Raw genomic sequence first — 139,528 nt, 5'->3', positions numbered from 1 at the left:
GGCTGGAGTGCAATGGTATGATCTTGGCTCATTGCAACCTCCACCTCCCAGGTTCGAGTGATTCTCCTACCTCAGCCTCCCGAGTAGCTGGGATTATGGGCACCCACTACCATGCCTGGCTAATTTTTGTATTTTTAGTAGAGATGGGGTTTTGCCATGGTGGCCAAGCTGGTCTCAAACTCCTGACCTCAAGTGACCCACCCACCTTGGCCTCCCAGAGTGCTGGGACTGTTGAGTGCTCTTGTACGCTCTAGACCACCTCTTGCTCTACCTTCTATGAATGCTTTTAATCTGTACTTTTTATTTGCAGGACTCTTGTAAAGTGTACCTAGGGGTACTGTGTTCCATATCCCGTTCTTCCTTTTTCACTCAGGGGTGTGGTTTCCAGACACATCTGTGTTGCTAGCTGTGTACCTTTCATCTTTGCTTTTAATTGTCACCTTTGCTCTGGGAAGAGATATAACACTTCTACTCATCCATCCGTCTGGGGACAGACACTCACATTACCCCCAACCAACACACGTGTGAATGGTGACATCCAAACATGTCCCCTCATTGGTATGCATGAAGGTTTCTTTAGGGTATACGTCGAGAATCGGCCTTGATGGTTCTGGTTCTGTGACCCTGACTGGCAGTACCCGGCCATCTTCCACTACCTGGACAGGAGGCTCCCCTATCCTTACCACACTGGGACCACTGGCAGTCTCATGTATGTAAGGTGACATCTTGTTTTCATTTGCTTTTATCTGATTGTGAGATTTGAGTGACTGTTCCTATGATGACTTCGTATCTTTGGCCCATTTTTCTTGCTTTGCTGTCCATTTCTTGTTGATTTGCAAGATTTCCCTGTTACTAATCTCCTGTGTTGACAAAGCTAATATAATCCACTGTGTGTCACTTGTTTCTTAACTGTTTTCACAGAATTTTTTTATTGAATAGAAATCTTGATCTAATCAAATTCATCAATCTTTTGTCTTATGTTTTGTGCTTCTAAAATGTTGAGCAGTTATTCTATGCCTCAGGTCACCAAAGCATTTTCTCACATTTCCTTCTATTTAAGTCTGTAGTTTTAAGTTTAACATATAAGCCTTTAATCCAGCTAGAGTCCTCCTCTGTATGAGGAGTTAGGTAGGGGTCTAGTTTTACCATCTTCCCTACTACCAGCTGATTGCCCGACACCATCTGCTAACATCTGTCTTTGTCCTGGTCTCTCGACATAAGACTGACTCTAGGCACAGAAAGGAGGAGGCAGAGGGTGGAGTACAAAGGTCCATGTCAGACGGTCCTCTCACACAACACTCAGGACCAAGCTACTCAGCAAAGAGAAAGTCAGTGGCTTCAGCACTAACAGGCTAAGTGACCATCCCCCAAGTCACTGGCAAGGTCAGAATCCAGATGCTCCTTCTTTTTCTTTTCTTTCTTTTTTTTAAACAGTCTCAGGCTGGGCACTGTGGCCCACACCTGTAATCAACACTTTGGGAGGCCACGGTGGGTGGATCACAAGGTCAAGAGATTGAGACCATCCTGGCCAACATGGTGAAACCCCATCACTACTAAAAATACAAAAATTAGGCCAGGTGCAGTAGCTCACACCTGTAATCCCAGCACTTTGGGAGGTTGAGGCGGGCAGATTGCCTGTGCTCAGGAGTTCAAGACCAGTCTGGGCAACACAGTGAAACCCCGTCTCTACTAAAATACAAAAAATTAACCAGGCATGGAGGTGTACACCTGTAGTCCCAGCTACTCAGGAGGCTGAGGCAGCAGAATTGCAAGAACCCGGGTGGCGGAGGTTGCAGTGAGCTGAGATCGTACCACTACATTCCAGCCTGGCGACAGAGCAAGACCCCATCTCAAAAAAAAAAAAAAAACAGAGTCTCACTCTGTCACCCAGGCTGGAATGCAATGGTGTAGTTTCAGCCCACTGCAACCTCTGCCTCCTGGGTTCAAGCAATTCTCACACCTCGGCCTCCCGAGTAGCTGGGACTACAAGCATGTGCCACCGCACCTGGCTAATTTTTGTATTTATAGTGGAGACGGGGTTTCACTATGTTGGTCAGGCTGGTCTCGAACTCCAGACCTTGTGATCCGCCCACCTCGGCCTCCCAAAGTGCTGGGATTACTGGCATGAGCCACGGTGCCTGCCCTTTTCCTTTTCATAGCAAAGAGATCCTCAGCAAGAATCCAGATCCTTGATTTTAAACTCTGGCTTCATTAACTTCAGTCAAACTTCACCTGTTTACCTGAAGGCTCAGGGGCACAGCTACACACTCTAATCATGGGAGAGGCCGCCTAAGAACTCACCTGTGTACGTATCCCATGTGGTGGATGTAGTCAAGGGCCTTCAGCACCCCCTGCAGGATATAAGCGATTGCCAACTCATTCATGCCATCCATGAAGTGTGTACAGATGAGATCCTTTGCAGAACCTGGAGGAAAGGACTGCATGAAGGCAGCAAAAGGTAATGGAGAAGGAAAACACAGGCAATCTGACAACAGAGTCCCAAGAACCCCTTTCTACCAGGAACCCTTTCCACTCACCATATGCCATGAATGATGTCACAACCCACAGCTCATTGTCTGCAATAAAGGTGGCTTGATATGGCACGATATTGGGATGGTTGAAGAGTTTAGAGACATGCAGCTCGCCCTGGAAGGAATGGTGAAGCTGAAGTCAGAACCAAACGGCACCTAAAGATGTCGCTCAGCACGAAGGTGGCAGCATGGACAATGCGGGGGACCTAGCACTTTTTGGGTGTTCCCAGAGCAGCCTCAGCAGGTACCTGTCAACATAGGGAAGAAAAACAAGGCCCTGCTGCCTCTGCAGGGACCCAGCACTGCTTTGCCTCTGCCAAACAGGGAAACCACCAACAATAGAGGGTGTCAGGGCACCAACTCAGAGATGATGATGGCAAACTGTTGACCGAAGACTTATGAAGTTAAAAGCTTATCTCAATTTCAAGGGCCAAGGTACAGAACTCCTCTTTAAGATAAGAAAACAAAAAATATTTTGTTGTTGTTGTTGTTGTTGTTATTGCTGGTAGAGACAAGGTCTCACTGTGTTGCCCAGGCTGGTCTCAAACTCCTGAGCTCAAGCGATCCTTCTGCCTCCACCTCCCAAAGTACTAGGATTACAGGCATGAGCCACTGAGTCACTGTACCTGGCCAAAAATGTTTTTCTTTATTTTTTTGAGACAGGGTCTTGCTCTGTCACCCAGGCTGGAGTGCAGTGGTGTGAACTTGTCTCACTGCAGCCTCAACTTCCCAGGTTCGAGTCATCCTCCCACCTCAGCCTTGCTGATATCTGTGACCACGGCTGGATGCCACAATACCTAACTAGTTTTTTGTAATTTTTGTAGAGACAGGGTTTCGCCATGTTGCCTAGGCCTGCTTTGGCCTCCCAAAGTGCTGCGATTACAGGCATGAGCCACTGTGCCCAGGCCAAAACGTTATTTCTATTATAAAAGAAAACATGGCCGGGCACAGTGGCTCATGCCTGTAATCCCAGCACTTTGGGAGGTGAGGTGGGCGGAACATTTGAGCCCAGGAGTTGGATAGCCTGGACAACGTGGCGAAACCCCATCTATACTAAACATACAAAAAATTAGTTGAGTGTGGTGGTGCATGCCTTTAGTCCCAGCTACTCAGGAAGCTTAAGTGGTAGAATCACCTGTGCCTGAGAAGTAGAGGATGTGGTGAGCTGTGATTTCACTGACGCACTTTAGACTGGGTGATAGAGCCAGACCTTGTCTCAAATTAAAAAAAAAAGAAAGAAAGAAAAAAACCATAGTTGATGGAACAGCAGGCCAGCTGAGACTGGCTTCTGCTGACACTGACCTCGGACCCACCAACTACTATGAACAGGTCCTAGAGCACCATCAGGTAACACCAATTCAGAAAAAGTTGTAAATGAGGAAGGGGAGGGGCTACAACTAACTAACCTGAAGGAAAACTGACCCAGGCCCTGAATCTAAGCAGGCATCAGGAAAGGGGTCTAATTCCCAGACAGTTACTAGACTCACAGTCTCTCTCAGTTTTGTTTTTGTTTTGTTTTTTGAGACAGGGACTCAGTCTGTCACCCAGGCTGGAGTTCGGTGGTGCAATCGTGAACTCCTGGGCTCAAGCAATCTGCCTGCCTTGCCCTTCCAAAGTGTTGGGATTACAGGCATGAGCCACCATGCCCCAGCCCCTCTCTCAGTTTAACAAGAGAGTGGCTACTTGCTTCTCGAATAGAAAGGAATGTCAGGGCCTGTATAGTGGCTCACATCTGTAATCCCACCATTTTGGGGGGCTGAGGTGAGCTGATTGCTTGATCTCAGGAGTTCAAGACCAGCCTGGGCAGGATGGTGAAACCCCATCTCTACAAAAAAATACAAAAATTAGCCAGGTGTGGTGTGCCTATATTCCCAGCTAAATGGGGGGCTGAGGCAGGAGATCCACCTGAGTCCAGGAGATTAAGGCTGCAGTGAGCTGGGTTCATGCCACTGTACTCCAGCTGGGTCAATAAAATAAGATTCTCAAAACAAAAAAAAAGAGGCCAGGTGTGGTGGCTCACGTTTATAATCTCAGCACTTTGGGAGGCCAAGGCAGGCTGATCACCTGAAATCAGGAGTTTGAGACCAGCCCAGCCGACATGGTGAAACTCTGTTTCTACTAAAAATACAGACTTTAGCCGGGCGTGGTGGTGGGCACCTATAGTCCCAGCTACTCAGGAAGCTGAGGCAGGAGAATCGCTTGAACCCAGGAGGCAGCGGTTGCACTGAGCTAAGATCTCGCCATTGGGCTGAGCCGCATTTCAGCTCAATCCTTAGTGCCAAATGGCCAGGATTTTCTCCTGAAAATTTCCATAACTTCTGAACGTTTACTCTCCCTTCATTTCTTTGTAATTCCTTATAACTACTATCAGAGCCAAGAGCCCACCCTCCCTCCACGTGACACACTCATGGTTTATTACCTGCAAGAATGTTACCATCTCATTGGAACAAGCTTCTAGGTTAATCCTCCGTACAGTCACATACTCTCCCGTGGGTTTGTACCTTGCTAGATTCACAGTCATCAGGTCCTCAAATCCTTTGCCTTAAAGAAAAGAAGAATGCCATACACAAGGACAAGAGCAACAAGGGGTTTAAAAAATTTCCTTTAAAAAAGGGAGTTGATTTCAGAAGAAACTTACTGTTAAAATTCCCACTACTGTTACTTTTTCTGTTTCTTTTCCCCCCTTTTTCCCAGCAGAATTTTACTGTTCTGTTCATGGCTCACATTTCTTGATTTTACTCCCATCAGTTCCTTCTCAGCCAATCATTCTGACTCACTACGGCCAGGACACCAGAAACATGCAGCCACAAAGAAAAAATGGCAAAAGGGCTACTCTCCTGGAAGCTTGATCTCTTCCCATACTTGGCAGAGGAAAAAAAAAAAAAAGATCCACAGAAGTAGCTCTGTCCCCATGAAGCCCCCTAACTAGTAGATGGCCTCTGCTGTACACACATATGGGGCTACTGAGAAAGCCAGGTGCAGCAGCCCTGGAGCAGGAGAGGAGAGTAAGGACAGCTCTGCACATACCTATCACAGTGAGCAGCTCATAGCACCCTCCCTCTGGCAGAAAGCTACTCATGATCTCCTGTTTAGAGAAGGATGCTATCGACTCTGAGCTCGCCTCATTGGTCTATAAAAGAAAAAGAAAAATAGGTTAATAGAGAAAACTGGGGGTGGGATGGAAGTGGGGTGAAGGTGGTAATTCAGACCCACGAGGAGACTGGCATCCAAACACACCCACAAATCCAGACTTGGTGCCAGCACTATTTGAAAAGAAACAAAACATCACATTCAATATAGTAATCAGCACTAATATCAGAGCAAGTGTGAGGGTTGTCTACAAATGAGGAGACATGGACCTGTTCCTGTCAACCGTTAATCTGCTTGTCCTTTTGAACCATCAATGCATTTGCTAAAGGCTATGAAATTCTCACTTGGAGAAGGGATGTCTGGAGAATTAAAGCATGTTTAGAAAAGAGAAGCAGGTGGAAAGGTAGGAGTTCTCTTGAATTTCCTGATGCATTAGGGTCCTATTTTTACGGTCCTGACCACAAGATCCCAAAAGGTCAAACACTGAATCTTGCTCTAGGGAAAATGTGGCCAGATTAGCCTCCTCTTTAGCAAACCAAGAGCCCAGGTCAGTTACTGCCTAACATTTCCAAGTGAAGTGAGAACAACTGATGCCCTGAGTTGAGGCAAGGGACAGAGCTGTCAGGTCTCGGGCATCATCTAGGCAGCCGACGTAGCCTGCTCCCTCGTTCCTGCCCATGTGTACTGTGAGTGAAGATGTAGTCCAATGCTTTAGGATGTGGGTGTCACAACCCTGGCCTCTGAGGTTCTAAAGGAAGGTATCCAGAAATGCCTGAGTTTGTGCAAAACACATGGCAGACCAGACCAACGGCTCTTCTTTCAGCTTAATGAACTGTTTCCTTCTTCCATACCTAAATTTATATGTATGATTTGGAGATTGTGACTGCTTTTCTTTAGATTCTCTTTCTTCAGATGCGCATCTAACTGAAATGGAGAAACCTAGGCCAGCTCATGTTTCATGTGCTGCACTCCTAAGCCTGACCTCCAGGCAGAAAAAGTCCTTTGTGAAAGTAGGAGAGGCCCCTGGTCCAGCACTACCCAGAAGAGCATGAGCTGAGAGTGTTCTGACAAGGCGGTGCCTGAACAACTCTTTGGGAAGCGGCTCTGCGGAGGAAACCGTCAAGATGGCAGTGCTCTATACCTGTTAGCTGACCACAGTGTACTTTCCAGAGCACTTCCACATTGCATGTGATCTCCTCCATGGCTCAGTGAAGTAGCTGGGACAGATCTTATCTCCACTTTTCACTAACAAAAATGAGGGTGAAGGAGATTAAGTGACTTTCCACAAATCAAAACGTGGGTACATGGCACAGGACCCAGGCCCAGGCCAATGAAATTAATATACCATCCTGCTGGCTGACATTCCACATGGTTTGTTTGTTGTTTTGTTGCTATTGTTTTTAAGAGATGGAGTCTCTCTCTGTCGCTGAGGCTAAAGTGCAATGGCAAGATCCTAGCTCACTGCGGCCTTGAACTCTTGGGCTCAAGTGATCCTCCTGCCTCAGCCTTCCAAGTAGCTGAGATAATTGGCAGGAGCCACTGCACTTGGCTGTGTCTGGTTTCAAAACAGTTGATGCTGCTGATGGGGAAAGAAATCCCAAAGTGGGCTCTGTCTCCCTCATCACTTATCCTGAAAATAAGAGGAACCTAATTAAGCAAAATTAAGCCCTTCACCAAATTCCATTTCTAATTCAATCAATTTTTATATTTCTAAGATTTGGCCATATTGTTATATTTCACTGTATTTCACCCATTTCCACTGCTGTACAATATTTATCTCATGAATATATCTCAGTTTACCCATTCCAACATTGATGGGTCATTTGGGTTGCTTTTCTGTTCTGCTGTTATGGACTGTGCTACTATAAACATGTTTGACTATGTCTCCCGAATGAAGCTTGTACTTAGGAGTGAATGGAATTGCTAGGTGACAGAGCACATGAACAATCAACTTTATGGGACAACACCAAATTATTTTCCAAAATACCAATTTACACTACTACCAGCAATGTAGGTGTTTTTTATTTTTGAGACAGGGTCTCATTCCGTCTCCCAGGCTAGAGTGCAGTGGCATGATCTTGGCTCACTGCAACTTCCGCCTCCTGGGTCCAGGTGACCTTCCTGCCTCAGTGCTCCCAAGCAGCTGGGACTATAGGCGTAAGCCACCACACCTGGCTAATTTTTGTAGAAATAGGGTTTCGCCATGTTGCCCAGCTGGTCTTGAATGCCTGACCTCAAGTGATCCACCCAGCTTGGCCTCCCAAAGTGCTAGGATTACAGGTGTGAGCCACCACGCCCGGCCATGTGTGTTCTCATTGATCTAACTTTTCCCCAACACTTGGTATTTTCAGATTTCTTAATTTTTGCCAATCTCATGGATTTGATTTACATTTCCCTGATTATTAATGAAGATGAGGATCTTTTCATGTATTTTTCAGCCACGTGAGTTTTCTCCAAGGTGAAAATATCTCTTCCTGTCTCGTGCCCATTTTCCTAGTAAGTTGTTTCAGTGCAGGATTTCCCCAAAGCAAGTCCCTTGGAACACTGATTCTGCCAGTTGATGGGTGGAAAATGTTTCCATGTCCAATGAAGTTAGGAAATGTAGAATACTCTCTCATGGAGAATTACAAGGTGTAAGCCCATATTAAAGGCACTGAGAAATTCTGTAGTAAGAAAACTTACTAACTTTGATTAACCTAGGATTTCCCAAAGAGATCTGTCTAGGGAGCCTTCTGTGCCTAACATCTGTTAAATTTTGGGAAAGATAATTGGGAAAGGCTATTTTAAATAAGACATTTGCTATAATGCAAACAGCATAGGTTTATGGGCCACATAGAGGCAGAATTTGAACTCAGGTCTATTACCGGTTCTGTGACCCTGGGCAAGTCACTCTGATCTCTCGGGATCTCCATTATCTCAGCAGCTGAGTAATTTCCATCTCATAGTGTTGTATCTATTAGACGAGATAAAATATGTTAAGAGCTTAGTGCTACCTGGTGTACAAAAGACATTCAATACATGTGAATCCTACTTTCTTCCTCCTCCTATTGCTGTCTACTTTTTAGTGACTTTTCTGTTCAACAAATAAAATGGAACAGAGAAAATGGAGGAAACAGAATCTTAAGTGGAGCTTGATCAGTAAAGTTGATTTGATACTGGTTTTTATACTTATCTGTGTTTTCTAATGGTCTCAAAATAAATTCTAGGATCATTAAATTTTATTTTATTCATTCATTTATTTATTTATATTTTCGGAGACAGAGTCTTGCCCTGCCACCCAGGCTGGAGTGCAATGGCGTGATCTCAGCTCACTGTAACCTCTGCCTTCTGAGTTCAAGTGATTCTCCCGCCTCAGCCTCCCGAGTAGCTGTGATTACAGATGCATGCCATCATACCTGGCTAACTTTTTGTATCTTTAATAGAGATGGGGTTTCGGTTTCACCATGTTGGCCAGGCTGGTTTTGAACTCCTGACCTCGTGATCCACCCATCTTGCCCTCTCAAAGTGCTAGGATTACAGGCGTGAGCCACCACGCCCAGTCTATCTATCTATCTATCTATCTAATCTATCTAATCTATCTTATCTATCTATCTATCTATCTATCTATCTATTTATTTATTGAGACGGAGTTTCGCTCTTGTTACCCAGGCTGGAGTGCAATGGCGCGATCTCGGCTCACCGCAACCTCCGCCTCCTGGGTTCAGGCAATTCTCCTGCCTCAGCCTCCTGAGTAGCTGGGATTACAGGCACGCGCCACCATGCCCAGCTAATTTTTGGTACTTTTAGTAGACACGGGGTTTCACCTTGTTGACCAGGATGGTCTTGATCTCTTGACCTCGTGATCCACCCGCCTCGGCCTCCCAAAGTGCTGGGATTACAGGCTTGAGCCACCGCGCCCGGCCACCTATTTATTTATTTTTGAGACGGAGTCTCACTCTGTCACCCAGGCTGGAGTGCAATGGTGTGATCTCAGCTCACTACAGACTCTGCCTCCTGGGTTCAAGCAATTCTCCTCCCTCAGCCTCCTGAATAGCTGGGATTACAGGTGCCTGCCACCACCCTTGACTAATTTCTACATTTTTAGTAGAGACAGCATTTTACCATGTTGGCCAGGCTGGTCTCAAACTCCTGACCTTAAGTGATCTGCCTGCCTCGGTCTCCCAAACTGTTGGGATTATAGGTGTGAGCCACCACGCCCGGCCTAGGATCACTGAATTTAAAAAAAATTATTATTATTATTTGAGATAGGGTCTTGCTATGTCACCCAGGCTGGGGTACAGTGGCAAGATCATGGCTTACTGTAACCTCGATCTCCCAGGCTCAAGCAATCCTCCCAAGTAGCTAAGACTACAGGCATGTGCCACCACGCCCAGCTAATTTTTGTATTTTTTGTAGAGATGGGGTCTCCCTGTGTTGCCCAGGCTGGTCTCAAACTCCTGGGCTGAAGCGATCCTCCTGCCTTAGCCTCCGAAAGTGCTGGGATACAGGCATGAGCCATTGCACCCTGCTGACTGTAGCTTCTTGAAACCATTTCATCTTCAGAATCATCTTAAGATACTGGTTACTCCATATCAGGTACCTCACACAAAGGTGAAAGAGATACACAACCAGGAGACAAAAATGGAGCAGCAATTTGAGCAAAAAGCCTCAACCAAGAGTTCTGAAATGACAACTCTCCACTGGGTTAGAATTCACAATGCTCATTTGGTCTCGAAGTGTCTCATTTTCTCAACCTTATATACCTCTAACTCCTATACATATTCTTGCTCTGCAGATTCTGTTTTCTGAACATCAATAAAACCAATGTTACTGGTTAAGAGAAAGCTCAGTGGGTTGCTTTCAGACCCAAACTCCCCGCCCCAGCCTATGAGTATCCAAATGATTTGGCCTTTGTCTACCTCTATGATCTCATCCCACACCACCCTTGCCCGAGTCAAACACTATCCTCACACAAACAAGCAAGCTTCAGTCTCAGGCAACCTGCACTAACTGTCCCTTTGAAACCCTCCTAACCCCCTGCTATTTTTCTCATGGCTAGCTCCTCAATATCACTGAGGTCTCAACTTAAATGTCCTTTTTCCAGAGAGACTGCCCAGCCAAAGTAAAGTAGTCTCCTAGTCACGTTATCATACAGCCTTGCTTTCCTTTCTTCATAGAAGTTATCATTACAGCTTATTTCTCTAAAATCTTCCACTAAAGTCTCTTCCATTAAAATGCCAGCGCTATAAGGGCAGGGACATTTTCTGTCATGTTCACTGATGTATTCTCCCAATGCCTGGAACACTGCTGGCAAATACTTAAAAAATGAAAATAACTAAAGTTTAAACTGAGGTTTTCTGCCCATGATCTCTTCATTCCCATGGGCTAGAGAAAAGAGTAGGGTCACTGCACCAGCTAGTTCCTTTGGAGACAGGTTCAGTATGATGACCTATGCTGGAAATGTCAGCCTCATATGACACAGTCATTAGATCCCTCTATTACTCAGGGCACTCTAGAGATCAGAATCTGATTCCTGCATGTGAGAAAGTACTGCATTTTTCAGTAGGTAAAAATATGGCCTCAATGAGAAGCAACTACTTGGTATCTGAAGGTCCTCTCACCTCTGCTCTCCAAGCAAACTCCTTAAAATTTCTCTCACTTGAAAAAGAGGCTGTGAAAGACAGCGGAGTCCTGAGATTCAAATATTCATTTTATGTACTTTAAATAATTCCCTTTGGAAAAACCACGGATAGATACTTCTTTATTACCTATGTCCCTCTTCCTTGCCAGGAGTGGATATAAGCTTATAAGACATATTGTCTACTAGGCTATACACTCAGACACATTCTTGCTGAGCCTAGGTAGGGAATGATTCATTAAACTATTGATGTGCTTAGTAACTTGACAAATATTTATTTCTATTATCCAGTAGTACAGAAAAGTGCTAAAACTAACCCAAAAGTATTAGATTTAGAAAATAAAATTCTCTTTTTTTTTTGAAACAGGGTCTCACTCTGTCACCCAGGCTGGAGTACAGTGGTGTGATCATAGTTCACTACAGCCTCAAACTCCTGGGCTCAAGTGAACCCTCCTACCTTAGCCTCCCAGGTATATACCACCATGCCAGGCTAATTTTTTTTTTTTTTTTAAATTAGGGATAGAGTCTTACTCTGCCTCCCAGGCTAGAGTGCAATGGTGCTATCCTATCTCACTGCAGCCTTGAACTCATGGGCTTAAGGGATTTTCCTGCCTCATTCTCCTGGGTAGCTAGGACTACAAGCGTGCACCACCATGCCTGACTAGTGGTTTTTTTTGTTTTTAGAGACGGGGTCCCACTATGTTGCCCAGGCTGGCCTCAAATTCCTGGCCTGAAGTCATCCTCCTGCCTTGGCTTCCCAAAGTGCTGGGTTTACAGGTGTGAGCCACCACACCTGGTCTTTAGAAAATAATTTTTTTGGTCAGGCATGGTGGCTCATGCCTGTAATCCCAGCACTTTGGGAAGCAAAGGCCAGCAGATCACCTGAGGTCAGGAGTTCAGGATCAGCCTGACCAACACGGTGAAACCCCATATCTACTAAACACAAAAAATTAGCCGGGTGTGGTGGCACATCCCTGTAATCCCAGCTACTCAGGAGGCTGAGGGAGGAGAATCGCTTGAACCCAGGAGGCAGAGGTTACAGTGAGCCAAAATCACACACACCACTGTACTACAGCTTGGGCAACAGAGCAAGACCTGGTCTCCAAAAAAGAAAAGAAAAGAAAGTTCTTTATGTAACTGGCAATATGAGCTCATAGGTAATCTGGAATTGCATAAAATCAACTAGTCCAGTGATAGCAACTGCTCTGTCCCCAGCTCACTAGGAACGATTCTAAAATGGAGGCCTTCTACTTCATGGATATTGTATAGGTCTGAACTCAGAAACCAAACTTCATTTAGGAAAACAAACAAACAAACTAGGAAACAGGGAATATTTTGAAAGGAAGTGGTCTCATCTGACATTGCCAGAGGAAAGGCAGGTTAGTTCATCTCACTGTTTCAGATTTAGAACAGGTCTAAACGCAGATAAAAAGAACGAAATATTTAGCACATTCTCTTTAAACACAGCATGGCATAGTTTAATTAGTGCAATGTAATAATCTCAAATTGCTCAGAGAAAGAAACTGATTCTATCAGAGTATTTTCTTAGTTTCCCCCCCACCCTGAAATGCATTTTATTCATTTTGAAGCATTTGAAAAATATGTAAGCAAAGCAGCTGATATCCAGAAATGACCATAAAATAATTTTGTTTAAAGAGTTTAAAACAAAATAAGTAAAGCATACAAAGAAAATATTCACAAAATGCTACCAAATAAACACATTCAACTTCCCGCAGGTTTCACACAGGATAACTTTTGATTTAACATCAACAGCTGTAAAAATATAAAAATTGTATGTAATTGGCATTGTATTCTAGAAGAATACCCAACTGATCCTATAGGGAAAATTTTTGGTTTCCAGATTGGAAAGCCATTTGGATCTGATAGAGAGGCGCTCCTGATTAGCAGATGACATAAGAACAGGCAACGCTTCACTCAGAAATTCCCAGTCAACATCACTGTCCTTCACTCAACCTTGGGGCTGCTGCAGAAGCTGCAAATGTCTGCAATCTGAACAGAGGCAGAAGTCTCTGTAGAAAAGGTTCTTATCCTCTCCTTTATAAGACACTGATTCATATATTCCAAAATAGCTTGGTACACTCTGCACATCTGGTGCTAATTAAGAAGAATAAACTAGAAGAGAAAGAAACAGGGTAAGAATCTTGCAGCTTTCACCAATGAAAAAAGTAATGTTCTGTCTTATACTTTTTAATTTTGCTTTCGTTTTTAAGGTAGGAGATTTGAAGTCCTGTCTTAATATCTAGACAGAGATCTGTATTATATCTGTGGACTAAAACCTATTATTAATAGACTAAGGATGGAAAATTTAATACCATTAGTCACTACACAATAACCATATTTCAGATTGTTGAAACTTACTTTATTGGGGGAAGGGGTGGTGGTTGATTGGCAGGGCTGGAGAGGGGAGGAGACCTTAATCCTCAGAAGAGACAAAAAGTACCTGAGATTTTTTTCAGTTTTCAAACTACACATCCATATCTTTCCAGGGTGAAACCTGAATCTCCACAAGTACAAAAATCACACTACAAACAAAGCTCAGTGACAGATAAGCAGAAACATAAAATGATAAACCAACAAAACACACGAACTTCCACAATAAGTCATCTCCATGCAACAGCCATAGTGCCAGGGCCTAGGAAGTCACTTACTTTTCTCCGAGTGTCACCCGGAGGCTGCTCTGGAGTAGAGAAATTGAATTGTTGGCATTTTGTGTTTTAGCAGAAGATACATCCACATTCAGAACAGCAATTATTGTACTTAGGACTACGTTTATTAATAGAAACCACTTAAGAGTCATTACAGCAAAAAGTGCCTGCAGGGGTACATACACACACACAGATTCACAGTAAAAATGTTGCAGAGAGATGAGGCTTTTTTTTTGAGACAGTGTTTCGCTGTTTTTGCCCAGGCTAGAGTACAATGGCACAATCTCGGCTCACCGCAACCTCTGCCTCCCGGGTTTAAGCAATTCTCCTGCCTCAGCCTCCTGAGTAGCTGGGATTACAGGCATGCGCCACCACGCCCAGATATTTTTGTATTTTTAGTAGAGATGGGGTTTCTTCACGTTGGTCAGGCTGGTCTTAAGCTCCAGACCTCAGGTGATCCACCTGCCTCAGCCTCCCAAAGTGCTGGGATTACAGGCATGAGCCACCAAGCCCAGCTGAGATGGGACTTTAAAACACGGATCTATGGTTCTTCAAAAGGTAGAAAGGCCACCACTCTATGGGTATTCTTTACTGGATATAACTCAATTTTGGTCATACATTTACTTGACATCAACACACAATGTTATTGTGAATAGGCCAGTTTCTTATACTTTGTGAACAAACAATTCATTATATAGTTATAGAGATGGTTGGCCATTTCCCAGTGAGTGCGGGAACTAGAAAACACATTTTTTCAAAAAAGGGCAAAAGGTTTTATTACAGCAACACATGTATAAGGACCATTACCCAGTCTGATTCTCTAAAGTCATATACACTTGATTCTAAATGTAAATAAAGTAAAGGCAATTTGGCGCTCTGCTAGTCCTAGTGAAAATGAACAAAGCAAAGGACAATTGAAATAACTTTCTGTTCTTAAATTAGACAAATTCTGTATGTACTTCTGAACTTCTCTATTCTGTAAAAGTGGTAAAAATCACCAAGCTGAAGATTTTTAACTGTAAAATATTGGGGGTGATTATACATTTCTAATCATCTTAAATTATGCAGTCCTAAATACCTTAAACTATACAAAATCAGAAGAGTAAGTCTAGTTACCAAGGAAAATGCTTTCCCCTAAGAAACATTAGAGCATCCAATTATACTGCAAGAGATTATCTGCAGAGTAAATGAGCCTCCATCTATCAAAATATATATATATATATATATATATATATTTTTTTTTTTGAGACAGGGTCTCAGTCTGTCACCTTTGCTGGAGTGCAGTGGTGCAATCTCAGTTCACTGCAGGCTCGACCCTTTGGGCTCAAGTGTTCCTGCCACATTAGCCTCCTGAGCAGCTGGGACTATAGGCACGTGCCACCATATCTGGCTAATTTTTGTATTTTTTGTAGAGACAGGATCTCTCCATGTTGCCCAGGCTGGTTTCGAACTCCTGGGCTCTAGAGATCTGCCCACCTTGGCCTGTCTGGCCTCCTGAAGTGCTGGGATTACAGGTGTGAGCTACCACACCTGGCCTATTCAAAACAGGAGTTTTTCCCCCTTGGACATTAGTTTTCTGGTACACAAATGGCAGGAGAAGTTGCTTAAGACAGTCTATCAAAGGTAAGAAGTCAGGTGAATGGATTAAAGACATCTAATCCAATCTTCCAGAATAGAAGGCAAATTCTAAGTTGTATAAAACTTGGTAATATAGACTTCTTCAGGCTGTAACAATATATAGAACAACCTCTCCACCCTCCTCGTATCAGAAACTAGGGCACAGTCAAAAGACAACCAGAGGCCAGACACAGTGACTCACGTCTATAATCCCAGCACTTTGGGAAGCTGAGGCGGGTAGATCATCTGAGGTCAGGAGTTCAAGATCAGCCTGGCCAACATGGGGAAACCCCATCTCTACTAAAAATACAAAAAAATTAGCCAGGCATGGTGGCACATGCCTGTAATCCCAGCTACTTGGGAGGCTGAGGCAGGAGAAGTGTTTGAACCTGGGAGGTGGAGGTTGCACTCCAGCCTGGGTGACAAGAGCAAAATGCTGTCTCAAAAAAAAAAAAAAGAGACAACCAGAGATCCTCCACTCAATACACTGAAGCCAGAGCCCATTAATTCAGTTTACATACACTGGAATAGTTGTAACTAATTCATTATAAACTGGACTTCCAAATAAATTCTCACAAATGCCAACAATATTTTTTTCTTGAGAGAGGGTCTCAGTCTGTCATCCAGGCTGGAGTGCAGTGGCATGATTATAGCTCACTGCATCCTCAGCCTCCCAGGCTCAAGTGATCCACCCACCTCATCCTCTCATGCAGCTAGGACCACAGGTGTGTGCCAACACACCCAGCTAATTTTTGTATTTTTTGTAAAGATACGGTTATACCATGTTGCCCAAGCTGGTCTTGAACTCCTGGGCTCAAACAATCCGCCTGTCTTGACTTCCCAAAGTTCGAGGATTATAGGCACGAGCCACTGTGCCCGGGTTCCCCAAACCAGTTTTTTAAAGAAAGGGGGTCTCGCTATGTTGCTGAGTCTAGACTCAAACAATCCTCCTGCCTCAAGCCTCCTAAGTAGCTGGGATTACAGAAGCACACCACTGTGCCCAGCTCACTGTTTACTTTTAAACCATTTTATTCCCATTAATGATGGGAAGAAAACAAGAATAGGAACAGAATGTGGTATTTTTGTTCCATTGGCCTTTCCTTTACTGTGCATCTAACTGATTCTTTCCAATTAAAATATAAAGAATTGATCATTTTTCTAAACTTCCATTTGTCTAAAACATAATACTTTGACAAAGTTCACAACTACTACTACTCAAGAAATTCTTTGAGATGTGTTAGGAAAAATAAATTAATAGGTGTCACCTAGTAACTAACAAGTTTGAGTTTTCAATTATTTAAACCTATCTGGGGATATTGTGGATCAACTAACCAATGTACTCAATCTGATAATCTGTTTTTTAAATTTATTTCTTATTTTATAATTTTTTTTGAGATGGAGTCTTGCTCTGTTGCCCAGGCTGGAGTGCAGTGGTGTGATCTTGGCTCACTGCAACCTCCACCTCCCGAATTCAAGTGATTCTCCTGCCTCAGTCTCCTTAGCAGCTGGTACCACAGGCATGTGCCACCATACCTGGCTAATTTTTATATTTTTAGTAGAGATGGGGTTTCACCATGTTGGCCAGGCTGGTCTTGAACTTCTGACCTCAGGTGATCCGCCTGACTTGGTCTCCCAAGGTGCTGGCATTACAGATGTGAGCCACAGTGCCCGGCTGATAATTTGTTTCTTTTTCTTGAGATGGAGTCTTGCTCTGTCACCCAGGCTGGAGTGCAGTGGTGCCATGTCAGCTCACTGCAACCTCCACCTCTTGGGTTCAAATAATTCTTCTGCCTTAGCCTCCCGAGTAGCTGGGACTACAGTGCGTGACACTGTGGCCAGCTAATTTTTGTAGTAGAGATGGGGTCTCACCACATTGGCCTGGCTGGTCCTGAGTTCCTGACCTCAACTGATCTGCCTGCCTCAGCCTCACAAGCTGTTGGGATTACAGGTGTGAACCACTATGCCCAGCCTGATAATCTGTTTCTTAAACTATAGGATCCTAAAATTTTAGAGTATCTTGGTATTCAGACACAAAGAATGGGGCTCTACCATTATTTTTATTGAAAATAATTTTTTTGCCCTGAATTAAGATGACAGTTCCCAAAAAGGCTTGCTTTGAAAATGGCCAAAGAGTAATGCCTAGGCCTGTCAAGGTTTACTTCTGAAATCAACATTCAGATTTTGTAATAGGAAGTTAATTTTTGCTGTGAAAGATTTTTCCTTAACTCTCTTAAGTCTTATAATTTCTACCATGAAAAAATGAGTCAACTAGATTGATCAATAAAACCAGAACATTCATATAATTGCTTTCTTTGTCTTCACAATTATTTTTAGCATCTTCATGGCTAGAGCCTTTTAAATAGTTTTTTTTTTTTCCTTTAAAAATATGTGTTTCAACTGGACAAAAGAAAACATATATGCCTGTAAGTAAATACTGGCTTTCTAACAATCAAGACAAGCCACGGAAAAATGCCAGGTTAGTCTTCAAGTCTTTGGGAAACCATGAATTCAAAAAGGAACCAAACAAATCGAACAACTATAGGTTACATTTGCCCTCAGAATTGCTAATTGGTATAGATTGATTTAGTCTACAAAAAAGTAGTGATTTTTATACCTTGAAGTGATGGCTAAATGCCATACTGTACTTACCTCCAAACAGTTCCAAATCTCTTAAGCCCTCAACAATGAACTTTTCCGAGACCCACCGCTAAAGAGGAAAACCCCAAAGAGAATTAGTATTTCTTCCAAGCCACAACAAATTAGCTATCAGCCTTTAGACAGACAGACAAAAACACAACTATGAAAACAGAATCATGCAGTACAGTTAGGAATCATTTCTGTGGGAAAGTTTTTAACAGAATCTTGAAATTAACTAAAAACAAGATTCTTGTCTCTACTCCTCTTTGCCTATTTGATGAATAATTCTTAAACTGGACAGATGAGAAATAGATAGTATTGGCCCTAATAATGAAGACTGTTTTTGCCTTCCCTATATTGGTTCCATCTTACTCATTCTATATTACAGATGCCTTGGATCACTGATGTCAATTTGAAAAGTATTACTGGAATTCATAACACAGAAAACAGAGATGAAACGGTAGTTATTCACAAGACCCTGTTAGTTTGTAAAACAACACACAGCAAGCTGCATATTCTTTATCCACTAGAGGTTCTAAAGACATGGCTGCTTACACTTTCTGCCAAGTTCACAAAGGCCAGACTAGTAAGACCAAACTGGCAGGATCAATCTACGGCTCACTTTACTGGCCTATTTCAAATGAGTGTTAGATTTCTGTCATTCTGATCAGTGGTTTTGTTTCACATGAATTAGGCTATGTTGAAACAGAAAAGCAGGTCATATTTAAAAGCAACGGAATCAAGATTGTATTTCCTGTAAGGGCCGGTGTTACAGTTTGGCTTGGGGGCATTCCTTCCACTAGGCAGAGTTCAGGTTATGGAGAGATTCCGTTTTTCCTCTTAATTAACAGTGAGGTTTATTCTTTCTAGTATAAATTGTCCTTATATGCATAAACATTAGAAAAAAGAAGATTAAGTAACATTTAGAAATAAGTTGCATGATACAGGCTGTGAATTGGAACTATAGCATCATTCTCTGTCCTTCCCTATAACTATTTTTCCAAGTCAAAAAAGAAATAACATCCTAAATTTAAAACTTTATATAAAATTATATGCACTGCATCAAAAAACAAATTATGCTTTAATATGTAAAGAAACTGGTGTACTCATAACGTCTCATAGCACTTCTACACTGTTACACAATTTTAAAATAATTACTACTGCATTTAGAAATTAAGTACTTGATAATAAACAAAATAAGACACTCATGAAATAATGAGAATTTGTAAAGAAGCTAAATCTAGTATTGTTTTTGAGGTCATTTTGGCTGACGAAGTTTTGAGATATAATAAAATCTTTCATGTTCAAGAAGTCTTCAATTAAAACTAATTACATACTTAAAAAAAAAGTATCCTGGTAATTACAACTTGATTTTGAAAACTCACAGACTCATGGGGGATCATCATAAGTAGTTACACATCTATGCCAAAAAGTGTCATTGAGTCATTTAATGTTGTATGACTGAGGCCGGGCGCGGTGGCTCAAGCCTGTAATCCCAGCACTTTGGGAGGCCGAGGCGGGTGGATCACAAGGTCAAGAGATCGAGACCATCCTGGTCAACATGGTGAAACCCCGTCTCTACTAAAAATACAAAACATTAGCTGGGCATGGTGGCTTGTGCCTGTAATCCCAGCTACTCAGGAGGCTGAGGCAGGAGAACTGCCTGAACCCAGGAGACGGAGGTTGCGGTGAGCCGAGATTGCGCCATTGCACTCCAGCCTGGGTAACAAGAACGAAACTCCATCTCAAAAAAAAAAAAAAAAAATGTTGTATGACTGATATTCATAAAATAAGCCACTTTCTTCTTGTTTCTTCTCTTTCAGACAAGCTGACGGTAAATTTTGTCTCTGGTCAGCTTCTGTCTGCAAAACTCTTCTCAGGAGTTGAGGCTGCAGTACCTGCCTTACTTCCTACATCCCTCACTTCTGTATCATTCCGACCCTCACACAGAAAACCACCTACAACATCTGCCAAAACACACTGCTTTTCAGAAAACAAAAATAGCAAAGCCAGAAGAATAGAAAAACACTCACCCTGATTCGCTCTGGTTTACTTACAAGAAAAGACATGAGTTCCTACTGTGTAGACCTACTTCAGATTCAAAAACTTAAACCTAAAAGGAAAACAGAAACAGGCTGAGTTAGCAAAAATTTCATTATATAGAAATACCTTCTGATTAACAAAAAGTTATTACAGGTCTACCATTCAAAGCATTGGACTTCACCTATAAATTGCTAGATTTGTTTAAAGAAACTTTCAGTGATGATAAATCTGAATGTACTTTGGCCAAGTACATTATAAAATTCTGTAATTTTTGACCAAGCGTGGTGGCTCAAATCAAGAGCTAATCCCAGCACTTTGGGAGGCTGAGGCAGGTGGATCACTTGAGGTCAGGAATTTGAGATCAACCTGGCCAACATAGTGAAACCCTGCCTCTATTAAAAATAAATAATAATAATAATAATAATAATAATAAAATAAAAAACTAGCCAGGTCCTGTAAGCCCAGCTACTTAAGAATTATTTGAGCTGGGCATGGTGGCTCATGCCTGTAATCCCAGCACTTTAGGAGGCCAAGGTGGGCAGATCATGAGGTCAAGAGATTGAGATCATCCTGGCCAACATGGTGAAATCCCGTCTCTACTAAAACCAAAGAAACAAAAAATACAAAAATTAGCTGGGCGTAGTGGTGCACGCCTGTAGTCCCAGCTACTTGGGAGGCTGAGGCAGAATTGCTTGAACCTGGGAAGCAGAGGTTGCCGTGAGCTGAGATTGTGTCACTGCACTCCAGCCTGGTGCCTGGTGACAGAGTGAGACTCTGTCTCCAATAAAAAAAAATTAAAAAAAAAAGAATTTTTTTTTGAAATTCGTTTGAATCATTTCAAGTGTCTCAAAAAAGAAAAAAAATTAATTTCTATAGAAAGAGAAATGCATTATATAGTTTTCCTTAAATTAATTCCTAAATTTATCTTGACCCAATCCCCCACTAACCCCTTACCAGAAGCAATTACCTTCAGTTATTTTCTATGGTTACCCTGCTTTTCTTTTTTTGAGATGGAGTCTTGCTCTGTCACCCAGGCTGGAGGGCAGTGGAGAGATCTCGGCTCATTGCAACCTCCACCTCCTGGATTTAAGCGATTCTCCTGCCTCAGCTTCTCAAAGCAGCTGGGATTACAGGTGCGCATCACCAGGCCTGGCTAATTTTTGTATTTGTAGTAGAGATGGGGTTTGTTTTGCCATGCTGGCCAGGCTGGTCTCAAACTCCTGACCTCGTGATCTGCCTGCCTTGGCCTCCCAAAGTTCTGGGATTGCAGGAGTGAGCCGCCATGCCCGGCTGGTTATCCTGCTTTTTATTTATTTACTTTTTGGAGAGACAGGGTCTCTGTGTGTGGCCCAGGCTGGTCTGGAACTCCTGGACTCAAGGGATCCTCTCATCGTGGCTTCCCAAAGTGCGGGGGTTACCACGTGAGCCACCATGCACAGTGCTATCCTGCTTTTTAATAATTATGCTTAAACAATGTTTATATGACTATAACTTTAGATTTTTAAAATTTTCTTTACTGCTCCTTGCAGAGCAGGGCTAACTCCTAGGCAGTGCACCTAGAGTCAGCCAGTTTTAACTTCCTACCATGGTAGATGAAGACAAAGCTTTACTACATCATCTTCTTACACTGTATCTCCTGCTCTCATTCTACCAACATAGCTCTGGCATAAGTTTGGTTAAATCAATAGTCCACATTTACATTACTATGACTATGCAAATATGGTTCAGAGTTGAGGCAAACAGAAATAACCATGTCTTGGCTAGGCACAGTGGCTCATGCCTGTAGTGCCAGCACTTTGGGAAGCTGAGGCAGATGGGTCACCTGAGGTCAGGTCAGGAGTTCAAGACAAGCCTGACTAACATGGTAAAACCCCGTCACTATTAAAAATACACCAAAAAATTAGCCAGGCATGGTGGCGGGCGCCTGTAGTCTCAGCTACTCAGGAGGCTGAGGTAGGAGACTCGCTTGAACCCAGGAGGCGGAGGTTACAGTGAACCAAGATCGCGCCGCTGCACTCCAGCTTGGGTGACAGAACAAGGCTCCATCTCAAAAAAAAAAAAGAAATAACCATGTCTCTTTCATTTATTTATTTGAGACGCAGTTTCGCTCTTGTCACCAAGGCTGGAGAGTGCAGTGGCACACTCTTGTTCACTGCAGCCTCCACCTCCCAAGTTCAAGGGATTCTCGTGCCCTAGCCTCCCTAGTATATGGGATAACAGGCACCTGCCACCACACCTGACCAATTTTTGTGTTTTTAGTAGAGACGGAGTTTCACCATGTTGGCCAGGCTAGTCTCAAACTCCTGACCTCAGGTGATCCACCCACCTCAGCCTTCCAAAGTGCTGGGATTCCAGGCATAAGCCACTGTGCCTGGCCAATGTCTTTTTTCCTTATACATCTATTTTTTGCTAGAGTTAATAACTGCCTCATTTGTTCACTTGCTTGGTTTCCCATATAACTATTATTAACTTTTTACAAATACTCCAACATTTCTGCTATTTGCCTTATCCATGTATTTTTTCACACCCTCAAACCCATCAATTTCAGTTTTCTCCTGAAAACTGCTTTCATAGGCTGCTCCAGTCTCCTGCTGCAATCTGAACGAGCAGCTTTTTAGGCCAGTTGCACTTAGCTGACTTTTTTGTGTGTGTGTGTGGCAGGGTCTGGCTCTGTCATTCAGCCTGGAGTGCAGTCATCTTTGCTCACTGTAACCTCTGCCTCCTGGGTTCAAAGCATCCTCCCACCTCACTCTCCTGAGTACCTGGGACTACAGGTATGTGCCACCTTGCCTAATTTTTGTATTTTTTTTTGTAGAGACAGTGTTTTGCCATGTTACCCAGGCTGGTCTGCAACTCTATTTTCTTTTTTCAGATGGAGTCTTGCTTTGTCACCCAGGCTGGAGTGCGGTGGCGCAATCCCAGCTCACTGCAACCTACGCCTCCTGAGTTACTGGGACTACAGGCATGTGCACCACTATGCCGGGCTAATTTGTTTGTATTTTTAGTAGAGATGGGGTTTGACCATGTTGGCCAGGCTGGTCTCGAACCCCTGACCTCAGGTGATCTGCCCACCTTGGCCTCCCAAAGTGCTGTGATTAAGGTGTGAGCCACCGCACCTGGTCTCAAACTCTTTGAGTTCAAGCAGTCTGTCTGTCTCAGCCTCCCAAAGTGCTGCCTGGCCCTACCCTGATATTCTTATAGAAGCCACTTCTCCAACCCCAGCTCAGAATCACTCATTTATCTTGTCATAAAAATTTAAAAACAGATTTTACTTGAAAAACATTATTAGAATGCATATTTAATAATATTAAACACAAATCATCATGCAAAAGAAATTTAAGAGGAAAAAAGGTCTATATTCTTATGTAATCTATAATAGAAAGAGAAAATGAATGTACATAAAGAGGTAGGTAGATGTTTTTATTTGCAAAAAAAGTTTCTATGGTCTGGAAAAATTTTGGAAGTAAAAAATAAAATTGATTTTTTCTTTGTTTTTTATGAGACATGGCTTCATTCTCTTGCCCAGGCTGGAGTACAGTGGTACAATCTTGGCTCACTGCAACCTTCAACTCCTGAGTTCAAGTGATTCTCCTGTCTCAGCCTCCCAAGTAACTGGGACTATAGGTGTGCACCACCATCTCTGGCTAATTTTTGTAGTTTTAGTAGTATTCACTATATAGACAGGCTGGTCTTAAACTCCTGATCACAAGTTATCCACCAGCCTTTGCCTCCCAAAGTGCTGGGATTACAGTTGGAGCCACCCCACCCGGCCTAAAACAGGATGTATTTCAAATTAACTTGTCTCTTTATAAAAACTATAGATGCTTAGACACCCACCTTCAAAAATTCTAATTCTGCAGATCTGGGGAGGGCCTTGGACATCTATACAGTTTTTGTTTGTTTGTTTTGAGACGGAGTTTCGCTCTTGTTACCCAGGCTGGAGTGCAATGGCATGATCTCGGTTCACCACAACCTCCGCCTCCTGGGTTCAGGCAATTCTCCTGCCTCAGCCTCCTGAGTAGCTGGGATTACAGGCACACGCCACCATGCCCAGCTAATGTTTTATATTTTTAGTAGAGACGGCGTTTCACCATGTTGACCAGGATGGTCTCAATCTCTTGACCTCGTGATCCACCCGCCTCGGCCTCCCAAAGTGCTGGGATTACAGGCTTGAGCCACCGTGCCCAGCATCTATACAGTTTTAAAAGCTCTAGCTGCTACCACTACCACCATTCTCTCCCATCTCACTGCAAAAAAACAAAAGCCCTTCATTGTTAGGATTGAGAACCACTGAGAAAAAAGATGGAGTAAATTCTAGGCTCTTTTCTGCTTTTCTAATTGTGTCTTGGAATAGTTCCTCAAATTTACAGCTGACTAAAAATCTTCAGTTAAATGCACAGTAAGAATCTTAAGAATATGAATATATCTTGCTATTTTTCCACTTGTAGGAATTTGCCCTAGGGAACATGTATACAGAAATTTAGTTATAAGGATATCTTCTATAGTGTCACAATCACTAGCCAAATGTGGTTATTTAAACTTACATCTGAACTTGTAAGAAATAAATAAAATTTCAGTTCCTGTTGCTGGGTGAGGTGGCTTACACCTGTAATCCGAGCACTTTGGGAGGCCAAGTAGGGAGGATCATTGGGCCCAGGAGTTCAAGACTAGCCCGGGCAACACAGTGAGACTCTGTCTCTACCCCCCCACACACACACACAAAAAAATTAGCCAGCTGTGGTGCCTATACTCTCATCTGAGAGGCATAAAATGTGCTTGAAATTCTGGGTGGCTTAGTGGGAGGATCAGTTAAGCCTGGAAGGTCAAGGGTGCGATGAGCCCTTATTGTACCACTATACTCCAGCCTGGGTGCAGACAAACATCCTATCTTTAAAAAAAAAAAAAGAGAAAAAAAATTCAGTCCCTCAATCACATTGTCTACATTTCGAGTTCTCAGGAGTCACATGTAGCTAGCAGCTTCTCTATTAGAAGATGAGAATGCCTGGGAAAGCATAGGGCCAGCTGTATACATCCATGGCTTATCTTTTTGAGACGGAGTCTTGCTCTTGTTGCCCAGGCTGGAGTGCAATGGTGCGATCCTGGCTCACCGCAACCTCCGCCTCCTGGGTTTAAGCAATTCTCCTGCCTCAGCCTTCCACATAGCTGGGATTACAGGCATGCGCCACGATGCCTGGCTAATTTTTGTATCTTTAGTAGAGATGGTGTTTCTCCATGTTGGTCATGAACTCTCGACCTCAGGTGATTTGCCTGCCTCGGACTCCCAAAGTGCTGGGATTTCAGGCGTGAGCCACCATGCCAGGCTGAAATTTTTTCTTTGAGACAGAATCTCACTCTTGTTGCCCCGGCTGCAGTGCAGTGACATGATCATGGTTCACTGCAGCCTCAACCTCCCAGGCTCAAGCAATTCCCCCACCTCAGTATCCTGAGTAGCTGAGACCACAGGCATGTGCCACCGTACCTAGTTTTTTTTTTTTTTTTTTTGAGAAAAAGTCTTGCTCTGTTGCTGAGGCTAAAGTACAGTGGCAAGATTTAGGCTCACTGCAACCTCTACCTCCTAAGGTCAAGCGATGCTCCCACCTCAGCCTCCCAAGTAGCTGGGGCTACAGGCATGCACCATGATGCCTGGCTAAGTTTTGTATTTTTTGTAGAGATGAGGTTTCACCATGTTGCCCTGGTTGGTCTTGAACTCCTGGTCTTAAGCGATCCACCGGCCTCAACCTCCTGAAGTGTCGGAATTATAGGCACGAACCACTGTGCCTGGCCAATTTTATTTTATTTTTTTAGTATAGACAGGTCTTGCTATATTGCCCATGTTGGTCTTGAACTCCTGAGCTCAAGAGATCCTCTGTGAAATTCTTAATTGATTCACTCAGACCTATGTAAGAGTTTGTCAAATAATTCCACTGGGCAAAGACCCCTAATTTAGTTCCTCAGAAATACATTTGGAAAAAGTTCATCTTGAGGGAACACTGGAAGTAGCACTCCTCCAGGTTAGGTATATTGGTGCTACTGGTGGTTTATTATTAATAGTTTCGGCTGGGCACAGTCTCACACCTGTAGCCCCAGCACTTTGGGAGGCTGGGTCGGGTGGATCACCTGAAGCCAAGAGATTGAGACCAGCCCGGCCAACCTGGTGAACACCCCATCTCTACTAACAATACAAAAATTAGCTGGGTGTGGTGGCAACATTGGTGATGAAATCTTTCCTCCAGAACTTCCTCACTTAGACTTTTTTTTTTTTTTTTTTTTTGAGGCAGAATCTCACTCTGTTGCCCAGGCTGGAGTGCAGTGGCACGATCTTGGTCACCGCAACCTCTGCCTCCCAGGTTCAAGCTATTCTCCTGCCTCAGCCTCCTGAGTAGCTGGGACTATAGGCGCCTGTCACCACGCCCAGCTAATTTTTTGTATTTTTAGTAGAGATGGGGTTTCACCAGGTTGGCCAGGCTGGCCTCGAACTCTTGACCCTGTGATCTGCCCAACTAAGTCTCCCAAAGTGCTGGGATTACAGGCGTGAGCCACTGTGCCCAGCGTTTCTTGTTACATTTAATGGACACAGCCATGGCAGGAAATTCACAGTCCCTATCTTAAAATTCCAAGCACATTTTATTGTCATGCTATGTGAAGTCCAATCACGTCTGTGTTTGTGTGCATGTATGTGTGTGCATAGTGGCATTTTTTTTTTTTTTTGAAGACGGAGTCTCACTCTGTCACTCAGGCTGAGAGTGCAGCAGTGAAATCTTGGATCACTGCAACTTCCAAGTCCCGGTTCAAGCGATTCTCCTATCTCAGCCTCCCGAGTAGCTGGGATTACAGGCATGTGCCACCATGCCTGGCTAATTTTTGTATTTTTAGTAGAGATGGGGTTTCATCATGTTTGCCCGCCTCAGCCTCCCAAAGTGCTGGGATTACAGGCATGAGCCACTGAGCGTGGCCACAATCATTTTTCAAAATTTCCCTTTAAAAATTATATTCTTTTTTCTTCTTCATCTTTGCTTTTCTATTATCTTTTTTTTTTTTTTTTTAAAGATGGGGTTTTACCATGTTGGTCAGGCTGGTCTTGAACTCCCGACCTCAGGTGATTTGCCCACCTTGGCCTCCAAAGTGCTTGGATTACAGGCATGGGCCACCACGCCCAGCCTGTTTATCTTATTTATCACCTCAAGTGGGATTGGCTCAAAGAATACAATCTCCAACCCACTCCCATCCCCATGTCTCTGGAAAGACCAACTTAAAGAAATAGTATTTACAGACTGGGATTCTGCAGAAGAGTAAATATAGCAGGCCTAACTTCTTATCCTTAAAAAGTCTGCTTACATGGTTAGCCACCGGCTGGCATGGGGGAACTTGGATTTCGAGAGATTTCCCATTTTCCTAGAAATGACAAGAGTGGCTTATTATGCCTCAAGTATTTGTACAAACAGTATGGTTTCTGCTGAACACCTGATTTCCTTCTGGGAGTCCAGAGTTTTGATACATGCCAGGCAGAGTCTGCCTACATGACCATTCTGGGTACGGAGTCTCTAATGAGCTTTCCTGGTTGACAACATTTTATACATGCTGCCACAACTTCTTGCTGTGAGTCCTGTGTCACTCTACTGGGGGAGGACCCTTAGAAGTTTGCTTCTGGTTTCCTCCAGACTTCACACTATGTGCTGTTTCCCTTTAATGATTTTTCTTCGTATCCTCTGTTGAAATAAATCCTAGCTATGAATGTGACTATATGCTGAGTCCTGTGAGTACTCCTAGTGAATTACTGAATCTGAGGGTGTCCTTGAGAACCTCCAATACAGGGATACCTGAAGGAAATTATTTTTAATGTTACTAAATATATTCCTGGATTAAGGCTGGCCAATGGATAGCTACAGGCCTAGCTCTTACTCTGTTTACCTCCAATAAAACTGTTTTTACTAAACTGTACTTGAATAGCCTTTATTTTACATCAAAAGCTCTAGGAAACTTGTCACTGTTTTCAGTAAGAATGTTTTAAAAATGCTTTTATTACTGTGTTCACTAAATGAGAATAGTTAGAAGAAATGTCATTCTGGATTAAGAATCAGGGATAGGCCAGGCACAGTAGCTGATGCCTATAATCCCAGAGCTTAGTGAGGCTGAGGCAGGCGGGTCACTAGAGGTCAGGAGTTCAAGGCCAGCCTGGCCAACATGGTAAAACCCCATGTCTATAAAAAATAAAAAAAATAGCTGGGTGTGGTGGCACTGGTCCATAATCCTAGCTACCTGGGAGGCTGACAATTGCTTGAACTTGGAGGCATAGATTGCACCACTGCACTCCAGCCTGAGCGAGAGTGAGACCCTGTCTCAAAAAACAACAACAACAAATAAACAGGGAAACTTTTGCTTTTTCTGAATTTTTGCCAAACTAACTTCAAACTTGACCACATTAATCATTCCCTAACAGCATTTACCAAATGTGTATTTCAGTCCTATGTAAGAGAATGGTAAAGACACACAAAGAACTTGGAAACGTTTCAAAGATAGTAAAGATTAATTCAGAAAAATAGAAGCTATTAGGAAAGGGTAACATCTAGAAAACAGCAAATTCAGCTGGGCGCGGTGGCTCATGTCTGTAATCCCAATATTTTGAGAGGCCGAGGTGGGTGGATCACCTGAGGTCAAGAGTTCAAGACCAGCCTGACCAACAGGGAGAAACCTTGTCTCTAATAAAAATACAAAAAAATTAGCTGGGCACAGTGGCACATGCACCCGTGGTCCCCGGAACTGGGGAGGCTGAAACAGGAGAACGGTTTGAACCCAGGAGGTGGAGGTTGCAATGAGCCAAGATTGCACCACTGCACTCCAGCCTGGGCAACAGAGCAAGACTCCTTCTCAAAAAAAAAAAATAAAAAAATAAAAAAAAGAGCAAGCTAATTTCACCCACAACGTTACTATACAAATGGTAAGAATAATTAATAAGGTTAAAACATGGTTAAGGCTCATTAAGAGTAACCTGAAGTCAGAGTTTTATACTTAAGGGTGACAATGTGGTGTAGTAAAAAAAGCACATACTCTGAAGTAAAACAAGCATGGTATGAATCACGTTCTTGCATCTGTGTTAATTTGATCAACGCACTGGCTTGCTGAATCTCACCTTTAATAACTCTAAAATGAGGTTAATGACATCCGTCTTATATCTGAGACAAATGTCTTTCTCCCTTTGATAGTGATGCTTATAATAATGGCTTATGAGGCCGGGCGTGGTGGCTCACGCCTATAATTCCAGCACTTTGGGAGGCCGAAGCGGGTGGATCACGACGTCAAGAGATTGAGACCATCTGGTCAACATGGTGAAACCCTGTCTCTACTAAATATACAAAAATTAGCTGGGCATGGTGGCGCATGCCTGTAGTCCCAGCTACTGGGGAGGCTAAGACAGGAGAATTGCTTGAACCCAGGAGCGGAGGTTGCGGTGAGCCGAGATCACGCCATTGCACTCCAGCCTGGGTAACAAGAGCGAAACTCCGTCTAAAAAAATAATAATAATAATAATAATAATGGCTTATGTTTCTAGGAGAGACCTTAAAATAAACTTTTTCAGAGATTTAGAAAAACTAGATATTCAGGCTTCTGATTCAAGATTATAGACTGAGCACAAGTATTTATCTCACCTCTCTCCCAAGGTCCCAATTAAGGCAAATAAATAAAAATAATAAACTTGTGTCTGAGGACAGAATAAGAGGATCCATTAGTAAATGAAATTTCAATACATTTCTGGAGGTGAAAAGTGGACAGAAGAGTGCTGTCTCAGGAAATGGAGAGAAAGCTGCAGGCTAGAATGTGATTGGAGAGTATAGCAGAGGAGACGGCACATCTGCCCAGCAGACAATCCTAAGGGTCTCTGAACCAAAACTGTAGCAGTAAGGAATGAGGGAAGAAGCAGCGGGGCTGAAAACAAGCACAGGCATAAGTGCCCACTCATGTCCATGAGTCTGAAATCCAGAGCTGCCAGTCAGCAGCTTTGCTTTTCTTTTTCTTTTTCTTGAAATGGAGTCTGGCTCTTGCTGCCCAGATTGGAGTGCAATGGTGCCATCTCAGCGCACTGCAACCTTTGCCTCCCTGGGTTCAAGGGATTCTCCTGCCTCAGTCTCCAGAGTAGCAGGGATTACAGGCGTGTGCCACCACGCCTGGCTAATTTTTGTAGTTTTAGTAGATTTGGGGTGTAACCATGTTGGCCAGGCTGGTCTCAAACACCTCAGGTGATCTGCCCGCCTTGGCCTCCCAAAGTGCTGCGATTACAGGCGTGAGCCACCACACCCACCCCACATATGTTTAATATGACTTGAGAATGTACTCCAGCAAAATGAGGCTAAAATCTAAAAAGGATGCTACGAGATATAAAAAGTGGTGTGTCCAGGTGGGCACAGTGGCCCACGCCTGTAATCCCAGTACTATGGGAAGCTGAGGCAGGTGGATCATCTGAGGTCAGGAGTTCAAGACCAGCCTGACCAACATGATGAAACCCTGTCTCTACTAAAAATACAATAATTAACTAGGCATGGTGGCAGACACCTGTAACGTTGGCTACTCGTGGGGCTGAGGCAGGAGAATTGCTTCAACCTGGGAGGGCGAAGTTGCAGTGAGCCGAGATCATGCCACTGCACTATTGCACTCCAGCCTGGGTGACGGAGCAAGACTCTATCTCAAAAAAAAAAAAAAAGTATGTCCATTGAAGAGATATCTCAAGATGATAGCTATAAAGCTGATCAAGAAAGGAATCAGTCAAAATTAGAACCAAAAACTCCAACAGAAATTAAAACCATATTTAAAAAGTTAAAGTCCGAATTTGAAACAAACTTAACTGTGTTACAATTCTGAGAAAGTTTGGCCAGGTGCAGTGGCTCATGCCTGTAATCCAGCACTTTGGGAAGCCAAGGCAGGCAGATCACCTGAGGTCAGGAGTTCAACACCAGCCTGGTCAACATGGTGAAACCCTGTCTCTACTGAAAATACAAAAAGTAGCTGGGCATGGTGGTGGATGCCTGTAGTCCCAGCTACTGGAGAAGCTGAGGCAGGAGAATCACTTGAATCTGGGAGGTGGAGGTTGCAGCGGGCAGAGATCGTACCACTGCACTCCAGCCTGGGTGACAGAACAGGACTCTGTCTCAAAAATAATTTCTTTTGAGATAGTTCAGCAAGGAATGAGAAAGAAAAATCCACTTGATCTTGAATGACAGGGAAGTTAAGACAATGGAACTGCAGTGCAGAAAAACACTTGGCTGTTTTGTGAATAATACACTTACAAGTCTGTAAGTGCTTATTATCAGCTTATAAGTTTTAGGACTATAGACAAAGCGTGACAAACTTAATTACAGTTATAGAACAGAATGTAAATGCCTTCCAATTTGATAATATGAAAGTAAAGTTTCACCTGACTGAAGATGGAAAATGGAAGGGGGAAGAGACAGGAATGACTAGGGAAGCTAATATCGCTATCTTACCAAGAGGGTAAAGTTAATGCTGCAAGTTGATAGGATAACAAACAGAAATTTATGTATAATATTTAAGGTTACAAAGGTAACCAACATAAGTAAAAATAGAAGGATTCAACTATCAAAAGTTGGGAGGTGCTGGCTGGGCCCACTGGCTCATGCCTGTATTCCTAGCACTATGGGAGACAGAGGTGGGCAAGATCACCTGAGCCCAGGAGTTCAAAACCCCATCTCTACTAAAATACAAGAATTGGCCAGGCATGGTGACATGTGCCTGTGGTCCCAGCTACTCAGGAGGCTGAGACGGGAAGATCACTTGAGCTCCAGAGGTGGAGGCTGCAGTGAGCTGAGACTGAGCCACTGCACTTCAGTTTGGGCAACACAGCAGGACACTGTCTCAAAAAAAAAAAAAAAAAAAAAAGAAATGAAAAAGAACAAGTTGGGAAGCAGTGAGGAGGGGGTGGTATGAGATTTAGCATGATCTTTACTCTCCTGGGAAAATAATGACAAGCTTCCCTAGTCATTTCTCTGTCTTTCCTGTCAGAGTGGAATGTCTAAACATGTTGTTTAGAATTACAGAAGTCCATCATTAAAGGAACTAAAACAAAAAATGATTAAATAATTCATGGGGCTGGGTGCAGTGGCTCATGCCTGTAATCCCAGCACTTTGGGAGGGTGAGGCGGGCAGATCTCCTGAGTTCAGGAGTTCAAGACCACCCTGGGCAACATGGTGAAACCCCGTCTCTACTGAAATACAAAAAATTAGCTGGGCGTGGTGATGTGCACCTGTAGTCCCAGCTACTCAGGAGGCTGAGGCAGGAGAATCACTTGAGCCCGGAGGCAGAGGTTGCAGTGCACTGAGATCGCCCTACTGCACTCCAGCTTGGGCTACAGAGTGCAGACTCCATCTCAAAAAAATAACAGTGGAGAACAGAAACAGGGATGGAGAGAGGTAGAGATGAGAGATTGCTACTTTTTTTTATGGCCCCCCTGTATAATTATTTCAATAACTGCACACAGGTATTTTCTTTGATAAAATCGTGTTAATAAAAAAAAATACATTTGAGCTCGTGATTAGGAGTAAACAGTATATAAATTATGAAGAACTTTTCTACTTTCGGATTGAATCATGTACAAATGAACTTGCCCAAGCTGGTCTCAAACTCCTGAGCTCAAGCAATCCTCCTGCAGCAGTCTTCCAAAGTGCTAGGATTACAGGCATGAGCCTCCATGCTTGGTTATCTGTATGACATTATCACTCTGCTCCCTCCAAATTTCCTTAAAATGTAAATGTAAATTTCCTTAAAATGTAAATTCTAAGGGGAAGTTAGTTGGATATCATTAGAAAGATATACCCCCACATATCAAGAACAAATACATATGTATGTATATATTACATAATATGTACATATGATATATATGTAAATATATATGTGTGTATATATGTATTTTTTCGAGACAGGGTCTTGCTCTGTTGCCCAGGCTGGAGTGCAGTGGCACTATCATAGCTCACTGCAGCCTTAAACTCCTGAGCTCAAGTGATCCTCCCACCTTAGCACCGAAGCAGCTGGGACTACAGATATGCACCACAAAGCTCGGCTAATTTTTAAAAATTTTCAAGAGAGATGAGGCCTTGCTATGTTGCCCTGGCTGGTCTCAAACTCCGGAGCTCAAGCAATCATACTGCCTCAGTCTCTCAAAGTGCTGGGATTATAGGGGTAGGCCACTGTACCCAGCCTAGTGGGATTGTTTAACACTACGTATATATACATTAGCAAAGCAATATTACTAGTGGACAGGTATAGAAACAGCTTTATTGGCTGGGCACAGTGGCTCACGCCTGCAATCCCAGCACTTTGGGAAGCTGAGGTGGGTGGATCACCTGAGGTCAGGAGTTTGTGACCAGCCTGCCCAACGTGGTGAAACCCTGTCTCTACTAAAAATACAAAAATTAGCCGGGGGAGGTGGCAGGTGCCTGTAATCCCAGCTATTTGGGAGGCTGAGCCTGGAGAAGTGCTAGAACCTGGGAGGCTGAGGTTGCAGTAAGGTGAGACTGTATCATTGGACTACAACCTGGATGACGAGTGAAACTCTATCTCAAAAATATAAAATAAAAAATAAAGAAAATAATAAACCCAGCAAACATTTATGGCAAACTTCCTACGTGGCAGGCACTGTGCTAAATGCTTCATGAGCAGCTCACAAGTATTATTATCATCCCTGTTTTACAAATCAGGAAATTAAGGTGCAGGGAGGTTAAATGGCCAAAGTCACACATGTAAGTGGTAGGGACTAATTAAATCTGTTCCAAAGCCTGTGCTCTAAAAACCAGAGTAAACTTTCTCCATTTCTGAGGCCACAACTATAAACATTGCATTCCAGCCAAAACACCTCTAAGAAACCTGGTAAAAAAGTTAGGAACCGATTTGACCAGTTCAACCCTGTAATTAACGGTTGAATTCACAGGCTTCTAGGCAGGTAATCAAATTTGGTTTCTTCTTTAACTCTCAGGGACAAGAAACAGTTCTGGGTATTTTCAGAAAGGTATGAGTGTCAATGAAGAATTATCTTAACGTCGCATATACGTATTGGTACAAGCTTCTGCTTGAGCAGATATTACACAAAGAAAAGGGCAGATTCCAATGGCTTTTCTTTCGAGGAAAGTCAAGTTAAAGTATGCTAGGATACAGGAGAAGGCTGGGCAGAGGTTAGTTCCCTATTTCCTGACAACTATGAACAATTTTTACCTAACCACTGCCCTTCCCTCGTGCTCTCTTCCCTACTCCCAACCCCCATCTCTGGCGCCCCAAATCCCCTGCAGACACTCAAAAACATTCTTAGAAAAGAAAAATACAATGAGCTCTTCGTTTTGGCCGATTCTGGGAGTCATCTGGATCTTGGTCCTTACGGGGACTTGACCCGCTGCCTGTCAGCCCGAGGTGCGCAGCGGCTGGGGAGAGCGGGGAGCTCAGCACCGCGGTCGGCAGCTACTCTGCCTGCGCAGGACAAAACCAGCATCCAGCCCCAGGTTCCCCACATGGAAGTCCCGGGGGTGGGAAGGAAGGGGAAAGCACAGCCCGTCTGTCTTGCCGGGCAACTCCATTTCAGCGTCTCCCTGACAGGCCCAAGCCTATTCTGCTCTCGGGCTGCGGCGCCTCACTGCGGGAGTCGAGGACGCGGGTTAAAAAGGAGGCCGGTGGAGGGCGAGGGTGAGCCCGGGATGGCCGCTCCGATGAAGGTCTGGGCCTGGGGAGATGGAATCGGTGGCAGAGCCACGGAGAGACGGGCCCCTGCAGCGCACCAGGCACGCCGCCAGGCCGGTACCTGTTCTTGGAGTTAGCAAGCAGTCCCGACCGTCTCAGCTCCGCCTCCTAAGTTTTATGGCCGCGCCGCTGCCAAGCCGATTGCTGGGAGTGGGGTACGCAACGTGCCATGCGCAGTCGGGCCACCGGGAGGGCCGATAGAGCGCCCCGCCCCGTCCCGCGGGGAAGCTCCGCCTTTTCCGATTGGCCAGGGGTGCGGCCGGCCACAGGCGCCGCCGCGCGCAGAGCCGTTTTCAGCTCCAGTTGTCTTTCCGGCTGCTCGGCGCCTCCGCCGCGCAGCGGGAGGGGGAAGCAGAGAAATGAAGGAACAGAGAGAGGTAAACTTGGCTGCTCTGAGAATTTTTTTCTCATTTCACGTGGTAGGACTTCTATGGGAAAACCCGCCTCGCACTTTTCTTGGAAGGTATCTCAAACGCCCGTCACTTTGGCCTCTCGGGCACCAGACAAGCTGCAAAGGGGAAGCCCATCCGTTCTTTGCGCCCATTGGTCTGTAAAATGAGGAAAATAGCTTCACTAATTAAAATGATCATCTTGTCCCCTCTGCATCTTTTTTCCCCCTGAAGCCTTCCTCATCTACAGCTTAGGCCGTTTGTGGAAACCTATCAGGTCTGCCCAAGCCAGGTTATGCAGGGCTTGAGAAATGAGGAAGCGATCCAATGATGGACTAAGCCCCACTCCTGTGAGACTAGGTTTTTCAGTGACTTATTCCCTGCGTTGGAGGGAGGGGGTGTCCAAAAAGTGGATATATACCATCAGGTAATGCACACTCGCTCTTCCCAGCTCTGAGCCTTGACACAGATTTAGACTGTCCTAACTTCCAAGACTGGGGGAGAAGTTTAGCTACGTCCAAGCAGGGACTAATGAAAATAATGCCGCTGGAACTGTGGGACATGTATGCACATGAGGTCTCATTTGATCCTACATATATCACTTTAATTTTATCCAGTGCTTTGACATTGCTAAGGGCTACCTCACATGCTCTCATTATCAAAATAAGATGCCACTCTCAGGAGCAAACTGGGTAAACTCACAAAGCAACATAGCATAAACAGAGAAGTAATATTTCTAGCAGTGTTCTACTGAAGAGACTTTCATGTCTTTTTGAACCCGTTATTAGAGAAGGCTACCCGAAAAGATGCTAAGCTTCTTGCAGCCAGCCATTACAAATGGGCAGAGAAAACATGTTATTGCCTCAGAACTATTCTATTTTAGCAGTTGGTAACAGAAGCCACTCCTAGGGGTATAACTCTTCTCTAAAATTCTTTCACATCATTCCAAATGAAAGGACACAGGAATGTAAGGAATGGGAACCTGGAAGGTTAAAGTCGTGTTTCACTCCTCCTGCCAAATCCATTGGATCCTTGTACAACACAATTCTAAATAGTCTTCACATTGCCAATTCCTGTTGAATGGGTGGAATAAGAAATCCATGTTTTTCTTTTGCCTAAATTCCATCTAAAGAAAGGAGTTTCACATCTGGTTTTCACAGGGAAAAGCTTCCTATTACTAAGGAAACAGAATCATAAGCTACTCCCCTCTTCCTCAAAAAATACCTTATCAATTTTTGCAGATGAAGAACTCTGAAAGGATCTACTGGTTTTCATTGGGAAAAAGAAAAGCAAAAGAGAGTAAAGCAAAAATGCATCACTTGGAGACCAGTCCTGCATGATGCCTTATACTCGCAAAGTGCTTAACAGTTTACAAAAATTCTTACATATATAATATTATCTCTTAGTGTTCAAATACCTGTGAAGTAGGCAGGGCAAATAATTAGTATCCTCACTTCACATTAAGTTAATAACTTGCCCAACATCAAAGGATTAGTAATTAGTTTTGCTGGCACTAAAAGCCAGGTCTTTGTCTTCCAGTCCACTGCTTATTTTGTTATTGCTAAACATCCAGGCAATGCAAACAGGATTGGAGACCTAATGGTTTTCTAGTGTGTGACACTAAACAACATCCTACTCTATTTGTCCTCACATTCACAGGAGAGTTAATGGAGTCTTACTGCAGGAAGGAGCCTATAAATAACATACGGAGCTCTAAAAATATAAAATGTTTTAAAATGATTGAACGGTAACAACAAAAGGAATATTCAGATGAACTCTTCTGAAAGAAAAGCATGTCAGTGCTGACTTTTAATGAACAGAAAGAGGTTTCCTATGAGCTTATACTCTTGTAGGATAATTCCAGAAAGTCAAGGCGGCACTGTGAGATTTTGTCAATGAGTTTAATATATATGAAAGAGGTTTCCTATGAGCTTATACTCTTGTAGGATAATTCCAGAAAGTCAAGGCGGCACTGTGAGATTTTGTCAATGAGTTTAATATATATGTCCATAGGTAGTTCATATGAATGCTTAAATTACAAAATTAGCTGCCATGGTCCAAATGTGTGGGACTTTAGGAAAGCTTTTCTTACTCAAAAGATAACTAAGACTATCAACTTTGATTTCTAAAATGTATTTTAAAGGTTTGTAAAACAAGGCTAATTCTGCAATTATATAATATTAAGGTTTATGTTATTTTTGTTATTTTAATAACAACTTCATGAACTGTTAAAAATATTACATTTGCATCTCTCAGTTTACATATTTCTGTATTAACCTAGAGAAAACCCATGTGAAAAGTTTTCATGCAGTTACAAAGGCAGTAGCACATGCTGTTTTCACAGCAACTTGTTGTTATTGCCTCAGAACAGGCCTGCACTAAAGCATCAACAAAAAATACCCCCCACCCCGCTCCCACCAGAAAACCCAACCCTTACCCATCCCTGGCAAAAATTACCTGGTACAAGCAATGACCTAAAAAATGCTTTCTTAGTAGGAAGCATTTATAAAATGCAGCAATCTGAACAAGCTAAGTGCTCGTGCAGATACGTCGGCCTCTCCTCCAAGAGATGCTTCCTCAAGAGGCGGAAAGAACTCTCAATAATTAGGAAAGCTCATTTTCAAAAGTATACTTACACATATTCATGGACATTTCTTTGAAAGAACATATCCAGCCTCAATTATGGAAAAGAAAAAAGCAAAAGAAGAAGCAAAGGTACACAGCCATAACACAGAGAACACAGCTTCTCCATGAACATCCACCAGGCTGTAGCAACCAAGAAGGAAAAACACTTGGACTTCACATGTATCAGTGATCTTACCTACGTGAAGCATTAATTTTTCATGCATTTGTTACTCAAGAAAATAAACATACAACCACTTAAAATACAGCATTCATGTTGTCATTGGTTTGTGGTATCAGGTAAGGAAAAACTGGTGCTCCTGTCCCTAGACTTTTCCAATGTCCATGTCAGTATCCTAATGCCTACAGACTTCCTACTAATTCTGTTATCAGCATTTCCCACCTCAAAACATATACTACATTATGTTCTGGGTCCCTGAAATTTCATTACCACATACTGCATTCTAATTTTTACTTTTTCTCAAGTTTAATGTAGACATACAAGAAAACATCAAGCAATGTTTATTGCGCAATTCCAATCATTATTTGTGGAATCTTGGTTTAAAGTCAGTCTTTATAGCCATTTCAACTGCTTAGTTTAAACAAAAAGCAACAATCTGGTTATCTACCTGTAAATTTCATGGTATTTCTTCAAACACTGAAGTACCAAAAGCACTGATGATTCATATTATAATTTTTAAAATATTTAAAACCTACACAGATTTCATTCCTTTTATAAAATAATCAAAATAATTTGATTATCTGAAAAAAATTCTTGAAACAGAGCCCTTTCAAGGTATCTACAACCTCTGTAAAACTCCAAACCCCAAACAGAGTAGATGATAAAATAAGGATTTCTCAGTTGCCCAAGAGTGTCTGAAATTTCAGGCTGGGAAATGGACTGGTGTTTTTCATGTTTCCTATGAATTCAGAAGTTACAGGTGGCATCAGAACTCAAATCTCTGGGATGACTTTACATGGCTTTCACTTTGATTTGTTTCATTTTCATTTGCTTCTTTTCCAACTTCTTTTGCTCACGCCTCAACGCAGCTTCCTAAAGAAGGGGTAATAGAAAGAGAAAGGGAGTGGGGATGAGAGAGAATTCAAATTAAGCTCTAAACATGTTAAAAAAAAAAAATCCAAACTAGAATACTGCATATAGTATTCAAAAACAGGCTTGCACCATAAGTTAACATTCTAGAAGATAGTTATAAAAATAATTGCCAATACCTATATTGGTGAATGAAAATTAAATCAACTTCAAATGAAGCAAAGGGAAACTAAAATCTCAGTTTGGAAATAAACTATTACAATTAAGCAGGCTTCATTATTCTGGTTTAATATTTTCTGTTACCAGGAAACACTTAATCCAATGTTCACCGTACCATTCACGATGGTGGCATTATATCATAAATATACCACTGCCAAAGACACACTGGACTTTAGTTCAATAAACTTTAAGAATCTTGCTCCATCAGGTTATTCATTGCAAATTTCTTCTTAATAGCACAGACAGTATACCTGCACACAATACTTAAATTTATAATGTTCAATATGGGACATTTTCATATTTATCAAATATGATAAAATAAATTTGATAAAAATTATCAAATTCATCATATTTTTATTTAGGAATTCGGAAGTTACATAGAAGAGGAAGAAGAAGGTTCAGGTTGTTGTTATGTAGACGGAGAGAAGCCTTAGAGATCAAGTTAAAGTACAACTTTACTGTTGGCCACTAGTGGTCACACCTGATTAAAGCTTATTTCAGCTATAATCTCAAACTATATTTTTTGAGTACTGGAGTAGAAATGTCCTAAGAAATATATTCCTCAACTGGTACAGGATGGAGAAAATAAGGGAGAGGCAGCACAAAGCATATATAGTTCTTCATAGTGCAATAAATTAGGTTTCAAAGGGTGATTTGTAAATTCCTGGTTTGGGAACTGCTGTCTTTTTTTTTTTTTTTTTTTTGAGATAGGGTCTTGCTCTGTCACCAAGACTGGAGTGCAGTGGTACTATCTCAGGTCACTGCAGCCTCTGTCTCCCAGGTTTAAGCAATTCTCCTGCCTCAGCCTCCCTAGTAGCTGGGATTATAGGCACAAGCCATCACACCCAGCTAATTTTTGTTATTTTTAGTACAGATGGGGTTTCAACCACGTTGGCCAGGCTGCTCTTGAACTCCTGATCTCACTGCTCACCTTGGCCTCCCAAAGTGCTGGGATTGCAGGCATGAGCCACCACGCCTGGCCAGGTCTTGTTCTGTTGCCCAGAGCGATTCTCCTGCCTCAGCCTCCTGGGATTACAGGTGCATGCCACCACGCCCAGCTAATCTTTGTATTTTTAGTAGAGATGGGGTTTCACCATATTGGTCAGGCTGGTCTTGAACTCCTGACCTCAAGTGATCCACCAGCCTCTGCCACCCAAAATGTTAGGATTACAGGTGTGAGCCACCATGGCCAGCCTGTCTTAAGTTTGTTTTTCAGACAGAGTTTTGCTCTTGTTGCCCAGGCTGGACTGCAATGGCTCCCGGCTCACTGCAACCTCCACCTCCTGGGTTCAATCCCAATGTCCTCTTCTCATTGTCCCAACCCTTACCTCCACCACATTCATTCTTTTCCCAGCACTACCCATCCCTATCTCCCGCATTACATATTACACACACATGTAACACTACTGATACACAGAAAACAGTATCATGAATACAAAATATTGGCCAGGCGTGCTGGCTGAGGCTGGCGGGTCACTTGAGAGGTCAGGTGTTCGAGACTAGCCTGGCCAATGTGGTGAAATCTCGTCTACAGTTTGGGAGGCTGAGTCAGGTAGATTACTTGAGAGGTCAGGAGTTTGAGATCAGGCTGCCTATGGTGGTGAAACTTTGTCTCTACTAAAAATACAAAAATTAGCCGGCTTCGTGGCGGGCACTTGTAATCCCAGCTATTTGGGAGGCTGCGTTGTAAGAATCACTTGAACCTGGGAGGCAGAGGTTGCAGTGAGCCAAGATTGTGCCACTGCACTCCAGTCTGGGCGACAGCGTGAATTTGTCTCAAAAAAAGAGAGAGAAATATATTTATGCCAACACGTTTAAGAGGCATATGTGTTAAGTCAATATATATGAAAAATGTTCAACTTCAATAATAATTCAAAAAATACAAAACAAATGGGATACCATTTCCCCACTACCAGAGCCAGAAAAAAAACTGACAACCAGTTTTTGAAAAGATATGAGTAAAGAGGAGCTCTCAGGCTGGGCACAGTGGCTGACACCTGTAGTCCCAGCACATTGGGAGGCCAAGATGGGAGGATGGCTTGAGTCCAGGAGTTTGAAGCTGCAGTGAGCTACAATTGTGCACTCCAGCCTGGGCAACGGAGCAGAACCCTATCTCAAAAATAAAAACAAAAACAAATTAAAAGGAAAAAAAGGAACTTTCATATCACATACCGGTAGAGGAGGTTGGGTGGGTTGTTTTATTGCATTCACCAGATCTTATTATAAGGTACCCAGATCAGATACTATAAAATGGTAGTTTTAAAAATTAAATAATTTACATTTACAAGATGCTTACAATCTGACTCAGGTTAAGTTAGAGGCCCCGCTCTTCCTTTAACTCATTATAGTTTCAAACCTTAGAAAGAAATGGAGAACTTCCTTTTTTATATAAAAATGAAAGGCATTACCTATTAATGAATCTTACGTAGATTCTTCACATGTACACATTAAAAAGCCACATTTATTTATAAAGAAGACTGCATAAACACAGAGCTACATTTTCAGGGGAAAATACCTATCACTAAACCAAGCCAAATAAAACAAACAAAAAAAATAATAAGAGGGTTAAGATGATGACAGGCCTGAGGTATCCTAGGCAGTTCACTCAATAGCATTAATGACACTGCTGCCAATATAGGACTGCATGGAAGCTCACATTTTCTTGGACGCATGACCCCTTTGCTCCTAAGAATATTCTTCAATTATCTCAAGATTATTCTCATTAAAATTCACATCTTCCAGAACTTTGTTCTCCCCCTCCGGCTTTTTTTTTTTTTTTTTTTGGCTGCCCAGGCTACAGTGCAGTGGCGTGATCATAGCTTACTATAACTTGACTCTCCCAGGTTCAAGTAATCCTTCCACCTTAGTCTCCCAAGTAGCTGGGACTACAGGTGTGCACCACTATGCACAGCTAATTTTTTTTTTCTAGTAGAGACGAGGTCTCATGATGTTGCCCAGGCTTATTTGGACTCATGGGCTCAAACAATCTGCTTGCCTTGGCCTCCCAAAGTGTTGGGATTACAAGTGTGAGCCACTGCACTTTGTTCTCTTTTTTGACCAGCATTTACAAGGTTTAAAATTTTAGAGTTGGACTATGGCATCTTATTTCAGAAACGTATCAGAACATACTGAGCTTTCAAATATAACATACTTAAAAAAAGCTTTTGAGTTTGAGATTCTAGTTAGGTAAAAAACAGAAAACAAAAATACAAACAAAAATATTAGAAATCTCTAATTCTATAATCAGATTTTAAATTTTACTAAGTTTATTTAGATAATAGGGCACATGTGCTGCCTTCTACTAAAATTTCTAATTTCTTTCTACCAAAGTGTTTGGCTTGAAAACTGATAATGGAATTTTCAAAATGAAATTGTGCTGGGGGATCAGGATAACAATAATTTTTCAGGTTCACAGACTCAATGTAGCATGGCTTGAAAAGGAAGGATTATTTATTCTTCTTTATAGTGTTATCAATTGACACAATGTCCCAAATGTTGAGAAAATGCTAAACTTTTAGCCTACGAAGATTATTACCTTAATAACCAACAGAACACAGCAGGCATCCTTACAAATCGTAGTTTTACCCCAGTGATAAGACAAGTTTGTCTAACCTCTAGCCTGCGCTGTTTCTCAGGATCTTCCTCATTCATGATTCGCTCCTTCTCTGCTCTTTTTTTCTCCTCCCGCCGAGACTGTGCAGCTTCCTGTCTTTGCACATGTGTAAGCTTCAGGAAGTTCTCCTCTACTCGGGCACGGTTCTTATCTGCTTTTTGTTTGCCCTTCCCCAAGAAACAAAGTGTTTCATAAGAAATCCACTTCTAGCCAATAGCAGCAAAATCCCATTTAGCATTCTTTCATAAAATTACTCCCATTTGACACTTCTAGATCAACTAGCAAAGATTCAGTCACTGAAATAATTGATAGCTGCCCCCCCCCCGCCCTTGGGAAGAAACAAAAAAAGGTGCCAATTTATAAAATATAGGCATTGGGTCTTACTTCTCTGTTGAGTCGGAACTTTTTGGCTTTATCAATAGAATAAATCACCATGTTCATCAGGGGTAGCAGTGCCTCCATATCCTTTGGGTAAGTGTTACCTGAGCCAGGCACTAGAAAACAAAGCCATTTTTCATACTGAGTTAATGGTAGCATTAATATTTCCAGGTCACCCAACTCTTTTTTTTTTTTTTAACTTAACAGGCTCATTTCTCTAAGTTTCTTAGGCAGTTAAAATGCAGCAGAGAAAATATAAATTAAGATATATAAAAGGTAATTTCTTCTTGAAGAAATATGGAAATCAGCAAGCAAGCACAGGGTTATAGTTTTGACGTAATTTTAAAGCTATCATTTAGGAGGAAACAATATTCTCCTTAAGGTCATCTCAGACAAGACTAAGAATCCAGAAAGGACCCAGAGCACTTACCATTAAATGTAAACAATAGTGTCCTCTTAGTGTCAGGTAGCTTTAAAGGCTGACCTTCCCTGTCATAAAAGAAAAGGCAATTAAGAGGGAATACAAGAAAGATGTTTTCCATGCACACAAGTCACCCAATTCACTTAGATGAACAGATACCTGCACATAATCAGCACAGTATTTGGCTTGGCATGCCCAAGTCAAATATAATCTCAGAGCCCGAAGGAGCTTTACAGGTCATCTGGTCCACTCGTCTATCTGATGGATGCGTTTTCAAGTGATCTTTATCCTATACTTGAACACCTCCAGTGATGTTCCCTCCAGGCAGGGTATATTCCATCTCACCTGGGGAGCCAGAAATGAGCCTATATTTAAGTATAAGGCCCATATTTTAAATACCATTTTTGCTTATTTTGATGGATTTTTTATGTTTAATTTCCATCTCCTATGCTGTCTTCCTGCAACAATGCATCTTATCTTATCTTTGAGTTAGGCTCAGAATAAATTTAGGGATAATCTACTATAGCATATATAATTTATTTCTGTCATTGAGGATTCCTTTGTAATCTCTGCTGGTATCAATTCTTTGACTATCAATGGCCCTCCCTCCCATATACAAAAGGTTTGATGAATGTTACAATGTGAAATACTGTCCTCAGTGTCATTGAGTTGAGCAAGACAAGGATGATGCAGCACTATCTAGAGACATAAGGATCTGAGTAATCTTAGTATACAACTAAAATCCAGATTGGTTTGAATTGTGCTCAACTTCACAGCCTATCAGAGGGTAGGCTTTAACTAAAAATTTAGGTCAGAACCAGTTTCAAACTGAGGATAAATGTAAATAAATATGCTCTCCTGAGGCAGGCTGTGAATTCAAAGAACAAATCTAAGTCCTGAATATGTACTCCTGAACAGTATTACTATAAAGCTAGAAAACCTATGGGCGTTGTGGGCATCTGATAATACACTAGGAAAGGATACAATCAACTATTCAAAGAGGGAAGCCAGAAGAGGCCATTTATTACCAAACACAGATTTGCAATCAGACATAAGTCAAACATCCCACATAAATTATTATCATAAAAAAAAGAACCTAAGCTATAAAGGAAAAAAAAAATACCAACTGCATTTTGTTAGCACCAGCCATTCTGTAAGATTCCCGTCCACCTCACTGAGTGAGTGGTGCAAACATGCAGGGAAGCATGCAAACTGGGATAGGGGAGGCTCATTTCTCTTCCATAGGTTTTCAATGGCCTCTCATGATGCATGCAGTCAAAGCAAAGGGAAACGTGGAGGCCTGTCACCAACTTCCTTCACACATTTGGTAAGGGATATTGCAGAAGCACTTTACAAGTGTTTCAACACAGAAAGCTAGTGAGGAAAATTAATTTCAATAATTTTATCTTATACGTACTCTTGCATAATTTTTGGACCAGAAAACTGGTCTGAAAAATGAACAGATTCAATCTTGTCAGCATAGTGTGTTAGAAAGTGAACCATCTGAAAAAAAGAAAATAATATTTCTTAAAAGCAGTACTTAATGCATTTCCCTTTTTTTCATAAAGATATTCACTCTTTGAGTCTGGGTGCAGTGGCTCATGCCAGTAATCCCAGCACTTTGGGAGGCAATGGGATCACTTGAGGCAAGGAGTTTGAGAATTCAAGATCAGCCTAGCCAAAATAGTGAAATCCTGTCTCTACTAAAAATACAAAAAAAATTAGCCGGGTGTGGTGGCATGCACCTGTAATCCCAGCTATCCAAGAGGCTGAGGCAAGAGAAGCATTTGAATCTGGGAGGTAGAGGTTGCAGTGAGCCGAGATCACGCCACTGCACTCCAGCCTGGGTGACAGAACAAGACTCTATCTCCAAAAAAAAAAAAAAAGAAGAAAGAAATTCACCCTTCAATCCTACTTACTTTTATACAATGTCATTCATTAAAGCATGTAAATTTATTTGTGAGACAAGGTCTCGCTCTCTTGCCCAGGCCAGAGTACAGTGGTGCAATCATAGCTCACCATAGCCTTAACCTCCTGGGGTCAAGTGATCTTTTTGCCTCAGCCTGCTGAGTAGCTGGGAATAAAGGCATATACCACCACACCTGGCTAGTTTTTTATTGTAGAGATGGGGTCTTGCTATGTTGCCCAGGCTGGTCTTGAACCCCTGGACTCCAGTGATCCTCTTGCTTCTGCCTCCCAAAGTGCTGAGATTACAAACGTGAACCACAGAGCGCAGCCAAGGCTAAAGTTTTTTTTAATTAAATTTCAATAAAATAGGGAATCTCTTTAGAATGAAAGTAGTATTCCAGGCCCCGGGCACAGTGGCTCGTGCCTGTAATCCAGGCACTTTGGGAGGCCAAGATGAGTGAGGCCAGGAGTTCCAGACCAGCCTGGCCAACATCTCAAAACCCCACCCCTACTTAAAAAAAAAAAAAAAAAAAAAAAAAGTAGTACTCCTTTTTAGTCATAATAATGATTAAGTTTCTTATTGAGCAGCTGAAAATATTTCTCAAAATAATGTTCGAAACAAGAAGAATGAAAACATAAAGATAATAACTAAAATAATTTCAGGGGATTCTTTATAAACATGTCACCTTAAACTTACATTTATAACTATCTCTGAGTTATCCTATATTCTTATGACACTAAGATCTGTTACTATTACATAACCAATAGAAAGAAATGGCTCTCTCAGCCAGGCACAATGGTGGGCTCTTGCTGAGGCAGGAGGATCACTTGAACCCAGAAGTTTGATGCTGCAGTGAGTTCTGATCACACACATGAATAGCCACTGCACTCCAGCCTGGGCAACATCTCAAGATCCCATCTTTTTAAAAACAAAGGACGAGGGCTCTCTACATATCCTTCTTCTCCCACACAAACTGGAGCTCAAAAAAAAAAAAAAAAAAAAAAAACTAAATGACACAATAAAAAAGATTAAAAGCTATACTCCTTTTTCAAAAAAAACCGAAAGTCATTAGCATTCCCAGGAACAATTTGCTCTTGATTTAGATAACTTGACTCATCAAATTGTCATTTTGACAAGCTAATTTATTGCTTAAAGAAGATATTTTAATATTGGTATGGGAAAAGAAAATACAACTAGTACATTGCCATAAAATGATGAACTTGCACAACGAGACTAGTGTCCTGTAAATGCCAAGGCCTGGCAAACGTATGTCTTCTGTTGCATTTACCTTTGTATCCATCATCCCGTCTGTGACTTCTCCCATCTCTGACAGGATGGCCAAAGAGTCTGGCAGTCCATACTTAGCTCCAGACTTAGGTTTATCACTACAAAACTCACTCTGGAGGAAGAAGTATTTGAAAGTAAGACATGACCTTTTATTATGCAATGAAGCGGAACATCTGTGTGCTAAAGAGACACAGTTCTACGTATATTTGAGTTGGAGCAACTTGGCATACCAAATCCTGCATCTCTTTCTGTAGCCGCACCAAGGCTTTCCGTGTGCCAACAGCAAATACATAGGTATCCATGTCTTCGTCATTCATAGTTACTTTTATTTGCTTTAAAAAATGTAAAAAACAACAAAATTCACCTGTTAGGTTCTGTGATAGGCAGATTTCTAAATGACCCTTAAGATTCCCTCCCCACTGGTGTATATACTCTCCCTTTAAATGATTGGGATTTACAAATACGATGGAATATTTACCACCATAAATCAGGCTGTTTTATGGCAGAAGGTCCCTAATCAGCTAACTTGGAATTAACCAAAAGGGATGTTATCTTGGGTATACCCAACCTAATCAAGCAAGTCCTTAAAAGGGACTATAGCCCTACTTGAAGAAGAAAGTCAAAATATGAAAGGGCTTATGAGAATGTTGGGGGTTGGGGAACATATGGTAAGGACCAAGGGTGCTTATGGTAAGGACCTAAGGAACTGAGTGGGTCCTAGTTGACAGGTAGCAAGAAAATAGGGACTACAGTAGTTCGTGCCTTTAAGCCTAGCTACCTGGGAGGCTGAGGCAGGAGGACTGCTTGATGTAGCAGTTTGAGACCAGACCCGATCTGTAATAAAGAAAGAAAAGGCCAGGCATGGTGGCTCACACCTGTAATCCTGGTACTTTCGGAGGCAAAAGCGAGAAGACTGCTTGAGCCCAGGAGTACAAGACCAGCCTAAACAACATATACTGGGACCCCATCTCTACAGAAAAAAAAAAAAAGAAGAAAAATTAGCCAGCCAGGCATGGTGGGGAATGACTGTAGTCCCAGCTACTCAAGAGGCTGAGGCAGGAGGATTGATTGAGCCCCAGGAGGTAGAGGCTGTAGTAAGTGATGATCGTGCACTCCATGCTAGGTGACAGAACAAGACCCTGTCACAAAAAAATTGCAAAAACAAAAAAAGGAAAAGAGGAAACCAACACTCACAAGGAACTGAATTCTGCCAACAGCCCGAATGACCTTAAGAGGACCATAAGCTTCAGGGAACTCTAGCCTAAGTGACATCTTGATTTCAGCCTGTTAAAACCCTAGAGAACCCACTAAACCCATGCTGCACTTCTGACCTTCAGAAACTGTGACATAATAAATGAATGTTGTTTAAAGCTGCTAAATTTGGGTAATTTGTTACGCAGCAATAGAACAGCTGCTAAATTTGGGTAATTTGTTACTCAGCAATAGAACACGAATACAGCTTCACTCAAGTCGAAAAATAACAAATAATAGGAACCTAAATAAGCAAAGTCATATACATGGAATAATGTGGAATACACTGAAATATATTTGGTTTTTATCCCAGGTTTCAGGCATAGAGCTCCTAAAACCCTTCAAATTTCCTGAATTATAAGGGTATTTTTCATTCCTTATACTGAACCCCTTTTATTTTTATTTTTTATTTTATTTTATTTATTTATTTATTTATTTTGAGACGGAGTTTCACTCTTGTTACCCAGGCTGGAGTGCAATGGTGCGATCTCGGCTCACCGCAACCTCTGCCTCCTGGGTTCACGCAATTCTCCTGCCTCAGCCTCCTGAGTAGCTGGGATTACAGGCACGCGCCACCATGCCCAGCTAATGTTTTGTATTTTTAGTAGAGACGGGGCTTCACCATGTTGACCATGATGGTCTCGATCTCTTGACCTCGTGATCCACCCGCCTCGGTCTCCCAAAGTGCTGGGATTACAGGCTTGAGCCACCACGCCCGGCACTGAACCCCTTTTAATCACACCTGAGTTTATTTTATTTTATTTTTTTTGAGACAGAGTCTCACTCTGTCACCCAGGCTGGAGTGATCTCAGCTCACCGCAACTTCTGCCTCTTGGGGTCGTGCAATTCTCCTACCTCAGCCTCCTGAGTAGCTGGGATTACAGGTGTGCGCCACCATGCCCAGCTAATTTTTGTATTTTTAGTAGAGACGAGGTTTCACCATACTGACCAGCTGGTCTCAAACTCCTGACCTTGTGATCTGCCTGCCTTGGCCTCCCAAAGTACTGGGATTACAGGTGTGAGCCACTGTACCCAGTCACATCTGAGTTTATCTGCTGAGGTGTGTGGGTCACTTGAGGTCAGGAGTTTCAAGACCAGAGTGTATTTTTAGTCCCTACTAAAAGTACAAAAATTAGTCAGGCGTGGTGGCGGGCACCTGTAATCCCAGCTACTTGGAAGGCTGAGGTAGGAGAATTGCTTGAACATGGAAGGTGGAAGTTGCAGTCAGCCAAGATTGCACCACTGCATCCTAGCCTGAGAAACAGAGTAAGACTCCATCTCAAAACACAAAAAACAAAACAAAAAGAAATAATTCAGTCTGTACACAGAAAACCAGCAGGAAGAATACATACCACTTGATCACTCACTGGCCTCATCATCCGGGCCAGGACATTCAATAAGTCTTGTCTCTTGAGGAACTGAAAAAAATGAGAGAAGCCAGTTAATCCAACTGCAACACCTATTTAGTATATAGAAAGGGTCTTGGAGGGAGAATCAAATGCTTTGTCAAATATACTTCACGACACATTTGCCAGTTAGTACAAATATCACTTTTAGACCTCATTTTAAGTCAAACATGAAGGGATAAGATGTTGAATTGGGGGGGGCTGGGAATCACAGCTGGACAAAATTAAATGAAGATATATGTTGTACAAGAAGTTTCCTACTTACCCTCAGTTGGATAAGCATGCCCTCACAGCATACTCGACCAGAACACCACAGGTTATAGATGTGCTCATTCTCCTGGTTCAACTTTCCTGTGCTTGTGGCTTCTTTGTTAGTTCCATCATCCCCTAGGGGTAAAACCACTTAATGTGACTCAACAGAAAATGCCCAGGTGGCTCACACCTGTAGTCCCAGCTAATCGGGAGGCTGAGCCAGAATTGTTTGAACCCCGCAGGCAGGGGCTGCAATGAGCTGAGATCGAGCCATTGCACTCCAGCCTGGGTGACAGAGCAAGACTCCATCTTGAAATGATCATAGCTTTAGGGTAGCAATACTTTGCTGTCCTACAGAACTCTGTTTGGACAAGGACTAAAATAGATTAGCACTGTTCCTTTTACTACCAAAACTATTGTCTCTATAAGAAGAAACATGGATTTAAGCATGTACTTAGTTTAATGATGATCAGCTTGGATTGTAAGTCTCAGCGTACACACAAAATGGGAAAAAATCAGTTTAAATATCTCTGCCAAAAGTTAAAAAAAAACCTCCTATGGAGTAAATAAAAAATAACATTAATACAAACTACTCAACAATTCTTCACTGTGTCTCCTGTGAATTAACATTAACCAAGTATTCTTTTCCAGTGCAAAATGATAACTGGGTCTTATCAATGGTATTAAGAGTTGTATTTTAGATCTAGAAAAAAGCTCAAATTCCAGTATTTTCTCTCTTCGTTTAATTCATTAAGTATGCAAAATAAATTGCTCAACCTCACAAGGGAAAACAGACTGATACATCAAATGAAAAAAAGCAAGAGGAAGCAGAAGGAGCCAAATAATATGGAGAATTATTATTTTTTCTTTTTTCAAATTTCCTGGTCAAAACATACTCTGAAGTACTATGATATAGTGGAGACAGGGTGGACTTTGTAAATCGGTAGATAGGTTCTGATATCTTGGTTGCAATTTAATAACTTAGAAAAGTTTTAACATTTCTGCCCTCAGTTTCCTCCTTAGGAAAATAGCAACTATATCCAACTGACAGTGTTGTTCCAAAAAGTAAATAAGAAACACTGCATGCAAAGTATCTAGCATAATATATAAACATTAGTGTGTTGCAGAGCAGGTGGATACATACTTACTATTAAAGAGAAATAAGGTGCTATACGCCAAACAGGTGAATGTGAGGTTAGTCCACCTCATTCCCTACATTGCAAAACTACAGAGGTTTCTTGAAGTCCTTCGGTGTATATTTCAGCAGTGGATCCAAAACTCAAGTGTCCAGACTCTGAGGGACTTTCAATTTCTAAAGGATGCACTGAAACGATCTATCAAGCTATCTAAAATGTCGAACTTTCTTGGTTTCCATCAGAATTTTATCAACTTGTTTCAAAAACATTAATGACATTATTCTAATCAGAAGCTGTTTAGCAATTTTACTGCTAATGAGAAAATTATTAAATACAATATATTCTTTTTTTTTTTTTTTTTTTTAAGAGACAGGGTCTCATTCTGTCACCCAGGTTGGAGTGTAGTAGCATAATCCTGGCTCACCGCAGCCTCAAATTCCTGAGCTCAATCCTCCCACCTCAGCCTCCTGAGTAGGTAGGACCACAGAAGCACACCACTGTGCCCTGCTTATCTTACCATATCTTACCATTTTTAGAGTTTGTGTTGCCCAGACTTGTCTTAAACTTCTGGCTCCTAATAATCCTCCCACCTTGGCCTTCCAAAGCACTGGAATTAGAGGCATAAGCCATTGCACCTGGCCAAAAAACAGGATCCTTAAGGCTAGGTATAGTAGCTCATGCCTGTAATCTCAGCAATTTGGGAGGCCAAGGCAGGCAGATTGCTTGAGCCCAGGGGTTCGAGACCAGCCTGGGCAATACGGTGAAACTCTGTTTCTACAAAAAATACAAAAATTAGCTGGGTATGGTAGCATGTGCCTATAGTCCTATCTACTCAGAAGGCTAAGGTGGGAGGATCTCTTGGACCTGGGAGGTTGAGGCTGCCGTGAACCATAATCATACCACCACACATAAGCCTGAGTAACATATTGAGACTTCGCCTCAAAAAAGGAAAAATAAAAAATAAAAAAAAGATGTGGGGGATCCCTGACAGAAAAAAACAATGTACCCTCTTTGGTATTCCATGAAATCACTTAGATGCTTATACTAGCAGTAATACATCATCCTTACCAGATATTTTCAAGCAAGAAGGTGGACCGACATTGACCTCACTTACCTACTAAAGTAAAGTTGCTCTCCAAAAGCTCCCTATGAGTGTTAAACCAGGCCTGTGCAAGGCGACTGTTTTTATTCTTCCCAATGATGTAATTCATGATATAAGCGAGTAGACCAGTCACCATCAAAATTTCTAGATAATAACTCTCCCAGCTGTTCTGGAGGTGTGCAGGAACCTAAAGAAGCAAAATCATTTCTTTAAATGTTGGCTGAGACTGAAGAATGGAGCCTAACTCATGGGAGGAAGAATGAGAAAATCCATAAACAGAAGGGATACTTCAGAAATCTGTTATTGAACATGGTTATACTTTGAAAAATAGGTCCAGTTTACTTTTCTAGGCCAGCTTTATCAAAGATTCTTGAAGGAAATATAAGGACAATCAAATGGGATGAAAAGCTAAAAAGCCCTTTGTATTAAACTTGGTCCCTAATCCCCCAAATAAATTCAATGTAGTGTACATCACCAAGGAATACATTTTACTTATTCCTTGTAAGTAAAACTAGCAGGGCTAGAGTGATAAATATGGGTTGCTTCTCTAGGTGTTGATTTTTATCAGAAGAACTGATGTCAAACTCTTTCCCACCTCCCACTATTACATTAGCACGAGCTATATGTCATTGTCTATTTCTAGGATGAATGACAAGACATTTGGTTGTTTAGTTGGGAATTCAGAATCTTGGATACCTACATCAACAATTGTTATTGGGTCTTTATTTTTGCTAGAAGAAGTATCTGGTTTGTCTTCATAACCTTCAAATTCTTCATCATCATATGGTTCACTCTCGGTATCTCCATCCTACAAAAATGAGGCATCATCTGTTTTCCTCTACAAATGTCACCAGCAGCTGTGTCTCATTTTGTTGGCAACATTTGTTGAAGAAAACAGAATGTGTAAGCAGCAGGCACAGAACACAGATGTTACATGTTTTTAACAAAATGACTGGGTACAAATTTCAGCTTAAGATGAAAAAGCTCTGGAGACCAACATATAGTACAGCATGGTGACTACAGTTAATAATGTATTATGTAGACTTGAAATCTGCTAAGGGAATAGATCTGAATATTCTCAACACACACATACACATGAAGGAAACTATGTTAATTAGCTTGATTGTGGTAGGCATTTCACAATTTTTTTTTTCCAGCCTCGCTCTGTCACTAGGCTGGAGCGCAGTGGTGTGATCTGGGCTCACTGCAACCTCCGCCTCTTGGATTCAAGCTATTCTCCTGCCTCAGCCTCCTGAGTAGCTGGGACTACAGGCTTGCACCACCATGACCAGCTAATTTTTGTATTTTTCGTAGAGACAGGGTTTCACCATGTTGGTCAGGATGATATTGATCTCTTGACCTCATGATCCACCCGCCTTGGCCTCCCAAAGCACTGGGATTACAGGCATGAGCCACCGCACCCGGCCAGCATTTCGCAATGCATAGGTATACCAAAACACTAATGCTGTGCACCTTAAATATATACAATTTTTATTTTTCAGTTATACCTCAATAAAGCTGGGGGGCACCCAAAACACCAAAATGATGACTACCCATGCTTTTGATTGCAAAGTTCTTTTTTTTTTTTTTTTTCTTGGAGACAGGGTCTTGCTCTGTTGCCCAGGCTGAGGTACAGTGGCTTGATCTCAGCTCACTGCAACCTCCGCCTTCCAGGTTCAAGCGATTATTCTGCCTCAACCTCCCAAGTACCTGGGATTACAGGCGTGCACCACCATGCCCAGCTAACTTTTGTACTGTTAGTAGAGACGGATTTCATCATGTTGGGCAGGCTGCTCTCACGCTGACCCAACCCCTGCCGACAGTCATCTCAAAATCATCAGGAATCTGAATTTCTCCTGATCTAAGGTGATCTGCCTGCCTCGGCCTCCCAAAGTGCTGGGATTGCAGGCATGAGCCACCATGCCCAGCCAATTGCAAAGTTCTAAATGATACAATTCTCATCCACAAACAGTATCTATTCTCCAACCCCTCTTCCAGTCAGGGTTTCAATAATACAAAATTCATTCTATTAATGTAAAAGGTAGAAACTTACCACAAAACATTTAGACGAGCTCTACTTACTGAATGAAAATGGAGATTACAGACAATAAAGGTCTCTGAGCCTAAAGATTAATTTTAATGTTTGGGAAAAGTGCTAGTTACAAATTTTTCCAAGAAATCAATAAAAAGAGCCTCACCTGGGTATCTACATCTTCAAAATCTCCTTCTTGGTTTTCATCCTGCCCTTCTAACTCCACAGTGGTCTCGTCTTCATCATCTTCAGTGGTTATGACTCGCTGAGGAGATTCAGTAACAGAGTCTTCCATGACATCCTCGAATTCAGCAAAGTCATTATCATCATACTCTACTATGTCCTCCTCATCCTCAAAATCGTCAAACTTGGCTTCAGAGACACTCCCAAACACCAGAAGGACAACACAGAAAATGTGTAGGACTTTCATTGCACCTTGAGAAAGAAGCTTAAAAAAAAAAAAAAGAGAATCCCAAAATGGACTGCTATTCTATACATACTGATCAGATTTCAGAAAGAGTAAGTTTATAAACCTCTCCTGCTTTTCTCTTATTCAGTACTATTAGATTCAGATCACATTATATAAAGAACAACAAAATAAGGTCAAGAGGCTTAGGTTCTAGTCTGGATCCTGGCACTAGGTATCTGTAAAATCTTCAACAAGTCATCAAGTCATTTATTTAATTTTTTTTTTGAGATGAAGTTTTGCTCTTGTTGCCCAGGCTGGAATGCAATGGCACAATGTTGGCTCACTGCAACCTCTGTCCCCCAGGTTCAAGTGATTCTCCTGCCTCAGTCTCCCAAGTAGCTGGGATTATAGGCACGTGCCACCACGCTGGGCTAATTTTTGTACTTTTAGTAGAGGTAGGGTTTCACCATGTTGGTCAGGTTGGTTGTGAACTGCTGACCTTAGGGTGATCTACCTGCCTCGGCCTCCCAAAGTGCTGGAATTACAGGCAGGAGCCACTGGCCCAGCCCAAGTCATTTAATTTCTTTGGGTTGAGTTTCCTAAAACACTCTGTCCATTTACACGGAGTATTCCATAAGCATTTTTTGAGGGCCTATTAAAAAGCTTTCTATAGAAAATGAGGAGGTAAAAATGAATAAATAGGCCAGGTGTGGTAGCTCACACCTGTAATCCATTCTTACTTCACAGGCCTCCTCTCAAGCTGATTCAACCCCTCCCTATAGTCATATCAAAATCATCAGGTATCTGAATTTCTCTAATTGCATATTAATATCAATCACATTTTTTCTAGTCTTGCTTGTTGAAAAGAACAAGATATCTAATGTTTTGCCTTCTTTTTCCTTTGAAATCTATCAGCCATCAAATCCTGGTGTTTCCTTCTTTGATTTCCACAGCCAGTACAATCCAAGTTACCCCCAACTGCTGAAGAGCCACTACATTATTCTAAATGGTACCCCTGTCTTAACACTCTCCCCACTCCCTACTTTTCCTCCCTAAAACCACCAACATATTTCTAAAACACAACTTTTGTTACATATAAGGATTCAATAATCATCAAAGGCTAACCAATTATTGCAAAGTAATATAAAAACACTTTTGGCATTTGCTGCTTTTCACAATGATCCTACTGTAATTAAATGTACCATCACTAAGCATATCACCACAGTAGATACTATGCCAAAATAAAGCACGATTCCTGAATTGAACATAAATTTGCACAGGAATTCGGCTTTAAGGACATGTACTATAATATTATTTATGATGGTGAGATTTTGAAACTATGTGGTTAAACTATGGATGCATCAAAAAACAAAGTTACTGTTGTCCATTAAAAATTGTTACACAGGATGGTGGCTCTCCCCTGTAATCCCAGCACTTTGGGAGACTGGAATGGGTGGATTGCTTGAGCCTAGGAGTTCAAGACCAGCCTTGGCAACATGGCGAAACCCCATCTCTACAAACAAACAAACAAAAAATAAAAATTAGCTGGGTGTGATGGCATGTGCCTGCAGTCCTAGCTACTTCGGGGGCTGCCGCGAGAGGACTGCTTGAGCCCAGGAGGTCGAGGCTGTAGTGAACTGTGATCATGCTACTTCACTCCAGCCTGGGTGACATTGAAACCATGCCTCAAAACAAAACACAAAGAACAAAGGAAAAACCCCCACAGTAATTTAAAAAAAAATGTTACACAGCCTGGGCAACATAGTGAGACTTCCTCTCTACAAAAAAAAATTTAAAAACTACCCAAGTCTCACGGTTGCTCATTCCTGTAAACCCAGCACTTTGGGAGGCCAAGGTGAGCTGATCACTTGAGGTCAGCAGATCCAGACCAGCCTGGACAACATGATAAAACCCATCCTCAAGTAAAAATATTTAAAAAATTAGCCAGCATGGTGCCACGCGTCTGTAATCCCAGCTACTTGGGAGGCTGAGACATGAGAATTGCTTGAACCTGGGAGGCAGAGGTTGCAGTGATATAGGAGTGTACCACTGCACTCCCGCCTGGACAAACACAGGGAGACTGCCTCAAAAGAAAAAAAAAAAAAAAAGCCAAGTCTGGTGGTGTGCACCTGTAGTCCAACTATTCTGATGGTTGAGGTGGGAGGATCACCTGAGCCCAGGTGGTTGAGGCTGCAGTGAGCCATGATCTCACCATTGCACTACAGCCTGGGAAACAGAGCGAGAGAGACCCTGTCTAAAAGAAAAAGAAAAAACCCAAAATGTTACAAAAGAAGTTGGAACCCAGATTGTTTTAGAAGCAAACACACATAAAGAGAAGGTTTGGCTGGGCACAGTAGCTCACGCCTATAATCCCAGCACTTTTGGAGGCTGAGGCGGGTGGATAACCTGAGGTCAGGAGTCTGAGACCAACCTGGCCAACATGGTTAAACCCTGTCTCTACTAAAAGTATAAAAAATTAGCTGGATGTGGTAGCACACACCTGTAATCCCAGACACTTGGGAGGCTGAGTAAGGCAGGTGAATCACTTTAACCCAGGAGGCGGAGGTTGTAGTGAGCCCAAGATCACGCCACTGCACTTGAGCTGGGCGACAGAGCAAGACTCCATCTCAAAAAAAAAGAAAAGAAAAGAAAAAGGTTTGGCTGGGCTTTATGGCTCACACCTGTAATCCCAACACTTTGGGAGGCCAAGGTGGGCAGACCACCCGAGGTTAGAATGGAGTCTCAGTTACTTGGGAGGCTGAGGCAGGAGGATCACTTGAATCAGGAGATGGATGTTACAGTGAGCCAAGACAGAGCCACTGCACTCCAGCCTAGGCAACAAGAGTGAAACTCCATTTAAAAAAAAAAAAAAGAAAGAAAAGAAAAAACTTTAATAGGGATGTTCAATCTTTTGGTTTCCCTGGGCCACACTGGAAGAATTGTCTTGAGCCACCCATAAAATACACTAACATTAATGATAGCCGATAAGCTAAAAAATATCCAATAATGTTTTAAGAAAGTTTATGAATTTGTGTTAGGCCACATTGAAAACTGTCCTGGGTCAGGTTGGACGAGCGTGGTTTACAAAAACATACATCTACATACAAATAGTAGTTAGCTTGTATGGTAGAATTCTGGGTATTTTGTCTTTATTTTTCTTTATATTTAATTTTTTATTTATTTTTTTTTTTTTTGAGGCAGAGTCTCGCTCTGTTGCCCAGGTTCAAGTACAGTGGCGTGATCTCAGGTTACTACAACCTCTGCTTCCTGGGTTCGAGCAATTCTTCTGTCTCAGCCTCCCTAGTGGCTGGGATTACAGGTGCTCACTACCACGCCCAGCTAATTTTTTTGTAGTTTTAGTAGAGGTGGGGCTTTACCATGTTGGCCAGGTTGATCTCAAACTCCTGACCTCAGGCAATCTGCCTGCCTTGGCCTCCCAAAGTGCTGGGATTATAGACATGAGCCACCGTGTCCAGCCTAGTTTTTTTTTCTATGCTATACTTTTGTCAATCGAGAAGAGGCATTGCAGACTGAGGAACAGGTGTGGTATGGAGGCCTCAAATAGCATATTTTAGGAGGCTGTTATGATAGGGCATTTGCTTTGTAGATTCAGGTGGAAGAAAAGAAGCTGGAAAGGCCTTCAGGGGCCAGGTCATGATGAAATCATTATTGGAGACTTTAGGGAAGTGGTAAGGATGTAAGCCATAATTCAGGGAGTTGAGTACTAACAGAGATGAGAGTATGGCAAAGGTAAGTATGTACTACTTTTTAAAGGTGCTCTGGGAAGGTAAATATTCTAAATCTCATTTATAGCACTGACACTTCTTAAAGAAATCAGTTTAATATCAAAGGTTATTGTCCAATACCTTGCAATCCATGGACACTCAAGGAATTAAATGCTCCTAAAGGCCTGGTGCAGTGGCTCATACCTGTAATCTCAGCACTTTGGGAGGCTGATGTGAGCAGATAAGCTGAATTCAGGAGTTCGAGACCAGCTTGGCTAACATGGTGAAGCCCCCAACTCTACTAAAAATACAAAAAAATTTAGCCAGGCACGCCTGTAACCCCAGCTACTTAGGAGGCTGAGGCGGGAAAATTGCTTGAACTTGGGAGGTGGTAGTATTGCAGTGAGTCAAGATCATACCACTGCACTCCAGCCTGGATGACAGAGCTGAGACTCCATCTCCAAAAACAAAAAGAAAGGAAAAAGAAGGCCGCGTGTGGTGGCTCATGCCTGTAATCCCAGAACTTTGGGAGGCTGAGGCAGGTGGATCATGAGGTCAGAAGCTCGAGACCAGCCTGGCTAACATGGTGAAACCCCATTTCTATTAAAAATACAAAAGTTAGCCGGGCCGTGGTGGCGTGCGCCTGTAATCCCAGCTACTAAGGGGGTGGAGGCAGGAGAATCACTTGAACCCGGGAAATGGAAGTTGCTGTGAGCCAAGATCGTGCCACTGTACTCCAGCCTGGGCAACAGAGTGAGACTCTGTCAAAAAAAAAAAAAAAAAAAGAAAGAGAAAAAAGAAATTAAATGCTCTCAGGATTAAAGTTCATAAAATTTGAAAGGTATAAATGATTTTGAGAATTGCCATAAAGGATAGGACAACAGTACAATAGGCCCTATCCATGGGTTCCACATCTGTGGATTCAACCAACCACAGATTGATTGAACATATTTGTGGAGGGGGAAACAATTTAAAAAATACAATTAAAAAATAAAAAATATAGTATAACAATTATTTACATAGCATTGACATTGTATTAGGTATTATAAGTTATCTGAGATAATTAAAATATTTGGGAGGATATTCACATATATACAGGTTATATGTGAATACTACACCATTTTATATAAAGGACTTGACTATCCATGGATTTTGGTATTCTCAAGCGGTCCTGGAACCAATCCCCCACAGATATCAAGGGAGGACTATACATCTTGTCTACACTAGTTGATCCTTCACGTTAGCATCAAGGGAAAGCATACTGCCTTGTCAATGCCAACCTCAAAGAGGTTTGGGAGGGGTCTCTAAACACCCCTAACTTCCTTTAACCATCTTTTATTAATGTCTTTAAGCTCTGGAATGTATATTTTCCACTTCCACTAGTCCTAAGGGTCATCAGTCCTCTAAATTACTACCTGGTAAAGTTTTCAGTTTTTCTAGGCTTTCTCTCTAGTTCTCATGTGGTGATATTTGGTCAAAAGTGGAAGAAATATGGAAAAAGAGCAAATACTTTGGTGGAATTAGATGGTTTAAAATGTCAGCTCTAGGCTGGGCGTGGTGGTCCATGCCTGTAATCCCAGTACTTTGGGAGGCTGAGGTGGGTGGATCATTTGAGGTCAGGAGTTTGAGACCAGCCTGGCCAACATAGTGAAACCCTACCTCTACTAAAAATACAAAAATTAGCTGGGCGTAGTGGCAGGTGCCTGTAATCCCAGCTACTTGGGAGGCTGAGGCAGGAGAACTGCTTGAACCTGAGAGGTGGAGGTTGCAGTGAGCTGAGATTGCAACACTGCACTCCAGCCTGGGGGACAGAGTGAGATTCTGTCTCAAAAATAAAGAAATGAATAAATAAATAAACTGTCAGCTCTACCATTTACCAGCAATATGACCTTAGCCTAATTACTTAAAATTCCTTGTTCTCCACATATGAAACAGGGATACCATTTGCTACTTGCTTCTTAGGGCTGCAGTGAGTATTACAGAAGACATGTACCAAGTTTTAAAACACTGCCTGGCACATAGAAGGCTCTCAATAAATATTAATTGCTGTAACTTCCTTGTACCGTGTGTTATGAACGCCCTTTAAGTTAAAAGATTTCATGGTTAGTGTTTTCCTTTTCAAATCCCACTCTTAAAACTTTTTTTTTAAATAGAAGCAACTAAAGGTTAACACTGGAACAGTCAACTTGATTAACAGCCTGCCAAAAGATCTGATCATTTCAAATCGAATTTCTACTTAGAATGTTCACACCATAGAAACACTTCTGAGATAACTCAGCACTATAATGGGACTCCTTCAAGGTTATTTAGGTTAAAACTATGCAAGCCATTTTTACTTTGGCTTTCCGTCTCAGAAGTCTCTGCTGCACCTGTCAACTCATTTCTCAAATGCACAAGTCCTTGCCAGGTTACCCAGCCTCTATGACTCCTGAATCAAGCAACACAAGACCAAGGAAAACACAAGCACTAACAAGTCTGGCTTGATTATTTTCTGCAAGCTCATCCAATAGTTCCTCAGCGACTGAGTCCAGACTTGAGGAAAGAGGACTGAGTGAGGCCGTGATTCCTTGTTGTCATTTTAGATTAGGCCTTTCTGACAGCGGCCAGAACGAGTATTCTGGAAATCATGCAGTCTTTCCTCTGTCTCCTTATATGTGTTGGATAAAAACACATTTCATGTTAGAAACCCCCAGGAAGAGACTGGCCACAGAGGTTGTTGCTTCTATTAAACCCCCTTGCCTAGTTTCTCCCCACCTGAGAGAATCTATACATCCTAATGTCATCCTGCGGCACACACTGTACGTTTCCTCTAACTCTGCCCTTCTGGCTATCATTTGCTCACAGCTCCGTAGGGCAGTTCCCTCAAAACCATTGCAATTATCTCAACCCATAAAATACCAACAGAAAGCGGGCCTTAGGGTGAACAGAGATTTTTAAAGGGTAACAGTTTTTTTAAAATTAAGTCCGGAGAGGAGAGAAGGCGCGGGGACCGATGCCTGTCACCATCGGCCGGACTTAAGAGTTGGCTGAGAAACCGGACCGGGCTACAGGCCACGCAATTCGGAGTCACCGCTCGGCCTGACCCGGCCCCGCCGACGAACGCGTCCTGGCCCGCTCCCTATCTATGGCTGAGGCCGAAACCGGGCCCAGCGCCCCTGCGTCCACCACCCCTGCCCCGCCTGCCTCTCGGCCTGGCCGCCGCCTCCGCGATCGCCGCGGTTTTACTGCCGCGGATGCCTCTAGGACACAGCCATACCCGGTAGCTCAGTCACGCCGCACCTCTCTTCACAGCCCCAGCCGTCCGTTACGTAGAATTCGAGCGGCTCGTCCGCGCCTGCGCGCAGCGTGCAGGGCGGGACGCAGCCCTCCTGACCGCGCGAGACCTCCCGCTCCCGCGCCCCCTGAGGCGGAGTGGGGCTGCTGGGAAAATTACATAATCCGCGCCCCTGGGCCGGAACTGTCCTCGCCTATCCCAATCCTCCTCCCTAAGGTTAGATCAAGCTGACGTCACACTGAACCAGTGCTCCGGAAGCTAAAGGTGGCCATGCTGCGTGGGACCACATGGCCCGAGGCAAGCAGAGGAGTGTCGCTCGAGTAGTATTTGCCAGGGACCAGAGTTTAAACGATCGGCATGTTCGTGTAAATGTGGTTTCTGCCCAACCCGTTTTATGTTGGGGTTTTCGGCCAGCCCCCTGACGCCACTTTTTCTTCACTTTGTCTTCATTCCCAGACCGACTTTCTAGACAGGTCATGAACACTGTCCACCCAACTGCAGTTTCCTGTCAGAGTATCTGAGGAGCCTGTGAGGCGTTCTGGAGCTTTAAGAACAGGCGCCTTCCGGGAGCCGTAGCCTCCGCCCCGCCCTTTGGCCCGCGCACCCCTCATTGCGCATGTCAGGTTTTGTTCCCCTCCCCCCTCCAGCAACGGGTCGAGAGGCGGTGGCGGTGGCGGCGGCGGCGGCGGCGGCGGCGGCGGCGACGGCGGCGAAGGGGGTGGAGAGGGAGGAACGCGGCGGGACCTGGCCGGGACAGCGCGTACTTTGGGTCGCAGGATTCTCTCCGCGCCGGCGGTGGTAGTAGCTCCCGCTGCAGCCATAGCAGCAGGTTTGTGCGTGGGGGTTCTGGACTCAGGGCCGCTAGCCCTTGGGGGCACTGGAGGCAACTGTTGGGCCTAGCGAGGGCTGAGGATCGGCGGCCTCGCTTAACAAAGAGTCGGGAGAGCCTCCATGCACTGGCGGCAGGAGTGCCAGGAAGGGGTGGGAACGCGAGCTGAGGCCTGGAGAGCTCCTTCCTAGCCGCGTCGCCCTCCCACGGCTCCCGCTTCCCTCGCAAGTCTTAACCGAGGCCCAGTTGGCGGCGCCTGCTCGCCTGGGAAAGGGATTTGCAGGGTGCCCGGCTCCGAGGCAGGGATAGCGCGGGGAGAATTCTGATCCAAGGAGGCAGCGCTTGGGAGTTGCAGGCCTCTGAATCTGGGGTCCTGATAGGCAAAAGCTGCCAAATGAGAAGAGTGAAAAGACATAGGCGATGATCTTTGTACAGCCTTGAGTAGGGCGATGATTAGCATCACTGTAGTCACAAACTTTTATGCGGCCTAGTTGAGAACCTATCTGATGTGAATGAATAATTTATGTGGAGTTGCAAACATGTACATCAAAAACATAGAAGCTGTCGAGAGTTTTGGGGAATTGTATTTTCGTCACTGAGAATTTCCCTCTTGTCCCCACTCCTGTAGGCAGTTATCCAATTTCCTGTGGCTTCCCTGTATATTCTTTTTGTAAATGATATTTCTGTTTCTGTCCTCCCTCATATACACACCCAGGTCTTCCTAAAGGGCGGGGACTATGTCTTAAATCACTTTGCAGAGCCAAGCCCGGTTCTGGCACATAGGAGGTGAGCAATGAGTGTTTCGTACAAAAATTAGCTTTTAGACTTTGAGAGCTGAAGAAAAAAATGTATCTTTCTGTACCTAGAAGAGGCATTGTGTAGCCTAATGTGCAGTTCATTCATTCAAGCTATATTTTCGTTGATGCCTGTTCTCTAACGCCGTTCTAGGTGCTGGAATAGGTGTTAGACCCCCGCCTTTGTGAAACTTAACTTTCTAGTAGCGGGAGGAGAGGCAAACAAATATGTAAATTATACTGAATGTTAAAAGATGACCAGTACCTTAGGAAAAAGAAAGAAAACTGGAAAGGGGTATCGAGACGTGTTGTTGGAATTTGCAATAAAGTGGTCAGGGAAGTTTGGATAGTCTAGCCGATATTGAAGGGGACTAGAAGGAGGAGTGAGCCCTATGTTTATCTGGGGAAAAGAACGTTCCAAGCTAGGAAATAATAAACATAAAAGCCTTGAGGAGGACAAAGCTGGCACCTTAAGAGTGTGAAGACCAACGTGTTTGGAGCACTGTGAGGCGAGGGAGTAATAGGAGATAAGGTCAGGGAAGAATGGAGGGAAAGGAGTGCAGAACAACCAGAACCTTTTACACTGTTACTTGGACAGGAAGGATGTGAGGGTTTCCATCAGAGGAATGATATGATCTGATTTATATTGTGAAAATTTAATGTAAGAGGAGTGCAGTTGTTTAAATTTGTGTTTTGTTACATTGATAGTCATTTAATCAACTCTGTTTAAGCTGACAAAAGAGAAGGGATGCTTCTAAAATAACCATAACCCAGCATTTACTTATATTTAGTTTAGAAGAGTGTGATTAAATTCTTGAGTTTTTGTATAGATTCTCATTAAAGAACTGACCTGTATATAGTGTGTGAGATACTCTCAAGGTATTATGTAGAGTAGATGCTAATCACTTTTACTAGAACTCTTCCTTCCACTTCCAAAAATACAGTGATAATGTGGTTTATATAATCAGTTGTTTTTAGTCCACTATATTTCAAGTCATTTAGATCATATCTTATTTTCCACCATTGCCAAAAACACAAACCAGCTAAATTGTCTTCCTTTATAAGCACGTTTCACATTCATTCTCACTTCGTAGTCTTCGCTAGTTCAGTCTTTCTCCCTAGAATGTCTTCCTCTGCACATCTCTACCCAGCTTGCATCTTTCTTTGCCTAGCCTGCCTTCTGGCTCTCTTATGAAGCTTATCCCTGATTGTTAGCTCGTGGTGATCTCTGACATCTTCAGTGTTTTTTTTTTTTTTTTTTTTGAGGAGTCTCGCTCTTTCGCCAGGCTAGACTGGCGGGATCTTGGCTCACTGCAGCCTCCACCTCTGGGGCTCAAGCAATTCTCTGCCTCCGCCTCATGAGTAACTGGGATTATAGGCACCCGTCACCATGCCTGTCTAATTTTTTGTATTTTTAGTACAGATGGGGTTTCACCATCTTGGCCAGTCTGGTCTTGAACTCCTGACCTCGTGATCTACCCGCCTTGGCCTCCCAAAGTGCTGGGATTACAGGCGTGAGCCATGACACCTGGCCATCTTCAGTGTTCTTGTGGCACTTAGGTGTGCCATATCTGAGTTGAAAGAAGTCTGATATTCTCAATTTATCAATGTAGAAATTGCTTCTTCAGAAATAATGTAAATAATAATGAAAAACACGATGGCAGCTAACATATTGAACAAGTACATTATTGTGTATGAACTTAATTTTTCACACCAACCCTTGTGATAGGTAGGTGATAGTCTCATCTTTTTTTGTGTGTGTAGTGGTGTCTCACTGTGTTGCCCAGGCTGGTCTTGAACTCATGAGCTCAAGTGATCCGCCTGCCTCAGCCTCCCAAAGTACTGAGATTACAGGCATGAGCCACCACACACAGCCTCTCACCATTTTATAGATGAGGAAACTAAACCCAGAGAAGCTAAACAACTTCCCTGGGGTTCATATCAAGTTATTAGCAAAGATATACACATAACCTGTGCTACTTTACTTTTCTGTTAAGATTTCCTACAAAACCACAGCGTTTTATTTATTTTTTCAAGACAGCATCTTGCTTTGTTGCCCAGATTAGAGTGCAGTGGTGCAATCAGCTTACTGTAACCTGGAACTCCTGGGTTCAAGCAATCCTCTTGCCTCAGCCTCCTGACCAGCTGGGATTACAGGCGTGTGCTACCATGCCTGGCTAATTTTTAATTTTTTTTTTTGTAAAGACAGGATCTTGCTGTGTTGCCCAGGCTGGTCTCTAACTCCTGGCCTTAAGTGATCCTCCCACCTTGGCCTCCCAAAGGGCGAGGATTACAGGTGTGAGCCACCTCACCCAGCCAGCCATAGCATTTAGTGCCTAGAACCATACCGAATAGGACTTCATGCCATCTTGAATCTCTCTCCTCAACCTAGTTGTAGATCTCCTTTAGTCTTTTACATATTGAATAAATGAGTATCTAATATTGAAAACATACTGTTTCAATAAGAGAGAAAAATGAATAACCCTGTTTTTTTCCACCATGAATCCTACAATGAATTGGACTGGAAAGGGAGTTTGTGGAAGGAGATGCCCTTTCTCTGGAGAAATCACATTCATGTCTTTAGGAGTTGGTATTTGAGATGGGCTTTGAAGGATAGGACTTTGGTAGGTACTTAAACTTTATAGGAAAGAGATTTGATGGGGATGGAATCCAGGTAGAGGGAAGAGCAGTCACCATAGTGCTTGTTTTCTTGGAAACCAGTACGTGTGGAGAGCCCTTGGGAAATATGAATGGTAGTTTGTTGCCACAGTGGAGGGTCTCATTCCAGCATGATTAACTGTGGAGAGCTATGGAATTGAAGAGAGTGACAGAGTCAGAAACATGTGTTCTAGGAGAACTTGGAAAGGGTTTTCGATAAGCATCTGAATACTGACCTCCCTTCTGTGAGACTTTTTCTAGTTCCACAGTATTAACACACACTATGCTACTCTACCAAAGGAGGTAAAACTTCATTTTCTCTTTTCACTGTATGTTTCACTGTTACTTCATCATTTTATACTTTATTACATAGAATCACTTCTCATAGACTATGGAAGATTTGCTGGTTTTCGATGAAGCATCTGGATGTACATTGCCATTATTTTCCAATAAAACAGACATTCTTGGGACAGTAGAGTTGTCGGGGGAGGATTACCTGTGAAATGTCATTCATCTCAGAGAGGCCTTTCCTGACTTAAGTCTCTAATAGCTTGCCTCTTACCTGCTTGCTTTCCTTTCATAGCACTTTTGCTACCTGTGATTACATGATTTAGTTTTTCTCTCTCCTGGGCCAGACTGTGTGCTCCCTGAGTGCTGGGGCTGTGTCTGATTCCATTACTGTATCCGTAGCACCTTAGAGCAGTTACTGGCACAAAATAGGCCCTCAGTATATTTTGACTTAGTGATCACTCTAGTAGTGCTGTGGGAGCTGGATAATAATCAGAAAGATTTTTTAGGAAATAATCGCAATAGTGAAGGTGGAGATGGAAAGGCTACTGGGCACATAACAAAATCATTAGTGGTTATTGGTCAGTAAAAAACAATGGATGTTATTACTACGAACCAACTTAGATGGTTCTCTTTTAAGCAAATGCACATTAAACTTTATTTGTGACTCTAGTATACAGCTAATTCTTTTCAAATTAGGTATTTAATTTGGATTCTTTTTTAAATTTTTTTTTTTGGCACCCCAGCAGGAAATGAAGAAATTGTTTTTTAAGAGAAAAAATTAAAAAATGCAGTTGCATTTTCACAAGTGTGTTTGTATTTTAGAAACTGGGGCCTAGATAGCATATTGCTCCCTCATAATTTGTTTAAAATAACAACCTAAAAATATGTGTACTCATTTCCTGGTTTTATTTATTTTATTATAAAAGACATGTCAGCGACAGTAAGTATGTCCATTATCATTATTATTTTTTTCCAGACAGAGTCTGCCCAGGCTGGAGTGCAGTGGCATGATCTCAGCTCACTGCAACCTCTGCCTCCTGGGCTTGGGCCATCCTCCCACCTCAACCTCCCAAGTAGCTGGGACTGCAGGTGCACGCCTCCACACCTGGCTAATTTTTGTATTTTTTGTAGAAACCAGGTTTTGTGTTGTTGCCCAGGCTGGTCTCAAACTCCTGAGCTCAAGTCATCCTTCCTCGGCTTCCCAAAGTGCTGGGATTGCAGTTGTGAGCAACTGTGCCGGGCCTTATTTTTTTTTCTTCTTTTGCTGCCATCACCACCATCTAGCCACAGAACACTTTTCATCTTGTAAAACTGAAATTCTATACCCATTAAACGATAACACCGCATTCGCCCCTCCCCCCTGCCTCTGGCAAACACTCTTCTACTCTGTGTCTCTGAGCTTGACTATTCTAGGTATCTCTTTTTTTTTCTTTTTGATTTTTTTTTTCTTGGTAGAGATGGAGTCTTGCTGTGTTCCCCAGGCTGGTCTCAAACTCCTGGCCTCAAGTCCTCTTCCTGCTTCCCAAAGTACTGGGAATAATATAGGCATAAGCCACTGCATCTGGCTGTTTTATTTTTTTAGTGACCAAATAGAAATTTGGGTGGCAATCTTTTGCTTCTTCTATTAGCTGTCCTCCCACAAACCTCTGTGATTGTCAAGGTTCAGTAGCCATGTACCCTGCATGGCTAATGGTTTAATAGTAGGAAAAACTGTTGTCAAGAGACTAAGTTATGATATATTGAGGATGATCTGGCTTAAATTTAATCAGGAAGAGTGGTAGCTAAATAAGATTTTTTAGTAATGAAAGACGTTTTTCACAAATACTGAGATGAATTTTGGAGAGTTTCAATACATCGTATTTATTCATTCAGCAGATTTTTTTGAGTGCTACATAGACACCAGCGATATAATGTTGGGTAAATTGAGCAAAGTCCTTGCTCTCATGGAGCTAATAGTCTACTCAGTGGCGTAGGTAGAAAGCACAATTGGTTGGCCTTCCTAGAGGCAGTAATTGAGGGGAAATGGGCTGTGTGTTCTAGATGAGCTAGAGAAAGGATTGCTTTTACATCTTGCTGAGTCTGAGAGCCATTAAGCACCCCTTACCTGCCTGCCCGAGATCTCACTGCCTGCCTGTTTGTGGTAGGAGTTGATTTGCTGCTTTTGTAATACGAACCTTTTGATTATTTAGTAGGGCTGATTCATATTCGTTCTTGTTCTTTTTGCTCCTTCCCTCTAGTTTTAGGGGAAGAGTGAGTTACTCCTGTTGTTAAAAGTTTTGATCATGTCTGGTCTTCTCTGGAAATCCTATGATTTTTTTCTGTCATCTTGCATCTTCAGTTTTTCTAACTTTATTGATTTTTCTCCTTTAGCATATAAACATATATATGTTTCTTTAAAAAATAATTTCTGTAGTTAATGCTTCACTTTTTTTTTCCTGTCATTGGTAAACAGCCTACAAAGTATTCTTGACTCTTCTTCATCTAGTCTTCATCCTCTGCCACTTACTTGCTGGGCACTCCTCACCCCTGCCTCTACTACTCTATTGAAACTGCTTTCACTACTGCTGTATTGAAACTGCTTTCACCGAAGACTCCTGGTTACATGTACAACAGAAGCATTTTAGTTCTTAACTTACCTGACTTTAGTTTTCTGCCCGTAGAGCTTCTCTCTCCTTACCCATGTTCTTCCTCTTGTCTCCCCTTCCATCCTTCCCTCTCTTCTCTTTATTTCTCTCCCCTCCTTCATCCCTGTTCCATCTGAAGTTTCCATGTAAGCTTCTCTTTTTCTACCCATTCCTAAATAGTGATACACATTAAGAGTTGTCTTACCGGCTGGGCGCGGTGGTTCGCGCCTGTAATCCCAGCACTTTGGGAGGCCGAGGCAGGTAAATCATGAGATCAGGAGTTTGAGACCAGCCTGGCCAACATGGTAAAACCTCATCTCTACTAAAAATACAAAAATTCCCCAGGCATGGTGGCAGGTGTCTGTAATCCCAGCTACCTGGAAAGCTGAGGCAGGAGAGTTGCTTGAACCCGGGTGGCAGAGGTTGCAGTGAGCCGAGATTGCACCATTGCACTCCAGCTGTGGGCAACAGAGCAAGACTCCACCTGGGGACGGGGGAAAGAATTTTGTTACCTTTTCTCTCACTCTGCATGGTCTCTCTGCTAGCTTATTTATTTGCATCAGTAACGTCAAATGCAAATGTCTTACATCAGATTTATAGTTCTACTCCAGACCCCTCTCTGCAGTTACTGATCCTACTTGGCATCTCTCCTTAGTTCGCCCATAGATACTGAACTCACCTTCTTCCTGGTTTGGCAAGCCTGACTCTTTTAGGTTTCCATCTCCATTGGCCATTGGTGGCCCCATGATTCACCCAACCCCCCCCTTTTTTTTTTTTTTGAGATGGAGTCTCGCTCTGACACCCAGGCTGGAATGGAGTGGCATGATCTTGGCTCACTGCAACCTCTGGTTCCTAGGTTCAAGGGATTCTTCTGCCTCAGCCTCCCAAGTAACTGGTACTACAGGCACGTACACCATGCCTGGCTAATTTTTTGTATTTTTAGTAGAGATAGGGTTTCACCATGTTAGCCAGGATGGTCTTGATCTCCTGACCTCATGATCCACCTGCCTCGGCCTCTCAAAGTGCTGGGATTACAGGCATGAGCCACTGTTCTCGGCCCACCCAATCTTTAAAGCCAGAAACTTCTAAAGTTATTCTAGACTCTTCTCCCTTAGCTTCCACACCAGTTAGTTGCTGGTCACCCAATCCTATTTGGTCTTCCCTCATAGATTTCTAAATAAATAATTCAGATCTATCCCCCGTTTCTCTGTTCTAACAGGTACTTTCTTTGTTCAGGATTTTGTTACTTTATGTCTTTATTGCTGAAACAGCCTCCTAACTACTTTCCTTGCCTCTTCCATGGGTATCTCTCGTTCTGTCTTTCAAAAACGCTGATCTGAAAATTTCTCTTCTGTGTAAAATTAATATTTCCTTGTAGCTGTCAGAATGCAGTTTTGTATGGTACTTCGTTAGCATAGCCTCCTAAGCTGTTCATCTTGACCCTGTCTTTTTGAACATGTGTCGTGCAAATTTCCCAAATGTCCTACTGAACTCTAGCTTCACTGAACTTTATTACCTGTTCTCTGTGGTAGTACTTAACAGATACTTCCATCTGAAATGTCCTTCTTTAATGCTTCTCTGATCTAATGCCTCTTGAGATTTCAAAATTTAACATGTCATCTCCCAGAAGTCTTCTGTGCCTTTGCTCCCACTCATGGACCGCCAGTGAATCCACTTTGTATACTCTACCTGTTAGAATGCATCATGTTGTTTTCAGCTGCCTCAAACTACACTGTCTAACTCCTTGAGAATAGGGACTGTATCTTTCATGTATGACTGTCCTTCCTCAGCAAGCTTTCAGTAAACTATTAAAAGTTTTCCTGCTAGGAGATTGTGTGATTCTTAAAAATTCACCTGAACGTAAATATCTTTTCACTATCCTTTCTTTGACTGTCTTCTCATCCTTATGTCTTATTTATTAGCTCCTCGTTATACATTATATACTGTAGGAAAAATGAGATTAAAGTTGAGCCCATTATTTTTGTTGCTTAGGAAAGCCCTTGCAAAGATAGTCTTATAGATTAGTTTAAAAACGTTATCAGATGCTAAGATTTTCTTGCTTGTAAAGATTCTTACTAAATTTCATTGCACTGGAATTATGTTTATTTCCTGACTGAAAGAATTTCCTTATGGGATTCCTAAAGAGAACAGGAGATGAAGTTTAAGTAAACTAGTACTTAACTACTTACTTTAGTCATTATCACTGTTACAGAAAGAGATCCAAAATGAGTAAAGACGTTTCTATCTGGAGTTAAGGGTCTAAGTGGAAGTCGACATGGTGTAATTCAAGTTTAATACCAAGCAGATTGGGGCTATGACTCACGCCTGTAATCCCAGCACTCCGGGAGGCTGGGCTGATCGCTTGAGGTCAGGAGTTCAAGACCAGCCTGGCCAAAGTAGTGAAACCCTGTCTCTACTGAAAATACAGAACATTAGCTGAGTGTGGTAATGTATGCCTGTAATCTCAGCTACTCAGGAGGCTGAGACAGGAGAATGGCTTGAATCAGGGATGCAGAGGTTGCAGTGAGCCAAGATTGCACCACTGCACTCCAGCCTGGGCAACAGAGTAAAACTCCGTTTCAAAAAAAATGTAATACTAAGCAAGCAACTAAGTGCTGTGTATAATACTAAGCAAGGAACTAAGTACTGTATATAATAGGAGTTGAACAAAACCTATAAGGTATATATAGACAGGGGGCATAGAACAGTGCATGTTTCTGATCTCTTCGACAATGTTACTATAATAAACAGTTTCTGGAATTTTTTTCTCACACTGGCTTCAAAGCTAGGGGAAATTAAACATTTTAATTTTTCTTACTAATGGTAAACAAAGTAGAAATCAAATAACTGCCGTTAACATTTTGATAACCTTTCAGCTGTCCCTGTATGTGTAACTCATGGTTTTTACATAAATAGAATCATACTACTCACCTTGTTTTATGCCCTTACTTATTTTACTCAATGTGTAATGGATACTTTTTCATAAACGTAAGTAGTAATTAAAATTATTAGGCCAGGCAAGGTGGTGTGGCTCATACCTGTTAATCCCAGTGCTTTGGGAGACTGAGGCAGGAGGACTGCTTGAGGCCAGGAGTTGCCTATGCCTAGGCAACATAGTGAGACCACAAAAAAATTAAAAGAAAATAAAAAGCCAGGCATGGTGGCTCACGTTTGTAGTCCCAGCTACTCAGGAGACTGAGGTGGGAAGATGACTTGAGCCCAGGAGTTCATGGTTACAGTGAGCTGTGATCAGAGCACTATACTGCATCCTGGGTGACAGCAAAAACTTGTCTCAAAAAACATGTTTTTAAAACTTAGAATGCATTTTCCTTTGAGCAATTGCATTTTAAAACTTGTTCCTAAGGAAATAATGGAAGGTATGCACAAAGATGTACCTATAATGATGTGTTTTGCAACATTATAATGTTATTAGTATTATAAGTAAAGTAGTGAAGAAATAGATATCTATTCACATTAAACAGTATCACAGTATATCCTTAGCTGAAGAAATCAGTGACTAAAATACGTACAATATGGTTTCTGTGTGTGTGTGTGTGTGTGCGCGCGCGCGCGCGCATATGTGCTTGTGCACATATTCATAGAAAAAGTAGCAAAAGATAGAACAAAACCGCACATCTGGGAGAGGAAATTTCAGGTGGTTTTAAATTTTTTTCTTTTTCACTTTCTGCTTTTCTGTAAAACTTAGATAACTTGTATCATTAAAAAGATTTTTGGGGGCCATGTGCAGGGGCTCATGCCTGTAATCCCAGCGATTTGGGAGTCTGAGGTGGGTGAATCACTTGAGGCCAGGAGTTATAGACCAGCCTGGCCAACATAACGAAACCCCATCTCTAATAAAATTCATAATATTAGCTAGATGTGGTGGCACATGCTTATAATCCCAGCTACCCAGGAAGCTGAGACATGAGAATCTCTTGAACTCGGAGGCAGACGTTGCAGCAAGCTGAAATTGTGCTGCTGCACGCCAGGCTGGGTGACAGATTGAGATTCTGTCGCAAAAAAAAACCACACACGCACAAAAAAAACATGTTTTTTGGGCCAGGTGCAGTGGTTTGTGCCTGTAATGCCAGCAGTTAGGGAGGAAGAGGTGAGAAGGGGATCTCTTGAGGCTAGGAGTTTGAGACCAGCCTAGGCAACATCATGAGACCCTGTTTTGTTTTTGTTTTTGAGACCAAGTTTCACTCTTGTTGCCCAGGCTGGAGTACAATGGTGAAATCTTGGCTCAGTGTAACCTCTGCCTCCCGGGTTCAAGTGATTCTCCTGCCTCAGCCTCCCGAGTATCTGGGATTACAGGCATGTGCCACCACGCCTGGCTAATTTTGTATTTTTAGTAGATACAGGGTTTCTCCATGTTGGTCAAACTGGTCCCGAACTTTCGACCTTAGGTGATCTGCCGGCCTCAGCCGCCCAAAGTCCTGAGATTGCAGACGTGAGCCACCGCACAGAGCCCTTGACCCTGTTCTATTTTCAGGAAAAAAAAAAAATGTGTTTTGGAGCCAAGAGTGATGTAAGGTGTTGTTTGTAAAGTGATTTTATCAATGCACAAGACATTTGTTTGTAATTTTTTTTTTTTTTGAGACGGAGTTTCACTCATGTTACCCAGGCTGGAGTGCAATGGCGCGATCTCGGCTCACCGCAACCTCCGCCTCCTGGGTTCAGGCAATTCTCCTGCCTCAGCCTCCTGAGTAGCTGGGATTACAGGCACACACCACCATGCCCAGCTAATTTTTTGTATTTTTGGTAGAGACGGGGTTTCACCATGTTGACCAGGATGGTCTCGATCTCTTGACCTCGTGATCCACCCGCCTCGGCCTCCCAAAGTGCTGGGATTACAGGCTTGAGCCACCGCGCCCGGCCTGTTTGTAATTTTTAACCACGGCCTAACTGAATACTTCAGGCAACATGTCGATGACAATGAATCATGGTTTCTTCCTGGATAATGTTCCTAGTGGGCAATTGTTCAATAAATACATGGTTCATAGTATGCTTCCTTAAGACATGAATACACAGTTAATGTCTACAAATAACTGATCTTTTAAGTTTTGATTCCTTGATTTTTTCCAGATGTCATTACCAGAGGATAATTCCTAGTTTTGGGACAGTCTTGCTGATAGCACCTAGGTCTTTCTTATAAGGATGAAGACATTCAGTCTTTTCAAATCTCCAGTGGCCCAACACAATGCCTAGCACATATCAGATTCCCAAAAATATATTTTCTTATAAGTATTTTTGTCAGTTTAATAAGATGTTAATTAGCAGGCAAATCCTTTCAGTGTGATTATATTAAATACTGCATTCCTGTTTACATTGAGATCCCAATCAAATGAATAACAATTTCTTCAGTGTTTTAGAAAATGTAATCATTTGTTGAGGCTAGCATAGTGTTTAACTGAAATACAATGTCAACGTTTGTGGTTTTTGTTTTTTTAAGAGACAAAATTTCACTATGTTGCCCAGGCTGAAATACAGTGGCTATTCACAGGCAGGATCATAGCACACTGTAACCTTGAACTCCTGGATTCAAGCAATTTCCCTGCCTCAGCCTCATGAGTAACTGGGCTGGAAATGAATCTCTTAATAAGACTGATGGGATTTTCTTTTTCCTTTTTTAATGTGAAAAGAGACAGAATCTCTCTCTGTCGCTCAGGCTTGAGTGCAGTTGTGTGATCGTAACTCCGTGTAACCTGGTACTCCTGGGCTCAAGTAGTCCTCCTGCCTAAGCCTCCCAAGTAGTTGGCACTACAGGCCTGGGCCACTCTCCTGGCTACAGTGTTATAGTTTCAATTGAGAAGCTAAAGTTTAAAATTTTAGGTGAAGATTGGAAGAGATATACAACTGAGTGGGGCTATACACACTTTTTAAAGTTAAATTTATATTTGTGTACCTTACTCCTAACAGGTCAGTCATTGGCACCATGAACTGGAATAAAGGTGGTCCTGGCACTAAGCGGGGATTTGGCTTTGGAGGTTTTGCCATCAGTGCTGGGAAAAAGGAGGAACCCAAACTCCCACAGCAGTCCCACAGTGCCTTTGGGGCAACCAGTTCTTCTTCTGGATTTGGAAAGTCAGCTCCACCACAGCTCCCTTCTTTCTACAAAATTGGATCTAAACGGGCCAACTTTGATGAAGAAAATGCGTAAGTGGTAATTCCTGGTATTGTAGCAAACGTTGGGCTTTGAGATACTCATTCTATCAGCAGAAATTGAGGCAGAGAAACTATTTGTTTATAAATGATTTCTGAAATTACATATCTCACTGAATTCCGCTGTTCCTAATAAGTTAAATTATCAGGTTTACTCATTTGTAAGGAATATTAATGCCTGTAGAGTTACTTATACCTTTACTCATTCAGTGAATTATGTCCTACTGGGCTGTTGCTCAATGTGGGATTAGAAGCTATTGAAACAGGCCAGGCATGGTGGCTCATGCCTGTAGTCCCAGTACTCTGGGAGGCCAAGACTAGCAGATCATCTGTGGTCAGGAGTTTGAGACCAGCCTGGCTAATGTGGTGAAACCCTGTCTCTACTAAAAATACAAAAAATTAGCCAGGTGTGGTTGGCACAACTGTAACCCCACCTACTTGAGAGCCTGAGGCAGGAGAATTGTTTGAACCAGGAGGCAGAGGTTGCAGTGAGCCAAGATCGTGCCATTGCATTCCAGCCTGGGCAACAGTGCAAGACTCTGTCTCAAAAAAAAAAAAAAAGCCAATTGAAACATAAATATGGTTGAAGAGTTTTATATAATTCATGTGGTTTTGGGGTTTTTTTTTTTTTTTTTGGAGGCAGAATTTCTCTCTTGTCACCCAGGCTGGAGTGTAGTGGTGCAGCCTTGTCTCACTGCAGCCTCCCTCGCCTGGGTTCAAGTGTTTCTCCTGCCTCAACCTCCTAAGTAATTGGGATTACAGGCACAAGCCACCACACCTGGATACTTTTTGTATCATTAGTAGAGACAGGGTTGCACCATGTTGGCCAGGATAGTCTCAAACTTCTGATCTCAGGTGATTCACCCACCTCGGCCTCCCAATGTGCTGGGATTATAGGCGTGAGCCACCACACCTGGCCTAGTGGTCTTTACTTCAGTCTTTTACTGATACCATATAAATTGTTTTGTAAACACAGGCAGTTGTCAGAACTTATGGAAATACAAGTTTGCCTCGACGTCTAAGTCTTTAAAACTTTTAACGTTGGAACATCTGATAGTGGTAGAAAAATCTCATATTTTCCCCATAGTTCTCATAATTGGTAAATGCTTTTTACCAATTACCATTTTTAACTTGCTGAAACAATAATGTGGTATTTTAAAAAAACTGGGATTTAAGGGTTTGAGTTCTAATTTCTATACAAAATATCTCTCTTTGCTGAATCTGAAGAAATCTCTTGTTGCTATTTTACCAAGCTGGTTGTGACACTGCCTCACTGCTTGAGGAGTTTTTTTTGTTTTTTTTGCTTTTTTTTTTTGAGATAGGATCTCACTCTGTCAGCCAGGCTGGAGTGGAGTGGTGTGATCAAGGCTCTCTGCAGTCTTGACCTCCCAGGCTAAAACAGTTCTCCCACCTCAGCCTCCTCAGTAGCTGGAACAATAGGCACATGCCACCACACCCTGCTAATTTCTTATTCTTTTGTAGAGACAGGGTCTTGCTCAGGCTGGTCTGAAACTCCTAGACTCAAGTGATCCTCCCATAGTGCTGGGATTATAGGCATGAGCCACTGCACCCAGCAAATTTTAATTGGAAAAAAAACTTTTAAGACTGGAGTTTAAAATTATTTGAAAATACACAGCAATATTTTAGAAAGCTGATATGGTATTCAGGAATCAAATATACAAGTAGTGTTTAAGGTTTAGCAAAGTTAAAAATCATTATTCTATATAGCAGTTAACCAGCTCAAGCTATTTTTTCATTAGTTAAATAGAACACACTATATACAGGAGGCTGAGGAAAGATGGCTTGAGCCTAGGAGTGTTGAGGCTGCAGTTAGCTATTTTTGCATCACTGCTCTAAAGCCTGTATGACAGAGTGAGACTCTGTCTCTAAAAACAAACAAAAAACCCAAAAACCTATGCAAATGGCTATGCATGAGTAAATATGTATGTATATGTTAATGCATATGTAATTACATCATATAGTTTATAGTGTAAATATGCTATTGCTACATTAGTGTATATAAGAGTTACTGTATAAAGGAGTATGCATAAGCATGTCTACTCTATATATTGTAGGCCGGGTGCAGTGGCTCATGCCTGTAATCCCAGCACTTTGGGAAGCTGAGGTGGGTGGATCACTTGAGGTCAGAAATTTGAGTTCAGCCTGGGCAACGTGGTCAAGCCCTGTCTGTACTAAAAATACAAAGATTAGCTGGGTGTAGTGGCGTGTGCTTTTAATGCCAGCTACTTGGAAGGCTGGGGCAGGAGAATCGCTTGAACCCGGGTGTCAAAGGTTGCAGTGAGCAGAGAGTGGCACTGCTGTACTGCATCCTGGGCAACAGAGCAGGCTCTGTCTCAAAAAAAAAATATATATATATATACACACACACACACACACACACACACACGCTATATAGTTTATATTATTGTTATATATAGTCATATATTAGTATGTATATATATGTGTATATAGTATAACAGTTAAAGCTTTTAAAATAATTCCTAGGAAGATTTGAAATGCTTTAACTTTTCAAGATGCAGTTATTTATTTATACGAATATATGGTTGTATTACTATTTAATTTTGAGATAAAATCTTAACAGTGGTTTTAGTTTATAAAGAGCTGTAGTGACATTCTTTTCTGGAATGTTTGTTAAAGAGAAAATGATACCTTATCCAGCCTTTGAAGTTGTCCTTTCTGAATACTTAAGTATTATTGCAAATCATTTTGGATTGAGCACTTATTTTCTTTTTTTTCTTCTTTCTTCGTTTTTGAGACAGAGTCTTGCTCTGTTGCCCAGGCTGGAGTTCAGTGGCACAATCTCAGCTCACTGCCACCTCCGCCTCCTGGGTTCAAGCAATTCTGCCTCAGCCTCCTAAGTAGTTGGGATTACAGGTGTATGCCACCATGCCTGGCTAATTTTGTATTTTTAGTAGAGACAGCGTTTCACCATTTTGGCCAGGCTTGTCTCAAACTCCTGACCTCAAGTGATCCACCTGGCTCAGCCTCCCACAGTGTTAGGATTACAGGTGTGAGCCACCATGCCCAGCCTGAGCATTTTTCAATTCTGGAAGTTTTCTGTCAGTCCCAAGAAAATAGTCCAGAACTTCTGAAGTTTTTGGTCTTACAAAAATCTCTCTTAAGTTTTTATTAAGGGTTGTAAAGGATAGACTGAATTTCTAATGTTTCTTTAAAAAGTTTCCTTTTAGCTGAGTGCCGTGGCTCACCCCGGTAATCTCAGCTCGTTGGGAGGCTAAAGCAGGCAGATCACATAAGGTCAGGAGTTTGAGATCAGCCTGGCTAACATGATGAAACCCCTGTCTCTACTAAAAACACAAAAATTAGCCAGGCGTGGTGACAGGGACCTGTAATCCCAGCTACTTGGAAGGCTGAGGCAGAAGAATCGTGTGAACCCGGGAGGTGGAGGTTTTGGTGAGTCAAGATTGTGACACTGCACTCCAGCCTGGGCAACAAGTAAAACTCCGTCTGAAAAAAAAAAAAAGTTTCCTTTTTTCCCATAGCACAGCTCTTTAATATTTGTCATATTTATCTAACAGTGATCAGTAAGTTTGTACTGAAAACTCTTCCCTTTTAACAGAACTGGGAATATGATTCGACCATACACTATTGAAATGGAGTATCTCTTGTTATTACTTTTTTGTAATATTGAAATTTTGCATGTATTAAGTAGTGCTTAATAATTAGGTAATTAGGCCGGGCACGGTGGCTCAAGCCTGTAATCCCAGCACTTTGGGAGGCCGAGGCAGGTGGATCACGAGGTCAAGAGATCGAGACCATCCTGGTCAACATGGTGAAACCCCGTCTCTACTAAAAATACAAAAAATTAGCTGGGCATGGTGGCACGTGCCTGTAATCCCAGCTACTCAGGAGGCTGAGGCAGGAGAATTGCCTGAACCCAGGAGGCGGAGGTTGCGGTGAGCCGAGATCGCGCCATTGCACTCCAGCCTGGGTAACATGAGTGAAACTCCGTCTCAAAAATAAATAAATAAATAAATAAATAATAATTAGGTAATTAGCCAGAGCCTTGGAGGTCTGTAATTTGATCTGCATTAAATCTCTTAAATAATAAGATACACCATAATAAAAATTTTTGCTAAGTGAACGATTTACTGATCCCAAAGTAAACATTTACTTTACCAATTTGCATTCTAATTGTCAGCTATTTTGAAGATGAGGAAGAAGACTCTAGCAATGTTGATTTACCTTACATTCCTGCTGAAAACTCACCAACTCGCCAGCAATTCCATTCCAAGCCCGTAGATTCTGACAGTGATGATGATCCCTTGGAGGCATTCATGGCTGAAGTGGAGGCAAGTATCAACATGTTTCATTAAAATATTTAGCAGTTAGAAATAGATCAGGTTAACATAGTACTTCAAACATTTTTCAAAATTTGTTTTCTAGTCTTTTTTTTTTTTTTTTTTTTTTTTTTTTTTTTTTTAGAATTTTGGTCTAGTACTCTATAGTTTCGTATGTCTACTTCCACTTGCTGTGTAGTACTTTTGCGATGATTAGTGGCTAGAAATTTGAACTGTAACCCATGAATATGGTAGCTCTAGATGTATATGTGTGTGTTTTATTTTAATCTTAGCATATCCTTTAATTAACACCTCATTCAATCTAGCATTTATTAAGTACATATTTATGTAAGATAATTGAACTTAAGGACTTTTCCAAAATTACAAATTCTATATTCTGTAGGTTTTTTTCTTTGTTTTTTTGAAATGGGGTCTCACTCTGTCACCAGGCTGGAGTGCAGTGGCACGATCTTGACTCACTGCAACCTCCGCCTCTTGGGTTCAAGTGATTCTCCTGCCTTAGCCTCTCAAGTAACTGGGACTATAGGCACATGCCACCATACCCAGCTAACTTTTGTATTTTAAGTAGAGATGGAGTTTCACCATGTTGACCAGGATGGTCTTGATCTCTTGGCCTTGTGATCCACCCACCTCGGCCTCCCAAAGTGCTGGGATTACAGGCATGAGTCCCCGCCCAGCCTATTCTGTGGTTTTAAATATTTTTTCTTCATCAACATTGATGACCTCCCTGTAGAAATTCAACCTCATGACCACCTCCTTGAAACTCTTCTCACTAGGCTTTTGTGATTTTGTGTTATTTTCCTTTTTCTTCTTCCTGGTTTTTTCTGTTGTTTTTGTTTTCTTATTTACTTTTTATTGTGGAAAAATTTAAACATACAAAGATAGAATAATAAAATGAACTTTCATGTACCTTCAACCAACTTTATTAGTTAACAACTTTTGGCCGCTCTTGTGTTATTTAATCTCTCCCACCACTGATTCTTTCCTTTCTTTTTTTTTTGTTTTGTTTTGGAGGCAAGGTCTTTCTCTGATGCAGGCTGGCTAGATAGAATACAGTGTTGTGATCATGTTTCACTGCAGCCTCAAACTCCTGGGCTCAAATGATCCTCCTGCCTCAGCCTCCTGAGTAGCTGCGTTTATAGGTATGCACCACCATGCTCAGCTAAGTTTTAATTTTTTTATAGAGGTGAGCTTTTGAACTTCTGGCCTCAAGTGATCCTCTAGCCTCAGCCTCCCAAAGCGCTTGGACTACAGGCATAAGCCATTGTGTCCAATCCAATTCTGTTTTGGTTTATTTTAAAATCTCAGACATATAATTTTATCCATCTGTATTTCTGTGAGAACACTCTTAAAAATTACAACCACCAGATTATTGTTGCACCCAAAAAACAAATCATTAAACATCCATCTGACTGTTATTTGTGATCCTTCTTGCCATCTTCCTCCAATTTTTCACATACAGAGGTCCCTTTACAGCTCTCTATATTGATTTGCTGTCTTCACTCTTTATACATTCCTTGGTGACCCCATTTACTTTTAAAACTTCTTGGCCAGGTGCAGTGGCTCATGCCTGTAATCCCAGCAGTTTGGGAGGCCAAGGTGGGCAGATGACGAGGTCAGGACAAGACCAGCCTGGCCAACATGGTGAAACCCCATCTCTACTAAAAATACAAAAAATTAGCTGGGTGTGGTGGTGCAGCACCTGTAATCCCAGCTACTGAGGAGCCTGAGGCCAGAGAATTGCTTGAACCTGGGAGACAAAGGTTACAGTGAGCTGAGACTGCGCCACTGCACACACCATCCTGGGCAACAAGAGCAAAACTCTATCTCAAAACAAAACAAAAAAACAAAAAACTTCTCTGTGCATAATTTACATTTTTAGTTGTATCTTTCACTTTAGTTTTGGTCCTGCTTTTCTGGAATCATATTGGCCTTTTTTACATGAGTGTGTCCCAATGGCACCTTAAACTCTATTCATCATCTTTTCTTCCTCATCTTTTCCTTCTCCTATTTCTGTGAATGACATAAGTGTTTACATAGTCACCTTAGCTTAAAACTGGCTTTAATTTCTTCCTTTCATCACTGCCCCTTCATTTTTTTTTTTTTAAGCAGATTATCAGGCATGTTTATTATTTAATTTAAGCCTCAAAATCATGGGAAATAGGCAGAAAAATGTATATATAAATATAATTTTTTAAATGATAATAGAACAGAGCCCTAACATAATTTAAATCACTTGCCCCAAATTATATTGGTACTTAATGTGGCAGACCTGGAACTCAAATCTAATTTTTCCTTCTTAGTAGTCCTGAAGGTCTAGCTCTTTCTCGTATATCATGCTGTCTTTCCTCTTGTCATTTGCCAAAATCTGTCAATCTTTATTACAGCCCTTGCGTCTGTTCTTTCCTTTCTGTTGCCATTGTAGCCATCCTACTTTACATTTTTATAAATTCTCTCCCTGCTTTAGGCTCTCTGCTGTCTTATTAGGTAGTATACAGCTACAGGTTAATTAGACCATAATATGTTTCTTTTCATGGTATTCTCCTTGCTTAAAAACTGTCACTTTAGATGACTGGACATGGCGGCTTACACCTATAATCCCAGCACTTTGGAAGGCTGAGGCAGGAGGATCCCTCGAGTCCAGGAGTTCAAGACTAGCCTAGGCAACCTAGTGAGTCCCTGTCTCTACAAAAAATAAAAAATTTAGCCAGATGTGATGGCATCCTGCTATAGTCCCAGCTACTTGGGAGGCTGAGATTGTAATAAGCTGTGATCATGCCACTGTAATCAGCCTGGATGACAAAGTAAGACCCTTTCTCAAGAACAAAATGAAGCAAAAAACTATCACTCAGCATTTTGCGGGTCCAAGGTGGGAGGATCGCTTGAGGTTGGGCAACATTGTAAGACTGTGTCTGTTAAAAAAAAAAAGTTCACTTAATTGGTTATGAAATAAAATCCTTTCAGATTTCTTAGTTACTTGTCTTCAGCCAGAATACATCTCTCCTCCAAGGGAGGTGGGAAAGAAGTAATCCAAGATAAATGTGTTTTTGTTTGTCTTAGACATTGCTTTTTGTAAAATGTGAGCCAACATTTTTAAAATCAGGGGATTTTGTCTAATAGTTCAGACTGTTGAAAAATGGAAGATCTGGCAATACACTAAGCCTGTATTTTTGTGTGACCCAAAGAGGCTGTTGCTGAGCAAATGGCTGCCTGCATTAGACAAGGCATGCCTTTCCTTGCTCACCATGTTTTCATCAATCCCTGTTTCCTTCTTAATGTTGAGGCCACTGTTTATAGAACCAGTTGTCATTTCTCTTGCACTGTAATTTTTCTTTTCTTTTGAGACAGGATCTTTTGCTCAGGCCAGAGTGCAGTGGCACCATCCCAGTTCACTCTAACCTCAAATTCCTAGGCTCAAGTGGTCCTCCCACCTCAGCCTCGCAAGTAGCTGGAACTACAGGTGCATGCCACTACACTCGGATGATTTTTTAAAATTATTTTTTTCCCAGGCTGGTCGCAAAACTCCTAGGCTCAGGCAGTCTTTTTGCCTTGGCCTCCCAAAGTGCTGGAATTGCAGGCAGAGTCTGTGCCCAGCCTCTGCATTGTAATTTTTCTTAGGATGGAGAATTATTTTTCTGAACTTGGTTCTCTATCAGATATCAGAAAATAAAGCACTCAGGGTGACATAAGAAAAATTAGAGTACGTTTCTGTAGAAGGATATACTTACTTGCTTATTTCCAGTTTGGTCTTTGAATTTCCCATCTTTGATTTTGAACAACTTAAGTTCCTTACTGAAGAATATACACCTAATAGGTGGCAGAGCCAGAATTCATCTCCAAACCCCATATTCCTTATGCAGTATCGTTCTGTATCTAAGTTCTTGTAGCACTCTGTATTTCTGCCTCTTGTCAAACTATACAGGATACTTACCAGACACTCAGACAATTCAGGACATACATGTGTCTTGCAATATAGTAGGTATTTAATTAATATGTTAAGTGATTTACCCTAGGAGTAAAATGAATTGTCATGTTCGAGATGTCCGGTGTGCATTGTTTTTTTCATCTTCTTGAGAGATATGAACGTTTCCTAATGGGCTATGTTTCCAAGAGAATCTGGTCTCATTTCTTGAGGTATCCATAGTGATGAATTAAAAGAAAAGTTAGCTCTTGATTTTCTGGGTGTAAATGTAGATTGATGGTATTACAAACTGTCACAGCCCTTTGTGAGTGAAAGTTTCTAAGAATGGCCTAAATTCTTCTGCTTGGCATTTTAATTGTTGAAGCTGTTTGGGAATTAAATCTTTTTGGTACAGAATCATTCTTTGGGGTATCTTTTTAGTGTAGTATCAAAAGGGGTCTTGTGGCTGGGCACGGTGGTTCATGCCTGTAATCCCAGCACTTTGTGGGGCAGAGGCAGCCTGATCACGTGAGGTCAGGAGTTTGAGACCAGTCTGGCCAACATGGTAAAACCCTGTCTTTACTGGAAATACAAAAATTAGTTGAGCATGGTGGCACGGACCTGTGGTCCCAGTACCCAGGAGGCTGAGGCAGGAGAATCGCTTGAACCCAGGAGCGTCCTGATCTTGTGTCATTGCACTCCAGCTGGGGTGACAGAACAGGACACCCACCTCAGAAAAAAATGGTGAGGAGGGGGTTGCATATTTTAGGATAAAGATTTTGTCTGATCTTAGAGTGTTGTTGCCATTAATTCCCGGTTTCAGATGTCAATTTTTTTTTTTTTTAAATGGAGTCTCGCTCTGTTGCCCAGGCTGGGGTGCAGTGGTGTGATCTCGGCTCAATGCCACCTCCGCCTCCCAGTTCAAGCAATTCTTCTGCCTCAGCCTCCCAAGTATCTGGGATTACAGGTGCCCACCACCATGCCCAGCTAATTTTTTTGTGTTTTTAGTAGAGATGAGGTTTCACTATGTTGGGCAGGCTAGTTTCGAATTCCTGACCCCTTGGGTGATCTGCCCGCCTTGGCCTCCCAAAGTGCTGGGATTAAAGGCGTGAACCACTGCATCCAGCCCAGATGTCAAAAAAGAAAAAAATTTTTTTTTTTTTAAGATGGGGTTTCACCCTGTTGGTCAGGCTGGTCTTGAACTCGCAACCTCAGGTAATCCGCCCGCCTTGGCCTCCAAAGTGCTTGGATTACAGGTGTGAGCCACCACGCCCAGCCCAATTTTTTTTTTTTTTTTTTTTGACACGACATCTTGCCCCGTCGCTAGCTTGGAGTGCAGTGGTGCGATCCCAACTCACTGCATCTGAGTTCAAGTGATTTTCCTGCCTCAGCCTCCTGAGTAACTGGGACTACAGGCATGCGCCACCACGCCCCGCTAATTTTTCTATTTTTAGTAGAGACGGGGTTTCACCATGTTGGCCAGGATGGTCTTTGTCTCTTGACCTCGTGGTCCGCCCACCTCGGCCTCCCAAAGTGCTGGGATTACAGGCATGAGCCACTGTGCCAGGCCATCAAATTTTATAGGAAGTATAAACTTTTCTAGTGCTTGAACTAGATGATTTATTTTTAGCCAGTGTTCTGAAAAAAGATTTATGTAGGCTTAAACAATATGTTCTACCACTGTTGGTGACCTGTTTCTTATGTTACATTGCTTATATCATCTTCAGTTTCTAGTCTTATAGCTGGTTCAGTCCTCTGAAAAGTAGGTTGTTTGTATGCCATGCTTCTCTTTAAAACAATTTATCTTTATCAGGAACATTTGGTTTGATAGAACACTCAACCATGCCATGGTATATTTAGTGGCATTTTTTAAAAATCTGAGATTGCTGGAAAAACTCGTGGTGCTTTATAATGAGAAAAAGTTGTGCAGAATGTGTATAACCTTGGGAAAAATTACTTAATTCTTCTGACCTTGATTTTTAAATGTATAATACAAATGATTAATTTAGATCAGTGATCATCAATTTGTGGTATATAAGAATTACCTAGGGAAAATGTAAAAACTACATATATTTAACTTGCTCCAGCCCCAAGAATTCCAATTTAGTAGGTGTAGAGCAGTGTTTTCAGCCTTGAGAATGTTGTCATTTTGCGCTGGATTTGTTGTGGTGCTATTCTGTGTATTGTAGAATGTTTAGCAGCCATCCTTGGCCTCTGCAAACCAGTAGCCTCAGCTGTACCCCACTCCCAAATTAAAAATATCTCTAGACATTGCCAGATGTTGCGTAGGGGCAAAATTGCCCCAGGTTGAGAACCACCCTTCCAGAGTCAGTTGTATAAGGTCTTAAGGTACACTTTGAGGAAAGCTGATCTGCCTGAATTAAAAGTACGTTACATCTGTAATTTTATCATTAATTTATAAAAAGCAACCAAAGATTATATTTGTGAAGCAAGCATTTTTGTTCATTTTTCCATGAGTGGCATATTATTACAGATAAAAATCATGTAGTTCATATACAGCCATGTTAGTAGAGCATTTTGTTATTTCTTTTTAAAAAATAATTGTCAAAATGCAATTTGATTGTGTCAGAATGCACTTGTCAAACACATAGCTAAAGCTATTATGGCACTTGTTCCAATCTAAGAATTGTTTCTTTCAGTGTTTTTAGTTGATGTGATTCTACACAGCCTTTTGTTTCATTAGGATCAGGCAGCTAGAGACATGAAGAGGCTTGAAGAAAAGGACAAAGAAAGAAAAAACGTAAAGTAAGTTGTTTTCTTCTTCCTCACAAAGGTTACATGAAAACTGCTTAAGTATTGCAAAGCCTATTCCCCCAAAGTTCATAAAGAAAAAATACTGAAGTACACAGTGTCTTTATTTGAAGTTATTCCTATATCTTGAATACTTCTTTAAAAATAGAGATGGCAACAGTCTTCACATTTGCAATAATTAAAAAGTGTTCATTTTGGTAGAATAGTATTTGGTTTTTGACTGTAAGTAGTTGTTTAGTAAACACAGAAATGAATTATAGTAGAGTTTAGGGGAGCATGATTACTAAAGTTTGGGCTCGTTATTCTGAGTTTGTCTCATAATTAATATAAAATAGGTTAATGCCTATATGGTTGATTATGAGAAGTAATGGCAACTATATCATGAAAACTATGTACAGTTGAAATTTTGAACAACACAGGTTTGAACTGCATGAGTTCACTTATATGGGGTTTTTTTTCAACCAACACAGATGGAAAAATAATATTCACAGTATAAAAACCTGTGTAGAAGGAGGGCTGTAGTAATACCTAATACCTAATTTCATTTAGGGAGTGACATCGTGCTTTAGCAACCATAGTCAGAGCTTGAAGTATTTTATTTTCTGGGAAAGAAAAGTCTCCTCTTTACCTTGATTAATAAACTCCTAAAGCTTTTTCTACCAGGCATAGTGGGACTTTTTCTCCCCGTGCTTGGCAGTTAGGGCTTCAGTCCCTTCCCAGCGTTCCTGTGCTATATGGAGGTTTAGCCACGTTTTTGGTATTCACTGTATGTTGTATCCCTTCCACCTGCTCTACACTGGTGGTGGTGGTTGCTGGTTGCCTTAGTAATAGCAAGTGCTCTAGGTGTGGCAGAAAGTCTGATTACAAAGAGATGGTTGTGGGAACTAAGCAATGATACTTTCCCTATAGCTCCTGATAGATATAGCAGGTGGTAATGGCCCCCTTCTCTATGTGAACTATTTAGAAGTTTTATCCCCAAACTCATAAAGGAGTTAATGTAGTTTTTCTCTGTCTCCATCCCTAAGGTAACTGCTTTTGGCTGAAAACTGTTTATCCTAGAGCTAGAAACTTTGGAGACAATAAGAAGGCTGGGCCCTTCTTTATAGTATATGCCAAATGTAGGAATTTTTTTTTTCTTTTTGGTATGAAATGCTTTTCACAACCGCATTTTTTGTATGGATTCACAAAACTAGGATCATTTGGTATCTGTCTTCAGAAAGTTTTTATGTCTGATTACCTTGTTAGTAACTACTGTTTCCAGGGGTACCATATCATCCCATTTAAAAGAAATGCAAACTGCAGATTATAGAGTGAAGCTATACATATATATAATGGGTGGATAGTTTACAGTGTGCTCATTGCTGCTTTGTTATTGTTAGTGTTGAGAGTTCCTGTGCTGTATGGAATTCGACACTAATCTGCTGTAAGTATGGAGCTGGGTATGTGGAACATTTGCAGGGAAGTTTGTTTCTCCGCTTGTTTTTCCAGGGGTATTCGAGATGACATTGAAGAGGAAGATGACCAAGTGAGTTCCTATGCAGTATTTCTATCTTTTATTTTTATCCGCAAAGTCTATACTGGGGACAAGCTAGAGCTTGCCTTCACTTGAAATGGCCATTCCTGACATTCAGCAGGGAGTGTCATTTGATTTGCTCCTTTTGTACCTATGTGACCAGTTGGTAGTTTATAGATTCACATGGCTTTCCCTTATATTGAAGATGGAATTTTTCATCAACTATGACATCAAAAGCAAATATGAGCTTTATTCAGTTTGCTTCTTTTTAAATCCAAAATTAATGTTTATTCTGTTAAATCAAGTAGTAGAGTAGTATGGGATCTACTGATGACCTCTGGTAACATCTAACCTCTACCTCTTAGTAAGAGTCCTGTTTGTGGTTCTTGTATTTCAAGATGGAACATTAATTACTGCCTGTTAGTATTTTCTTCCCCATTGTTCAGTTGTGGAATGATGAGAATCAGTGAGTGGTAGCCCTTTCCAGGTTTGTGACCTTTCTGATTAGTGTTAACTTCCAAACTTGGATTATTAAAGCCACAGCATGTGTTCTATGGCTCTGGGCAGGGTTGATAGACACCTCACTCCAGGAAGGCTGTGGAAGAGACAGATTTGTAAATCTTCTATTACACAAGTTACATCATTTTGTAGTACTGTTTAATTGATTTCTTCTGAATGTTGCTATTGTTAAAGGAATCATTACTAGAAGGGTCTTGCCCTACTTGGTAGGTATTGTAACTGTGCAGTCATCTGGTACACTGTGTGCACTAATTACAGAAGCAGAAACATCTCAGTTGTACTTGGGTGTGATTATGTTCTTGTGCTTTCCTGCAGGAAGCTTATTTTCGATACATGGCAGAAAACCCAACTGCTGGTGTGGTTCAGGAGGAAGAGGAAGACAATCTAGAATATGATAGTGATGGAAATCCGATTGCACCTACCAAAAAAATCATTGATCCACTTCCCCCTATTGATCATTCAGAGGTATGGTGTTTCTTGCTGAATTTGATTCTTGTTTCATGCCAGTACAATTTTCTTCAACTTTTAACATTTAGGTTTTCCCAGTAGTGGAGTATTCTTAATCATGGGCATATGCGTCTTGTTGTCTCTACTAAGTGGTTGAGCCACAAATTCCATGAAGCTTTATAGCCTATCTTGCTCTGAGGTATAGCCGAATCACTTACATTTGACTTTGGAATTAAAACTTTTTTTTTTCTTCAAATAATTGTACTTGTTTTCCAGAATCAATACTTAACATATTTATTTATTTATTTATTTTTTAAGACGTAGTCTCTCTGTCGCCCAGGCTGGAATGCAGTGGCATGATCTTGGCTCACTGCAACCTCTGCTTCCTAGGTTCAAGAGATTCTCCCTGCCTTACTTAGCCTCCCAAGTAGCTGGGATTACAGGTGCCCACTACCACGCCTGGCTAATGTTTTAAAAATATTTTTGGGTAGAGATTGGGTTATGCTATGTTAGCCAGGCTGGTCTTGACCTCCTGATCTCAGGTGATCTGCCTGCTTTGACTTCCCAAAGTGCTGGGATTACGTGTGTGAGCCGCTGCACGCGGCTGTGACATCTTTCAAACTGGGAACATTTTGGGCCTGTGTTTACTGTTTTTTGTTGTTGTTGTTTTTGCTGTATTGCCCAATCTGGCCTCAAACTCCTGGGCTCAAGCAATTCTTTCACTTCAGCCTCCTGAGTAGCTGGGACTAGAGGTACATGCCACTGCACCTGGCTTGCATTTATTTTTTTGTTGTTTTTTTTCTAGACTGAGTCTTGCCCGTTCACCTAGGCTGGAGTGTAACGGCGCAATTCTTGGTTCACTGCAGCCTCCGCCTCCTGGGTTTAAGCAATTTTCCTGCCTCAGCCTCCCAAGTAGCTAGGGCTACAGGCGCTCACCATCATGCTAGCTATTTTTTGTATTTTTAGTAGAGATTGGGTTTCACCATGTTGTCCAGGCTGGTCTTGAACTCCTGACCTCAAGTGATCCACCTACCTTGGCCTTCCAAAGTGCTGGGATTATAGATGTGAGTCACTGCACCCATCTGCACTTTTTTTTAAATTGCTATGCATTTTTACTCTTGGTCCCAGATCTGGGGTAGATGAGAGGCTGTGTCTTCAAAGTGGAACCAGTAAATTACAGGATCCTTAAGGAATGAGGACATCAGTATACCCACTTGAAAAAATATCAGTCTTTCATCCAGGTTAAATATCAGCAGAGATCTTAGATACACTGATGCTAGAGCAGTGGTTCTCAGTGTGGATCAAGGACCCCTTCCAGGGAACCTACAAAGTCCGAACAATTTTTATCATACCAAGATTATTTTCCTTTGTTACTGCATCAACATTTGCATTGTTGGTGTAAAAGCAGTGATAAGTAAAACTGCTGATGCCTTAGCATGAATCAAGCCATTGGCACCAAACTATTCTATTAGGCATATTCTCTCCTGTCAGACCATTGCAGTTAAAAAAGAAAAAAGCCAGTTTCACTTAAGAATGCCCTTATGGCTGGGCACAGTGGTTCACATCTGTAATCCCAACACTTTGGGAGGCCAAGGTGGGCGGATCACCTGAGGTTGGGAGTTCTAGACCAGCCTGACCAACATGGAGAAACCCTGTCTCCATTAAAAATATAAAATTAGCCGGGCGTGGTGACACATGTCTATAATCCCAGCTACTCCAGAGGCTGAGGCAGGAGAATCACGTGAACCTGGGAGGCAGAGGTTGTGGTAAGCCAAGATCGTGCCATTGCAGTCCAGCCTGGGCAACAAGAGCAACACTCCATCTCAAAAAAGAAAGAAAGAAAGAATGTCCTTATGAAACAGTAAAAATTATTAAATTGTAACCCTTGAACTACATGTCTTTTTATTCTGTGCGATAAAATGGAAAGTGCGCATAAAGCATTTCTGTTATGTCCCAAACTATGATAGTCTTTTGAAGAAAAGCCCTTACGTGTTTGAGTTGTAAGGTGAACTAGCTACTTTTTTTCATAGAACACGATTTTCATTGGACAAAATCAATGACACTTCAAGGAAAACAATTGAAAGTATTTATTACCAATGATAGACATTCAAGCTTTTGGTCAGACGCATTGGCTCACGTCTGTAATTTCAGCACTTTGGGAGGCTGAGGCAGGTGGATCACTTGAGCTCAGGAATTTGATACAAACCTGGACGGCTTGGTGAAACGCTCTGTCGCCCAGGCTAGAGTGCAGTGACGTGACCTCGGCTCCCTGCAACCTCCTCTTCCTGGGTTCAAGAGATTCTCTTGTCTCAGCCTCCTGAGTAGCTGGGATTACAGGCGCGTGCTACCACACCCGGCTAATTTCCGTAGTTTTGGTAGAGATGGGCTTTCACCATGTTGGCCAGGCTGGTCTCGAACTCCTGACCTCAAGTGATCCATCCACCTTTGGCCTTCCAAAGTGCTGAGATTACAGGTATGAGTCACTACTCCAGGCCTGGAGGCCAGATTTTCTTATAGGCTTAAATAAAGCCAAGCTATTGCAACAATTTGAATATAGTAGGAGTTATTTAAGTCAGACATTAATAAAGAGATTTGCGAAAATATAAGACAGTGTCACTTTTCTCACCAACTTTTTTGATGTATCCAGAATTACAAGTTTTTTGACTGCCTATAGAATGTTAATATTCTTAAAAATAAGCTTAAGAGCCAAGCATGGTGGCACATGCTTGGAGTCCCAGCTACTGGAGAGGCAGAGGCAGGAGGATCACTTGAGCCCAGGAGTTGAGTCTAGCCTGGGCAACATACCAACACCCTGTCTCTTACAAAAAAAATGTTTTTATTGACTGACAAGCCTAGGGGAAAAAAAAGTTTATAAAAAATCATTTAGCCAAATTGATAGGTAGCGATGTGCTTATGTTTTGTATCCCTAGTACAGTAAGCTATGAAAAGAATAATAGAAGTGACTTCTACTCTCTCTGGAATTGGCAATGCTTGGCCATACATTTTTTAACAGTTATAAACAACTCCATGTTTTTAAACAGAATAGAACTCCTTCTAAAAGCAGAGCTATCTCTAAAAGAAATATTAGGAGTGTTTTTAAATCCCTAGAGCTAGGTTAAACAGCTAAATTTAAAATATATTTAAATGTCATATGGTGAAATATCTTCTCTGTCCTCTGAGGTCGTTGGTATTATAGAAATCCTTAGTCTGCTTCAAGGTTGTTCAAATTCGAGGTTTCCTTAAGAGTCTCTTTAGGAAGTAGGTTGGTGTTAGGCCAGGCACAGTGACACATGCCTGTAATCCCAGCTACTCAGGAGGCTGAGGCAGCATGAGAATTGCTTGAATCCGGGAGGCCGAGGCTCCAGTGAGCCAAGATTGCACCACTGCACCACAGCCTCGGTGATAGAACGAGATTCTGTCTCAACAACAAAAAAAGAAGTAGGTTGGTCTTTATACTGAAAATAGGAATAGAAAACAAATTAGCTGTACTTTTTAGGATCTACGTTGAAAATAGGTTAATTTTTTTGCTCTTTCTAGCTGGAATGGCTTTACTTGTGTAATATTTGGAAAATATTATTTTGCATTAAAATCAAACTTACAGGATTGACTCTTGAATTCTAGACTAACTTTGAATAATTGGACCTGCAGATTGACTATCCACCATTTGAAAAAAATTTTTACAATGAGCATGAAGAGATAACCAACCTCACTCCACAGCAGTTAATAGATCTCCGCCATAAGCTCAATCTTCGGGTAAGAAATCATTAAGCTTAATATTCTTCTATTAATGTTAATTAGCCTAGATTGAGTATTATTGGTTATTTAAACTAATAACCTTGAGTTTCTTTTCTAATGGTCTCTGAACTGTCTTTGCCAGAGTAATTATTATATCCCCTGTGTTCATGTCACTTAGTTTGATTTTTTAGTCTTCTAGATGTGTTCATGTCTCTTAGTTTGATTGTTTTAGTCTTCTAGATGCTGTTTGAGGATAGGATCATTTTCTTCTTTCATTTGTCAATCAGTTTTATATGTTCTGTGCTGGATGGGCTAGTGATGAAGGGTGGGAGTCCCTATCTAAAGGAAAAGGAAACAAGATTAATAGATGTTAACATATGATATCTTAGAATGTTTTGAAATTAAGGTAAACTTGTCTATCAAATTATAGGTAGTATGCTTTATTTTAAAAATTAGAATAAATTAATACCTTTTGAAAACATGCATATACTAATTTCAGAATGTTTTAAATTGTCCACCAAAAAGTTTTGGGCTGCACATTGACCATATTGGTTTAAGATGCTGGTAGATTTCAAATGAAACACACAGAAAAACTATGCTATGCTATCTACTCTAGTATAGACACCTTTTTTGCCTGTGTGCACCTTATAAGTTGCTACACAATGTTTAAACTCCTGTTTTCCAGGAGGAATATGTGTATGTGTGTGTGTGTGTGTGTGTACGCATGTCTGTTTTCCGAGGTTACTCACCTTCCCAATGCCTCAAGAAAATTTTTAAGTAAAATCCATGAAATCCTGACTGGAAATATTAGCATCACCAGAAAATCAATCAAAGGTTACCACTGTTGGGGACAAAATGAAAGTTATAAGCTCCATTCTTCACCTGGGTACCATTTCAACAGTGCTTCACAGTGGCTGGGCCATCAGTAAGTGAGATGTAGTTCATCAGGCATAGCTGAAAATGGAGGTGGCAGATTATATCTTTGTAGACAGTATATGTAGATTTGTCTTATTTGGAGCCTACTTGGAATTGTCAAGAATAAGATATGGTTTTTTTTGTTGTTGTTGTTAAAGATGGGGTTTCACCATGATGGCCAGGCTGGTTTTGAACTCCTGACCTCAGGTGATCCACCCACCTCAGCCTTCCAAAGTGTTAGGATTACAGACGTGAGCCACTGTGCCCGGCTGATACGTTTTTTTTTCCTACCATCTGGTTAATATTTATGCAAAATGGCAAAAGAAAGAACATTAATGACTTCCCAATTCATTGAACCACGTTTTTTCTTTTTTCCTTATGTTATGAGAAAATTTTGATTTAAGAGATTTTTAATCATTTAAAATTATATGACAATTATCTTGGCAATATTTATAGTGGAGTTTTTAATATGAGGTTTATATTTGTTACCATTTGAGGTTTTGCCTTTTCATTGTATGATTTTGGCTTATAGACTTGTATTTTCACTTCATACTCCAACTAAAATGCTAGATCCAGGTAAGTATTCTTGAACTTCAAATGCTGTTAATGTTGAAGTACAAGTCACTCTGGGGAGTTGTCTTTATCTCTAGGTCTCTGGTGCTGCACCTCCTAGACCAGGAAGTAGCTTTGCTCATTTTGGGTTTGATGAACAACTTATGCACCAGATTCGGAAATCTGAATACACACAGCCCACTCCAATACAGTGCCAGGTAAGTACAGCATAATACAAGGAAAATAAAGTAGGATAATCTTTCATGACTATATTATTTTAAAAACAAATCACAGCAGTAAAACAGTGTTTAGTGTAGAACTGTATTGATAAGGATAGAGGTATTTATCACTCTAAGAAGTCACTAAATGGCTGGCAAATATTCTTTTGTATCTGATACAAATCTTGAAAATACGATATGAAGAAAATAATTTATTAGGCCTAAACCTAACCAAAAAGGTTTGTATATGGACGTATTTAGCACTGTCAATGACTAGAATTCCTCTGTCTGTGACCTGAAAATTTTCATTCATTACTGAAAGTTTTAGCTTCTTTTTCCCATTACGGGATTTATTCATTCTTACGCAGGAAATTCTCATTTTCTTTATATGAATGAGATAGTCTGTACCTTCTCAAGGGGGGGAGGTTTAAAACATTTTAGCAACCCTTCATTATAAATTGTGATTTTTCTGTGTGTGTTGTTTAAAAAAAAAACTGTGTGGGGTTGGCGGGGAGACGGAGCCTCGATCTGTCACCCAGGCTGGAGTGCAGTGGCACAGTCTTGGCTCACTGCCATTTCTGCCTCCCATGTTCAAGCAATTCTCCTGCCTCAGCCTCCCAAGTCGATGGGATTACAGGCGCACGCCACCATGCCTGGCTAATTTTTTGTATTTTAGTAGAAATGGGGTTTCACCGTGTTGCCCAGGCTAGTCTCAAGCTCCTGAGCTCAGGCAGTCTGCCTATCTTGGCCTCCCAAAGTTCTGGGATTACAAGTGTGAGCCGCCTATATTTTAAGCAAAACGGTGTTGTTTCTATTCTGTAAATGGTGGCTGACATCCACATAACAAAAATGATGTCATTTTCTCTAAATCAAGAAGTTCATGAGAATGTCAGATACTAATATTTCTATTTCAAAACTGGTATGCATTGCCCAGGATATGTTTTGTTCCATTGCAAATAAATATCATTAGTAGTCATTTATCCTTCCCCCAGATTTGCTTCAGTACATCTTTAGAATTGAAATTTTAGAGTGGTTATATTTTACTTTTTCTCCAGGGCGTGCCGGTGGCATTAAGTGGTAGAGACATGATTGGTATTGCCAAAACAGGTAGTGGGAAAACTGCAGCCTTTATTTGGCCCATGTTGATTCATATAATGGACCAGAAGGAGTTGGAACCAGGCGATGGACCAATTGCAGTGATTGTGTGTCCTACCAGGGAGCTTTGCCAGCAGGTATGTGCTTTCAATAGAATGCCTTCTTCCATATGTGGACTAGCTAGGGACCAGCCAGTGAAGTGAGGTAGAATGACCAGGAAATTTTTTTTTAATTGTAATAACATACACACAAAATTGATTATCTTGACCATTTTTAATGTACAGTTCAGTGGCATTAAGTATATTCACTCACAGTGTTGTGCTGCCAGGAAGTTTTGGAAAATATTTTGTGTTAAATATTTTCTGTATAACCAAATATGTACTTTCCCCTAAAAACTACTGTTTTTATTTATTTATTTTTTTTGAGACAGAGTTTCACTCTTTTGCCCAGGCTGGAGTGCAGTTGCATGATCTCAGCTCACTGCAACCCCCAGGTTCAAGCAATTCTCCTGCCTCAGCCTCCCAAGTAGCTGGGATTATGGGTGCACATTACCACAGCCGGCTAATTTTTGTATTTTTAGTAGAAATTCAGTTTCACCATGTTGGCCAGGCTGGTCTCGAACTCCTGACCTCAAGTGATCTGCCTGCCTCGGCCTCCCAAAGTGCTGGGGTTACAGGTATGAGCCACTGTGCCTGGCCAAAACTACTGTTTGTTTTTATTTTTTTATTTTTTTTGAGACAGAGTCTTGCTCTGTTGCCCAGACTGGAGTCTCACTCTGTTGCCCAGGTGCGATCTCAGCTCACTGCAACCTCCAGCCCCCAGGTTCAAGTGATTCTCCTGCCTCAGCCTCTGGAGTAGCTGGGATTACAGGCGCCTGCCAGCACGCCTGGCTAATATTTGTATTTTTAGTAAAGACAGGGTTTCATCGTGTTGGCCAGGCTGGTCTCTAACTCCTGACCTCAGGTGATCTGCCTGCCTTGGCCTCCCAGAGTGCTTGTATTACAAGTGTGAGCCACCACACCTGACCAAAACTGCTGTTTTTAAGAGGAAAAATCTCTTGTGATATGGAGACTGTATTATAAGCTGACAGTTTTTCTGTAGGGTGAATTTATTTGTCTTGGTAGAAAAACAATGACAGGATCAGGAAGAAAAGGGGATAAAATGAGTAAGGTAAGATTTTAGATAATCTGTTGAGATGTGATAATGGTATTTTATTCATTTATACCTTTATGAATAAAGCCATGATTTTAAAGCATGGCATCACATTCTGTTTTTCGGAGCTTCATTTGGGTTGTGACAGAGATATTTGTTATTGTCACAGTTTGTTAATATATTATTAACAACTTTGTAGATCCATGCAGAGTGTAAGCGGTTTGGAAAAGCATATAATCTTCGATCAGTGGCCGTGTATGGAGGAGGGAGCATGTGGGAGCAGGCCAAGGCCCTTCAGGAAGGGGCAGAGATTGTCGTGTGTACCCCAGTGAGTATGCCTTTTGTTTAAATGGCTTCTCAGCCTCCCTTGGTATGGAAAACACGATTAGTTTTGCGGGGAATTTCCCCTAAAATGTGGTAAAGCAGAGTTGAGAATATCCTGATGAATGGCAGCCTGTGGTTTTCACTTTGGTGGCTAAATTAGCAGTCCATTAAGAGTCTTTGTGACATATAGGCTAGTAGCTACAAATTCCCTCTATGTCAAATAGTTTTACTTATGCTCTCCCACAAAATGATTACCAAGTTCATCAAGAATCAGAAAGATTTATATGGTCAGAACAGCCTAGAAGAGTATAGTTTAAACATTAAAACCTGTCAATATCCTTTAAATCAGGTCATTTTAGAATGTCTCAAAAAATGTTTCTGCCCACTTTCCCACAGAATTTAAATCACAATGTCAAGGAAGAAGCCAATTGAGGTTTCAAAATTTCTATTCTTTTGAGCTAAGTGCATAATGTGGCTGTTGGACCAGTATCTTACAGTCTGAGACTAGAGAATTAGCACTTTTGCTAGGAGTACAACTGCTTAGAAAGTCCCTGTGAATGCCTATAATTATACTTACTGTTCATTTTGTGGATCTCCTAGGGTCGACTGATTGATCATGTGAAAAAGAAAGCTACCAATCTTCAAAGAGTCTCTTACCTTGTGTTTGATGAAGCAGATCGAATGTTTGACATGGGATTTGGTATGCCTTGAATACCAGTTTCTTCTGTCTCCATCCTCATAATATTAGTTTTTTTTCCATGTCTTTCTAGACTCTTTTTTTTCAGCATGAGAGAAGCTAAAAATACTCCTGGATAGGGTTAGACTGTAGAAGTGTAATAGCTAAGACAAACATTTTTAGGAGTTTTCTCTGGAAAAGTATGTTAGGTTTTATTGGGTTCAGAAAATTCAAAGTGTCTTTGTATATAAGGGGAATATTTTCTCTGTCTTTATTTTTATTCATATGTCTTTGATCATAGACGTTAAGTTCTGTGTTCTCGGGTAGGTGAATGTCACATCATTCAAGGCCCTTTGTTTTCCTATCTTCATAGCTATCTTTAATGATTGGAACAGTGCTAGACCTACCCCGGTTGGATGGAGGGAAAGTTTTTCAGTTTTATGCTGAATAATATGTCTAGGAGTTTCTTGTTTCTTTTTTGAGATGGAGTCTCAACTCTGTCACCCAGGCTGGAGTGCAGTGGCGAAATCTCGGCTTAACTGCAACCTCCACCTTACAGGTTCAAGTGGTTCTCCTCAGCCACTTGAGTAGCAGGGTTTACAGGTGCCCACCCCATGCTCAGTTAATTTTTTGGTGTTTTTAGTAGAGATAGCCACGTTGGCCAGGCTGTTCTCAAACTCCTGACCTCAAGTGATTTGTCCGCCTCAGCCTCTCAAAGTACTAGGATTACAGGCATGAGCCACCATGCCTGGCCTGTAGTTTCTAATTTTCCTTAATTCTTATAATTTCTTGTGTAGACTTGAAATAGCTTTTTTCAGGCTTCCCAAACTGTATTTCAGGTTATAATACTAATTTTACTGTTCTGCTTCTTCCAGAGTACCAGGTTCGATCCATAGCAAGTCATGTTCGTCCTGACAGACAGAGTATGTATGAAGCACCTTTGTTAAAGCAAATTTGTACTTAAAAAGGACCCTTATAAACACTCAGAGTTATGGAAGTAAAATTATCATGTGTATTGGTGAGAATCATGAGGGAGGTAATGAGTTTAGCTGGACAGGATCTTAGAGAGCACTAGATATAACTTGTTCCTTTTATGTTTTTTTTTGAGATGGGGGTTTCACTTTTGTTGTCCAGGCTAGAGTGCATTGGCGTGATCTTGGCTCACAGCAACCTCCACCTCCCGGGTTCAAGCTATTCTGCCTCAGTAGCTACTTGTAATCCCTCCTGAGTAGCTGGGATTATGGGCATTTGTCACGATGCTCAGCTAATTTTTGTATTTTTAGTAGAGACAGGGTTTCTCCATGTTGGTCAGGCTGGTCTCGAACTTCTGACCTCAGGTGATCTGCCCATCTTGGCCTCCCAAAGTGCCAGGATTACAGGCATGAGCCACCGTGCCCAGCCACTTGTTCCTTTTTATAGATGATAAAACCAAGGCTTAGAAATTAAATGAGTTGCCCTAAATTATATAGTTTTATCAGTGGGTAGAAGCAGTGTACAGTACAGATCTGCTGATTTGAAATCAGAAGTCTTTTTCTGAACCATAATGACAACTTCTCTTAATTAAAAATGTAATAAAAATAGAATAAGACCAAATCTTTCTCTAGTAAATCAATTTTTTTTTTTTTTTCTGGGGAGATGGAGTCTCGCTCTGTTGCCAGGCTGGAGTGCAGTGGTGTGATCACGGCTCACTGCAACCTCTGCCTGCTGGGTTCAAGTGATTCTCCTGCCTCAGCCTCCTGAGTAGCTGGGACTACAGATGAGTGCCACCACACCCGGCTAATTTTTGTTTAGTAGAGATGGGGTTTCACCGTGTTGGCCAGGATGGGGGGGTGAGCTTATGTAAATAAAACTGCATAATCCTGAATGCCAAAGAAACATAATGGATATTCATAAAGATACCATATTGTTTCTCTGACGGAATATATCTTACCTTTTAGCTCTCCTATTCAGTGCAACTTTTCGGAAAAAGATTGAAAAGTTGGCCAGAGACATCCTGATCGACCCTATTCGAGTGGTGCAGGGAGATATTGGAGAGGTAACCCTAACTAAGCAGGGCTTGATGGGACCTTAATGAGTATATTTCTCATATTATGGAACACAGAATTAATTTCTCACTATTGAGATCAAAAAAAAGATGTTATGTTTATAGATGAGGCAACATGTTTGAGATTTGCTGTTTTGCAAGTTGTGAGGATAGATGAAACAAGACTGGCAAAATGTTGGCAATCATTGAAGCTAGGTGATGGGTACGAGTTGATTTTGTTCATTTTGCTTTTATTTGTGTGAATGTCTTAAAACTTTATAATTGTTTTTTAAAAAAGGCTTCAAAACCAAAAGATCTTCCTGGAAGCATACTACTGTGTGTTAGGTTGGAACTGAAGTTTTAAGTTATTGTGGGAGGAGGCCTACACAGCGGGGACAGGGTGACCTGAAAGGCCTGGCAAAAATCAGGTTTCATTTCTTACCTGGACATATGTGCTATGTGGAAAATTTCTCTGAATTGGGACTTGGAATTCAGTTATGGCTGCTTAGAGAATCCTTCAACTGCTTGGCATGATTATTGTTAAGGAAAGCTCTACAAAGTAGTGGGCTGTACAAATTAGGTATGTATACTAGGTGGAGAGCAAGGTGATTGAAAAGGAGAGGTGAGTTTGAGCTGCACTTGACTTGCTGAAGTAACGCCCACGGAGAACTGGGATGGTTCTAGATCTTCTTGCTGCAGGTAGAAAATATAATGTCTAGCCTTGTTGAGGTGGCGGCCTGTGGCTCCAATGTCACAATCATCTATTTCATTTCTTCCTTCTTAGGCAAATGAAGATGTGACACAGATTGTGGAGATTCTCCATTCTGGACCTAGTAAATGGAACTGGCTTACCAGACGTCTGGTGGAGTTTACCTCTTCAGGGAGTGTTCTCCTCTTTGTTACTAAGAAGGCCAATGCTGAAGAGCTAGCCAATAACCTTAAGCAGGAGGGTCATAATCTTGGGCTGCTCCATGGGGACATGGATCAGAGTGAGAGAAATAAGGTCATTTCAGACTTTAAGAAAAAGGACATCCCAGTCCTGGTGGCCACAGATGTTGCAGGTAGAGTATGAATTTTTCAACAACCTTAAGTTCCTAGGCTATAAAGGTACTGTGTCGTCTTATATAAGACCTGTAATGTCTGAACAGTCTGATGGAAAGACTATTGGCCTGACTGACCACTCCCACCCCAATCCCCAAGGAAGCAGCAGTTCAGCACAGGGATCAGTCTGGAGCTCTGGATGCCACTTTTCGTATAGTATTTCTCTCTCACCAAAGAATTCCTACAGCTAGAAGTCACTTGGGGAAAAAAGGCAATGAATGCCCTATTGTATGTCTGAATATAGTAGATATTTTACATTGATTTACTGTCTACAGGTTAATTGGGCATACTTCACTCAGGATGAGAAGAGTTTTTGGAATATGATTTCTGGCTTTGTTCTGCCAAGTTTTAATAACTACCCTTAAACATTGGTAATTTTTCACAGAAAGGAGAGAGAACTCAGCTTCAAGACACATTTTAAAAATACATTCCCAGTGCAAGAGAAGAGGGCATGCCAGATTATTAATGCAAAATCCCTTACACTAGAAGGCCTAGCATCATAGAATCTATGGTGGTGACATTTGTTTTTGAGTGGTGACTTAACATGCCTGTATCTCAGCTCACCAAACTCCCCATGCACTTTGCCTAGATAAGGGAAATGTGACTTCTTAGAGCACTAGCATTTCTGTTTACTTTGATCTTTTGACTACAGATGAAGAATAAAAGAATTCAGTTGCTTTTTATTTCAGCCCGTGGTCTGGACATTCCTTCAATTAAGACTGTCATTAACTATGATGTGGCACGAGACATTGATACTCACACCCATAGGATTGGCCGCACAGGAAGAGCGGGTGAGAAAGGTGTAGCCTATACCCTACTCACTCCCAAGGACAGCAATTTTGCTGGTGACCTGGTCCGGAACTTGGAAGGCGCCAATCAACATGTTTCTAAGGAACTCCTAGATCTGGCAATGCAGGTGAGGGGCTGGGTTCACTTTAGATTGATCTTGGTTTAACCAAAACATTTTAGCAATCCTGGAGCAGATAACATAAAAACTTGATAGGAAAGTTGGGTTGCAGGAAGGATGTGGGATTTATGAGGTACAGATAGGAATTGTGAGATACTAAAATTCATCTGGTCTTAGCACTCTTTCAACAACATCTGTGTTGAAAAGCTCTTGCTTCCTTTGTGCTGAAATCTCTCTAATTTCTACCCCATAGGACACTTAGGAGTAAATTTAATCTGAAAGATGGTTACTATTCTCTCTACTGCTCTTCCCTCACAAAACTTTTCTTTTGGTGGGGGAGTGGAATGTGTGGTGTCTTTAAAGCAATTAATGTATAGTGCCTCTTAACTATTCCTTGCAGCCTGAGATCTCAGACCTCTGACCACACTGATTGCCTTCTTCCAGGTGTGCTCCAGTCTAAAGCTGAGTGAGGCATTCTAGCAAATCAAACCTAGAGTCATCTGAATCCATGCTGTCCCTAAATTACAAATGCGTTCAAAACACTTTCTGAGAGCAGAAACTGTTTAAGAGTTTGTCAAATGCCTAGGCCAGCTCACACAACTGGTACATCGCAGCTGCAGTGTGGCAGTGTCTGAGTTTCTGGTCCTAGGAGTAAAGGACCTGTGCTTCAAGAGAGAGAATAGAATGTTTCCTCCCCTGCTCCTGAGCACAGAGAGTCAGTCCTAAATAACCTTTTAAATGAGACACATTTTACATTTTGTCTTTGGCATTTTCGTTCATCTCTTTTTGTGCCTCAGCCGTTCTGTGCTCAGGACTTTGCCCAGGCCTGCTGCCCTACCCCTCAAGTACTTTATTTTGCTGGTAATATGTGATTGTTGGATAAAGCTTTAACCTCCCTAGAGATGTTTGCTTTTTTCTTTTTTTTGAAATGGAGTCTCACTCTCACCCAGGCTATAGTGCAGTGGCACAGTCTCAGCTTCCTACAACCTCTGACTTCCCAGTTCAAGCAGTTCTCCCGCGTCAGCTTCCCAGGTAGCTGGGATTACAGGCATGTGCCACCACGCCTGGCTAATTTTTGTAGTTTTAGTAGAGACAGGGTTTCACCATGTTGGTCAGGCTGGTGTTGACTCCTGGCCTCAAGTGATCCCACCCGCCTTGGCCTCCCAAAGTGGTGGGATTGTAGACGTGAGCCACCGCCCTGCATTCTTAAGAGAATATGAATAAATATGGTGAGTATTATTCTGGCATTCGTCAAGTTCAATGAAAACTTTTAGGCTTTGTGGGCAAATAAAATTTTCAGTTGTGTGGCTACCATCTTTTCCAGGAGTCTGTTCCTATAGTCAATTCTGATAAGCCTCACTTCACATAGTGTTTTTCCTTTGCTTCTGAACATACCAGTTCTTTAAGCTCCAAATGTTTATGGCCAATAGTATGTATAGGTGATTTGAGAAATGAAAAATAAGTCCATTTTCTTCAAGGAAGTTAGAAGTAGCCAAAGTGACACTTCTGCATTTGAAGCTTATCTGAACAACTTCCTTTCCAGGAGACCCTGAGGTAGGGAGCATTATAGGAAGCCTTAGATAAAGATCTCAGCTGTTTTTCAAATTTGGTGGATTATGTTACCAAAGAGAAGCCAATCTGTGGTTCCTGTGAACAGTTCCTCCCTTAGTGTAAATGTGCGGGCTGAAAATTAAGCAAAAAGTTCTCCCTTCCCACCTAATTTCTTCTTTGCCCTTGTCCTCTTCCTTTGGTCATTTCTCCCTCCCTGACTTAACCTTGAATTTTGTTCAATGCAGAATGCCTGGTTTCGGAAATCTCGCTTCAAAGGAGGGAAAGGAAAAAAGCTGAACATTGGTGGAGGAGGCCTAGGTTATAGGGAGCGGCCTGGCCTGGGCTCTGAGAACATGGTGAGTCCAGACTACAGTAGTTCCTTTAGGGTTGGTCCCATGTCCTGAATGTCATAAGGAATAGTCTCATGTACCCAAGAAAGCTTCAGTGAGTTCAAAACCGTGTCTAGAAGGAAATTTGTATTTAATCTGATTTGAGTCAGTGGAGCTTTAACTTTTTATTGAGGAAGCATTTTTTGTGTACTTGGCTGACAAGGCTTGCTCAGGAAATTATTCTAGATTAGCAGTGATCTCACATTGTGGTCCCTAGACCAGCAGCATATACAAACTCATCCCCAACCCCAGACCTTGCAAATCAGAAACTCTAGAGTTGGGGCCCAGGAGTCTGCTTTTACAAGCCCTTCAGCCCTGGCCTAAAAGCCTGCTGCTAGGGAAATATTGCCATAGGGTCACTGTAAAATCTAGCCATATCTTGTCAGTAAACTCAGGAATGGGTCAGGAATTTCCAAGTTGGGAGCTAGTTTTTCCTCAGAATCCATAACAAAAGTACCCTTTGCGTAGCCTTTCTTAACTACCCGTTTTCTGTCACTTTGACTTCTAAGCCAGGGAAGAAAGCTGCCAGTATACTTTTCTGGAGCATTATAGTTAAAATTTGGCATCTTTGATTCCCACATTATAGTAATAATGATGATTATGCATAATAGCTAATATTTATTGAGCACTTTTTACGTGCCAGGACCATTCCAATCAATCCGATGTTTTAGCTCAGTTAATCTTCACAACAACCGAATGGAAGTTAGTACAGATAACAACACTGAGGCCCCTAAGGTTACACTAGCAAGTGTTGAAGCTGAAATTCAGTCCCTCCATGGTCTTGATTCAGGACCTGAGCAGTCACACAATATACTATACAGGTGGCCTTTTTATCTTTAACGTAATTTTTATATAATTGGATTTGTGTATGTAAATAATACATGGTCAACTTTGGGCATAATCTGATTGCATATCTGATTAACAGGATTAATTCTTAGAATTTCTGTGTTGAGGGCATAAACATTTTTAAATGATTGTCACTGTGTCTTTTTCTCAGAAAGCATAAGTAGCTTTCTAAAAGTATCCAGTTTCATTGTAGCTCCTGCTTCAAGGTTTTCCTTATAATGAGGCCCCATCTATGGCAGTGAGCTCTTTCCTGGTTATTTGTCCATCCTCATAGATATGCTTATCTTTTTAGGACCGAGGAAATAACAATGTAATGAGCAATTATGAGGCCTACAAGCCTTCCACAGGAGCTATGGGAGATCGACTAACAGCAATGAAAGCAGCTTTCCAGGTCTGAAATAAGCATTTGATTAAACACGTTTTAAATAGTAACTTTTGGGCAGTGACAAAAGGGCCTAGTTTTCCTGGTTGTAGCTGGGTTCGTAGGCTTGTTGCTAGATTTAGGGTCTTCACACTGCTTGGATTTTGAATATAAACTTAACAGTAGCTTACCTGGAGATGCAAGTTGATCTAGAGAACCCCTTGTGCTGGTCTGCTTGAGTCCCACTCAGAGCCTGGGATTGTCGTTCTGCAGCAGGATGTGTGTTCCCTCCCTTCCCAGCAGCCTGTGGAGTTGCCCACCTCCAAGGTGCTCACTTCTGAAGCAAAATGTACTGATAGTCACACTAAGGTGAATCGATAGAATGAGTTCAAGGCAGATTTGGCTGTCAAATTTAAATTTAGACTTTGGTGTAAAATTTTAAGTTTTCAGAACTTTTTGATTCTGAATGGTAAATAAGATTGTAAGCCACAAATGTGGCAAATCATAGATGCTTTATTCTAGTCGATCAGGCTATAAAAGTACATTTCAGAACACTGAGGTCCACCTCTCCACAGAGATCCACAAGTTTTCCTTTTTAGCACAAGAACAAAAGGGACCATGCTGTGGGGACATCAGGACACTAAAGTCACAGTGCCAAGATAGCATAGTTATAGTTTCTCTAAACCTCATCATTTGCCAAGTTGTATATTCAAGTTTCTAGAACTTGCTATCTTACCTACTCCTGATGTCTCTTTTTCTTTCAGTCACAGTACAAGAGTCATTTTGTTGCAGCCAGTTTAAGTAATCAGAAGGCTGGAAGCTCTGCTGCTGGGGCAAGTGGGTGGACTAGTGCAGGGAGCTTGAATTCTGTTCCTACTAACTCAGCACAACAGGGCCATAACAGTCCTGACAGCCCCGTCACCAGTGCCAAGGGCATCCCAGGCTTTGGCAATAGTGGCAACATCAGTGGTGCCCCTGTGACCTACCCATCTGCCGGAGCCCAGGGAGTCAACAACACAGCTTCAGGGAATAACAGCCGAGAAGGGACTGGGGGTGGCAACGGGAAAAGAGAGAGATATACTGAGAACCGGGGCAGCAGCCGTCACAGTCACGGAGAGACTGGCAATCGACATGGTGACAGCCCACGTCACGGAGATGGTGGTCGCCATGGAGATGGAAACCGCCACCCAGAAAGCAGCAGTCGTCATACTGATGGCCATCGGCATGGTGAGAGCAGGCATGGAGGAAGCACAGGCCGGCATGGGGAGAACCGGGGTACAAATGACGGTCGGAATGGGGAAAGCAAGAAAGAAGCTTGTAATCGTGAGAGCAAGATGGAGCCCAAGGTGGACAGCAGCAAGATGGACAAGGCGGACAGCAAGACAGATAAGACAGCTGATGGCTTTGCTGTCCCAGAGCCACCTAAACGCAAGAAAAGTCGATGGGACAGTTAGAGGGGATGTGCTAAAGCGTGAAATCAGTTGTCCTTAATTTTTAGAAAGATTTTGGTAACTAGGTGTCTCAGGGCTGGGTTGGGGTCCAAAGGGTAAGGACCCCCTGCCCTTAGTGGAGAGCTGGAGCTTGGAGACATTACCCCTTCATCAGAAGGAATTTTCGGATGTTTTCTTGGGAAGCTGCTTTGGTCCTTGGAAGCAGTGAGAGCTGGGAAACTTCTTTTGGCTCTAGGTGAGTTGTCATGAGGGTAAGTTGAGGTTACCTTGGGAGAAAGGGCCTTATAGGGCACAAAACTCACTCTAGGTTTATATTATACATAGCTTGTATTTTTTACTAAGGTGTCACCTTATAAACATCTATAAATTGAATTCTTTTTCTTAGTTGTGTGGCCCAGCAGTCCCATTTTTAGGAGTTGGCTTCTGTACACCTAATCCATTGAATTGTTGGGAAGCAGTTTGGTAGGTTCTAGATGTTTGTGGGGAAGGGAGATGTTTGATTCTAAATGGGACTCGATGCTCAGGTCCCCAGCCAGGTTTGCATCCAGCCCTGAGACACGTAAGAAGCACCTTCCAGACCCAGGCTCTGAAGATTCCCAGAAGTCACAGGGATTGAAGGGAAAAGGTGATCCTGGTAACTGTTCCAGGATTACTCCAGGTCTGAGGTGGTGTTGCTAAATTTAAAATTAACGCAACAACAGCTTTTAAAGTGTCTTCTATTTCACTGTATTTTTTTTAACTTGCCCCAATGGTAGAAAAGTCTTTTGCCGAAATGATTTTGGTGATTTTTGTTCTATCTTGTTTATAAAAGGAAAAGAAATACACAAACTTTGACTTTTGTGACTTTGTGAAGGTTTCTTTAAGCTGTGCATTCCTTTCTGCTTGCTCTCTAGTAAATGTTTCACTATCGGGACCTGTGGATTGTTTGTCATTTCTGTCTCACTATGAATTTTGGTACATATTAAACTGGGACTTAGAATAGTGTTGCACACGTGTGTACTCAGATGTAGGGAAATACTTATTAAACTGTAAGGAGAGACATCTCTTCCATCATCCTGGTTTTATTCAGGAATAGAATGGGGGAAGGCTTAAGAGGCACACACGTCCAAGAATGGACTACATTTACATTGAGTGTGGCTCCTGGCTTAAGAGGCCTGGCCCACATGTCCAGGAATCATTGAGTGTCGCTCCAACACTGAACTTCCCTTTAATGGTTTAAAAAAGGGGTCATGGGTCTGTCAAGACAGTTCGGTGCTTTCATGGGAGACCTCCCTTCAGGCAGGCAGGAGGACATCCTCCTCTGCTTGGGACCACCATGGAAATTCTGGGCACCCTGCCTCACTGTTCTTTAGACAGCTGTGATGTGAGCAGGGGCTGGTATCAAGGGGGCCAGACTGAGCCATGCCACGCTTTTCCTCCCTAGTCCCCATGCTCTCCTGAGAGCCTGGCAGCTCTGCTCATTTCCGTTTGTGTTTTTTCTTTTGTTCCTTACGTTGCTGTGCTCTTTGGTCTTTCTTCATCCTTGAGTCCACCACCTTGAAATGACCTCTGACTCCAGCTGGCCGGCGCACTTTGCGGCCCACACCTTTTTTGGCTACAACGTAGGTGACATGGCGTTTCTCCTTGCCAAGCCCAGCCTTCTTGTAGAGACTACAGAGGGAAGAGAAAAGGTTAGAAGCTTACTTTCTACTGCACTTTTAGCCCTGTGTACCTTTGTGGTGTCCTCCCGTTACCTTCGCAGCTGTGCCACTTTCTCTCGTTCGGAGATGTCCACTGTGTTCACCACGGCTTCTGCCTTTTTCCTGGTCTGTTCCAGCTTCTTCAGCATCTACAAAGGGATCTCAGTCAGGTGATCTCTTCCCTATCCCCAGCACTAACAATCTTTGGTGGCCCATCACTTACTCTCCTTTTCTTTCTAGCCTTAGCCTCGGCAACTTTCTTGATGGGACGTGCATTGATTTCCCGCCAGCGTTTCCGGTAGTACTCCACTTCCTTCTTACCAACAGGCAACTGTCGTATCCGGTGCTGCTTTTCCTCTTGCACAAACCACTCTGGAAGCTCCCCCTCATCCTCATTAAATGTGTACCTGAGGGGAAAGGACATCAGCCCAATACCCAACGCTCCAGGCTTTCTAAAGAAGAAATTACCTGGTTGTGGTGAAATTAGCTGGGCATGGTGGCTCATGCCTGTAATCTCAGCACTTTGGAAAGCCGAGGTGGGTGGATCACCTGAGGTCAGGGGTTCAAGACCAGCCTGGCCAACATGGTGAAACCCTGTCTCCACTAAAAATACAAAAAAATTAGCCATGCATGGTGGTGAGCGCCTGTAGTCCCAGGTACCTGGGAGGCTGAGGCAGGAGAATCGCTTGAACTGGGAGGCAGAGGTTGCAGTGAGCTGAGATGGGGCCATGGCACTCCAGCCTGGGTGACAGAGCAAGACTCTGTCTCAGAAAAAAGAAACTACCCATTTACCAACCAGACCCTGGGTCACTCTTGATGAGTTTCTGGCCCTTTACCGGTTGAAGGAGTTATCTATGAGGTCTCTCTTGGCCTTTTTGGAAGAGGCAATAACAGCGCCTAGAGCAAGTCCTTCAGGGTCTAGTATCCGGTGTTTCACTAAAGAGGGAAGGAGAAAGATCAAAGCTCGATTCCCAATATTGAGACTTCAGTGGTCTCTCATTCCATGATATACAGAGCTCACCTGGGTCCTCAATCGGCACGATCTCAAACCCGTCATCATCTGACTTAGGCCCACGGCTTCGCTTCTTACCATGGAGGGGTTCCCAGCTGTGAAGAGAGGAGGACTCTGAGTGATGCCACCATTCTCCCTACTACTGAGACCGCACTCCCACAGAATTTGCAAAAATCCTGCCAGCCAGACTGTATCCAAGACCAGTCGAATCAGGATCATCAGTATAGTATTTTTAACTCTCCCCATCTGGAGCTAAGATTGAGAACCCCCAATTTAGAGAAATGGTTCAAGCCACTGCTTCCTATTACTTCTCTCATCAGCTGCAACCACTCACCTCTCTTCATCCTCACTGCTACTACTGTTATCACTGTCTGAGCTGCCATCCTTTTCTTCCCCTTCAGGGCCAGTGGCAGCTTCTGTCCCTGAAGAAGCCTCTGTTCTGTTAGGGGTTTCATCCTGGCACATGGGAGACATTCTCTCAATCTTCAAGCTGGAAGGTGGTGTCAGTGGCTGTGGCTGCTGCTGTCCCTTCCACCGGCTTTTGAACAACAGCTGGGCCTGGCTGATCTCCAGGGCCTCGTCGGCATCGTCCTCAATCCCAGCAAAGCTGCCCTGTGATGGGAGAATGTCAGCTGCCCTTCTCCAAGGGAAGGCTGACCTCCCATCAGTCTTGCCTCCAGCCTCTTCTTACCTTTGAGAACCACAGGTTGGCTTGTTCTTCCTGCAGTACTGCCTTTTCCTCCAGTGGTACCAGCAGCGGATTCTCATTTTCCTCCTCTTGATCATCTTCCGCTTCAGCAAATCGCACACTGTAGATCCAAAGGAAAGTAGGAGGGGGCTCAGGGACCCAGAGTGCCTGGAGCCCTTGCTCCCTTACTTGGGCTCTGGCAGTACCCACCCAATGCTGCCTCAGAGTGGCAGCATTCCCTCTGGCACACACACATACCCCTTACCCCTTTCCGTCCCTTTGACGCCGATGTTCCCTGACTCCTGCCAGCTCCTCTGGATCCAGGTCACTATCCAGAGATGTGTCGTCACTATCGTCCTCAACATCTGACACACAGATGTCATCCCTTGGCAGATTGGACAGAAATGTGTCTGCTGCACTCATGTCCCCTTGTGTTACTTCCTCTAATAACTGAAGTGTAACAGAAACAAAGAGGTAAAGAAAACATACTGTTTTTTTCTGTGTCCCTCACCTCAGTCTATGCTCAGCAACACTAGAAAGAACACTGGCAAATCCATTATCTCCTTTCACAGACGGGAAAGCTCAGACCCAGGGTAGTGAATGGCCTGTTACAACATCCTGTTCTAGGCGGGGTTACTCATCTCTCCCACTCAGCTGTCTTGTCTCAGTAATAGCACAAATAGATCTTAACGTATTCTACAACACTGGTTTTCTTTTAAAAATTACTCTCAGATGGCATCTCAGTCACCTCCTGAGAAGACCATCTACACAATTTGTTTCCACTAAGTAAAAGGGGCCCAGCCAGCATACATTCAACAGAACTGTTCCACTTAAACCAACTGTCAGAATCTTTTATTTTCCTCATGGCAAAGATACTAGGCTTGGTATGGTGGCTTACACCTGTAATCCCAGCACTTTGGGAGGCTGAGGCAGGAGGACTGCTTGATGCCAGGAGTTTGAGGGTACAGTGAGTCACGATGGCACCACCGCACTCCAGCCTGGGTGACAAAGCAAGACCCTGTCTCAATAGAAAAACCCCAACTACTGTTTCTTGAGTGTTTATCACATAGGAGGGATTACAACTGACCATCTTTATTCCTTACAAAAACTCTAGTAGGTAGGTTCTATTATTGTTTTACAGATGAGGAAACTGAGGCAGCAAGGATAAGTGATAGTTCAGTCACTTTACACAGCTCCAGGTGGTAGAACTGGGAAGGAAACCTGAGCCTGTGTGTGCTCTAGGCCCACCATGCTTTACTGCCTCCTGTCCAACAAAGATGACCTGATTATGACACTCCCTCACAAAAGCCACAAAAGTTCATTTTGCCTGTGACCCTGATTTTGTCAGGAAAAACATGTTCTTCAGTATTCAGTGGAAGAAGCCTAATGCATGTGCTCATTTGGTCTCAATGAACTCAAGAATGCTGCTCCCCTCTGATGGAGACCCTCTATTCATCTGTGTTTCTAACTCAAGTAACCTGGCCGCATCAACTATAACCTAAGTTCTTTTCTGATGTTCTGGTTCTACAACAATAAATGCAGTACACTCATCTATCTTCCTAACTTCATCCTTTAAGGTTTGTGGCCTTAGACTCACCAAGGCATCTTGTGGTGAAGACAGCAACCACAGCCCATTGTTCGGGAACTTAAAAAGACATTCAACACCCCCCACCCTCCAAACTCCCACATAGATCTTCTGTCTCCTAAACCTGCAACCCCAATGCCGCCTCACCTGATGACCCCGGATGGTGTGCAGGGAGAACATGCCAGTCTCCCCCTCATCTGCGATGGAAACCCCAGGCAGATCCATCTTCAGCTCCACACGCTCCCGCTGCTTTCTCTGCTCACGCAACAGCTTCTTTTTCTTCCTGAGGGAGTAGATTGAAAGAGTAAATGTGCCCAGCTCTGAAGAGTTTCTATCCATGCCTTGCATTTTCTTTTCCCATTGTCACACGGAGGATCCCTGCATTGGGAGACTCCATGCTTCACCCCAGCTCCTCTCACCTCTTTAATTCCGCCACCTCCTGGGCCTTTATTTCGGCCAGGGTACGGTTCAGTTGTTCTTCCTCCTCCTCCTCCTTAGAGGGCTGCTTTGTGGTCCCAGCTGTTGAGTCCTCCTCATCACCTTCATCTTCCTCTCCAGAGCTGAGGCTGGCAAAACAGTCCAAGGAGTTCAGTTATTTTCCTGACTTTCCCTCAACACCCCACCAACACCTGCCTGGCTGAGTTCCCTACTCACCTGATGTCCAGTGCCTTTGCTTGTTCTTTCAGCTTCTTGGCCACATACCGCCGAAGTTTTGTTCTCCAGTTTAGTAGCGACCTGCCCCAGAAATACTATTACTGGTCTTGCCATCTCCCTCTTTCTCCCTGCCCGCTTCTGTTTTAGACTCACTAACCAAATTTCAGGCTTTGGCTACATAAATCAAAAGGCTCAGGCCCTTACCCCAAACCTTTAGCACAGCAACATCCTCTTCCCAGAGATCCAACATCATGGCCTTTCCCTGCCTCCAGGGCTCCTGGCCCCCATGCCCACCCCACTGCATACCTGAGTTCCTTGCGCCCCAACACTCTGATGTCCTGACAGCACACCCGTATATCCTCAGTGGTGGCTGGATGCTGTGCCAACTCTTCATCATCTACCATGATCTGTTTGGGAGAAGGGAAAGGAGATTCTCAGGCCATGTTTCCAGGGTTACCTCATGTCCCTCAAGGCTGGAGACTCACTTCGCTGGCCTTGGAGAGGAAGTCAACAGGGTTGGCAGCTCGGAGGAAGTCAGTGACTGAGGTACGGTGATAGAGAGTGAGGTCACCCTCAGCATAGCCTTCGGCCTTAGGGAGAAAAATAGAGAAGGTTGGGCAGTCCCTTCTAGGGTATGAGGCCCAACCTCCCCAGAGTTCCAGGACCCAATGGTAACCGCATTCCCCAAAACACACCTTTGGCTTCTTCTTAGTTACCAATTCAGTAACGGTCTTAGCCTGAACTTCAACCTCCTTGAAGGCGAATTTGGGGTCAAAGAATTTACTGTCAACCTTGTCAGGGGCCAGGAATCCTAAAAATGACAGGATATGTTACAACTATGCTTTGGGAATAGGAAGGCTGGACCAAGAGAAAGGAAGTGATGCCCACCTTGGCAGACCACAAAGATCTCTGCAGATTCATGGCGAGACGCTTGGGGCTTGGTGGCCTGGACACGGCGGAACAGCTGCTGAAAGATCCATAGCAGAGGCTGATAGTCACGGGAACGGAAAACCTTTGTGATGAAGCAGCCACCACAGGCCAAAAAGTCACAAGCCAAACGCAGAGCCATCAGTGTCAAATGGGCTGTAGGACAGAGACAGCTGAGGCATTCTGCAGCCCAAGAGGGCATGTGCACACCTCCACCATCACCTGATCTCCAAGTGCCACACTCCCTGTACCTTGTGAGTAAGCATCATGGACCCAGCTAGCCCCAATGTTGGGGGCCCCATCATTTAGCACAACATCAACCTTCCAGGTCTTCAGCTCCTTCCTCAGGGCCTAAAGAGAAGAAAAGGAACTATGGAAACAGAAACAGAAACACGGTAATAGGCCTAATTCAGCCATTTGTCCATCCAGTCATTCGTTGAGTGCCCATCATGGGCCAAAGGCTCTTCCAGGCACAGAAAATAACAAACAAAAATATTACGTTTCTACCTTCATGGAGCGTACAGTCTAACAGTGAGTTCACAGGAAAAGACTTCACTAAAGATCTCTGTCTTTCTCCCAATTCCAAACACCTTCATCCCTCACTCTAAATAAAGGCTGGAGTGGACACTATGGAAACCATGGGTCTTGTCATACAGATGTCAGGCAGGAACGTGCTCAAAACATGGAACATCCTCTAAACTCTAGAGGATTCTGGGGATGTGGATGTTTGCATATAAATGGGAATGGAAGAGAGACTCCTATTACCTGCCTACAGCGTTCAGTTGTGATGTCCTCCTGGAGAGTCACCACATTGGGGAGAGGCTTGATTGGAACCAGGTCCACTCCTGGAAGAAATCAGGTCAGAGTATTCTAAAGGGTTGCCTCAAACAGGGAGAAGAGAAATACATGACAAAGTACCTCATACACCCATCCCTTAAAACACGGAGGAGAGCTGTCCTCACTCACCCACAATAAGGCTGGATACAGGCATAAACTTGGCAGCTACCTGCAGCCTATAAAAGGAATAGAGATTTTAAAACCTAGAGCTCACCCTTTCCCTCTCTTGGCAACTGACCTCTCATCCCTGGTGTTAACGTGCACTGGCCAGGGCATGTCATATGCACGTACTCCAAGCCTTTTGTCTGCAATCAAGAAAGGAAACGGTCCCCAAAGTTTAGGAGGTACCTATGCTCTGGGCTGTAGAGAAATCTGAGGCTGGAATTACTGTATTCCGGGAGGGGAATCCCGAATCCCGTCCTCCCGCAATGAAACTGGAATCCATCCCGGCTCTGAACCCAGAGAGCTGCCACTTGTGGTGAGTGTTACGTACCATCCCCCTGGCGCAGCACACAGATCCAGCAAGGCTCGTGCTTTCTGCAGGAACTGAAAGCGGCGATTGAGCTGGATCAGCTTGAAAGCAGATCGGGAACGGTAACCTGGACAAAACAACCAAGTGCCTAGAGGGCTTCACCAGCAGGATTTCTACCGCCTTGTAAACCACCACCCGTTCTGCAGGAGAGGAACCCAATGGTCGGAAACTGGAGGCGAACCGGGCAGAGATCGCTCGCTCGCTCGCTCGCTTGCCCGCAGACTGAGCGAATCCGAATCCAGACTCACCCGTCTCCTTCGCCAAGTGATAAAACTTGTCCCGTCGGCTCTTGCCAACTTTGCCCTTCTTGCCCATGGTAGAATGGGGGAGTAATGCTCAATCTGAGGAGAAAGCAGAAGTTGGGAACGTCTCTTTCCGGAGCACCAGATTCTACTTCCAGTTTCCCACTTTCCGCAGCAATTCCACCTCGCGCCCGGCTCTACACACTCCACGTAGATAGCCAGCGCTGCTTTCTCCACACTTGAAGCTGCACATGTGCGCAGCAAACGTACTTCCGCTTCCGTTTGCGTCCCCTGCGTCCCTGGTGCAAGGTTTTCCGCCATTTTGCGTGTGGCCATAGATTTTTCTCGGTACTCTGTCCTCGGGTTTTGTAAGTTGAAAGTTGGGACCAGGGAGGCATATTACAGCACTATAAACATAGTTTCTACGAGGCAACACTGAGGCGTTCTACTCCCTCTTCATCCTTTTCCAAAGCCCATGAACTCGAGTAGCCGCCCCTCCCATCATGGTGCCCTTAGTTAGTGCGGATTCGCCGCACACTCCGCCCATTGACCCGGAACTTTTGTCTGCCTAGTCGTCAGGTCCCAAGGCTTGTCTTCCGCGCCTGCGCTCCAAGACGGCTCGGATGCCGGCGGTCTCTGCTGAAGAGAGAAGATGGCGCTTGACGGGCCAGAGCAGGTATGGCGGCTGCAGTGGCGGCCCGGCGGGTTACGGGGCTGTGTGAGGAGCGGGTGTGATCTGGGTGGAGAGCGGGCCGGCGTAGGAGGGTCGGGTGGGTCGAAGGTGGCTGGACCAGTCCAGGCTGGACGCTGCCTGCGACCGGATCTGCTGTGTCAGCGCCGCCCTCGGTGAGTCAGGGCAAAGCTGAAGAGGAGACACGGTAGAAGTGGAGTGAGTGAGGGGAGCAATGGGCGCGGGAACCGCCGGCCCGCGGGTCGCAGGAGATCGGACGCCCGTCCTTCGGCTCCATTTCGCTGGCTCCGTCGGCAGTAATGACAACTCGGGCTTGTAGAGCGCTTGACGCAGTGCAAAGCGCTCCCGTGTATATCATATCGCCCCTCGGTCCTCCTAAAAGTCTTACGAGGTAGGCGGCGTTCCCATTCTTTTATTTTAATCATGAGAAAATGGAGGGTTCCAAGGGAGGGAGGGATTAGAACCCAGATCCCGAGCCTCCGAAGTCCAAACTTTTTTACTACGCAAAGCTGCCTGGTGTCAAGCCTAATTTAAAGTGCCCTGCAAGTGGCTTTACCCCCTCGGACGTTTAGCCTGTCGTTTAAGACTCACTTTGTGTCTTCAGATGGAGCTGGAGGAGGGGAAGGCAGGCAGCGGACTCCGCCAATATTATCTGTCCAAGATTGAAGAACTCCAGGTGAGGACAGACTCCAGCGGGAGCTAGGAGAGGGGTTGGGAGGGATGGCAGCTGACTTCCACAAATCTAATTCCTCTGGGAGTGCAGTGGAAGAAGCTGCTGCTTCTCCTTTCTTGAAAGTTTGTTTCTTAGTGGGGTGTGTATGTCAGAAGTAAGCAATCTCTTGTTCTCCTCAAGTCCCACCCCTTTGAGGGTCCTGGTGTTCACAGTTTGTTCCACGTCTTCAACAGTCAAATCTTAACAGAAAAGGTACCTCTAGCCAAAGGTCAACCCTTTTGGAAGAAGCCCGAATGTGTTTCCTTAGAAAAGGGAACACACAGGCTCAGGAGATAAGATTTATCACGAAGAGGTTGGGTCAGGGTGAATGAAGTGAGAATGTGAGGAAAGGCATCATTGAGACGTCTGAACAATGCTCATTCCATGGAGACTGAATGAAAGAAACGGGGCAACCCAGAGCTCTAGCCTAAAGCACTGAACCATAGATAAAGGACAGTTTATGTTGTTAATCCACTGTTAATGTTGTCAGTAAGGCTTCCAGGAGTAAGGTGGTGTGGCTTCCAGTAGTAAGCCTTACTGCATAATACTTGCAGGTATTATGTTTAGTTTACCATTTTTGAATGCTTTTTCATGTGTTTTTATTTGTTCACCTCAGTAGTCCTGAAAAGAAGCAGGGCAGCTAATGCGATACCCACATGCCATTTGGTAATAGATCTAGATTTTTAAATACGGCTTGCCTTAGCTTTACCTTGCTTTTGATTTGACAGCAGCTGGGCTAGAACTCAGGCTTCTCACCTAAAGATCTTTCCCCTAGGTGATGTTGCCTTCCCGCAAGAAATTCCCTGTTACAGGAGCCAGCTGTAATTTTTCTCCATTAGATTCTGTTATTCCTGAACCAGTATTGGACAACATAAACAGTGGGCTGCTAGTGTTATAGTGTTATATTACAGTGTTACAGTGGGCTGTTAGTATTTTAACTTTGGACAAGTCCATGGATTTTCAATTTCACCCTAACCCCAATTGACTGTTTATGTTGTCAGTAAGGCTACCAGTAGTAAGGTATGGCTTTCAGTGGTAAGCCTTACTGACAACATAAACAGTAGGCTATTAGTGTTAAGTGTGGTGTTATAGTGTTACAGTAGCGATTAGTAGTTTAATTTGGGACAAGTCCATGGATTTTCAATTTCGCCCTAACCTCCTGCGTTGTTCAGGGGTCAGCTGTAATGTAAATTGGGTGGGGGAAAGCCACAAGGAAGAATTCTGAATTCCAAGTGCATTTGCAGGTATTATGTTTAGATAATCTTTTTTTTTTTTTTTTTTTCCTGAGCCAGAGTTCCACTCTTGTTACCCAGGCTGGAGTGCAATGGCGCGATCTTGGCTCACCGCAACCTCCGCCTCCTGGGTTCAAGCAATTCTTCTGCCTCAGCCTCTCGAGTAGCTGGACTACAGGCACACACCACCACACCCAGCTAATTTTTGTATTTTTAGTGGAGACAGGGTTTCACCATGTTGACCAGGATGGTCTCGATCTCTTCACCTTGTGATCCACCCGCCTCGGCCTCCCAAAGTGCTGGGATTATAGGCATAAGCCACTGCGCCCGGCCTAGTTAATCATTTTTATTCGTTCACCTCAGTAGTTCTGAAAAGCAGCAGGGCAGCTGATACTATACCCGTGAGCCGTTTGGTAACAGATGTAGATTTTTAAAAATAGCTTGCCTTAGCTTTACTTTGCTTTTGATTTGATAGTAGCTGGGCTAGAACTCAGGTGAGTTCACCTGACGATCTTTCCACCAGGTGATGTTGCCTTCGCGTAAGGAATTCAGTGTTACATGAGCCAGCTGTAACTTTTCTCCATTAGATTCTCTTATTCCCGGACCAGTAGTGGACAAGCAGCCTTCTTTGATGGCTGCCCTAGGCTCCAGAGGGGCTCGTGGAGGACAGGACAGGGTCATTAGGAACACACTGGAGAATCTGAAACAACATGCAGGTGTCCTGTGCCCTTCCCTCAGCTCGTTCCGACCTGTGAGGTCTTGGCCAAGATCCTACCTCCTCCCGTCTCCTGCCCTTGAGTAATGAAATTTGTCTCTTGTCCATTACAGCTGATTGTGAATGATAAGAGCCAAAACCTCCGGAGGCTGCAGGCACAGAGGAATGAACTAAATGCTAAAGGTGAGTGAAGAAAGATGTGAAGCTGCATGTGGGCAGTTTGAGCTCTGTCCTAACCTCCCTGCACTGTATTCATAGCAGTGCTGTTTTCTCCATTGTCATCTAGTAGTTTCACGTGTATCTCTCTTTCCTGAGCTCCATTGTAACCTCTTTAAAGACAAGAATTTTGGCTGGGTGCGGTGGTTCATGCCTGTAATCCCAGCACTTTGGGAGGCTTAGGTGGGTGGATTACAAGGTCTGGAGTTCAAGACCAGCCTGGCCAATATGGTGAAACCCCGTCTCTACCAAAAATACAAAAACTAGCTGGGCATGGTGGTGTGCCCAGCTAATTTTTTGAGACTCTGTCTCAAGGAAAAAAAAAAAAAAAAAAAAGGACACAAATTTTGACCTTTGGCCTTCCTTTAATAACTTGAGTGGTACTTAGCTCATGCATGTAGAATTGGATCCTGGGAGCTCCCAAGGAGTAGCTAGGTGATCACCATGTCTGTTTGCCATCTAGTTCGCCTATTGCGGGAGGAGCTACAGCTGCTGCAGGAGCAGGGCTCCTATGTGGGGGAAGTAGTCCGGGCCATGGATAAGAAGAAAGTGTTGGTCAAGGTAAAAGCAGCATGACCCAGGGACCAGCCCAGTCTCTGCTGCATTCCCACCTCTTTGTGTGTAGCCTTGGGAGACAGGGTTCTGTGTTCTGTCAAGATATTGTGGGATTCTCATAGGTCTTCCTGAGTAGGGTTAGTGATTTGGTGGCTGTCAGAAGGTCATGGGCCCTTGTTTCTTTAGGTACATCCTGAGGGCAAATTTGTTGTAGACGTGGACAAAAACATCGACATCAATGACGTGAGTGTAGCAGGTGAGGGGGTGGAGGGGGTAGTGGGGTCAGCTCTTACTGCACCACTTGTGAAACTTGCCCCCTTCACCCAGGTGACACCCAATTGCCGGGTGGCTCTAAGAAATGACAGCTACACTCTACACAAGATCCTGCCCAATAAGGTGGACCCATTGGTATCATTGATGATGGTGGAAAAAGTGCCAGATTCGACTTATGAGATGATTGGTGGACTGGACAAACAGATCAAGGAGATCAAAGAAGTGATCGAGCTGCCTGTTAAGCATCCCGAGCTCTTCGAAGCACTGGGCATTGCTCAGCCCAAGGTGAGTAGCAGGGCTTCTCTGGGAGGGCCAAGCTGTACTTACTACCTTACTACTCCTATCCTAGCCAGCCTGGCTTAGGCTGGCCTTTCCCCTGAAAAGAATGGCTGGGGAAGTGTTCCTAGGGTGGTGGTTCGGATATAAGCTCCAGAATGGACCTTGATTTTTTTTTTTGGTATCCCTAACCTATAGCAAGGGACCCAACACTCGGTAATGTTCACTGAATGAAATGAGGTAGCTTTCTGCCCTGACTTTTGCTGTTCCCCTCTAGGGAGTGCTGCTATATGGACCTCCAGGCACTGGGAAGACACTGTTGGCCCGGGCTGTGGCTCATCATACAGACTGTACCTTTATTCGTGTCTCTGGCTCTGAATTGGTACAGAAATTCATTGGGGAAGGTAACCATGCCTAGGAACGTGAGAAGCAAGAGGTTAGGGGGTTAGGGAGGTAATAAGCTCCCTAACATCAGCTTGACCTCCACACAGGGGCAAGAATGGTGAGGGAGCTGTTTGTCATGGCACGGGAACATGCTCCATCTATCATCTTCATGGATGAAATCGACTCCATCGGCTCCTCACGGCTGGAGGGGGGTTCTGGAGGGGACAGTGAAGTGCAGCGTACAATGCTGGAGTTGCTCAACCAGCTGGATGGCTTTGAGGCCACCAAAAACATCAAGGTAAGGTGGTAGCAGCCTTGGAACAGGCCCAGAGAAGGCCTGAGTGCCATGCAGGCTGAGGAAGAGCTTAGCTGACCCTACCTGCTTTCTCTGCTCAGGTTATCATGGCTACTAATAGGATTGATATCCTGGACTCTGCGCTGCTTCGCCCAGGGCGCATTGACAGAAAAATTGAATTTCCACCCCCCAATGAAGAGGTTTGTAATGGGCACTGCACAAAGTGGCTCTGGCTATGGGGCTGGGCTGTGGGGCTCAGTCCTTAAACTCACCCGTCTCCAGGCTCGGCTGGACATTCTGAAGATTCATTCTCGGAAAATGAACCTGACTCGGGGGATCAACCTGAGAAAAATTGCTGAGCTCATGCCAGGAGCATCAGGAGCTGAAGTGAAGGTAACTGAAGTACCCACCGAAAACAGGGCAGAGGCAGGAAGCTCTGGGCTTAAGGGCCACAGATGAGGGGCACAACAGTGGGGCCTCAACTTCCTTGTCCCGTTCAGGGTGTGTGCACAGAAGCTGGCATGTATGCCCTGCGAGAACGGCGAGTCCATGTTACTCAGGAGGACTTCGAGATGGCAGTAGCCAAGGTACAGGCCTCCATCTTTGTGACTGTGTGGTGGCTCTGGAGCAGTGAGCTAGGGTGTGTGTGCGTTCATAACTTTAAGGTTCATTCTCTCTCTCCACCCCTAGGTCATGCAGAAAGACAGTGAGAAAAACATGTCCATCAAGAAATTATGGAAGTGAGGGAACAGCCTTTGTGTGGATCCTCCAATAAAGCTCTGTAGGCCCAGTCCTCTAGGACTCCAGTCTGTTCATGAGGGCTGCGCTGTTCAAGGACCAGGTACCATCAATAGACAAAAGGATTTATTTGGAAATGTCCAAACCTGCCAGAAGTGGCACTCACCAAGCCCCTAGGCCCGTCCTCCTCACCAAACTCCAAAGGGTAACATCAATCCTCCCAGCCTCCCCATGCACACACCTATACCTCAGGCCATGCTAGAGAACTGGAGTATCCCCTCCACGGCCCACACCACTGGAGAGGCAGCCCTCTGGCATCCCAGGAGATGATAGCGGCCAGAGCCGCTTGCATAGATTGAGGAAAGAAAACAAGGAGGCACCAAACAGGGCTCCCTGAAAACCCCCAACTTTCCCCTGTACAAAAAAAGTGGCTCCCACATAGAAAACTTGCTCCCAAAATAGTGCAAATACCCAAAGGAAAGGAAAAAACCAGCAGCAAGGCTGGGCTTGTAGGAATGGCAAAGAACTTTGGTTTAGAAAGGCTAGGAAGAGTCTGGGCCGCACCTCCTCTTCCTGGCCCAGCTCCCCAGAGCCAGCTCTGACCCTCACCCCAGGGGGTTGTCTGTAAACATGCAAACCCAGCAGCCTTTGGTTCCAAAATTGTTACAAAGCACAGCCTCCAGCAGTCTTACTTGTGCCTGCCTGCAGGGGGCAGAGGAGGCATCTGCTGAACCCAATTAAAGCCAATGCAAAAAGAATAAGGCTTTGGGGACCAAGCAACAAGGAATCCTATCACTACATTTATAAAACTAAAGCTGCAGAGTAGAGGGTGACAGCAGACACTCCTCACCCTAATCTACATGTCTGAGGCCCCAGCAAGGTCCCAGAGGATGGTCTCCCTCCAGGGCTGGGAAGAAAGGAAGAGATCCCTGAGCAGTTAGGTCAGGCGAATTCCTAGCACCTGTTCCAGTTCCTGCCTTCGCTGCTGCACCTGGAGAAGGGAGAGACCAAAGTGGCTCAGGCCTTTGCTACTCACCACCACAGGACAGAAAACAGGGCAGAGCCTCACCTTGGCAAAGATGTGCCTGCCTACTGCTTCTTGGGCCCAGGGCTGGTGATAGAAAGCAGCTCGTCTCTCCTCCTCAGGATTTCCAATCACATCAGTGATGATCTGCAAAGAGCCAGGAGGAAAGCAATAGCATAACCAATCCCCACCCCTGAGCCAATCCACCCCTGGAACTGCTGGGGGTAAAAATCACCCAGAGCATTATACAGGAGTCCCCCTCGAGAAAGAGGACTACACCTTGAGGTCTCGGCGCTGGGAACGGAGCCATTCCTGGATGAAGTCCTGGGGGTCAGTGCTAAAGCTGAGCATGAAATCCCTCTGGGTCTTCAGCTGGTTGATGGACTCAATGGTCTCATGGATCTGGGGAGGGGTACATGTGTCAGACTGTGCCCCCAAAGCTTAAACACAAAGGACTGAGCCAGAGTTGCCAGCCTACCCCCATCCTGGGCCCCAGAGGAAGCTTTGGAGGCAGAGGGCCCACCTTGACATCAAGGGAGGCGATCTCCTGCTGATTGGTGGTAGAAGCCAGAAAATTGCTCATCTGGGCCTTCAGCGGGTCATCCACCTCCACATCAATGTCATAACAGGCTGTCTTCTTCTGGTCGTTAGGGTCCACACTGCAGGCAGCACATGGGGAGGGAAGGCACATAGCTGTCTTCATCTTGCCCACCTGGGCCAAACCTGGGACCCATTCTCTGCGCACACACAATCGGGGAGCAGGAAACCTGCTGTTCTCTTTGGCTTTAGTTCAAGCCAAGGGTGAATCTGCTCTTAGCAGAGACTTCCTGTCCCCCTCCTTGCATTTACCTAATGACATGGTTGATGACAATGGGGTCCGGGTGCTGCAGCAACCCCGCCAGCTTCATGGGAATCTCAGAGAAACGGAGTCGGCCACAACTGAAGATCTGGAGGAAATACCAAAGGCTCAGCGTTGCCTTGTGGGCACAGCGGAGTGGACCATTCCAGGACCAGTGAGGGCAGCAGTCTGCAGGCTGTGGCCAAAGAGTAGCCCCAGCAGGCAAGGCAAGGGCTGAGACAGCAGAGGGGCTGGCATCTGGCTAACCTGGCGGAAATAGCGGTTGCAGTTGATGTACTCCCGCTCGTGCCCGTCCTGCAACTGGTTATGCTTGATGTAAAGCCACAGGGCCTGCATGATGGCAGCCCTTGTCTGCGTGTGCACTCCCAGCAGCCTCGCCAATCGGGGGTCCAATTTGTACTGGGGAGGCTGGAATTGGATGGAGGGGAGTCAGGATGGGCTCTTGTAGTAAAAGCAGGAAAATCGGGCAGGGACAGGAAGGGTTTATAGCAACGAACTCCCCTCCTGAGGGGTCCCTGTGGTCCCAGAAATGACCCCAGGGCCTCTGTCACCTGATGATCCAGCATGAGCAGGAGGGTGCACTTGACATTGAGGTCTCCAGGCCGTTTTACCTGGAAGCCATCTGTCTCCTGGGTGGTGGGCATCCGGTGCCACTGGCAGGGAGAGAAGTATGGCTTATCACCAAGGGTGTGAGCGTAAACACAGGGCCTTCCAAGGGGCCTGAGGCCATTTCCCTGCCAAATCGGTATGTCAGCCTGCCTCTGTGCCCCAGGCCCACTCTTACCTCCACCAGGTGATTGTCAGGCCCATACAGCTCCTTGTCCAGCTCAATGACCAGGCTCTTAAAGAATGAAGAAAACTTCCTCTTCTGTTTGCTAGGCTGGGGATAGAAAGCTATGTGAGAAGGTGCTGCTGAGCTCTCAAATCTCAAGCTATGCTAAATCCCAAAAAACAGGAGCCCCGTTTCAGCCCTGCAGCTCTGAAATGAGGTACTGAGGGTAATGAGGGTACTGAGGATTCCTGGGCCCTGAAGGAAGAAATCAGGACTCTGGGCAGACTGGAGGCAGGGAAATGGCGCCCTCTTGCAGCCCACGAGGGACTTCCTCGAGACACTTGACTGCCATCTGCAGGAACATTGTAATAATCACACAAATCAACCTCTAACAGGCTTGGAGCAGCGCCCCCTCCCTTTGGCAGGACTTCTCTGGAAGCGCCCAAGTGGCCCAGTCTTTTTTCTGAGACACCATGTCACTCTGTCCAGCCTGAAGTGCAGTGGCGTGATCATAACTCACTGAAGCTCAATCTCCTGGGCTTAAGCCATCCTCCTGCGTCAGACTTACGAGTAGCTGGGATTACAGGTGTGTGCCACCACACCCAACTAATTTTTAAATTTTTTGTAGAGACGGGGTCTGGCTCTGCTGCTCAAGCTAGTCTCAAACTCCTTGGTCCCAGTCCTAAACCCACACAGGCCTCCTCCCCTCCAGACACCTCCCTCCCCAACTCACATCATCCAGAAGTTTTCCTTCCACTCGGAGTTCCCAGGAAGCCACCTTGTCCCCTGCTGGGGTTCCCCCAGGGGTCCCTGCAGTTCCTGCACTGTCGCCTTCTGCCTTGCTGGGACTGAATGTGTTGGAAATGTAGATCCGAAGCTTTCGCTTTTGCTAAAGAGAGAAAGGCAATCAACTGGAGGTAGACCAAGACACTGGGACACAGTACTACCCCATCTTCTCATATGAACCATTCAACAATCAATACTGAGCACCAGGAGCCAGCCAGGCACCTTGTCAAGCACTGGGAATTGGAAGTAATAAGTCCCAGTCTTTTTTTTTTTAGACATGGTCTCACCATCACCCAGGCTGGAGTGCGGTGTCATGATCTCGGCTAACTTGCAGCCTCTGCCTCCCAGGTTCAAGCTACTCTCCTGCCTCAGCCTCCCAGGTAGCTGGGACTACAGGTATGTGCCACCACGCCCAGCTAATTTGTGTTTTTAGTAAAGACAGAGTTTCACCATGTTGGCTAGGCTGGTCTCGAACTCCTGACCTCAGGTGATCAGCCCTCTTCGGCCTCCTAAAGTGCCGAGATAACAGGCATGAGCCACTGTATCCAGCCGAACTCACCATTTTACGGGGAAAGAGATGCATCACCAACAATGCCAGCACAGCCGGACTGGTGCTATGGTGTGACAGAGGAACACATACACAGTGACCGGGCAAATCGGCGGCCTCTGGCTCACATCTTACATGAAACCCAAACACCTGTCATGGCCCCAAAATATCCTAGTCTCCTGGAAAGCATTCATTCACCACTCAAGGGACTGTTCTAGATTATTATTAGAAAAGCCTCTCAGTCGGGTATGGTGGCTCACGCCTGTAATCCCAGCACTTTGGGAAGCCAAGGTGGGCGGACCACCTGAGGTCAGGAGCTCAAGATCAGCCTGGCTAACATGGTGATACTAAAAATACAAAAATCAGCCAGGTGTGGTGAGAGATGTCTGTAATCCCAGCTACTTGGGAGGCTGAAGCAGGAAGAACTGCTTGAACCCAGGAGGCGGAGGTTGCAGTGAGTCGAGATTGTACCACTGCACTCCAACCTGGGCAAAAGAGCGAGACTTTGTCTCAAAAGAAAAAAAGAGGGCTGGCACAGTGGTTCACATCGTAATCCCAGCACTTTGGGAGGCCAAGGTGGGCAGATCACAAGGTCAGGAGTTTGAGACCAGCCTGGCCAATATAGTGAAACCCTGTCTCTACTAAAAACAAAAATTAGCCGGGTGTGGTGGCACGCACCTATAGTCCCAGCTACTCGGGCAGGAGAATCGCTTGAACCTGGGAGGCGGAGGTTGCAGTGAGCCGAGATCGTGCCACTGCACTCCAGCCTGGGCAACAGAATGAGACTCTGTCTCCAAAAAAAAAAAAAAAAAAGCTTCTCTATGGATGGGGAAGGAGAAAGGAACTACCTTTATCTTCTAGTCTAGTAGTTTTCAAACTTTTGATTATGACCTATAAGATTTACATTTTCAGTTATGACCCAAGGTCTGCATATATATCTGAAACAAAAATTTCATGAAAGAATATCTTTACTACTATGGTTAGTACTATTGTGAAGTATTTTTAAATTTTCTACTGTCATACATTCATTTGAAACATACTGGTCCCAACACATTCAACTAAGTTTCTGCTTTACTAGCAGGCTGCATCCTACATGTGAAAAACCCAGGTCTAGCCTGACTTGCTTGGCTCCCGGAAAACAAAGGGATGGAGGGCAAGGAAACCTGGGACGGCTGGAGGCAGTCAGGGCCACACATACCGTCAGAGGCTTTTTGATGGCCTCCTGGATCTCCATTCGTTTGCGAGCAATGGTCTGGTCCAGCTTCCTCTCAAAAGCCAAGAGATCCATGTAGGCCTGCGACTCTGGGACAAGCTCCCGGATCTGGAGGAAGATAGCAGGAGCTCATCAGCTCACTTCAGCAGAAGCCTGGCTCTTTCCTCCCTTCCTCCTGCAGCCCAGGGTTGAGGGAGATGGATGCCCACCCCCCAGGCAGCCACTGGGCAGGCCTCCAGGCCTTCTCTCAACACTTACTCGCTGAGGTAGAACCTTATCTGCCATCTTCCTCCTCTTTAACCTGGGGAGGACAGAAACCCACTTAAGAGGCCAATGGTCCAAAAAAGGACAGTTGCCCCCCAACACCCCTCCAGTCTCCAGGACCCTCTACCCCAGGAAAGCCAGGAGTTCCTCAGTCACCAAAACTCTTAAGATAGAAGCAAACCCTCTGCTACCACCAGAGCTGAGTTAGGTAGAGTGGGAGAAGCAGGATGCTCTTACCCCCGGCGCTGGGCAGGCATGGGGGGTTGCACCTGGGGCACAAGCAGGCGTTTTCGGAATGGATCCATCATGGTAGGTGGCATGCCAGGTCGAATTGGAGCTGCTGCACCAAATGGGGAGCCAGCAGGGGGTCCCACCTGCAACCCAGCCATGGGCATCCGGTTCCCTGGTGACATGCCAGGTCGCTGGGGGAAGTGAGCCAATGGGGGTGCATAGGTCAGGGGCAGGGCCCTCTGGGACCCATAGCCCATGCTCTCCATCCCTCTCGTCACCCAGGTCAGGCCTGCTGGAGTACCAGGAACAAAGAGGAGCGGGCGCCTGAGCAGAGTGTAAACCACACCTGCCCCGCCCCCTGCAACTGCCCTGGCAACTGTGCCAGCGAATGAGGCCTGCCAGAACCCAGGCTGGGAGGAGGGTCCTGCCTGCAAAGGGAAGGGCCTAGGGGAGTTTTTCAGGGCCCATTGCCACCTTCCAGCCCTAGCATGCTGTGCCCTATTCCCTGGGACAAGCCTGTCCCTATTCCCTCAGATGGTCTCACCAAGCCCTGCCCTCCTCTTTCCCCCATCATGAGGGAGAACCACAGCTGGGAGGCACAGGGACAATGTCACTGCCAGGCAGAGGGGTGGGTGTACTATGGTATGAGCAGGCCGACGGGCAGAGCCCCAATCCCTATCCTCTATGGCCGAGGGAAAAAGGGGTCAGGTAGGCAGCAGCACCCCAGGTGAGCAGGGCTGCAACAGGATGGCTTGGAATGTGTACCAGGTGGTGGGGATGGCCTCAGGCAGGGTACAGGGACAGTCTGGTCACCATGAAGACCCTATCCACAGCCCAGAACTGGACCCTCCTGTCACCTCCCTACTGCCCTACTACCACCCCTATGCCAGAAGACCCCAGAAGGGAAGCTATGGCTCCTGGGTGGCCTGTGGGAAAGAGAGCGGCTGGCACCTGGACTCTGCCCATGGTCCAGGCACCACCTGACAGCCAGGACTGGCTCTGGCTCCGTGCAGCCCTGGCAATCCCAAGCTAGAGAAGGGGGCTAAGATGATTCTGGGAGGCAAGGATCAGAGGCCCAGGCTGAGCAGCAGGAAAGTGGGAAAGAGAAACAGTTTCTTTAGATGCTAGCAGAAGGATTTCCCACCTGAGGCCTTGCTCCCCGACATTTCTGTGGAACCCATCTGGGAGTCACCTCCGCCCCTCCCTCTCATGGCTGCTGCCTGCAAGGCCTGTTTGGCAGCTCTGCCTTGCACACACTGTCCCTGGCAGCTTCACAGGGCTGGCCCCAGGGCCCAGATTATGCAACAAGCACAACCAGCCAACCAAGCCCAGGAGGGTGGAGACTTGTACCAAATCAAAGGACCCTCCCCCACCCCAGCAACACGGAGATGAGATTTTTCCCCAACATCTTCATCTTACACCAAACCCATGTTCCCAACACAGAGGGTCAGATTCTTGACCAGATGTGGAGATGGAAAGAAACATGACCCACAGACATGAGGATGGGGAGAGGAGGAGCACGGTGGGAGGAAGTGTTTTGGAGAATAAAAGGCTCAAAGTGGGGGGCTCTGGGGCTTTGGGAGTCCTGCCAAAGTCTCCATCAGGAGGAGATTAATCAGAGCTGTTGAAAGGCGACACAGCCTCTTTCTCTGCCTTAAGGATGGTTCTTTCTCTGGCCTGAGATTACAAAAAAAAAAACGACGTGTGGCTACAGTTGTAAGCTCAGGGTGCAGACATCCCAGACTTGAGATTTTTCTAGTGCCCGAGACAAAGACAGGGAAAATCGAAGCCATGGGTCCTGCAGAGCGTGAGCGACAGCCCTGTGATCCCCAAGAAGCTTCCTGATGGGTCTTTCACAAAACCTGCAGCACCACCCATCCCTCCTGGCCAGGTACTAGGGGGAACAGGAAGTCCCAAGACAAGGCCACACAGGCAGGGCCTGGAATAGACTCCACCCAGACATCTGCCACAGACTTCCCGGGCCCAGAGCCCCAGCTCACTCGGGGCCCCAGGGGAAGGCTGCTTACAGTTCAAGTCCCGGCTGAGCCTTGCCAAGCTCCATACCTGGGCTTTGTGGCACCAGCAACTTATCCCCCTTCAAAAAAAAAACAGTCCAGAACTCTGAGCCTCCCAAACTCCCTGCCTGCAGCAGGACCAGGTAGCCCTGGCTCAATCCCCTGAACCCCAGAGGCATGTAACGCCCTCCTCTCCCTTGGCCTGGCACTAGCCCATATTCTAAGCTTAACTCTACCACCACCACCCAGGGCAGCAGGGCAGGAGGCTGGGTCTGATGCTGTGGCTGCCAGGTGAGGCATCCAGGTCTCAGGTGAGTACGCTTTGCCCTGCCCCAAATGTGGCCCTGATGCTCCTGAGGGCCTCAGTTGGAGTACTACTACCACCCTCCCATGAGTAAAAAGGATCTTGAACTTTTTGAACTCTCTGGAGTGAACCCAACAATCTGTGGTTTTGTTATTTTGTTGCCCAGGCTGGAGTGCAGTGGCAGGATCATAGCTCAATGCAGCCTTGAACTCTTGGACTCAAGCAATCCTCTTGTCACAGCATCCTGAGTACCTGGGACCATAAGTGCATACCACCACACTTGGCTAAATTTTTTTTAAGAGGCGACGGCTTATGTTGCCTAGGCTGGTCTTGAACACCTGGGTCTCAGGCAATCCTGTCTGCCCCCCCCAACCCCCAAAGTGCTGGGATTACAGGTGTGAGCCACCACACCCAGCCCTGGAGGGTTTTTTCTTTTTTAGGCTCCTGTTACCTGTGAGCCACAGCTAGAGCCACCCTCTGGAGGGAGGGAGGTCATCGCTTCCCTTCTTTCAGCAGATTCCCCTATTTGCTCAGCTTGGGCCTCAAATCCTCGAGTTTCCAGCACAACTGATGAGCCCTAACAGATAGGAATCCCTTTGTTCCCCAGATCTAAAGTCCCTTCTCCTGGAAGTCATACAACTGGGCTTGGAAAGAGGGCAAGTAGGATCCTCTTCAAACTCAGCCAGTGTTAGCTGGCTGGATTCTCCTTCCCATCTACCTCTCCTGCCAGGAGGAAGAGGAAAGCTAGTGGGATGGGAAACCCAGATTCAGGGCCATCTCCAACTTCCCCCCAGCTAGCAGCCCAGGCCTAACCAGCCAGCCAGCTTGGCCTTGCCACAGGCCCAAGGCCACCCCCCACCAAACACTCTGGAATCCAACCTCTCAGGGGCTTTCCGAAGGGTACATTTCCTATGGCTTACATGCCAAGGAAACTGGAGCTGCTTGTCTGTTCCAGGTCCCTCCAAGGCCGAAGGCCCACAGGTGGTGCCCAGGCCAGGTCTCAGAGAGCAGGTCTGAGGGTGCCAATGACCGATGCGTGGAGCCCTCAGCAACAGCCTGGGCCCATGAATCCCCAGGGGGAGAGCAAGGTGGGAAAGACCGGCCCCAGCTGGAGTCTCTGGGACTAGGTTTGTCTCTGACCATATCCAGACTCTTTGTTTTCTCTTAAGGAGGAAGAATGAGTAACGGGGGAAAAAAAATCCAGTCAGTGTCCCTAATTAAGCATTTCTTTAGAAGTGAGGCAAAGGGGGCAGGTGAGCTGTGTATACTCCACGAGGATCCCTAAGGACCTCCACCTGGAGACCTGAGTTGAAAACAGGAAGCCTCACGACAGACCCGGGAGATGAGGAAGACGCCGGCGTCAAATGCTGGGGCACATGGCTTGGGATGTGGCCGGGTTAGAGCCTGAATGCCAAATAGAAGTGCAGAGACGGTGGGAAGGCAGATGGGCAGTTTCTAAGCCTTCTGGGGCAACCTAAACAGCAGACTTGGGGGACCGGCAGGGTCAGGCTGAGGTCCTCACACACTGAGCAGAAATCGCTGCCTTGCAAGGGCTTTTAAGGCTGCAACCTAAGCAGCTCTCAAACCCCAAAGGGGTCAGGACGGCACTCTTTGAAGCAACTCTCGCAGACTCCTCCCGCCCCAGACCAGCAGGGCTCCACTCTGCACGTCCAGACTAATCAACTCCCGGACACTATGACAGCAGGCAGAAAGGCCAGAAGAGAGGCGGCCTGTGACTAGGCTGGGCCTCCCTTCAGGCCTGGCCACCACCGTCTCTGGTCTAAGCTGTAGTCCTCGCCAGCGAAGGCGCCGGCCCTGCCTCAGGAGTAAAGTCCGCCGGTGCCCAAGCTGGAATCCCCTGGCCCTAGCCTCCGCGTCCCGTGCCCGTGGGACGCCAGGCTCCTTCCTCTTCATTAGCAGCCGGGAGCCATCTCAGACACGCTAGAGCTCGGCTCGGCCAGTTCCTAACCAGAAAAAACAGGGCAGACCTGAAGTGGGACCAAGGCCGATGCTGAGTAACCACGGTTTCTCAGCGAGGGCCCTTTCCCAAACTTTCTCATCACTTCCCAACCCACCTGCCCACAATTCACTGGCTCCCCAAACTCCTCCATCTCCCAGGCACTCGGAATCCCTGTGCGAGGAAGCCCCCAGGCCTTCCAGCTGCTTCCAGCCCTCCGCTACGGTACCCGCTTCCTTTTCCCCACTCCTCCACCGCCACTCGCCGCACCCCGAGGGTCCCGGCCCGCCTTCCACCGTTCCTCAGGCACGCCCCAGTGCCCTCACTCGAGCCCTCCTCAGCCCCTGGCCCAGGCGCCCTTGCGGCGCCGCACGCCCCCGTCCGCTCGCGTCCTCTCTGCTCACCTGGTACTGCGCCGCGGGGCCCACGGGGCCCATGGGGCGGAAGGCGGCGGCCCCGGGGCCCCCCACGCCTCCAGCCGGCCCTGGTCCCCGAAGCGCCGGTCCGGGCAGCATGCCGGGTCCCGCGGAAGGAGGCGGCGCTCCCAGGGCCGCGGCCACCGCGCCGCCGCCAGGACTCAGCGGGGGCAGCGGGAACCCGCCCGCGCCTCGGCCCGACATCGCTCCGTCCCGTCCCGCGGTGCCGCGATCCGGAATCCGGGCTCCGCGTCGAGTCCGCTCCGCGCTCTGTGCTCCGCGATCCGGGACTTGGCGATCTTAATTCCGGGTGCCGGGGTTTGTCGATCCGGGCTCCAGGATTTCCTAATCCAAGTTTGCGAGTTCCTCAGAGACCCGGTTCGGGACAGATTCCGCTCCTGCCCGAGAGATTCCGGATCCAGGATCCGCTGCGGGCCCGCCTGCCGTCCCCGGCCTCTGGAGGTTTGGCCGCCCGAGTCGAGTTACCCAGAGGCGGCTACGAACTCCCTGCCCCGCCCAACCCAGCCCAGCCCTAGTCCCCGCCCCTACCTGGTGCCCAATGCACGAGTGCCTCCTCGAATCCCGCCCCCCGCGAGACCCGCCCCCAGCGGGCACCGCCCCTAACCGCCCGCCTCAGAGCCCCGCCCACACCCCTTGGTCAGCCCTTCCACGGAGGGGCGGGAGCGGAAGCTGCGCACGGAAGCGCCGAGTGAGGCGCGGGGTTAGAGGTCTAAGGTCACTGATGGGCTTCAGAGTGAATGAGCAGATGCTACTACTCTCTCCCGGTGTAGCACCCTCACCGAATTCCCCGGCCACACTCCCCGAAAATGGTTTTGTCCAGTCTCATTTCTGCATCTTCCGCGTTAAAGACTCAACTGAGAGCCGGGAGCGCTGGCTCACGCCTGTAATCCCAACACTTTGGGAGGCGGAGGCGGATAACCTGAGGTCAGAAGTCCGAGACCAGCCCGACCAACATGGGGAAACCCTGTCTCTACGAAAAATACAAAATTAGCCGGGCGTGGTGGCGGGCACCTGTAATCCCAGGTACTTAGGAGGCTGAAGCAGGAGAATCGCTTGAACCCGGGAGGTGGAGGTTGCGGTGAGCCGAGATCACGCCATTGCACACTCCAGCCTGGGCGACAAGAGCAAAATTCTGTCTCCAAAAAAAAAAAAAAAAAAAAAAGACTCAGCTGCTCTCTGGGACAGAACAGCAGCCAACTCGACTTCCTGTAAAAGCTCATCCTGGTGGCTCAGAATTGCCAAGGGACCTAGGCGACTCCAGACTTGACCCAGCTGGTGAACGGTCGACTTGGCCAAGACTGAGTTCTTATCGCACATTTTTAACGTGGCTCTGCCTCACTTTAAAGAAGCCTGGTACTTTACTCCCCAGAAAATGCTTCTAGTCAAAAGAAATTTGGCTTATGAGAAATCTCCCTGCTGTTTTAAAAAAAGAGGTCTTTCTCCAGTATTTATAGCACTTAATTTTCAAAAATGCAGTATCTTTTCAGATACACTGTCCGGTATCAAAGTATTCAAAAATGCTTCAGCTGTGCCAGGGAGCCTACCGTCTGATGGTCTGGGTCTCCTTGCCGTGATACAGACCAGTGCTGCTTAAACTTTAATAAGCACATAAAAAACACCTGAGGCTCTTACTAAACATGCAGATTATGATTCTTGAGGTCTGGGGCAGGGCCCAGGACTCTGCATTTCTAGCAGGCTGCCAGCTGTTCTGTTGCTTCTCGGACCACACTGTCAAGAAGCTCGGATCAAAATTTTTTTTTTTTTTACTATAATTGCTTTATTTTTTTCAGCCCCAACCAAATAATGCTTCCTTCCTTGCATCATAGCACCTCAGATCCTTTTTATAGTATAGTTCTCCATCCAGCGCTTTTTTGAAAATTACTTCTCATCTGTACATCCTTATATCTTGTCTCTAATGTGTAACCCTGTCTCTACTAAAAGTACAAAAATGTGCTAGGCGTGTAATTCCAGCTACATTGGAGGCTGAGGCACGAGAATCACTTGAATCTGAGAGGCAGAGATTACAACCAGCAGAGATCGCACCACTGTACTCCAGCCTGGGTGACGGAGTGAGACAGTCTCAATAAAGCAGCTCGAACAGTTAAATATAACTCAGTTCCTGTTAATCCCTTGTTTAAAACCCTCCCCAGCTCCCCATTGCTCTTAGATTGAATGTCACACTCCCTCCTGTGACATTTAAGGCTCTGCAGGACCTGGCCCCTGCTTACCTCCTTGGGTTCATTTTAAATCACTGCCTCTGGCTCTCTAAGCATCAGCTCAGATGGTCTCCTTGCAGTTTTCCAAACTGCCAAGCCCCTTCCCACCTCAAAGCCTCTCTGTTCTCTCATACCCTTACATCCCATCAAGTGATTATCACAGTACATCATTACTTACTTAGGTGTGTACTGATTTACTGTCTGATGTGGCTCACCCACTAAAATATAAACTCTACAAAGGCAGGATCTTTTTCTCTCTCAATTTATCTTTTTATTTTAAGATTTTTTTTTTTTTTTTTTTAGGGTTTTGCTAGGTTGCCCAGGCTGGTCTTAAACTCTTGGGCTCAAGTGATACTTCCAGAATAGCTGAGTAGGCATGTACCACATCTGGCTACTTTTTAAAATTGAGGTGAGATTTATATAACAAAATTAACTACTTGAAATTGCACAATTCAGTGGTATATATTACATTCACAATGTTGTACAACCACCATCTCTAGTTCCAAAACACTTTCATGACCCCAGAAGAAAACTCCATCCTCGGCTCGGCATGGTGGCTCATGCCTGTAATCCAGCACTTTGGGAGGCCAAGGCGAGCAGATCACCTGAGATCGGAAGTTTGAGACCAGCCTGACCAATGTGGAGAAACCCTGTCTCTACTAAAAATACAAAATTTGCTGGGCATGGTGGTGCATGCCCATAATCCCAGCTACTTGGGAGGCTGAGGCAGGAGAATGGCTTGAACCGGGGAGGTGGAGGTGCAGTGAGCTGAGATCACACCATTGCACTCCAGCCTGGGCAACAAGAGCGAAACTCTTTCTCCAAAAAAAACCTTCATCCTCATTAAGCAGTTGCTCTTCATTCCTTCCTCTTCCCAACCTCTGGCACTCACCAATCTGGGTTCTGTCTCTAGATTTACCTATTCTGGATACTTCATATAAATAGAATCATAATAGGTGAGTGTTAGGCATGGCTTCTTTCACTTCCTGTAATGTTTCTGAGGTTCATTTTATAGCATGTATCAGTACTTCATTTTTTCTTATGACTGAATAATATTCCATTGCATGTATATAACACAATGTATTCATTTATCTTTTTTTTTTTTTTTTGAGACGGAGTCTTGCTTTGTCACCAGGCTGGAGTGCAGTGGTATAATCTTGGCTCACTGCAACCTCCACCTCCTGGGTTCAAGCGATTCTTCCGTCTCAGCCTCCCGAGTAGCTGGGACTACAGGCACGTGCCACCACACCCGGCTAATTTTTGTATTTTTAGTAGAGATGGGGTTTCATCATGGCGAGGATGGTCTCGACCTCTTGACCTCGTGATCCTCCCACCTCGGCCTCCCAAAGTGCTGGGATTACAGGCATGAGCCACCACGCCCGGCCCTCGTTTATCTTTTTTTTAATTATTATTATTTATTTATTTGTTTTGAGATGGAGTCTCACTCTGTCACTCAGGCTGGAGTGCAGTGGCATGATCTGGGCTCACTGCAACCTCTGCCTCCCAGGTTCAAGCGATTCTCCTGCCTCAGCTTCCCGAGTAGCTGGGATTACAGGCATGTGCCAACATGCCTGGCTAATTATGTATTTTTAGTAGAGATGGGGTTTCTCCATGTTGGTCAGGTTGGTTTTGAACTCCGAACCTCAGGTGATCTGCCCTAGCACTCTGGGAGACCAAGGCAGGAGGATCACTTGAGCTAAGGAGTTTGAGACCAGCCTGGGCAATATAGTGAGATGCTGTCTTTTTTTTTTTTTTTTTTTTTTTTTTTTGAGATGGAGTCTCACTCTGTCACCCAGGCTGCAGTGCAGTGGAACAATCTGGGCTCACTGCAACCTTCACCTCCTGGGTTCAAGCAATTCTCCTGTCTCAGCCTCCCGAGTAGCTGGGACTATAGACACACAGCACCACACTTGGCTAATTTTGTATTTTTAGAAGAGACGGGGTTTCACCATATTGGTCAGGCTGGTCTCAAACTCCAGACCTCAGGTGATCCACCCACCTTGGCCTCCCAAGGTGCTGGGATTACAGGCATGAGCCACTACTCCTGGCCTGCTGTCTTAAATATATATATGTCTTATTTTATATATGTCTTATATATTTTATATGTCTTATTTGTAAATAAATAAATAAAGTGACTCATGCCTGTAATCCCAGCACTTTGGGAGGCCAAGGTGGGAGGATCACCTGAGGTCGGGAGTTCGAGACCAGCCTGACGAATATGGTGAAACCCCATCTCTTCTAAAAATATAAAAATTAGCCAGGTGTGGTGGCTTGTGCCTATAGTCCCAGCTACTAGGGAGGCTGAAAGAGGAGAATTGCTTGAATCTGGGAGGTGGAGGTTGCTGTGAGCCCAAATCGTGCCACTGCACTCCAGCCTGGGTGACAGAGTGAAATTCCATCTCAAACAAACAAAAAAAGAGGGTATCTTACTATGTTGCTCAGGCTGGTCTCAAATTCCTTAGCTCAAGTGACCCTCCTGTCTTGGTCTCCCTGAGTGCTAGGATAAAGGCATGAGCTACCATGCCCAGCCCTGTCCATTTATCTATTGATGAGCAGTAGGGCTCCTTCCACTTCTTGGCTATTCCAAGTAGTGCTGCTATGAATATATATTTGTATTTGAGTACCTGATTTTAATTATTTGGGGTATATACTGTATCTCTCTTGATCCCTGTTATAACTTAACAAATATGTGTGAACAATCTTTGAGTGCAGTGGGAGAGAATGATAAACAATAATATAATATCAATTAATATCAGATATATCAGATAATATCAACAATGAGTTAACGTGTTATGATAAAATATCCTCAAGGTGTCAGGGAACAAATAGAGATATCTGAGGCATGGTAGGGATAAAGGAAGATTTCCTACACAGTAAGGGGAGAATAGGTAACATTTACTGAGTATTTGCTATGTGTATTAGCTCATTTAATCCTCACAACACATATGAGGTAGGTACCATATATAAAGTCGACACTGTTTTTACCTTTTTTTTTTTTTTTAAGAGATGGGGTCTCTGTTGTTCAGGCTAGAGTGCAGTGGCATGATCATAGCTTGACTGATGGAGCTTCAAACTCCTTGGCTCAAGCAATCCTCCATCCTCAGCCTCCCAAGTACCTGGGACTATAGGCACTAGCCTCCATGCCTGGCTCTACCTCTGTTTTAGAAATCAAGACACGGAGAAGCAGTCACTTGCCCACCCTCACTGTGGTGGTACTAGGATTCTAACTGTTTCTCATCTGGCTCTAGAATCCACAGTCTAGGGACTAACCATTACTTACCACCGGTTTTTGGTAGTTGTGTGTCTGGTCTGTTATTACTTGCAAAGAAATTGGTGGTCCCAACTACTTGGGAGGCTGAGGCAGGAGGATCACTTCAGTCCAGGAGTTTGAGGCTGCAGTGAGCTCTGATCACTGTACTCCAGCCAGGGTTACAGAGTAAGACCTTGTCTCTGGAAAAAAAGATGAAAACAAAAAACTGAAATGCCGGTGTCATAGAGACTCAGAGAAAAACAAGTTGATTAATAGGGCCTGCTTAATCAGAACAGTTTCCTAGAGCACTCCGAAGTGGAGGCAACATTCCCCTGCCTTTGTTCCCTGTGCTTGGATGTCTTTTTCTCCTCCTCCCTTGGTATTTATTCTGCTCAGTGCCCACTTTTCAGGGACTTCATTCAACAATTTTTATTGAGTCCTTCTATGGTCCCAGGCTTCCAGTTTAGAGGGACTTTCCTATAACTGCTAGACCCTGTTGTATCTACAGATGCTCAAAGACACTAAATGGAACTAAAAAGTATTTAACAAACTAATAATATTTAATACAACCAGAGCCAATGGGACAATTCCCAGCACAGACTCTGGGAATTGTGGTTCCTTGCTCAGCTAGCCAAGGGAGCACCCACCAAGTAGCTTGGAGGAAGGCCCTTGGAGCAAGTTGGCTCAATGCTTCCCCTAGAGCAGGCCAGCAAAGGATCATTCCTCAGTACGGATGTCCATCAGGGGGTTGGAATTTCCTGAGAAGCATTGTGAGTAGTCTGGTCATGTTGGGAAATGTTTACCAAGATGGCAGCACTGCTGGGGCTGTACCAGAGCCTGTCCCAGCGGGAGCACCCCGGCAGCTGAAGTGTCTGTCTCCCACATGGATGCTGAGTAGGGAGAGGAAGGGACAGTTAGGGCAGCAGGCTTGGGTGTGAAGGTAATGTAGCAGGTGCTGTACTCAGCATTTGAGAAGTATTTATTGAGCAACTTCTATGTGCCAGTCCCTGATATATGCTGGTAAAGAAGATAAATGAATAAATAGATCATTTCCCCACATGACAACTGCTAAGATAAGGTATTCACAGGGTACCATGGGGAAACATGAGGACTTTAATGAGGGAAAGGGATTAATAAAGACTTCTTGGAGGAGGTAACAGATGAGTTAGGCAAAGAAGACAGAGTAAGAGTCAAAGGCATAAAGCTGCACAGGATGAGGAGAATCAGAATCTGTGTTGCCAGATCACTGAATGTAAGAGACAGCTCCTCTTCTATGAGCACATTGTGGTCAGTTCTCCACACACAAACTGTTACAGTCAGCACAGTCTAGCAGGTAAAAAGCTTGATGAGTAGAGACTTGCAATGGTGGGAGCAGATACCAGCATGTAAGTGGGCTTTGGGCCGGGCACGGTGGCTTACACCTGTAATCCCAGCACTTTGGGAGGCTGAGGCAGGCAGCTCCCCGATCACGAGGTCAGGAGATGGAGACCATCCTGGCTGACACGGTGAAACCCCATCTCTACTAAAAATACAAAAAATTAGCTGGGCGTGGTGGTGGGTGCCTGTAGTCCCAGCTACTTAGAAGGCTGAGGCAGGAGAATCACTTGAACCAGGGAGAACCAGGGAGGCGGAGGCTGCAGTGTGCTGAGATCGCACCACTGTATTCCAGCCTGGGCAACAGAGAGAGACTCTGTTTAAAAAAAAAAAGTACAAAATTAGCCAGGCATGGAGATGGAGGCATGCGCCTGTAGTCCCAGCTACTTGGGAGGCTGAGGCCAGAGAATTGCTTGAACCCGGGAAGCAGAGGTTGCAGTCAGCCGAGATCGCGCCATTGCGCTCCAGCCTGGGCAACAGAGAGAGACTCCATCTTGAAAAAAAAAAAAAAAAAAGAAAAGAAGAAGTAGGCTTTAGCCCTGGGAGCACCGCTGCCTAGCTCAGAACATCATGAAAAACCACAGCGGTTTCATTTGCTTCCAGTGCTGCTGTGACAAGGAACTGGCAAGGAAAACCCCAGAAATTTGGAAAGGCTCCACTGGAAAATAAATTTGACAGATGGTGTTTATCACTTTGCTTTGGTTCTTCCATCACAGTGAATGCCAGATGTTTTCTTCTGATTTACAAGGTTGTGTTTTACATGTGAATGGCTCCTTTGCCCAAAGATCATGAAATGTTGTGATACACAGCTAAGTGGCAGCACATGGGCAAGTGAGTCCTGTGCCAGGTCAGCAAAGGGTGATTTGCTCCTGTGTGAATCCAAGGTTTAGTGTTACATTTCTAGTGTTTTCTTTAAGTTGTGTAACACCATCAGTGTCCTACAGTAAAGGATTGGCTGGATAATCCACATGAGACAATGTTATGCAGCCATTAAAAAGGATGCTGTAAAAGGCAAAATTATAGACATGGTAGGAAGATTAGTGGTTGCCAGGGATTAGGGTATGGGGGTGATTAGGTGAAGTACACGGCATTTTTAGGGCAGTGAACCTATTCTGTATGATACAGTAACAGTGACTACATGACATTATATGTGAAAACCAATAGAACTGTATAACACAGTGAGCTTTAATGTATATAGACTTTAGCTAACAATAGTACATCAATACTGGTTCATTAATTGTAGCCAGTGTACCGCACTAATGGAAGGTATTAATAATAGGGGAAACTAGGAAAGGGAAATATAGAACTCTGTACTATCTGCTCAATTTTTTTCTGTAAATCTAAAACTGTTCTAAAAAATAAAGTATAAAAAAATAAAAAAAAAGAAGTAGTGGGCTTCAAGGCTACAGCCAGCCCAGGTGACACTCCTGGAATCTCTGGAACCAAGGGTGGGGGCATGATTCTACCATTTTTTCTCTTGTTTTCTTCCTACGCCAGGAAGAGGGTTATGACACTAGTAGCTCTGGGTGGCACTGCAGTCTAACAAGTCTTTTCCTGCTTACTTCTCAGACCCTTGCAGATGTGACCTCCTGGCTTTTCAATTTGGACCCAGAGCTACTAGTAGAATTAAAAAAACACTCTGGGCTGGGCGCAGTGGCTCATGCCTGTAATCCCACCACTTTGGGAGGCCGAGATGGGCAGATCACCTGAGGTCGGGAGTTCGATACTAGCCTGACCAACATGAAGAAACCCTGTCTCTACTAAAAATACAAAATTAGCCAGGTGTGGTGGCGCATGCCTATAATCCCAGCTACTCTGGAGACTGAGGCAGGAGAATCACTTGAACCTGGGAGGCGGAGGTTGCAGTAAGCTGAGATCACACCATTGCACTTCAGCCTGGGCAACAAGAGCGAAACTCTGTCTCAAAAAACAATAAAAAAAAAGTCTGGGCCATGGGTGGCTCACACCTGTAATTCCAGTATTCTAGGAGGCTGTGGCGGGAAGATCCATTGAGCCCAGAAGTTTGAGACCAGCCTGGGCAATATAAGGAAATCCTGTCTCTACTGAAAAATTTAACAAAAAACCAGACTACTACCATAGAAGAACACTAAGGGAAGGACCTCTATTCGGATCTCTGACTTATTCTGACTCCTCGTTTGGTCCCTAAATGTCCTTGTCTTGGGGGTTTCTATATTTAAATCTTTTCTCTATACTTGACCTACCTAGATATATTCATCTACTACCAATCATTCAATTACTGTCTATTTTCTCATGACCCTAAATCTCCAACTCCAATCCCACCTCTCTATGGAGCTTCAGATCCATATTTCCAACTCCCTGCTGGATATTCCATTAGCCACTTAAACCTATTTGTTCCAAATCAATGTCTCATTGTCCTCTCAGTCTGCCTCTCCTCCCATACCTATCTTGGGTAAGGGTATGAGGACATGGCAAAGGGCCAGCCCTGCCCTGCTGAGACATTCAA

The 139,528-nt window shown here is 44.0% G+C and overlaps 6 protein-coding genes and 3 long non-coding RNA genes across 36 annotated transcripts in view; 5 read left to right on the top strand and 4 right to left on the bottom strand.

The window, feature by feature from the left end:
• LOC116541665 overlaps window positions 1-5,401 on the top strand; it is an 11,729-nt gene extending 6,328 nt beyond the window's left edge. Inside the window, exon 2 of the long non-coding RNA XR_004264887.1 lies at window positions 4,744-5,401. This is a non-coding gene — a long non-coding RNA (uncharacterized LOC116541665). The remainder of the gene's footprint in view (window positions 1-4,743) is intronic.
• STRADA (STE20 related adaptor alpha) overlaps window positions 1-35,221 on the bottom strand; it is a 40,621-nt gene extending 5,400 nt beyond the window's left edge. For 2 of the 20 annotated variants that reach the window (XM_032266015.1, XM_032266036.1), the window contains exons 1-8: window positions 34,991-35,123; window positions 20,192-20,271; window positions 18,171-18,228; window positions 13,908-13,936; window positions 5,559-5,661; window positions 4,951-5,072; window positions 2,538-2,646; window positions 2,302-2,425 (exon numbers count right to left, since the gene is read on the bottom strand). In XM_032266015.1, coding sequence (XP_032121906.1) covers window positions 2,302-2,425; window positions 2,538-2,646; window positions 4,951-5,072; window positions 5,559-5,661; window positions 13,908-13,936; window positions 18,171-18,228; window positions 20,192-20,227 — 581 coding nt within the window. In that variant the 5' untranslated portion in view covers window positions 20,228-20,271; window positions 34,991-35,123. The other 18 variants (XM_032266018.1, XM_032266017.1, XM_032266016.1 and 15 more) reach the window with 18 other exon arrangements.
• Window positions 35,222-37,086: 1,865 nt separating this feature from the next.
• Window positions 37,087-38,705, top strand: LOC116541666. The gene is made up of 2 exons (XR_004264888.1): window positions 37,087-37,144; window positions 37,238-38,705. It is a non-coding gene; the product is annotated as an uncharacterized LOC116541666 (long non-coding RNA).
• Window positions 38,446-61,485, bottom strand: CCDC47 (coiled-coil domain containing 47). 3 transcript variants are annotated; one of them, XM_032266013.1, is made up of 13 exons: window positions 61,388-61,485; window positions 54,164-54,445; window positions 52,666-52,773; window positions 51,978-52,152; window positions 49,741-49,862; window positions 49,422-49,487; window positions 47,049-47,150; window positions 46,820-46,930; window positions 45,040-45,125; window positions 43,632-43,690; window positions 43,208-43,317; window positions 42,823-42,990; window positions 38,446-38,994 (listed from the first exon to the last, which is right to left on the bottom strand). In XM_032266013.1, exons 2-13 carry the CDS (start codon window positions 54,425-54,427, stop codon window positions 38,914-38,916), a joined length of 1,452 nt encoding a protein of 483 aa, XP_032121904.1. In that variant the 5' UTR covers window positions 54,428-54,445; window positions 61,388-61,485; the 3' UTR covers window positions 38,446-38,913. The 3 variants fall into 3 exon arrangements, with proteins under 3 accessions (XP_032121904.1, XP_032121903.1, XP_032121905.1); XM_032266012.1 differs by having other exon boundaries at window positions 54,164-54,448; window positions 61,257-61,434; XM_032266014.1 differs by lacking the exon at window positions 42,823-42,990 and having other exon boundaries at window positions 54,164-54,448; window positions 61,257-61,436.
• LOC116541667 lies at window positions 49,825-59,692 on the top strand. Its single transcript, XR_004264889.1, has 3 exons — window positions 49,825-49,906; window positions 58,315-58,319; window positions 59,679-59,692. It is a non-coding gene; the product is annotated as an uncharacterized LOC116541667 (long non-coding RNA).
• A 187-nt stretch (window positions 61,486-61,672) lies between the features above and the next one.
• On the top strand, window positions 61,673-106,464 carry DDX42 (DEAD-box helicase 42). 4 transcript variants are annotated; one of them, XM_032266007.1, is made up of 19 exons: window positions 62,064-62,079; window positions 62,110-62,234; window positions 74,521-74,757; window positions 78,944-79,094; window positions 85,709-85,770; window positions 87,265-87,301; window positions 88,124-88,273; window positions 91,904-92,008; window positions 93,556-93,675; window positions 94,731-94,907; window positions 96,122-96,250; window positions 96,847-96,946; window positions 97,798-97,845; window positions 98,860-98,957; window positions 99,730-100,006; window positions 100,736-100,962; window positions 102,750-102,860; window positions 104,032-104,130; window positions 104,865-106,464. In XM_032266007.1, exons 3-19 carry the CDS (start codon window positions 74,537-74,539, stop codon window positions 105,552-105,554), a joined length of 2,802 nt encoding a protein of 933 aa, XP_032121898.1. In that variant the 5' UTR covers window positions 62,064-62,079; window positions 62,110-62,234; window positions 74,521-74,536; the 3' UTR covers window positions 105,555-106,464. The 4 variants fall into 4 exon arrangements, with proteins under 4 accessions (XP_032121897.1, XP_032121898.1, XP_032121895.1 ...); XM_032266006.1 differs by lacking the exons at window positions 62,064-62,079; window positions 62,110-62,234 and adding an exon at window positions 61,673-61,954 and having other exon boundaries at window positions 74,519-74,757; XM_032266004.1 differs by lacking the exon at window positions 62,064-62,079 and having other exon boundaries at window positions 62,095-62,234.
• A 130-nt stretch (window positions 106,465-106,594) lies between these two features.
• Window positions 106,595-113,936, bottom strand: FTSJ3 (FtsJ RNA 2'-O-methyltransferase 3). Of its 2 annotated transcripts, XM_032266010.1 has the most exons (21): window positions 113,892-113,910; window positions 113,714-113,806; window positions 113,427-113,532; window positions 113,063-113,109; window positions 112,862-112,941; window positions 112,348-112,447; window positions 112,058-112,252; window positions 111,865-111,980; window positions 111,655-111,759; window positions 111,476-111,576; window positions 111,170-111,250; window positions 110,935-111,081; window positions 110,663-110,798; window positions 109,196-109,380; window positions 108,934-109,051; window positions 108,577-108,854; window positions 108,252-108,337; window positions 108,067-108,166; window positions 107,454-107,637; window positions 107,285-107,379; window positions 106,595-107,201 (listed from the first exon to the last, which is right to left on the bottom strand). In XM_032266010.1, exons 2-21 carry the CDS (start codon window positions 113,778-113,780, stop codon window positions 107,009-107,011), a joined length of 2,520 nt encoding a protein of 839 aa, XP_032121901.1. In that variant the 5' UTR covers window positions 113,781-113,806; window positions 113,892-113,910; the 3' UTR covers window positions 106,595-107,008. The 2 variants fall into 2 exon arrangements, with proteins under 2 accessions (XP_032121901.1, XP_032121900.1); XM_032266009.1 differs by having other exon boundaries at window positions 113,714-113,936.
• A 120-nt stretch (window positions 113,937-114,056) lies between these two features.
• PSMC5 (proteasome 26S subunit, ATPase 5) lies at window positions 114,057-119,849 on the top strand. Of its 3 annotated transcripts, none has more exons than XM_032266037.1 (12): window positions 114,057-114,383; window positions 115,003-115,074; window positions 117,171-117,240; window positions 117,737-117,834; window positions 118,015-118,071; window positions 118,156-118,386; window positions 118,655-118,781; window positions 118,869-119,059; window positions 119,158-119,256; window positions 119,339-119,449; window positions 119,557-119,643; window positions 119,747-119,849. In XM_032266037.1, the coding sequence occupies exons 1-12, from the start codon at window positions 114,360-114,362 to the stop codon at window positions 119,798-119,800; spliced, it is 1,221 nt and encodes a 406-aa protein (XP_032121928.1). In that variant the 5' UTR covers window positions 114,057-114,359; the 3' UTR covers window positions 119,801-119,849. The 3 variants fall into 3 exon arrangements, with proteins under 3 accessions (XP_032121928.1, XP_032121930.1, XP_032121929.1); XM_032266038.1 differs by having other exon boundaries at window positions 114,317-114,789; XM_032266039.1 differs by lacking the exon at window positions 115,003-115,074 and having other exon boundaries at window positions 114,288-114,383.
• Window positions 119,850-119,903: 54 nt separating this feature from the next.
• SMARCD2 (SWI/SNF related, matrix associated, actin dependent regulator of chromatin, subfamily d, member 2) lies at window positions 119,904-131,049 on the bottom strand. Its single transcript, XM_032266011.1, has 13 exons — window positions 130,171-131,049; window positions 125,497-125,681; window positions 125,254-125,296; window positions 124,981-125,103; window positions 123,183-123,338; window positions 122,462-122,557; window positions 122,229-122,330; window positions 121,924-122,085; window positions 121,668-121,765; window positions 121,342-121,477; window positions 121,098-121,220; window positions 120,864-120,965; window positions 119,904-120,785 (listed from the first exon to the last, which is right to left on the bottom strand). Exons 1-13 carry the CDS (start codon window positions 130,384-130,386, stop codon window positions 120,732-120,734), a joined length of 1,596 nt encoding a protein of 531 aa, XP_032121902.1. The 5' UTR covers window positions 130,387-131,049; the 3' UTR covers window positions 119,904-120,731.
• Between the last annotated feature and the right edge of the window lie 8,479 nt (window positions 131,050-139,528).

The sequence above is a fragment of the Sapajus apella genome, unplaced genomic scaffold (assembly GCF_009761245.1).
Source record: "Sapajus apella isolate SASKATOON/1434 unplaced genomic scaffold, GSC_monkey_1.0 scaffold153, whole genome shotgun sequence".
Lineage (NCBI taxonomy): Eukaryota > Metazoa > Chordata > Mammalia > Primates > Cebidae > Sapajus > Sapajus apella.
This window is presented reverse-complemented; position numbering and strand designations above follow the sequence as displayed.

What these genes read in the sequence shown, in the direction of transcription:
- FTSJ3 (XM_032266009.1), bottom strand. Translation starts at nt 113,780, where the DNA reads ATGGGCAAGAAGGGCAAAGTTGGCAAGAGCCGACGGGACAAGTTTTAT. An exon ending in TTGGGGCGCAAGGAACTCAG is followed by an intron (nt 111,251 to 111,475) that starts GTATGCAGTGGG and finishes TTTCTGGGGCAG; the next exon opens with GTCGCTACTAAACTGGAGAA. An exon ending in CGTGCCGATTGAGGACCCAG is followed by an intron (nt 108,167 to 108,251) that starts GTGAGCTCTGTA and finishes TTCCCTCTTTAG; the next exon opens with TGAAACACCGGATACTAGAC.
- PSMC5 (XM_032266037.1), top strand. Translation starts at nt 114,360, where the DNA reads ATGGCGCTTGACGGGCCAGAGCAG. An exon ending in AGAAGAAAGTGTTGGTCAAG is followed by an intron (nt 117,835 to 118,014) that starts GTAAAAGCAGCA and finishes TTGTTTCTTTAG; the next exon opens with GTACATCCTGAGGGCAAATT. An exon ending in TGGGCATTGCTCAGCCCAAG is followed by an intron (nt 118,387 to 118,654) that starts GTGAGTAGCAGG and finishes GTTCCCCTCTAG; the next exon opens with GGAGTGCTGCTATATGGACC.
- CCDC47 (XM_032266013.1), bottom strand. Translation starts at nt 54,427, where the DNA reads ATGAAAGTCCTACACATTTTCTGTGTTGTCCTTCTGGTGTTTGGGAGT. An exon ending in GGTCCAAAAATTATGCAAGA is followed by an intron (nt 43,691 to 45,039) that starts GTACGTATAAGA and finishes CTTTTATGACAG; the next exon opens with GGAAGGTCAGCCTTTAAAGC. An exon ending in AGAAACAGCGCAGGCTAGAG is followed by an intron (nt 38,995 to 42,822) that starts GTTAGACAAACT and finishes CCCCTTCTTTAG; the next exon opens with GAAGCTGCGTTGAGGCGTGA.
- SMARCD2 (XM_032266011.1), bottom strand. Translation starts at nt 130,386, where the DNA reads ATGTCGGGCCGAGGCGCGGGCGGGTTCCCGCTGCCCCCGCTGAGTCCT. An exon ending in ATGCCTGCCCAGCGCCGGGG is followed by an intron (nt 125,297 to 125,496) that starts GTAAGAGCATCC and finishes TGTCCTCCCCAG; the next exon opens with GTTAAAGAGGAGGAAGATGG. An exon ending in TGCTCATGCTGGATCATCAG is followed by an intron (nt 122,086 to 122,228) that starts GTGACAGAGGCC and finishes ATCCAATTCCAG; the next exon opens with CCTCCCCAGTACAAATTGGA.
- DDX42 (XM_032266006.1), top strand. Translation starts at nt 74,537, where the DNA reads ATGAACTGGAATAAAGGTGGTCCTGGCACTAAGCGGGGATTTGGCTTT. An exon ending in TTGAAGAGGAAGATGACCAA is followed by an intron (nt 87,302 to 88,123) that starts GTGAGTTCCTAT and finishes GCTTTCCTGCAG; the next exon opens with GAAGCTTATTTTCGATACAT. An exon ending in TGCAGGGAGATATTGGAGAG is followed by an intron (nt 98,958 to 99,729) that starts GTAACCCTAACT and finishes CTTCCTTCTTAG; the next exon opens with GCAAATGAAGATGTGACACA.